The sequence below is a fragment of the Bufo bufo genome, chromosome 8, assembly GCF_905171765.1.
Source record: "Bufo bufo chromosome 8, aBufBuf1.1, whole genome shotgun sequence".
NCBI lineage: Eukaryota > Metazoa > Chordata > Amphibia > Anura > Bufonidae > Bufo > Bufo bufo.
Window position 1 is genome coordinate 185,581,168 of NC_053396.1, and position 134,183 is coordinate 185,715,350.

Here is a 134,183-nt window from a genome sequence, read left to right on the forward strand (position 1 = left end):
GAATGGCCACCCTACCTGCACCCTGAACTGTGACCTCCACAGCACTCTGCTCCCTTAACAGTGTCATCCACAGCACCCTGCCCCTTTAAAGCTGACCTGCAGAAGTGAAGAAAAATGGCAGGTTTGTTATGGAAACCTGGTGTAAAACTGTGTCTATGTGGAGACAAAGGACCTGCAAGCTTCGAAGGGCCTGTGAGCTTCTATTGGCTGATAAGGTACATGTGGCCATGTATATAGCAGTTAGAGACTTTCAGGCTTGTATTGGCTAATGCAGGTCATTTTTGGGGAATATCTCAGGAATGGTACGTACTAGAGAGCTAAGACCAGTCTAAAACCTTCCCGGACACCTGATGTACCTGTGTGCCAAATTTTGTTAAGATCGGTCCAGTCGTTTGGTTGCGCATAAAGAACAGACAGACATCCAGACAGACAGATGTCCAGACAGACAGACAGAAACTTATTTTTATATATATATATATATATATATATATATAAGAGATATATGAGATAATTTTCAGTAAAAAGAGATCAGTTTTAACATTTAAATCCATGTTTCGGCTGGGGAGAGGGCTGTCAGGTGCAGACCTTTCTTTTCTACATTTTAAGGGGGTTGTCTCACTTCAGCCAATGGCATTTATCATGTAGAGAGAAGGCAATACAAGTCACTTACTAAAGTATTACCCATGGAAAGCCCATAAATTGATTGACCACATTGGATGACCAGGGTACATATGAAGACCACAGTACATCAGTCCTAGCGAGGTATAAATGACAGCTTGTAGTTGATGGGAGCATTTAAGAATCCTGCCATTTTTGGAGCAATATCAGCCTCCGTGAAGTCAGTCGGAGAAGTCAGTTTAAAATTTTGCAGGATTTTGGTGAGAAAAATGAAGATTTCCATTCGGGCCAAATTCTCCCCTGGGCAGATTCTCTTTCCTGAAAGTAATTATAATAAAAAACAATTCAATAATGATTTATGACTCTATGTGCGGTCACAAGTGTTAAAGCTCTACTATCACTGTGAAAAGGCAGTGCAATCTTCAGGCAGAGTGGTACAGAGCTGGAGGGGCTGAGCAGATTGAGATATATTTTTATGGAAAGATTAAAACATTATTCAAAAATGAAAAAATTCTAATAATAACTTGTAATTTATTCATTTAGAGCTCTGCTCCTTCTGTGCTCAATAGCCAAATGGGGGGTCCTGCTCAGTGATTGACAGCTATTTCTGCATACACACTTCCACAGGGAAAGCTGTCAATAATTGATATGAACTCTTGCTCTATAACAGATTGTACTGCATTTTCATGAGGACAGGTTCCCTTTAAAATAAAATGTCCAAAAGCTTAAGGTGCTGCTTCAGTGAAAGAAAAACATCATGGGCAGTAGTCTTACCCCTAAACCCACAGCTGTTTGTGCTGAAGGTCTCTCTGTCTTCCTTTTACAAGCCTGCTAAGTTACAAGCAAGCAAGCAACAAGCTAACTAATTTTATATTTTCCACTCCTCCTACTTTCTTCTTCCCTAGGACTTTATAAAGAAGCAAGTCTCCTCTACAGATACACAAACACCTTGTAACATACTACTGTATATTAAAAGTTATTTTAGCACTCTTTCAATGTCTCTTGGCAGGGAGGAAGTAAAGGACTAGAGTAATTTAAGTCTCCACCTGCTCTGTCCCAAATTTAATTGAAAGGCGTATTCACCATGCCAGTGCATGGACTATATAAGCAACATGAGTTTAGATGCATGTAGTAAAAGATTTTTAGTATATCAAAGAGGATACACTTTAATCATTAGATAATTAATATACTCTAAAGCTCTGTGCTTGCTATCAATGATTATAACAATATAGGGTTTACATGCACAGGCTGAAAATATGTACAGACAGAACTAAGACAAATTTATCCACCCTAGTCAATCATCTATGAGCTAAATGGTCAGGCTGATACATGTTAGCTATACTGATACATTGTAACAAAATGGCAGTCTAGGAGAGAACTGTGTGCTTCCTGTCTCCATCGCAGTCATATGCTTTGCCTTTCTGGTCAATATTCCACTGCACATACTCCAGGTCCTACCTGCTGAAAAAGGCATCAATGCATCATTCTTCTTGAAATTTCCATTGTCATCTAAGAAGTGGTTCGGATCAAACTTCCATGGAGAGGAAAATTGTTTAGGGTCACGATGAACAGTGCAGAGTAGAGGGTAAATCTCTGTGCCCTTAAAATAATGAATGTTATAAAATGTTACCTTATATTAAGGTTTATAAATTGACCCCTTAGTGACCAACCTATTTTGCACAATTTTTATTGTTGTGTGCTAAGAGACATAATTATTTTAGATATAGCAATATGAAGACTATTTGGTAGGTATGTTGACTATGCAATTCCTTTGTATGGTCAAATTTTAATTTGACACTTGAGGTTTGTTGTGCATGACTAATAATGTCAACGGCAGATCATAATAGGATGGTTTGGGGTGGCTGCCCGCCACTGGAGAGCACAAAGCCGCCCAACCTGCATCACTCTAATAAAACCTTCACCAATATGAGTGCTAAACAACTTATGGTCTGCGAGCGAAGGTTTGCATAGCGTAGGTGGGACCTGCACCAGATATTGGTGGCATATCCTAATGATATGCCACCAATCTTCGAGCTGAGATAACCCTTTAACTATTAGTTAATGTCCAGTTTTACAGGATTACTTCTATGCCCTTCGCCATGTCTGCTGCTCGTAATACTCCTCTAATGGTGGTTTATCCCCATATGCAATATGAGCAAGCCTACCAATACTGCCTACATGCTTTGGTACGTTAACCTTTATTGCTTTATTATATTAATGGTAGTATAATGAGTGAATTTATGTACAGCATAAGTATACCCCTGTGTATGGATGTATAAGTATGTCCCTATGTACGGTATGTATGTGAAATGTATCTATGTAAAGTTATGCCTATGTATATGTTTGTAATACGCATGTATGTACAGTATGAATGTGCCTCTGTGTATATAATATATATATATATATATATATATATATACAGTACAGACCAAAAGTTTGGACACACCTTCTCATTCAAAGAGTTTTCTTTATTTTCATGACTATGAAGGCATCAAAACTATAAATTAACACATGTGGAATTATATACATAACAAACAAGTGTGAAACAACTGAAAATATGTCATATTCTAGGTTCTTCAAAGTAGCCACCTTTTGCTTTGATTACTGCTTTGCACACTCTTGGCATTCTTTTGATGAGCTTCAAGAGGTAGTCCCCTTAAATGGTCTTCCAACAGTCTTGAAGGAGTTCCCAGAGATGCTTAGCACTTGTTGGCCCTTTTGCCTTCACTCTGCGGTCCAGCTCACCCCAAAGCATCTCGATTGGGTTCAGGTCCGGTGACTGTGGAGGCCAGGTCATCTGGCGCAGCACCCCATCACTCTCCTTCATGGTCAAATAGCCCTTACTTTCAAAGTTTTCCCAATTTTTCGGCTGACTGACTGACCTTCATTTCTTAAAGTAATGATGGCCACTCGTTTTTCTTTACTTAGCTGCTTTTTTCTTGCCATAATACAAATTCTAACAGTCTATCCAGTAGGACTCTCAGCTGTGTATCCACCTAACTTCTCCTCAACGCAACTGATGGTCCCATCCCCATTTATAAGGCAAGAAATCCCACTTATTAAACCTGTGAAGTGAAAACCATTTCAGGGGACTACCTCTTGAAGCTCATCAAGAGAATGCCAAGAGTGTGCAAAGCAGTAATCAAAGCAAAAGGTGGCTACTTTGAAGAACCTAGAATATGACATATTTTCAGTTGTTTCACACTTGTTTGTTATGTATATAATTCCACATGTGTTAATTCATAGTTTTGATGCCTTCAGTGTGAATCTACAATTTTCATAGTCATGAAAATAAAGAAAACTCTTTGAATGAGAAGGTGTGTCCAAACTTTTGGTCTGTACTGTATATATATATATATATATATATATATGTGTGTGCTTATATGTGTATGTATACCGTATGTAAACTTCTGCTTATAGACACATAAGCTTATTTGGGTCCAGGGGTGGACTGGGAACTAAAAGTGGCCCTGGAAAAAATGGTAAAAGTGGCCCCATGTTGCAGGCGGGTCCAAATTGACAGAAGGCAAGGCAACATAATTAGGCAGGGACAACAGAAGTAGGCAGAACCAGCAATACCATAGTGCAGAGCAATATACCGCTCCAGCTGAACCAAAAACCACAGTGCAGCACAATATACTGCCACCAGCGCCACAGTATTCAACTGTATCACTGTCCTGTGGACATCGATACAGTTGAATTCAGGAGGGCACCTACAGCTGCTGGTCAGGTCCGTAAGAGATAATCGGATCATTATGTATCTAGCTGGCAGCCGTGAGGAGGGCTTAGGTGGTTCTCCTATGCATCTGCCCACCAGAACCCCAGTAGACTGGAATTGCTGTATTACAGAAAATTAACAGTTACTTAGCCCTGATTTAACACCCATTGCTTGCTTCTATTGTTTGTACTTATGATATGGTATCATTATAGCTCACTAAATATAGCCGTTGTTTCGTGATGATATGTAATGTTCATTGATATCTCAGGGCTGGTCAGTATGAATGCTGATAGCATGTACTGTATCAAAGGTTAACTGGTGTATGCTACATCTGTATAAAGAAATTATTAAATATCCATCTAATTATGTTTATGTGTACTATGGGGGAGATGTATTAAACTGTCTAAAAGAAAACCTGAATTTAATGCTCATAGAAACCAATCACAGAGCAGAATTCATTTTATATTGTGATCCTTATATTCTGATTCTGTCATTTCTTTTTTTAATGCATAGAGATAACAATTATGTGTTCTTGCAATATATTTTATTAGGGAATTTTGTTAAATAAAAAATAAAAATAAACTGCTTCTAAAGTGCTCACTTTAGTAGCTGTTTACCAGGAATAATTTGTCTATGGCATGTACTATACACTAAGGACAGATAACTATAAGATGCAGAGGCAGGCTTCTTAGCCTGCCTCTTCTCTCCCTGACAGTTTCCTCCCTGTATTTGGCTTTTAACAATGAAACACCCATCTGTCTGTTTCCCTCTGCCTCTAAAACATATTTTCAGCACTAACTGCTGACAGCACCACTCTCCTCTACTTTTCTAACTTGTCCCAGTGGCTAGTTAGTTCAATACCGAGAAGGTACAGGGGAGCAGGCATGTCAGCGATCAGTGCTGACTGATACATGCCTTTTTTTCTGTAAAAAGTCAAAAACTTCTGCCTAAGTCCCTGTATGTAACACATTATCAGCACTGATCGCCAACAGCCCTGATCTCCTCTATCTTCCAGGCATTCACTAACTAACTGACTGCCAGGATATTCTGGGAAGATAGAGAGCAGTGTTTTCAGTGAATAGCACTGATAGAAAGTTTAAGAGACAGAGGGACACAGGCAGAAGGGGTAGGCAGTAAAAAGACAAATATAGGGAGGCAGCTGGCCTCTGCATCTTACAGTTAGCCATTCAGTTAGGATACTTTGACATCAGCGTTGTGCTGTCCGGTTTTGATATCAGGCTCAAAACTGCAGCACAACACTTCACTTTTGTTCCCATTTATTGTCAATGGGGGCACAACTGAACAAACCGAAATGGAGTGAGTGCAACAGAACACGTTCCTTTCCAGTTTGTTGCGATCCCATGTCGTTGCAAGCAGCGTTTTTGTGTGGCATGGGAAACTAAATATCTGGCACCAAAACAATGTAAGTCAATAGTGCCGGATCCGGTTTTTTCAGACGCGAAAAAAAAATTATTATCCGCCGCTTATTGACTTACAATTGTTTTAGTGCCAGTTCCAGTTAATTCATTTTGGATATAATATAACTGGATCTGTTGTAAACAGATGCAGCCGGTTGTATTATTTAAACGGACGCGTTTTGCTGTGGTTTTGAGATCCCATGCCAGATCTCAAAACCGGATAGCAAAATTGCAGATGGGAAAATAGCCTTAAAGAGATGCAAAAAGGGGACTGTATTATTAGAAAAGTATACTAAATCTCCCAATAAAGAATATTGTAAAACACTTAGAATCTTAGAATCTCTACACATAAAAAAAAAAAAATTAAATAACAGTTACACTTGTTTTCACAAAGTAAGTATCCCCTTAAAGGGGTTCTCTGGGAATTAAGAAAATTAAAATACTTAAATTTCACTTTATTATAAATATATTCCCAAATACCTTTAATTAGTTATAATGGCCCAATCAATGCGCACAAAACCTGTCCTAATCACACAGGAGGACAAGTTACTTCACATCACTGAGGAAAAGGAGCTGCCTCATCCTCCTCTCTGCTCTACTTGTCAGGAATTATGATCCTAAATACAGTTTAATATGATCTTCAGCTGAATCTCTGTGGGAATGGAGTACATGAGGAGACATTAATACAGAGAGGATGGACAGGACAGACTGTGGTAATGTGGGGCTGTGGTAATGGAGACTGCATACAAGTGCTACTGCTCATCAGCCACATCTCCACCCTCCTCTCTGTACTTCATGTCTTCTCCTGAAAATTTTTGCCTGAATATTCACCATAAATTAGCAAATTCGAGAATTTGTGATCTCCAGTCATTGTTTACTTGATTCCAAAAATCGGCAATGTAATATATTCGCTATAAATTCACAATAAATTTGCGATTAGAATATTCAACAATATTTGCGAATACGAATATATAGCACTATATTCAAAATATTAGCAAATTCTCGAAAGTTGAAATTTTTGCAATTCAAATTTGTGATTCGAATATTCGCGTTCAACACTACTGAAGATCTTATCTGTATTCAGGATCATAATCCCTGACAAGTAGAGCAGAAAGAAGGATGAGGCAGCTCTTTATCTCAATGTTGTGAGGTAACTTGTCCTCCAGTGTGATTAGGACAGGTTTTGTTCACATTAATAGGACGGCGGCCATTTTATTTTTCCTAATGATTGTTCCCTAGACAAAACAAGCCTTTATAACTAAAGAAAGGTATTTGGAAATATATTTATAATAAAACAATATTTAAGTATTTTCACTTTCTTAATTCAAAGAGAACCCCTTTAAGTTATGATTCTGTTCTCTTCTCCACCCTAGTGGTCTCACTGTGGTATCACATATAATGCACGAGTAGCTGATTGATATATTACAGGAGGCTCATACCTTTGGGATCTGATATCCTCTAAACTGAATATCTCTCGTCACCATATGAGGTAGATTCAGAGGGAGAACATCACAGAATCGCTGGACCTCATGGATAACTGCCTGAGTATAATGCATTGCCATTCTGTCTTCAAAATTTGGGGCCCGGTCTTGTCCAATTACTTGATCAATTTCCTTGTGGATTTTAGCTGAAATGATAGATACATTCTATAGATGCAAATAGAAGTGGTCCAGTGAAGGGCTACTAAAATGGTGGAAGGTCTTAGGCACAAAACCTGTCAGGGAAGACTTAAAGAACTTAATTTGTCGAAGAAAGGCCTTGGGTACAAGGCCCTTGGTAGATCAGCTACCTCTGCTTGGTCCAGATGAGTGTTACCAGTTTGTGGTGTGTCTTTGCACATTCTAATACTAATCAATCAGTGCTGCCAGTGTCAGGCTGTGCAGGGAAACACTCACAACTGGTAATACCCATCTGGACCCTCATTCTAGACCTTATTCTAGAAAGAATAATAGCGGAATGACACAGCATAGTCATAAGTGTAGATGCTCCAAAATAGTAATTACATGGGGATGCACATAGTTGCTAAAACAGTCATGCTAAGAGAGGTTACAGGCCCTCCTTATACAGGCCACACCAAATCGATAAACGTTTTGCATGGCTAGACTGGAGGCCAGGGTTGTTACTTTAGTTTGTATCCACAGAGGTTGCTGTATGCACAAAACTATCTTTAGACTGGTACTACAGAATAATTGGCCTTTTGTTTGAGTGACCACCGTTTTCCTAAAAGTTGTTTCATGCAAAAAGTGGTATCTACTAATAAGGTGACACTCACCTTGTATTTCAGGATACTTTAGTAAGATAAGCATTCCGTATCGCACAGTGGTGGCCACTGTCTCAATACCCGCTAGAAACAGATTATGGGTTGTCATTAGGAGGTTTCTTAAATTAAACTCAGTTTGAGGATTATTTTTCTCCTGTAAAGAAATCAAAGCTTAATTCATCTGTTCAATAATGACTATTTGTTAGAAGGTATGTGCCCCTCTCAAACTGTTACTGGTGCCTTACAGCTCTACACATCTAGTCTCCTATGATTTTTATTTTTTATTTTTTGTATTATCTGGAGTGAAGGCGTGCACACACAATTTCATCCTGGCTTATAATGCCATTCCCTGTCCTTGTGTATGTCAATCAAACCAAAATGGGCAGATTTTTGGTGTGAACACTTTGCCCTATTTCAGATGTGTTTTGACCTCCTTAAAGGAGTTGTGCCACTTCAGTACCACAGAGGACATAACTGCAATTGTTTTATAATGTACTGTACTGTTATGTTGTACACTGCTATGTAATGTGACACCCCTAGTATACTTAAAAGGATTTACTAGGATTTTATAACTGATGACCTATACTGTGGATAGGTCCTCAGCATCTGATCGGTGGGGGTCCGACAATCGGAACCTCGCCGATCAGCTGTTTGAGAAGGCACAGCTTTGTACATTGTATAGCGGCTGTGCTTGATATTGCGCTCAGACTTATTCACATGAATGGGGCTGAGCTGCGACTAGTCCATGTGATCGATGACCGTGTCATCACTGGCCTAGGAGAAGCTGTGAGAAGGCTGTGGCGCAACTGCGAGTGCCAATGCCTACTCAAAACAGCTGATCGACAGGGGTCCTGGGTATCGTACCCCCACCTATCAGTTATAAAGTCTCAGGAAACCCCTTTAAGCATGAGACAGGCATGATCATAGTTAACAATCCTGGCCCAGTCTCTTGGTGCTTAAGGTGTGGGCTGGCCCCTCCCTCTAGTTCTAGGGAAAAATTCTAGTTGTGCTAGGAGTAGGAGTGTGTGGACATGCCTGGAAGAAGCAGGAGCAAACAGCATGTGCTTCTCCTCTAAGGCATTCAAATTTAGTGCAGAGAAAGAGTGAGAAGAATTTGCGAATTTTCATGGCCACAGCTTGACAGTCAGCAAGGTAATCAGCATATAGCCTTACAGACTTTGCTGCTGCATTGGTGTAACACGTTAAGATACCATATGCACCCCGGATAAGTAGATTCAAGAGCTACATTTCAGTCAGCAAGGTGATTAGCGTAAAACATTCTCAGGCCCTGCTGCAGTGGAGGAATAACAAGTTAAGACTCTCTGCAGACTTCAGGTAGGATTTGACCAGCCACATTATTGGAACCACATGCCACTGTGCAAATTGCAGACATTGTGACAGATGTTGGTTAATAGCCAGACATCCCAGTACTAGAGACTGTAGCAATAGAAAGAATAATCTGAGTGCCATTGTTTCCAACTACCGCTTTAGCTCATGCTTGGACATATGGGTGGAATTTGCACTGTGATAATTACTGGATGTACTATAACTCCTATTTGGTGCACAGTAAGGAAAGACTTTTTTGAAGATCAATCTGGCCAGGTTACTGACTCTACTAACACCACTGGCCATTGCATTATTTTATTCCCTGCCCATCACCCACATGGACATTTAGCATTAAGGGCATTCTCATTCAAAAATAGGTAGGGTATATACATGTGTATGTTTACATGGTGTGTTCAATAAAAACATGCTAACCTTTAATTCTTTGTGTGTTATTAGTTTAAGCAGACTGTGATTGTCTATTGTTGTGACTTAGATGAAGATCAGATCACATTTTATGACCAATTTGTGCAGAAATCCATATAATTCCAAAGGGTTCACATACTTTTTCTTGCAACTGTATATATATATTTAGAGCCTACCTCTTTTGAATTATATTGACTTTTTATTTATTTTCATAAGAGCCAGCACTTGCAGTCAGGACTCGGCTGTGTACCTACATCTGAACGTCAAAGGTCACTTGTCAGATGACAGTGAGGTTTGCCTTAGGACTGGTTGAAATGAGGTGTGAAGATAGCTATTTATGTTAACGTAAATTGGAGAAACAAAGCTTGAATAGAGGTGGAAGGGTGCAACATGTATTGTCTACCACTGGCAATACTGTTCAAAAACCTCTCCAGAGGCGGTTTAATCATATCTATATGCTTCAGTGATGCAAATGCAATCAAAATCTTATATCCATGACTGAAGCATGAGTAACCAGTATTTAGTGCTGGAAATTTCTCATACAATTCATTCTAATTAATAAAGCTGTTCAGGTGACTAGCAAAAAGTGTTCAAGAATATATACAACTCCAGCTGCTCTGACTTATAACTACTGATATACCATGACCTGGATGAATGAGGACCTTCACAGACTTACTCATAGTAATGCGCACTTCCACCTATTAGATACACATGCTCAATTCCATCCTTTAACTGCCACTAGCCCTATCTACTGTAAAAAGCTGTGACAGTTACAAGGACTTTGCTGCAGCAGAAAGGACATGCCCCCTGAGAAAGGACACACACCCTGAGCTGCCAACCTTATATAAATCTAGCAGATAAATTATAGCAAAAAATGGGGAGATCTCTGGATCCATGTGAGGTACAGGGCTGGTTCTCGCTTTGTTAGAAAGGGATTATTATGTACTATATGATGTCTGATTTACATTTTTTACATCAATCATGGCATAGCCCCTTTAACTCCTTGTACTGATTTGCATATGGCACGCGCAAGCATCAAAGTTAGTTTTTTATCGTATCGTATGTTCTTTGGGCGAATAGGAACATTGTTAGGGGGGGAACAAGTTTCCAATAGGTTTCCTTTAATTATAATCAAGCTTCTAGCATATTACATTAATCCTTAGGCCATCACTAAATGATAGTGGGGCCCCCTGGGTCCCCGACCAGTCAGCAGAATGAAATGCTACTGGGATAGCAAGAACATGCACTGAAACTGGCAGTGGGTGTGGACCCACTGTGCCAACTAACTTTTTTGACTTTGGGTTAAGCCTAAGGGCGTTGTCCTGGCTGTTCAATGGTTTTTACCCTTTAACCCCTGTACAGGGTCTGGATATCACTTGCAGGGAACCAGCCAGGCCGCTTTCTCCTGGAGTAGTCCTGGTGTAGTTGGCTGCTGACCCACGGTGGTCAGAGAAACCAGTGTAAAGCACCAAGGACTGAAGCAAAAGTGTAGTTTGAACACAGTCCAAAGTCAGGGCAGGCTGAGTACTCGCATATTCCAAATAACAATTCCAAGGTTGGAGCAGGCAGAGTACGTGCATAGTCCAGGTCACCGTTCCAAGGTCAAGGTGTGCGGCAAAGAGAAGAATCAGTAGACAGGCAAGGTTCGTTACACGGGTATTTCAGACAACAGATCACCTTTGCTGGTTTCTAAAGACTGGACAACCTCACAGCCCAGATGAGGAGGTGGATCCACAGCCCAGCTACATAAATAGGAAGGTTGATAATAAGCTCTTTAACCAGCAGCTGGGCTGATAGCGCAAGGAAAGCATTAACTCTAGCAGTGATGAAGGACATCTCACTGAGCACTAGTCCCACACAGGGAGAGTAGAATAATATCCGCGCCTGCCTGGTACAGCAAAACAGCAGTGGGCATAGACCAACAGCATGACATGCACCTTCAGTGTCTCTTGTAGCTTCCCCATACACTTACATGTTGGGCTTGGGCGAGCATATACGTGTTTTTAATGGGGTGACAGGAGAAAGCGTATCTCTGGGAAGAACAAAAGGATTGAGTACTAAAATTCAGTTGGAAGCTCCTAATACAGAGTAGGTTGTTGACTGTTCGCACCAAAACAAGAGTTCAAACAATAATACTCTAGTGTGCAATACCCAAGACTGCTGAGACCATTCAATTGGCTAAGGCTAGTTGAGCTGCAGCGCCAGGCAATTCTCTACTCCTATGGACATTGCTGTGCACTGAAGAGTGAGTGCCACAACACTTTTTTGTTCTACCATAAGTCTTTGGGGTGGAATATCTAGGAAAACTCATTTAATGGTGAAATCCATCTAAAATTTATTTTTGGGTAAGTCATAGACATATGTCAGAAGATAATGAGCTGGCACCACCACTATGTGAAGCTAAAAGGGCCAATGAAAATTACGAGAAACCTGTTCCCAACCACTGGAAATCTCTGGCACAGCATACGATGTCTAGGAGGGCGATTCAAACCAATCATGGTTTTTGATGGGCGGCTGGTGTACTTGGAAATTCAAGCAGGTGTCAGTTTACAGACTCCTTTATGTGGTGGATTGACCTGTCCTCATGGTACTGAATGTCAATATAAATATTTTGAAAGCATATACCCTTTAAAGAGAGTCTTCCAGTTCTGACAAAAGAGCAAGGAGAACAGTACAAATACACCTTTTTGTGGAGTTTTTTTCATCAAGAGTAGTGTGAATATGAGGTTTCATTCTGTCAGATTCTGCTCTCTCAAGTGAGAAGGTGCATGTGCATTAAGCTGCTTCACAGCTGCTCCCCTCTAGACTAAATGACATCTGTAGTGGTTTCCTGATTGGATGCTACAGCTGTCACTCAAAGCAAAGGGTAGGAGCTGTGAAGCAGCTAAACACAGAGAGCACTTCACAATGAAGCTCAGCCTCCTCGGCACTTGAGAGCAGATCCTGGTAGAATGCAGCTGTACATTTTGACTCACTACTGATGAAATTCCCCACAAACAATATCTTTGTGTGGCTCTCTCCAGTTTCTGTCTAATGTAGTTCACAGCTTAGCATAGTCAAAACTGCTGACAGTCTCCCTTTAAGGGCTCCTGCACACGGCAGGTCTGCAATGTACGGGCACTAAGGAGTGCTTCCGTGGCATTTCTGTCCATGCCTCCGAATCGCAAAAAAATAGAACATGCTCTATTTGTTTGCAGTGCGGACGGATCGTGGACCCAATCAAGTGAAATTGGTCTGCATTCATCAGCTCAGGTCACACGGAGGTGCAAATGCATTGGGGACCGCAATTTGCGCTCCCCAATGCATGGCACGGGCAGCACATGTTCATTTGCATGAGCCCTAAGAATACAACAGTTTCGCTATGACCTTTAGTAGACAGGCAAATTTACTAATGTAATTGCATTTAGACCTTGCTGTAAAATGTGCCAAATCTGGTGCATTTCTGGCACAAAACGTTGCATCAGTTTTTAGATCTACAGCTAATGTGACGAAAAGAATAATCCACTGTGTCTAGCTCACCTCTTAGTCTTTCACAGCTCAACAAAGAGGCACACAAGGGGGGATGTTTTTAGATGCAACAATGTCCAAAAAACTGTGCCAAAATTCTGGCACAACACAACCTAAATAAAAGTTGGTATAAAGTTAAAGGGGTTGTCTGGGTTCAGAGCTGAACCCCGGACATACCCATAATTTCACCCAAGCAGCCCCCCAGGATTGCGCGCGGCAAGGGTTCTTTTATTTACAATAACACACTGCTGGGTGGAGGCTTCCGCCCAGCAGTGTGTTTGGTGATGTCACCGGCTCTGATGGGCGGGCTTTAGCACTTCCCTAGCCATTTTACAGGCTAGGGCAGCACTAAAGCCCACCCATCAGTGACGTCACCGGGCTCACTGCTGGGTGGAAACCTCCGCCTGGCAGCTCTAAGAGGAGCCCAGTTCATCACTGGAACTCCAGAAAATGCCTTTGCCCTGCGTGATTTAGCGCAGGGCAAAGGAGAGCATCAGAACATGAACTGTTCCAATGCTCAAGTCAGGGGGGCTGCCTGGGTGAAAATGGGGATATGTCCTGGTTCAGCTCTAAACCTGGACAACCCCTTTAAACAAAAGTGTTTCATCATAAAAAATAAAAAAATACGAAACAGTTTGAGCCACTGTGATAAAGTAAGTGCATCTTTCAGCTGCCTGTCTAAGGGGGTATTAATACGCAATTTTTTGCTTTATTTTTGGGGAGTGTCTGCTTGGTTTGAAGTCATTTTTTTATGATGCATTTACAAAATTTAGAATGCCATTTGTCAGATGTGTTTCACGGAATGGGTCTTTCAGTCTAAAGTCTAATCGTATTTATTGCAAAGGTGTAGTCAGTTTGTACACTACCAGGGGACTGGAGAACTCTTTTGACTTTTTGAAAAAAGTTGCAATGATAAATCTGGCTAAAAATGTATACCTGCCTGTAAAACTTATGTTGCACCTTGGTAAATGCAAAATGCCAGGCATGATGCATCTAACCTTAAATATGGTGCAAAAACGTAATAAATGTGGTGCAAATGCTTACTCCGACAAAACTGTGTTTTTTTTTTTTAAAAAGGGGAAATAATTCAAAGAAAAAGAGGTCTGCTCTTTTTTTTATTTCTGGAAACAGTGCCACTCATGTACAGTTGCAATACAAAGTATGTGAACCCTTTGGAATGATATGGATTTTTGCACAAATTGGTCATAAAATGTGATCTGATCTTCATCTAAGTCACAACAATAGACAAGCACAGTCTGCTTAAACTAATAACACACAAAGAATTAAATGTTACCATGTTTTTATTGAACACACCATGTAAACATTCACAGTGCAGGTGGAAAAAGTATGTGAACCCTTGGATTTAATAACTGGTTGAACCTCCTTTGGCAGCAATAACTTCAACCAAACATTTCCTGTATTTGCAGATCAGACGTCCACAACGGTCAGGAGTAATTCTTGACCATTCCTCTTTACAGAACTGTTTCAGTTCAGCAATATTCTTGGGATGTCTGGTGTGGATCGCTTTCTTGAGGTCATGCCACAGCATCTCAATCGGGTTGGACTCTGACTGGGCCACTCCAGAAGGCGTATTTTCTTCTGTTTAAGCCATTCTGTTGTTGATTTACTTCTATGCTTTGGGCCGTTGTCTTGTTGCAACACCCATCTTCCGTTGAGCTTCAGCTGGCGGACAGATAGCCTTAAGTTCTCCTGCAAAATGTCTTGATAAACTTGGGAATTCATTTTTCCTTCAATGATAGCAATCCGTCCAGGCCCTGACGCAGCAAAGCAGCCACAAACCATGATGCCCCCCCACCACCACCATACTTCACAGTTGGGATGAGGTTTTGATGTTGGTGTGCTGTGCCTCTTTTTCTCCACACATAGTGTTATGTGTTTCTTCCAAACAACTCAACTTTGGTTTCATCTGTCCACAGAATATTTTGCCAGTACTGCTGTGGAACATCCAGATGCTCTTGTGCAAACTGTAAACGTGCAGCAATGTTTTTTTTGGACAGCAGTGGCTTCCTCTGTGGTATCCTCCCATGAAATACATTCTTGTTTAGTGTTTTACGTATCGTAGATTCGCTAACAGGGATGTTAGCATATGCCAGTGACTTTTGTAAGTCTTTAGCTGACACTAGGATTCTTCTTCACCTCATTGAGCAGTCTGCGCTGTTCTCTTGTCTTACCGTGGACTGATGAACAGCAAGGCTTTTGGAGATACTTTTATAACCCTTTTCAGCTTTATACAAAACAAGCAATGCAACAGCTCACTGCAAACCAAATAAAGTACAAAATTGCATCATAATTGCAAATGCTGAACTAATAAGTTAGAGATACTTAGCAAATCGTTTTGTACAAAATTATTTGAGCCCGTCTGCCGAACGTCAAGGCAATCTCTAGTTAGACGGGTTCCCAACACTAAATATACCTGTTATGTGCCATAGCGGCTATCATATAATTCAGAAAGTGCAGGTTCCACTTACATGCTGGATCCGCCTGAATTTCTGTCATTTTCGGTGCCAAAATGGCCTCCATTATATCCAGGGAAAGCAGTTACCAGCATGCACGCTGGGCCCACTCCACACCACCCCTGGCGCCACATGGTCACCAAGGACTGCAATGAGAGTCCACACACTATCTCTCTCCTGGTGCCAGATGGCTTCAGTGAGTGAGGGGGAGCGGGCCAAGCTATATACTAACATTAATTAAAATCAACCTGTGGGACAGAAGAGCTGGTCAGGAGTGCACGACTGGGGAGGCAGCCACACCTCCAGCACAAACTGCAGAGAAAAAAAAGGGGGTCAGTCAGCACATCCCAAAGCGCAGGGGCACGTTGCTATGGCTGAGAACAAGACTGTTAAACAAAACAAGCAATGCAACAGCTCACTGCAAACCAAATAAAGTACAACATTTTCAGCTTTATGCAAGTCAACAAATCTTAATCGTAGGTCTTCTGAGAGCAATTTTGTGAGAGGCATCATTCACATCAGGCAATGCTTCATGTGAAAAGCAAACCCAGAACTGGTGTGTGTTTTTATAGGGTAGGGCAGCTGTAACCAACACCTCCGATCTCATCTCATTGATTGGACTCCAGTTGGCTGACAACCCACTCCAATTAGCTCTTGGAGATGTCATTAGTCTAGGGGTTCACATACTTTTTCCACCTGCGCTGTGAATGTTTACATGGTGTGTTCAATAAAAACATGGTAACATTTAATTCTTTGTGTGTTATTAGTTTAAGCAGACTGCAATTGTCTATTGTTGTGACTTAGATGAAGATCAGATCACATTTTATGACCAATTTGTGCAGAAATCCATATCATTCCAAAGGGTTCACATACTGTATATAGGCTGTATCTGGTATTGCAAATTTGCCCTGTTTGCTTGAATGATAGTTGCAGTAGCATACATAGCCTATGAACAAGAGTAGTAATTTGTGGAAAAACATTGCAACTAACAATCCAAAACTATTGATACTGTAGTATTTATATCTAAAGTTCACTGGATTCTATAAAAGATTCCCTTTTACTCTGTGAGTGATTACCTCTTCCATTTTGATGAGGAAGCTGTCAATGAAATGTCTGGGTGAGCTGAGATCCAGAGTCTCCTGACTTGCCTTCACTCTCTCATTTATAAAATCAGCCAATTCTTGTGAGAGAGTGTTCATCCTTTGGTGAGGTCCTGGAACATAGTTCATGATTGTGGGCAGAATGCTCTGCAGCTGTCATGCCAAAAAGAATACAAAGATGGTGATTGATTAGAAATAGGGTTTTCAGTCATTGATTTAGAATCTGATCTACAGCCTCAGAATGCATTATTCTGAAAATCCTACAAAGTTAAGTTTACATTATAAATCTACCAGTGCTACCTTTTGTACATCAGTCTAAGTAGGCCCAGAAAGTACAACCACATAAACAAAGGTGTACAGTGCATACAGTTGTGTTCAAAATTATTCAACCCCCAATGCTGTAAAGGGTTTTAGGGAATTTAGTGTACATTTGTAATTGTGTTCAGAATGAAATCTTACAAGGACTTTTTAAAGAACCAAATGTAACTAAAATGACATCAGTTGTTTTTGTAATACAGTATTAAATGTTTTTTTTTGTGATTTCTTCATTGACACAATTATTCAACCCCTTAAAGACTACCACTCCTAAGAACAGAGGTTCATTCAAGTGTTTTCGATCAGGTATTGAAAACACCTGTGGATGTCAAGGAGCAGCAATCAAGCATAATAAGCACCAATTAGGCAGATTTAAAAGGACTGTGATACTCAGCTCCTTCTAGACATTTACTGGTGTGTTTACAAACATGGTGAAGTCAAGAGAATGGTCCAGGAAGACAAGAGAAGAGGTGATTTCTCTTCACAGGAAGGGCAATGGCTATAAGAAGATTGCAAAGATGTTAAACATACCAAGAGACACGATAGGAAGCATCATTCGCAAATTCAAGGCAAAGGGCACTGTTGAAACGCTACCTGGTCGTGGCAGAAAGAAGATGCTGACTTCGACTGCTGTGCGCTACCTGAAGCGCAAAGTGGAGAAAAGTCCCCGTGTGACTGCTGAGGAACTGAAAAAAGATTTGTCAAATGTGGGTACTGAGGTTTCAGCTCAGACAATAAGGCGCACACTGCGTAATGAAGGCCTCCATGCCAGAACTCCCAGGCGCACCCCCTTGCTGTCTCCAAAGAATAAGAAGAGTCGACTGCAGTATGCCAAAAGTCATGTGGACAAACCACAAAAGTTTTGGGATAGTGATCTGTGGACTGATGAAACAAAATTAGAACTGTTTGGGCCCATGGATCAACACTATGTTTGGAGGAGGAAGAACAAGGCCTATGAAGAAAAGAACACCTTGCCTACTGTGAAGCATGGCAGGGGGTCTATCATGCTTTGGGGCTGTTTTGCTTCTACAGGTACAGGGAAGCTTCAGCGTGTGCAAGGTACCATGAATTCTCTTCAGTACCAAGAGATATTGGATGAAAATGTGATGCAGTCCGTCACATTTTGGGAAACGTTGGACCTTTCAACAGGACAATGATCCCAAGCATACCTCCAAGTCCACTAGAGCATGGTTGCAGATTAAAGGCTGGAACATTTTGAAGTGGCCATCGCAGTCACCAGACTTAAATCCGATTGAGAACCTCTGGTGGGACTTAAAGAAAGCAGTTGCAGCGCGCAAGCCTAAGAATGTGACTGAACTGGAGGCTTTTGCCCATGAAGAATGGGCGAAGATACCCGTAGATCGCTGAAAGACACTTGTGTCAAGCTAAGCTTCACGTTTAAAAGCTGTTATAACTGGAAAAGGATGTTGTACTAAGTACTAAGATTGAATGTCACTTGGGGGTTGAATAAAACTGATAATGATGTGAGCACAGAAAATACATTTGTGGTTATTTCATTATAAAGGTTATGTTATATTTGTCTGACTTACAAGTGCCTCTTTGATTTAATTGTAAACAAGATAACTGAAATGATCAAAATCAATGTCAAACTGGCCAAAACACTCAATTTCAGTGGGGGTTGAATAATTTTGAACACAACTGTACCCAAGTAGCAGAGAGGTCGTTCTTATTCCTCTTTTTTTATTGGGTGGTTAAACCCTGTTTAGGACTTCCCTTTCCAGATGATCTACTGTACATTGTTTGAATCAACTTCATGCATGCTGTCCTAAGGACATGATACCAATATGTTACTCTGTGCACTAACGTTATCTAGAGCCTAACAGCATCAGATTGCAGTACTTCTACTCAAGTCATTTACCTGTCCCCAGGAAGAGCTTGCAAGATGGAAAGATTCTTCGGCAATGGCAAGTAACTGAATAAACCTCTCGTCCTTGTACTCGAAACGATCTCCAAATACGACAGCACAGAGAGCATTCGAAAAAGCATCCATAAGCTTCTTATCTGGGTCAAACGGTTGACCTGGAATGGAACTGGGCATTTTACCAAAACCATCCTTCATATCTATCATGACTTTTTGGCTCTCAAAAAAGGTAAGGATGATTGAATATTGGGATTCTCCCAAGAAAACATCTCTATGAATAAATTCCCAATGAGTTTTCTGTAAGAGTGCAAATAGTGGAACTTGTGCTCCTAAATAAACAAGTATGTACTGTAGGTTTTCAAAAAGTGTGTGGGCGATCTGATGCAGGTGTTATTATATGTACTGGAGATGTTTGTCTCTTAGTTTTGGATACACGTAGTATTCCAGGTACAAAATGGTTTGAAGATTAAAGGAGTTGTCCTACCTTGCTGTTTCTAAGGTGAGATGAGACTAAAAGACGATCCCAGATGGCTAGGAAACAGCTGAGAGATCCGGCGCTCTGCTGTTCTTGTAGCTCCCATTGCAGTAAATAGGAGCAAGTGTTGAGCGAAGCAAAGCATTCGAAGCGGAATTCACTCCGAAGTTTAGGAAAACTTTGATTCTAAACAAATCCTAATTTCCTCGCGCTTCGTGGTAATAAATCAGTTTTCCTAAAATAGCGGCTGTACATGTTAGAAAGTGAAAGTAATTGCATGGGAGACAAACCCGGGAATGTGAGATCACCCATAATGTCTGGCAGCCCAAAAATCTGCAGGTAGCCACCCCCCTGTAATGATACAGCTAAGCAGAGCCCTATAAAAACCTTATCTTGCGCTGTCTTCTATTTCCTTAGAGACGTCACAAAATCTTCATTCACTAGGGACAATGTTGCTGCAAACTGTAAACTAACAGAGAGTGTAGGACACTATTAGAGGGGGAGAATATGCTCATCTCTAATGGGAGCCATACAAACAGCGTAGCACAGCCACCTGTGTGGTTTCCGTAACTCAGGAGTTACTAAAGCAGTATATCTTGTATTACTATTTACTGTTTGCATAGCTTTCATTCACTGCAATATGAGCTACAGGAACAGCAGAACGTCAGTTCACTCAGCCACCTTGGATTGTCTCTTAGCCCCATCTTGCCGTTTCCAACCCCTTTAAGAATCCAGAGCTCCCTCTATCTGACTATTGGGAAGACTTCAGATTCAGACATCCTTCTCTAAACCTAATATTTATATAAGTTACTTAGTTATTTATTTATTTATTTGGTGACACTGGTTATCACTAGAATATAGATGACCAACTGGTCAATAACCTCTCATTTTCATATCATTTTCAGTAGCAGGTTCTTTAACCCAACATAGTTGTAGACCTGCTCATGTCCAGTTATGAGGTTGGCATACTACATATCTTACCATTAGATTTTCTAAATTCATCCACAATGCATTGTGCTTCTGTTTGAATTTTTTCCTCAATACTTTTCTTTCCAAACCCAAAGCTCTTCAGGGTCCTCACAGTAAAGGTTCGGATGAGTTTCCACCGTTCACCATTGCTCAGACTGATGCCTGCAAGGGAACATTTCAGAGTATGGTATATGCAGGATACAAATGGATAGATAGAGCAAATTTGGTATTTCTTCCTTATCCTCTACAATGATGTGTGCGTTGCTACATGGAACATGTCCGGCTCGCTGTGCTATGCTGTTTTCAGAATTCCCATTCACTTCTATGGGATATAATGAAACAGGATAATAGAGCTGTTTACAAAATCTCGGCCACCTCTTTACTCAGTCACAACTTGCATTCGGCAGCCAGAGGCTATCTTGATAGGCTCCGGGGAACCACCCTTTTAGAGATAAGTGTGCTATTGGATGGCTACCCTATAATTTAGTGTGACATAGTGATATAATTTCATAGTATCCATTTCAGCTAATTATCCTGCCAAAATGATCCAAAAGAAAGCAAAAAACCTTCATTAGGTAGGAGTCAATGCCATCACTTTAGAGAAATAAACTCCAAATCCAGAAAAACTCTCTGGATCAAAAAACCCTTTGCCATAATCTAATAACTGTAACCTGTAATATTATGACTAGTGTTGAGTGAATCGAGCTTCGGATCATCAATCTGAAGTTGATTTGTTCAATAACTTTGGTTTTAATGCTGTCTCCGCATATCATTAAACTGTATTGGCGCGAGACGTCTGTGAATTTATTCAGCATTCATTTCTTCATCTTTAAAAAAACATTTTAAATTAGGAATCCAAAGTCAGGTTTCGTACCAGCTGCTACATCTGTACTGAAGCCAACTTCGGATTCTTGTTTTAAAACGTAGAATCGAATTCTGAAGCTATTCACTAGAGATGAGCAAATCGAATCAGACAAAGTGGAATTTCAGGAAACGTGTGTGAGGACTGAGGAAATGGGGCAAGGAACTATGGGAAGGCGGGATCACCCAGATTGACATGCATGCGTGCAGCCAATCAGCAGTCAGCCCGCCCTGTGATGTCACAGCCCTATAAATACGGCAGCCATTTTAGATTCTGCCATTTTCCAGCGTATCTTTCCCTACACTTCTAATGACTAGTGTTGATTGAGCAACGCTCGAGTCTCCTCCCCGCACATTTGTTGGCTGCTATGCAGCCAATAAATGTGCAGGTAAGTACTGCCACTCACTGTAATGCTGTAGCCATGTTGGTTACTGGCATTACAGTGATTGGCTGGCCAGAACGCATCCTCGGGTGCTATAAAGAACCCGATGACACGTGGTTCGGCTAGTCTTAGTCAGAGAGAGCGGTGCTGTAGAAGGGACAGATAGTGTAGGGAATTGAATTAAATTTTTTGTTAGGCAGGGTTGGTGTTAGAGACCCAAAAGTCCTTTTAAGCAGTGATCCCCAACTTTTTTGCACCAAGAACCAGTTTCATGCAAGACAATTTTCCCAGGGACCCAGGCTTAGGGGGTGGGCGGGGCTTATGGGGTGCTCGTTGGCGCTGATTGATTCACACGCATATCAAAACACAAGGTGCATATTAAAATATTTAACACTATATAACGATGGGGTTAATGGCATCAGGTACATGCTGGAGTAACTTGCTTTTAATATGAGGCACATTGTTTTATCAATTTGGACCTGCATGTGTCTCACATTAATAGTAAGTAACCTCATCATGTGTACCTCACATTAATGGTTAACCCAATGTTGCCTATTATTTGAAGAGGAGCTTGGGGCCACTTACTTCTAATGTGAGGTACATGGGGGTACTAATGTAATTGTACCATGTACCTCAGATTAATATTAGGTGACCCCATCTTCTCAAATTATGGCTACTGGCAACATTGCGGTTAATGAGTCACATTAACCCCAAATCTTGCTTGCTGCCTGATACATGTTTTTTGCCTGCCTTTATTTTGCAGGCAGGCTAATAATCTTGCAGTGTGTGGGACGGGGTCTGGGCCAGGTACCTGCAGCGGCTGCTATTCAGAGTACTAATGGCTGGGGACTGGAGAACACAAGACTCAGGAGGAGGAGGAGGCTGCCGCTGCTGCCGTTTGCCCAGCACACTAGCTGAGACGGCGCAGCGGTAAACCGTCCCTCCTCCGCCTTTAATATTAGCCACACATTCATTGGTGGCAGTGGTGTGGGCAGCATCAAAGCCCGCTCATTTTATTGGGCTCTGCAGCGGCCGCGTCATGGGAGGGAGGGATTCCCTCCCTCCGTCCCTACTGACTCTGGCCACTCTGATGTGTGCGTACAGCACGCATGCGCCTGGCGTCTACACTCCTCTCTCCACTGCGGCCCGGCAAGCAATCTTCCAGGGCACGGTCTTGGGCCGTGGCCCGGCGGTTGGGGACTGCTGCTTTTAAGGACTATTTTTGTGTATGCCAGCAATATATATTTTTAGAGCAACCTACGCTAAATTGTGTGCAATTGTTAAAGATCAAAAAGTCCTTTTAAGGACTATAGTTGTATCTGGCAGCAATATATATTTTTAGTGCAACCTGCGCTAAATAGCTTGCAATTGTTTGGCCGCTGCAGACAGCGACATTATCTGCGCTACATCTCATGTATAACGTGTGCGCAGCCTAAAAATATCTGTGACATCCAGTGTACGTTTTCCGTAGACAGTGTTCGCTGCGGACAGTGACATTATCTGCGCTACATCTCCTGTATAACGTTTGCGCATCCTAAAAATATCTGTAATATCCAGTGTACTTTTTCCGTAGACGCTCTGGAAAGCGACATTATCTGCTCTACATCTCCTGTTTATTGTGTGAGCATACTAAAAATATCTGTGACATCCAATGTACTTTTTCCGTAGACGCTGCAGACAGTGACATTACCTGCGCTACATCTCCTGTATAACGTTTGCGCATCCTAAATATCAATGACATTAAGTCACATTTTTTCGCTGCTGGTGACAGCGACATTACCTGCGCTACATCTCCTGTATAACATTTGCAAGGAGAGATATAAAAGAAAGAGAGAGAGGACAGCGCCTCATGTCTGGTATTGCTGACAATATTATTGTATATGTGCATAAAATTCGCTGAGGTAGTCACAACAGCTGTACAGGCTCCTGCTGGTGTATATCTCGACCAGTAAATGGGGGCTTGGCTGCAGCCTGTGTTCCTGCCTGCGCCCAAAAAGTGTACGGGTGCTGGAGTTGAAGTCAGACGTGGATTAAATAAAAACGGATGAACCTTTTCTGCGGGCGCTGCCAAGGATACCATTCAGATAAAGCGTATAATTCAAATGGCTTTATTTGTCTACGCGTTTCAGGGGTGAATAACCCCCTTCATCAGGACAGTAAAACAGGTATAAAACAGAACACAGGAGAGAGAGTTTTGGGGAGGGTGTGTCCACAGGAGGGGCGCCCCAGGAGTAACAGCACAGGTAAAGATGTTTCTGATGTGGATCGCATCAGAACTGTGTTGACTGTTTATGTCTTTTTTTATTTACATTTGGTCACTAGGACCATAGGTGTCCCTAGGTTAACACGTGTTACTAATATAATTAAAAATTTAACGTTTATTTCATGTCCATAAAATACTAGAACTCTATAGTTAAAAATATCAGCTTTGCCTGCTTTATATGTATAAATAATTATAATAGGTCTATTTTTTTGTAATCCACTAGAGGGCACTCTTCACTAGTATACATTAGATTCTCTGTCTAATTCTTATGGCATAATCTGTGCTCACTGAATGCGCTCTGTTATTTCCACAGGGCGCTAGCTGCTAACAGTGATGTCCTTGTGGAATACATTACTTGTGCTAATGTATCCAATAGACCCCTATCATTACTAGGCACACACTGGCTAAAACCACACTAGTAACACTTGCTGCCCCCCGACATGCTGCCCCCAACTTCACTGCCCAAACCCCAAGTGCTTGGCGAAACATGTCGGGGGGCAGCAAGTGTTACTAGTGTGGTTTTAGCCAGCGTGTGCCTAGTAATGATAGGGGTCTATTGGATACATTAGCACAAGTAATGTATTCCACAAGGACATCACTGTTAGCAGCTAGCGCCCTGTGGAAATAACAGAGCGCATTCAGTGAGCACAGATTATGCCATAAGAATTAGACAGAGAATCTAATGTATACTAGTGAAGAGTGCCCTCTAGTGGATTACAAAAAATAGACCTATTATAATTATTTATACATATAAAGCAGGCAAAGCTGATATTTTTAACTATAGAGTTCTAGTATTTTATGGACATGAAATAAACGTTAAATTTTTAATTATATTAGTAACACGTGTTAACCTAGGGACACCTATGGTCCTAGTGACCAAATGTAAATAAAAATATATAAAGTCCCAACACGTGTTAGGGAGATTATGTAAAGTGAGACTGTTTATGTCAACTCACGCTCTGAAGCGCTCGGCATGTAGGAGGGGGCGTGGTGTAGGGAAGGTGTCTCCTGCATAGCGCTAGTGCTAGGGGCGTGGTTGAGGGTCCAGCCTCCCCTTTGGGCGAGCGCGATTGGTAGTGCTTCTCTCAGGGGTGACGTCGTAGGCACGCCCCCGGCTGGAGTCCGGAGCTCGTAGTATGTTCGCTGTGCTGCCTTTAGCTGGCATATCACCGCAGCACGAGCGAGCGCTATAACTAGTAGGAGTGTAGTACATAGTTCAAGTTCAGCTGAGGCATGCGAGTTGACATAAATAAGTGTTACTGTTTATATGTTATGCGGGACGATTGTCATATTTCCGCTCATGGACAAGTACAATAAATGGCAGGGATGTGGTAATCCCTAATATTAGGCTAAAATATAACAGCTATATTACTGTTGGTATTTGTAATGTATATTATATGGGCTGATTGGGTGATGGGCTGATTGAACCTGGAAGACACATTATGAGTGTTTTATATATGCACATGTGTTGTAAACTGGTGGATATGGGATTGTGTGGTGATTGGCATGATTGATTTACATGTATGATGTACTTTTATAAGTTTGGCTTTATTAGAGGTGCGGGATTAAAAGCTAGGAAAGAAGGACAAATCTTCTTCGACCGTGTCACTACAGACCTAAAAAGTGTCCCAAATGAGCCAAATACGCTCCAATATAAAGGAAACCTCACAATACATGAACAGAAAGCACTCAAAAACCTAAGGAATAGTGAATAACTAATTATACGCCCAGCAGATATAGGGGGGGGGGGCATTGTAATTCTAAATTACAGTGACTATGAAATGGAGGCTCAGAGGATTCTCAGTGATACATCTTATTACACCAAGGTCACACACAACCCATTTCCTGAGGTTAATAAGAAATGAACTGATCTAAATAAGTCCGCCTGTGAAAAACAATATATAAATAAAAAAGAAAAAAAAGTCCTATTACCACGTATTCCCTGTAACCCCTACTTTTACCACCTTCCCAAAATACATAAGAGTGTCATCAACCCCCCTGGCAGACCAATTGTATCTAACACTAGGTGCACCTACCAAAGATAATGGTGCAACATTCCCCATCAAACAACGCATGTCCTGTCAAGCAAACTTTGTAATTTACCTGATCGAATGTGGTTGTGACCTACAATACGTTGGCCGCACCACACAACCCCTACACTACCGGATAAATCAGCATCGGTACAACATTCAAAGACACTACGCAAAACACAGTCTGTCCAGACACTGCACGTCCACCCTAGAAAAAGAAAAACACCCAATCCAAGTTACACCCATTGAACAAATACCAGAAAACCCCTTCAATAGATTTGATAATCTTCTGAAAAGAGAGGTCTTCTGGATTTATCAACTTGATACGTTAGCCCCTTATGGGCTAAACGAAATGAATGAAACTATACTATGAAACCATTCCCGATAATTCATATATTTCTTTGCAATAACTAAAAAATAAAAAATAGACAAACAACCAAAATATAAGCACCTATAGGTACCTGACATATGCGTCCATCCCTTATCAGGGCCAGATAACTCCTATATAGACTCCTTTATTTTTATTTATTATTCTTATTTTAATTTCCATATATATACTTTTTATTATGGTCCATTTGCGTATTTTTATAATCGTTTTTTACTTAGGTTAATAATAAGATTTGTCCTTCTTTCCTAGCTTTTAATCCCGCACCTCTAATAAAGCCAAACTTATAAAAGTACACCATACATGTAAATCAATCATGCCAATCACCACACAATCCCATATCCACCAGTTTACAACACATGTGCATATATAAAACACTAATAATGTGTCTTCCAGGTTCAATCAGCCCATCACCCAATCAGCCCATATAATATACATTAAAAATACCAACAGTAATATAGTTGTTATATTTTAGCCTAATATTAGGGATTACCACATCCCTGCCATTTATTGTAATTGTCCATGAGCGGAAATATGACAATCGTCCCGCATAACATATAAACAGAAACACTTATTTATGCCTCAGCTGAACTTGAACTATGTACTACACTCCTACTAGTTATAGCGCTCGCTCGTGCTGCGGTGATATGCCAGCTAAAGGCAGCACAGCGAACATACTACGAGCTCCGGACTCCAGCCGGGGGCGTGCCTACGACGTCACCCCTGAGAGAAGCACTACCAATTGCGCGCACCCAAAGGGGAGGCTGGACCCTCAACCACGCCCCCTCCACCGGCCGAGCGCACTAGCGCTATGCAGGAGACACCTTCCCTACACCACGCCCCCTCCTACATGCCGAGCACTTCGGAGCGTGAGTTGACATAAACAGTCAACACAGTTCTGATGCGATCCACATCAGAAACATCTTTACCTGTGCTGTTACTCCTGAGGCGCCCCTCCTGTGGACACACCCTCCCCAAAACTCTCCCTCCTCTCTCCCCGCCCTCAACAGTTGTTGGCGCCAAAACATAACCACAATAGTATATATATATATGTGTTGTGTCTGTTTTATACCTGTCCTATCCTGGTAGAGCAACCGAGTATCCCGCGGTGTTCTACTCGAGCATCCGAGCACTTTGGTGCTCGATCAACACTACTAATGATCTTTCCCTGAACTTCTATTCAGCATAATTAAAAGTTTTCAAGTCTTTCCTAGCACTTTCCCTAGCGGCTGCTAACGTCTCTCCCTGCACTAAGTACACTGGAAAATAACTGAATCCAAGATGGCTGAGGCTATTTATAGGGCTGTCATATCACAGGGCTGGCTGGCTGCTTATTGGCTGCATGCATGACATTGTGTCTCGTTACCAGAGCTCTTAGCTCCATGTCCTAACATGTGCAGCAGTCATTTTAGGAAAAAATGTGATTCGTTACCACGAAGCGTCAGGAAATTCGGATTCGGTGCGAATAAAAATTTTCCTGAAATTCGGATCGAATTCCACTTCGTCAACTTCGATTTGCTCATCTCTAATGCATTTTTCCTTCCTATATGCACAACCTCACATTTGTCCGTGTTAAACCTCATCTGCCACTTCTTTCCAATCTATCCAGATCCATCAGTAGCAGTACACTGTCTTCTGTTTAATTTACTTTACACATTGTCTGCAAAAATGTATATTTTACATTGCAAACCCTCTACACGGCTATTTAGGAACAGGCTTTGGAATGTCACTTGGAACATATACCCAAACCACAATACTTTCCGTATTAAAAAGACGAACAATGGGTGTCTTTTTCTCATGGAAATAATTGTTTTGGTTTCTAGCCCAAGTCATATTTCAAAGGCTGTTTTAAGGGCAGATTCTGACCTAACACCTATCAAATCCAAATCCAAGAGCTTTATTGGCAGGACCAAATACATTTAGCGTTGCCAAAGCCAAACAAAGCATCAACAATGGGGGGGGGATTCGGTTGTGGGAATAAGTGAAGGGTATAGGGGGTTAGGGTATTACAGTCCATAAGGGTGTGGAGGATACAAGGGACAGTATGGGGGGCTTGGATATACAGTCCATAGGGGAGGGGGGTATAGGGGGCAGTATAAGGGGTATACAGTCCATGGGGTATTATGTTCCTCTCCGTTGGTGGCAGGTAGCGACGTATCGTGCGGCTATTTGGACGGTTGTTTCCTCTTTCCCCAGTAGGATGTAGAGTTTCCTCTCCTCATCTGTGGAGGTGAAATCCGGGATGCAGGCGGAGAGTCTCTGGAAGTGGGCAGTTCTCACGGGTGCGTATTTGCTGCAGTGTAGCAGGAAGTGGGCCTCATCCTCCAGGGCCCCCTGGTCACAATGTCTACACAGTCTCTACTTCCGGGGCTTCCATGTCTGTCTGTGCCGCCCTGTCTCTATCTCCAGGTTGTGGGCGCTCAGACGGTACAGGCTTAGGGTCTGTCTGTCTTTGTGGTGGTGTAGCCTCTCCAGATAAGGGGCCATTGTGTACCACCTCTGCAGTGCTTGGTAGACGGTGAGTTTCTGGGAGTTCTGTATGTCATTCCTCCATTCCTCTAGGTATTGTTCCTTGCAGCTTTCTATAGTCTCTTTTATTTGGGCTTTTGTCAGGCTGTGTTGGTGGTCTTGGCTGGGCTGGCTGCTGGCGCTTTGCTTCAGAGCGCATGGTATGACCTCGGCTCCCTGGCTCAGTGAGGCTTTATGGTGGTAAGTGCTGGGGTTGCTGTTCTGTATGTGCGCCCAGTATGAGAGCGCCCTCCTATTTATCCAACAGATTGCGCTAGAGTACTACAAGGTTATGAATGAAGGTACAGCTGGGTGTTATCAGTTGTTTTTTACGACCCTGTGCAGCCTGACACTGTCCAGTCCAGTGATGTCAATGTCACCCCAACTGGTAACACCCAGCTGTACCTATGTTTATAACCTTCTAGAAGGAGTAATAGAGGAATGGCATAACATAGCGCAGTGGCGACTCTAAGATCAATATATAGGGGGGCACAGAAGATACACAGTCAAAAATGGGGGGGGCACTAATAATTTTCACCAGCTAATCATAATACTTCATTACTTCTTCTTCAGTGTCTGATAGGCCTCCTGAGTTATATTACTCCTATATAATAATGTACCCTGATATCCCTTAGTTATATGACCCCGCAGGGCAGTGGCGTAGCTAGAAATGACTGGGCCCCACACCAATTTTTTGAATGGGGCCATCCTCCCCCACTAACTTTTTCGCAACCCCTTCCTTTCATGCCGCCCCCATTCCTGTGGCTAGTAAAGATCTCTCTCTCAGACCAGGCCCGGCAGCTGTTCCATCCGTTTCCTACTCTGTCTGTACTATCTGTATATTTTTTCATAGTGTAATACTGTTGAAAAGGCCCTGACAAAATCTTTTAGTCCACTTCCTCCTGGATGGGCCCCTTCTAGGTCAGGGCCCCAAAGCAGCCGCTTCCACTGCAGCTACGCCCCTGGCGCCGGGGTAATATAATTAAGGGGTATCAGGGTACATTGGGTGTAATATAACTGAGGAGGGCTATCAGACATTATAAAGGGGTAATATAACTTATATTACCACCGTATAATGCCTGATAGGCCCCCTGAGTTATATTACCCCTGTATAATAATGTACCCTGATACCCCTTAGTTATATGACCCCGCCGGGATCATATAACTAAGGGGTATTGGGGTACATAATTATACAAGGGTAATATAAGTTACTCAGGAGGCCTATCAGGCATTATACAGTGGTAATATAAGTTATATTACCCCCTGTATAATGTTCCCTGATTACCCTCAGTTATATAACTGAGGGGTATCAGGGGACATTATGGGTAATATTATAACTAAGGGGTATCAGGGTACATTATACAGGGGTAATATAACTAAGGACCCCTGTATAATGTCCCCTGATAGCACTGCCCCCCCCCCCTTGCCCCCCTGTAGCGACGCCACTGACATAGCGTCATAAGAATAGATGCTCCAGAGTTGTCATTACTAGAGATGAGCGAATTGAAAAATTTGATCCGCACAGAATGCAAATCCTTTGTAGTAATGAATCACATTTTTCCTAAAATGGCTGCTGCACGTGTGAGGACACGGAGAAAGGAAGTCTGGGAAAGCAGGATCACCCAGACTGACATGCATGCAGCCAATCAGCAGCCAGGCAGCCCTGTGATGTCACAGTTCTATAAATAAGGCAGCCATCATAGATTCTGCCATTCACCAGCGTACTTAGTGCAGGGAGAGACATGTCTGCAGGCGCTAGGGACAGTGGTAGAAAAATCGTCATTCTACAAAAAAAATAAAAAGATTTACAAAGGCAGGAAAAGATGGTGTAGGGAAAGGATAGAGAGGAATAATTCCGCAGCATTTATGTTGAACAGGGTTCAGTCGGGGAGGTTACAGCCTGGGTAATAGGAACATTTCACTGACCGGGAAACCTAATTGCCATTATAAAGCTCTGTATTTCCAGCAAACCGTTCTTATTAGGGTTATTACAAGGAAATATTTCTACGTCTTATTTGCCCCTGTGCGGTGCACTTATCTGTAGTAAAGCCTTTTGTGACGTGTATTAGCGCAAAAAGAAAAAATACATTTGCCACTCTACGGTGCAGTAATCTGTAGTAAAGGCTTTTGTGGGGTGTTTTAGCAAAAAATAAAAAATATATTTGCCGCTCAGCGGTGTAGATATTTATTGTAAAGCCTTTTGTGACGTGTATTAGCGATGCACTTATCTGTAGTAAAGGCTTTGGTGGGGTGTATTAGCGCAAAAAGAAAAAAATATTTTTACCGCTCTGCGATGCACTTATCTGTAGTAAAGGCTTTGGTGGGGTGTATTAGCACAAAAATAAAAAACACATTTGCCGCTCAGCGGTGCAGTTATTTGTAGTAAAAGCTTTTTTGGGGTGTTCTAATTATATATTTTTTTATCTTTTTATTTTTTTGATCTAACGGTATGTCAGGCAGAGAAGTTCCAGGCCTGACAGAGATCGCAGCAGAGTAAGGGCAGCAGGGGTCACTTCGAGAGGCCTGAGCTCCCAGTCTCAGCTAGCGGTCGTGTCATGACCAGCAACCCAGCAGTTTTTGAGTGGTTTACTCGATATTCGACTTTGTCGCAAGTGACATCAGACACCCCCAGCCAAGAGTTAGTGGGTTTGGCAGACACAACCCTTAGTTGGCATGGCCCTGGAGCAGGCCCTGCGCCCTCACCTGTCCTCAACCTACCTATGTCCTTTTCTGTTCCCAGAGCCACAGAAGTATTGTATCCTGTGGGCTCAGCTCCACTATATAGCAAGGACGAGGTACTAGAGGACAGTCAGCAGCTACTGCCCAGCCAAGATCTGAAGGAGACATCCGCCGCTAGGCAGGCAAGTAGTGATGAGGAGAGTGGCGCAGGAGCTGGTGTTACGAGCGGTCAGGCTCCTGACCCAGAGACCGTTGAGGAGGACATCAGTGACGTGCAGACAGTACTTGATGAAGATAATGTAGCTGATCGCACTTGGAAGCCGGACGATGAAGGGGCTTCATCATCATCGGGAGAAGAGGGTGGCAGCTTGCCCGTGAGCCAGCGGCACAGCCAGCAAGTCGCTAGCGTGGCCGGGAGTCAGCAGGGTGGCAGCAGTGGGAGGTTGGGAGCCAAATGTGCCAGGGGTAGACCACCCGGGAGTCTACCTACCCGGGAAGTAGCGGTGCAGGAGTTCAAGGAGGCAGCGGCGGTAGCATTCAGTCAGTTCGTAGTGTTTGTGGTAGAATCACCTACTCAGGTGGCAGTTTTTATTTCTTTAGCCACCGGAGGAGGTGAACGTGGCCATGTGTTGAATCTGTGGGCAGAAGGTGAAGCGTGGCCAGGGTGCCAATGTTGTCACTACTAGTGATGAGCGGGAGGTGCCATATTTGATTTCGACGATTTCGACCAGGTCTAATATTCGCTTGAATATTCGTCGAAATCGATTATTCGTCATTATTCTAGTTATCACGATTAATATGCGATTTAAATAATCGCGTATTGCGATTTTAACTTAAGGTAACTTTCCTATTGGTTTGATATCTAGAATTAGCGAAGATGACGAATATGACGAATGTATTCGTCATATTCCTCAAAACGAAGATAACAAAGTATTCTCCATCTTCGTTTTAGCTCCATATTCGTCAACTTCGCTAATAATAGCAATCAAATAGGAAAGTTGACTAGAGACAGCTAAGTTTTTAATTCGCTATGCGATAATATTACTTTGCTTTTTAAAAAAAAAAAATTATAATACTTGATAATTATTATAATTATTCTATTTATAAAAAAAAAAGCAAAGTAATATAATCGCATAGCGAATTAACCACAGCTGTCTCTATAGTCAACTTTCCTATTTGATTGATTGCTAGAATTAGCGAAGTTGATGAATATGGAGCTAAAACGAAGATGGAGAATACTTCGTTATCTTCGTTTTGAGGAATATGACAAATACATTCGTCATATTCATCATCTTCGCTAATTCTACCAAGCCAACCATAGTAAACCAGGTCTAAGTTGAAATCGCAATTCAATTAATTCAAGTTATAATAATCGAATTGCGATTTCAACTTAGAGCTGTGTTTCTAATGGGTCAGCTTGCTAGAATTAACAAAGTTAACGAATATGGAATATAGCAGTGCTAAGTTGAAATCGCAATTCGAATAATATAACTTGAAGTAATCGCATTGCGATTTCAACTTAATTCTCACATCCGACAGTACATTCTAGTATGGAGGCGTTCCCATGGTGATGGGGACGCTCCATGAGCACGGAAGTCGGTAGAAGCGGCAACGGGCACTGACTGGAGCAGCCAGGAAGCCAGGAATCCTCAGGACAGGTAAGAACTACTTTTGGGAAGTCAGAAAGAAAAAAATATAACAATAAAAAAACCAAAAAAAACGAATATTCGAAATAGCGAATTTATAGTGCTATATTCGAAATATTCGCAAATTAGCGAAGTGCCGATATTCACAAAAAAAATTTGCTTTTTGAATATTCGCGCTCAACACTAGTCACTACGGCCCTGTGTCAACATATGCAGCGTCGCCATGCAGTGGCCGATGTGGTGGTCCAGCCTGCTGCAGCAACCGCTGCATCACGCTGTTTCATGCATTCAAGGCACCACCACCTCAGCTGAAGGGAGCTGTCTGTCATTCCCGTCATCTGCTGGTCCAGATGCTCCTGCTCCTCCTCCTCGTCACTTATTCCGTCAGCATTAGCAATCGATCACCAAAGCGATTGCCAAGAGACAACAGTATGCGTGCACTCATCTAACGGCGCAGAAGCTGAACGTGCTCCTGGCCAAGTTGCTGGTGCTGCAATCCCTCCCTTTCCAAGTGGTGGACTCTGCACCTTTCAGAGAACTGATGGCTTGTGCCGAGCCGAGGTGGAGAGTCCCAAGCCGTCATTTCTTTGCCAAAAAGGCAGTACCAGCCCTGCACAAATATGTAGAACAGAAGATGGGCCAGTCCTTGAGCCTGTCGGTGTCTGCCAAAGTGCACGGCAGCGCCGATGTGTGGAGTTCTAACTACGGTCAGGGCAGGGCCGATCCTAGGGTCACAGGCGCCTGGGTGCAGAAATATTTCTGGCGCCCCCACATGGGCGTGGTTATCTTACTAACTCCTCCCCTTTACAATGTTTCTATGGCAACAACTTCAGCCCCCAACTTCAGCCCCACCAATTTGCTTTGACAATAACTTAGTCAACGGCTTTGACAAGTCAAAATAAATGTCATGTGCCAGTAGCCAGAGCCCCCCCATATCATGTGCCAGTAGCCAGAGCCCCCCCCTTATCATGTGCCAGTAGCCAGAGCCCCCCCCCCATATCATGTGCCAGCAGCCAGATCCCCCCCATTATCATGTGCCAGTAGCCAGAGTGCCCCCATATCATGTGCCAGTAGCCAGAGTGCCCCCCCTTATCATGTGCCAGTAGCCAGAGCCCCCCCCCCATATCATGTGCCAGTAGCCAGATCCCCCCCATTATCATGTGCCAGTAGCCAGAGTGCCCCCATATCATGTGCCAGTAGCCAGAGTGCCCCCCCTTATCATGTGCCAGTAGCCAGAGCCCCCCCCCTTATCATGTGCCAGTAGCCAGAGCCCCCCCCCCCCATATCATGTGCCAGTAGCCAGATCCCCCCCCATTATCATGTGCCAGTAGCCAGAGTGCCCCCATATCATGTGCCAGTAGCCAGAGTGCCCCCATATCATGTGCCAGTAGCCCCCCATATCATGTGCCAGTAGCCCCCCTTATCATGTGCCAGCCCAGTAGTCCCCCCTTATCATGTGCCAGCCCAGTAGTCCCCCCTTATCATGTGCCAGCCCAGTAGTCCCCCCTTATCATGTGCCAGCCCAGTAGCCCCCCTTATCATGTGCCAGCCCAGTAGTCCCCCCTTATGTGCCAGCCCAGTAGCCCCCCTTATGTGCCAGCCCAGTAGCCCCCCTTATCATGTGCCAGCCCAGTATTGTACCTATATAAAAAAAATAAAAAAAATAATACACTTATACTTACCTCCAGCAATGCGATGCGATGCAGGCCGCCTCTTCCGTCTGTGTCCCTCGCTATACGGCTCAGGCGACGCGATGACGTCATCGCGCCGCCTGCACCGGCCTCTGATAGGCTGCCAGCACTAAGCCGGCAGCCTATCAGAGGAACAGGAGGGGACACACCTCTCCCTCCTCTGCCGCAGCACAGGCATCTGTATTGCCGTCCTGAGGACGGCAATACAGATGACTATGGAGATGAGCGCTTCCGCAATGGAGGCGCTCATCTCCTGCTCTGCCCTGCCGCCGGCCGCGGCCGCCCCCACTTGTCACCAGGGCCGCGGCCTTGCGGCACTCAGGCTTGCCGGCCCACCGGGAAATTTCCCGCTATCCCGGCAGGCCAGTCCGGCCCTGCGCTCGGCGCCTTTCGGGTGACAGCGCTGGGGTGCGGGGCACCCACTGCACCCCGTGTAGGATCGGCCCTGGGTCAGGGACAATACATGTTCTTTATGGCCCACTGGGGGAATGTGGTTCCTGCACAGCCACACCAGCAACTTGGCCAGGTGATGCCACTTCCTCCTCCACGTTGCCACTCTGTTGGTCCTGCGACCATGTCCGCCTCTGCCTCCTCATCCTCCACCGTGTCCTCAGCCTCCACTGCAGGGACAATTCACAGTGCCCCTCCAGCATACCACATGTGCAGGGCACGGTGGTGACACGCTGTTCTTGACCTCGTTTGCCTTGGCAAACTGAGTCACACAGGGGAGGAACTGCTCTGTGTCCTGCAGTAAGAAATCAAATCCTGGCTTTCTCCCCAACAACTCAAAATCAGAACCACGGTGACTGACAACAGGAAGAACATTGTGTCGGCGCTGCGTCAAGGAGGGCTGAGCCATGCGCCCTGCATGACACAAGTGTTCAATCTGGTTGTCAAGCGTTTCCTGAAGTCTTTCAGCCATCTGCAAGACATCATAAAATGGCCAGGAAACTTTGCAGGCATTTCAGCCACTCGTACACCGCAAAGCACACCCTCCTTGAGTTTGCACCGTCCAACATAGGCTGATATGAGTCTAGAGTCGCTGATGAGCAGCTTCTTTCACCCGCATAGTGAAGAAACTGCTCACCAGCAGCTAGGCATAGAGCAGAACCTGAACCAGCAGGTAGTGGCATACTTGGACAGCACCCTGCCACGCCACAGTGAATATCCGCTGGACTACTGGGCAGTAGTGATGGACGAACATCTGCCGGGACGGTGCGCGAACACGATCAAATGTTCGTGAACCGCAAGTTCGCTGCAGGTCCCATTCATTTTAATAGCAGGCGAATCAAAAAAAACTTCAGCTCATATTTGCAGCCAAGAAATAATTACTAGAAGTGCACAAATAGTCCCACAACATGGACAGTGACACACCAGATGTATTATTCGAATTTGCGATCTCCATTCATTATTTTTTTCAATGCAAAATAACGGCAATATAATTTTCGCGTACACACATGCCCAAAATAGGCACGGCCTACTACAGCAACCCTACTACAGCAACACCCCGCTTCTATCAGTTTTTTTGGGGGGTGACTGGTATATCACACCAGTTATAATTATTTTTTCCAATACCGTTTGTCACTGTGTGTAGCAGTGGGAACGCAGCAAAACCGCAAACAAATTCTGCAGTACCCAAATGCACTATAAAGAAAGTATATTAGTATATAACACCCCGCTTCAATCTGTTTTTTTGGGGAGGCGACTGGTATATAACACCAGTTATAATTATTTTTTCCAATACCGTTTGACACTGTGTGTAGTAGAGGGAACGCAGCAAAACAGCAAACAAATGCTGCAGTACCCAAATGCACACGCTTCTATCAGTTTTTTGGGGGGCGACTGGTATATCACATCAGTTATAATTATTTTTTTTAATTGCATTTGGCACTCTGTGTAGCTGCAGTATCGCTGCAGAACCGCTCACCACTCCTGCACAATACAAATCTACTATAATATGCTTTCTATGTTAGAAAGTATATTATAAGTGTATTACACCCCTCTGTACGGCACACCTATCAATAGTACACCTATACCCAGGGCCGCCATCAGGGGGGTACAGCCGATACCCCAGTAAGGGGCCCGGTCGGTCCCGACTTTTTTTTTTGAGTCATTTGTCAGTGACTTCACAGACTTGATAGTCCGCGTCGCTACAGGGGGGCAATTGGTTATTCCTTGCTCCCCCCCCCCCGCTGATTCCCGTACCGCTGGTGGCGCTGAATTTCCCTTTAAAACCTTACATAAGGCTCTGACTCTCTGAGCCGGCGCTCCGATCCGAATCAGTGACTGTCAGCCAGTCAGTCACTAGTACTCGCTGCGCAGAGGAGCACAGCTGCGCACGTGACGTCAGACGCTAGCCGCTGCCTCACGCCGCCTTCAGATTAGGAACTTCTAGAAGTGGAACTTTTGTAGATGCCTGCCCTAGTGCCCTTAGCACAGATTCCAACATACCAGTGTGTCATCCACAGATGCCTATAACAGTGTCATCCACAGATCCCCCCATAAAAGTGTCATCCACAGATCCCCCCATAAAAGTGTCGTCCACAGATCCCCCATAAAAGTGTCATCCACAGATCCCCCATAACAGTGTCATCCACAGATGTCCACATACCAGTGTGTCATCCACAGATGCCCATAACAGTGTGTCATCCACAGATCCCCCCATAACAGTACGTCATCCACAGATCCCCCCATAACAGTACGGCATCCACAGATCCCCCCATAACGCTGTGTTATCCACCTATTCCCCCATAGCAGTGCGCCTGTGCACTGAGGAAGAGAGAGAAAGGAGGGGAAAGAATCAGCGAAAGCAAGCAGAGGACGTCACAGCAGACGACTGAATAGCTTCTTTTGTAAGTAAATTGCTTTATTATAAATGCAGTTTAATGTCTGTTTTTGTCTTTTATTATATTCTGGCTTCTGCTTAAAGGGACAGTAAAAAAGTTACAGAACTAAAAAAAATACTTTTTTACTGTCCCTTTAAGCAAATTGTAGGAGTTTTGTTTTTTTCTTAGATGATTTGTTAGGTGAGATATAACAAAGGTTAAACAGTAAACCTTGTGCTTTTAAGGTGTTTTTTCTTAAATGTGCCAGGGGAAGATTGCTAGGGCAGATTAGAAAAGGTAGTGTAGTTAGTGTTAGTGTAGGGTCCTGCTTAAATGAGTCTACCTTGTCGTGGTAGCAGGCTTTATATTCTTTGGTCAAAAAAAAAAATTCCTTACTGAAATCACTGATTATCACTTTTTACTGTCTTTGTAGTTGTAAAAAAATAATGAGGGGTGGGTCCTTGGGGGTGAAGGGGGGGCCGGGAGGTGGAGTCAGGATGGATTCTAAAGGGGCGGGGTAGGAGGGGGGTTGCCCAGACCTTGAGCTGTGTAAGGGGCCCCAAAATTTCTGATGGCAGCCCTGGGTAATGGTATTGCCACCCACCTCCACACTATGTCACAGTGCTACTCTGTGGCCTCCTCATGCTGCTGCCACCACCACACTTTGTCATTGGGCCACTCTGTGGCCTCTCCATGCTGCTCTCACCTCCACACTCTGTCATTAGGCCACTCTGTAGTCTCCTCATGCTGCCGCCACCTCCAGACTCTGTCATTGTGCCACTCTGTGGCCTCCTGATGCTGCCACCACCTCCAGACTCTGTCATTGTGCCACTCTGTGACCTCTTCATGCTGCCACCACCTCCACACTCTGTCATTAGACCACTGTGTGGTCTCCTCATGCTGCCGTCACCTCCAGACTCTGTCATTGTGCAACTCGATGGCCTCTTGATGCAGCCGCCACCTTCAGACTCCATCATTGTGCCACTCTGTGGCCTCCTGATGCTGCCGTCACCTCCAGACTCTGTCATTGTGCAACTCGATGGCCTCCTGATGCTGCCGCCACCTTCAGACTCTGTCATTGGGCCACTCTATGGTCTCCTCATGCTGCCACCACCTCGAGACTCTGTCATTGTGCCACTCTGTGGCCTCCTGATGCTGCCACCACCTTCAGAGTCTGTCATTGGGCCACTCTGTGGTCTCCTCATGCTGCAGCCACCTCCAGACTCTGTCATTGTGCAACTCTGTGGTCTCCTGATGCAGCCACCACCATCAGACTCCATCATTGTGCCACTCTGTGGCCTCCTGATGCTGCCGTCACCTCCAGACTCTGTCATTGTGCAACTCGATGGCCTCCTGATGCTGCCAACACCTTCAGAGTCTGTCATTGGGCCACTCTGTGGTCTCCTCATGCTGCAGCCACCTCCAGACTCTGTCATTGTGCCACTCTGTGGCCTCCTGATGCTGCCACCACCTTTAGAGTCTGTCATTGGGCCACTCTGTGGTCTCCTCATGCTGCAGCCACCTCCAGACTCTGTCATTGTGCAACTCTGTGGTCTCCTGATGCTGCCACCACCTTCAGAGTCTGTCATTGTTCCACTCTGTGGTCTACTCATGCTGCCGTCACCTCTACACTCTGTCATTGGGCCACTCTGTGGCCTCCTGATGCTGCCGCCACCTTCATACTCTGTCAATGGGCCACTCTGTGGTCTCCTCATGCTGCCACCACCTCCAGACTCTGTCATTGGGCCACTCTGTGGCCTCCTGATGCTGCCGCCACTTCAAGACTCTGTCATTTTGCAACTCTGTGGCTTCTTGATGCTGCCGCCACCTCCAGACTCTGTCATTGTGCCAATCTGTGGTCTCCTTGTGCTGCCGCCACCTCCAGACTCTGTCATTGGGCCACTCTGTGGCCTCCTGATGCTGCCACCACCTTCAGAGTTTGTCATTGGGCCACTCTGTGGTCTCCTCATGCTGAAGCCACCTCCAGACTCTGTCATTGTGCAACTCTGTGGTCTCCTGATGCAGCCGCCACCTTCAGACTCCATCATTGTGCCACTCTGTGGCCTCCTGATGCTGCCGTCACCTCCAGACTCTGTCATTGTGCAACTCGATGGCCTCCTGATGCTGCCAACACCTTCAGAGTCTGTCATTGGGCCACTCTGTGGTCTCCTCATGCTGCAGCCACCTCCAGACTCTGTCATTGTGCCACTCTGTGGCCTCCTGATGCTGCCACCACCTTTAGAGTCTGTCATTGGGCCACTCTGTGGTCTCCTCATGCTGCAGCCACCTCCAGACTCTGTCATTGTGCAACTCTGTGGTCTCCTGATGCTGCCACCACCTTCAGAGTATGTCATTGTTCCACTCTGTGGTCTACTCATGCTGCCGTCACCTCTACACTCTGTCATTGGGCCACTCTGTGGCCTCCTGATGCTGCCGCCACCTTCATACTCTGTCAATGGGCCACTCTGTGGTCTCCTCATGCTGCCACCACCTTCAGAGTGTGTCATTGTTCCACTCTGTGGTCTACTCATGCTGCCATCACCTCTACACTCTGTCATTGGGACACTCTGTGGCCTCCTGATGCTGCCGCCACTTTAAGACTCTGTCATTTTGCAACTCTGTGGCCTCTTGATGCTGCCGCCACCTCCAGGCTCTGTCATTGTGCCAATCTGTGGTCTCCTTGTGCTGCCGCCACCTCCAGACTCTGTCATTGGGCCACTCTGTGGCCTCCTGATGCTGCCGCCACCTCAAGACTCTGTTATTGTGCAACTCTGTGGCCTCCTGATGCTTACGCCAACTTCAGACTCAGTTATTGTGCCACTCTGTGGCTTCCTGATGCTGCCGCCACCTTCATACTCTGTCATTGGGTCACTGTCAAAGTAGGTAAGATAAGGGAAGGAAACAGGAAACCGAAAATCAAACAAAACAACTGACTAGGCCCCAAAAGCTAGAAAACAAAGGGGTCACCTGCTAGCAATCCCTAAAAGACTTTTCCTACGCTGCTATGACCATGTGCATATCTCGATGGTAGATATGCACATGCCCACGTACCTAAGATGAAACACACTGGACCAAACCCTCAGCAGTAGGGAAAAGAGAAAGAGACTACCAGCTCCTTCAACCACCGAAGGAGCTAGCGTCACTCTAGGGGCCTAATAAAAACAGACACAGAAGGGAAAAGGGAACAGGACATATCTTTAGATGAGTTGGAGCAGACAATCCACCAAAACTTCCAGCACACAAACAAGGAAGAAGTATAACCCGCAAAGGCTATAGGGAGAGGGAGGGAAAAATAGCCTCCGCAATGACCAAACTAACCACACCTGATAGGAGGTGGTATTCTGTTCAAACCCCAAAAAAAAAAAAACTGTCAGATCGAATCACGTGCAGCAACTGTGACAGATCGCCTCAGAACACCCACAGGGCAGGGCGTGACAGTACCCCCCCTCTACGGGTGACCTCCGGACACCCAAGCCCAACTTTATCCGGGTGTGCCCTGTGAAAGGCATTAGCAAGGCGTCTAGCATTAACATTGGTAGCCGGCACCCACATTCTTTCCTCAGGACCGTATCCCCTCCAATGCACCAGGTACTGAACGGAAACCCGAAAAACACATGAATTGAGAATTCTGGAGATCTGAAACTCCAGATTACTATTAACCAAAACAGGAGGAGGAGGCAAAGGAGATGGTTCCGCAGGTTCCACATATTTCTTCAACAAGGACCTGTGAAACACATTATGGATCTTCCAGGCCTGCGGAAGTTCCAGACGAAACGCCACCAGATTGACAATGGCCGAGATATTGTAAGTGCCAATAAATCTTGGACACAATTTCCAAGAGGGTACCTTCAGCTTAATGTTTTTAGTGGACAACCACACCAAATCACCCACACACAGGTTCGGACTAGTCATACGTCTATTGTCAGCCATCCGTTTATATCTTTCACCCATTTTTTTCAAATGAACTTGAATCTTCCGCCAGATAGATGACAAAGAGGAAAATAATCTCTCCTCTTCTGGTATCCCAGAAGATTTGGTCCCAGAAAAAGTACCAAACTGAGGGTGAAAACCATATGCGCCAAAAAATGGTGACTTATCAGTTGACTCCTGCCTATGGTTGTTCAAGGCAAACTCAGCTAAAGACGAGAACGAGGACCACTCATCCTGATTCTCAGCGACAAAACACCTCAAATAGGTCTCCATGTTTTGGTTAGTGCGCTCAGTTTGACCATTCGACTGAGGATGAAAAGACGAAGAGAAAGACAACTGAACACCCAGACGAGAACAAGACGCCCTCTAAAACCTGGAAAAAAAATTGAGTCCCCCTATCAGACACCTCTTTAGAGGGAATGCCATGTAATTTCACAATGTTATCATTGGGCAAACCTGATAATGGTACAAAGTGAGTCATCTTGCAAAAGCGGTCCACTACCACCAAAATTACAGTTTTCCCAGAGGAACTCGGCAAATCAGTAATGAAGTCCATGGACAAATGCGTCCAAGGACGAGATGGGATGGACAAAGGAAGAAAGGATCCTGATGGCCGAGTGTGCGCCACCTTCACGCGTGCACAGGTCTCACAAGCTGCTACATAACTCTCAACACTTTTGCGCAACCCAGGCCACCAGAATCTCTGGGCAATAAGATCTACAGTGGATCTACTTCCAGGATGTCCCGCAAGGACAGTATCATGATGCTCCTTGAACACTTTGTATCGCAGTTCAGAAGGAACAAACAACTTCCCTGGAGGAAAAGAATCAGGAGCCTCCTCTTGAGCCCCCAACACTTCCGTCTTCTCCAGCTCGGGGTAAAGAGCGGAAACCACCACCCCATCAGCCAAAATCGGAACGGGACCCTCCGAATCGCCCCCCCCCCCCGGAAAGCTACGTGACAACGCATCCGCTTTGACGTTTTTAATCCCAGGGCGATAGGTAACGACAAACTTGAACCTGGTAAAAAACAATGACCATCTAGCCTGCTTAGGATTTAAATGCTTTGCAGATTGCAGGTAGGCCAGATTCTTATGGTCAGTAAATACCGTAATCGGATAGGTAGCCCCTTCTAGCCAATGGCGCCACTCTTCAAAGGCCAATTTGATGGCCAACAACTCTCTATTCCCAACATCATAATTTCTCTCTGCGGCCGAGAGTTTCTTGGAGAAAAAAGCACACGGGCACCATTTGCTAGGAGAGAGACCCTGCGATAAGACTGCTCCGACTCCCACTTCTGACGCGTCAACCTCCACAATAAAGGGTTGAGACACATCAGGTTGCATCAGAATGGGCGCAGAAGCAAAACATTTCTTAATAGCAGAAAAAGCCTGTAATGCCTCATCCGACCAGACAGAGAAGTTAGCGCCCTTCCTAGTCACATCTGTCAAAGGTTTGACAATGGTGGAATAATTCAGGATGAACTCTCTATAGTAATTAGTAAATCCTAAAAACCATATCAGGACTTTCTAAATCTCCGGCCGATCCAATTCCAGTACCGCACGGACCTTTTCGGGATCCATATGAAAACCGGAGGCAGAAAGCAAGTACCCCAAAAACGGCAGCTCCTGAACAGAAAACACACATTTTTCCAACTTAGCATACAATTTATTCTCCCGAAGGATCAATAACACTTGTCTCAAATGATCCTGATGAGTCTTCATATCGGGAGAGTAAATTAGTATGTCATTGAGGTAAATAACTACGAACCTCCCCACCAAATGATGAAAAATGTCATTGACAAAGCGCTAAAAGACTGCTGGAGCATTCGTTAAACCAAAAGGGCATGACTAGGTTCTCGAAGTGACCCTCGGGGGTATTGAAGGCTGTTTTCCACTCATCTCCTTCCCTGATTCTGATCAGATTAGAGGCTTCTCTTAAATCCAACTTAGAAAACACCTTAGCACCAACAATCTGATCAAAAAGATCCAGAATCAAGGGAAAGGGATAAGGATCACGGACTGTAGTGAGATTCAGTTCCCGGAAATCTAGGCACGGTCTAAGGCTGGGTTCAGACCTGAGCGTATTTGATATGCGCGTTTAACGCGCGTTTTTGTTGCGCGCTTTTATGCACGTTTTTTGCAATAGTAAACGCGTTTGACGCGCGTTTGTGTGATTGACTGCAGTGTCGTATGGCCACAAACGCGCGTCAAAACGCCCCAAAGAAGCTCAAGAACTTGTTTGAGCGTAGGGCGTTTTTCAGCGCGTTCAAACGCCCTGTAAAACGCTCAAGTGAGAACCAGGGCCATAGGGAAGCATTGGTTTTCATGTGTTGAGCGTTTTACAGCGCGTTTGAACGCGCTGTAAAACGCTCAAGTGTGAACCCAGCCTAAGGGATCCATACTTCTTCTTTACAAAAAAGAAGCCAGCCACCATAGGAGACTTTGATGGTCTAATATGTCCCTTTGCCAAACTCTTTCGGGTTGAGAAAGATTATATAACCGAGATTTTGGCAATTTTGCTCCGGGGATAAAATTGACTGGACAATCATACTCCCGGTGAGGGGGCAACTCTTGAGCTCCGCCCTCTGAGAATACGTCTGAAAAATCGGAAAGAAACTGAGGCAACACCTTAGTGACCACCCCCGAAATAGAGGCACCAAGACAGTTGTCCATACAAAATTCACTCCTATTCCTGATTTGTCTTGTTTGCCAGTCAATGATAGGGTTATGTTTTATCAACGATGGTAAACCCAGAACCATCGGAGCAGGCAAACCTTTCATAACAAAACAAGAAATGAACTCAACATGAGAATCACCCACCTTCAAATGAATATCCTGAACAATATTAGCTAGACATCTTTGCGAGAGGGGGCGGAATCTATAGCAAACAGAGGTATCTCTTTGCTTAATGCGGTAGTTTTAAAACCATGACTCTGAACAAACTGAAAATCAATAAGATTAACTCCTGCGCCACTGTCAACAAATACCTTTAACTCAAAATTTCTAGAGTTTAGTGCCACCATGGTTGGCAGGAGGAATCGGGTACTGCAGGTAGGATACAAATATGCCTGCTCTGACTCCCCATTCACACTACCGAGAGTAAGGGAGTATTTTTTTTCTTTGAAGGGATCACCTATTTGTTTTTCATTGCCACTTCAAAGTTTAATAAAAGGGCACACATTAACTAAATGACCTTCTTTACCACAGAAGAAACACAGTCTATTCAGCTTCCTAAAATTCCTATTACCAGAGCAAGAAGTAACCTGACCCAATTGCATAGGCTCCTCTCCAGCTCCTAATTCAGGTGTCAGAGTACCCCGAGGTACAGGAGGGACTGATTCCCCACCAGGCAGTACCCCCTGCCTGAAGGGAATCTTGCATCTCTCCCTAAGACGCCTATCAATCCGTACGGCCAAAGACATGGCCGCCTCCAAGGAATCTGGTTTTTCATGAAATGCAAGGGCATCTTTTAATCTCTCAGATAGCCCCTGACAGAACTGACTACGGAGTGCAGGATCATTCCACTCCGAGTCAGTCGCCCATCTTCTAAATTCAGCACAATACGACTCAGCAGTACGTTCTCCCTGGCACAAGCTGCGCAACTTAGATTCAGCCATGGAGACCCGGTTAGGGTCATCATAAATCAGACCCAGGGCTCCGAAAAATTCATCCACCGACCAGAGGGACTGAGAACCGGTCAGCAGAGAAAAAGCCCAGGACTGAGCTTCACCTTTTAACAGAGAAATAATAATCCCAACTCTCTGGTTTTCGTCTCCAGATGAAATCAGACGCAGACGAAAGTATAATTTACAAGACTCCCTGAACCGGACAAAGTTATCACTTCCCCTGGAAAACCTATCAGGGAGAGTGACCTTAGGTTCCAGGCAGACCTGGTTTCCTCCGGCAGCACCAGACGCCAAAGTACTCTGACACTGTGCAACCAAATTGCGGAGGTCAGCTACCTCCAAAGACAATCCCTGCATGTGATCAACCAAAGCATTAATAGTCTCAATTTTGCAAAAAATTGTAGGGCGGGTTATAATGTCACGGTAGGTAAGATAAGGGAAGGAAACAGGAAACAGCAAAGCAAACAAAACAACTGACTATGCCGCAAAAGCTAGGGAACAAAGGGGTCACCTCCTAGCAATCCCTAAAAGTCCATCCCTACGCTGCTATTCCCATGTGCATATCTCGATGGTAGAGATGCACATGCCCACGTACCTAAGCTGAAACACACTGGACCAAACCCTCAGCAGTAAGGAAAAGGGAAAGAGACTACCAGCTCCTTCAACCACTGAAGGAGCTAGCGTTACTCTAGGGGCCTAATAAAAACAGACTCAGAAGGGAAAAGGACTTATCTTTAGATGAGTTGGACCAGACAATCCACCAAAACTTCCAGCACACAAACAAGGAAGAAGTATAACCCGCAAAGGCTATAGGGAGAAGGAGGAATACATAGCCTCCCCAATGATCAAACGAACCACACCTGATAGGAGGTGGGATTCTGTTCAAACCAAAAACAAAACAAACTGTCAGATCGAGTCACGTGCAGCAACTCTGACAGATCTTCTCAGAACACCCACAGGGCAGGGTGTGACAGCCACTCTGCGGCCTCCTCCTGATGCTGCTGCAGCCATCTCCACACTCTGTCATTGTGCCACTCTGCGGCCTCCTGATGCTGCCACCACCTCCAGACTCTGTCATTGTGCCACTCTGTGGCCTCCTGATGCTGCCACCACCTCCAGACTCTGTCATTGTGCCACTCTGTGGCCTCCTGATGCTGCCGCCACCTCCACACTCTATCATTTGGCCACTCTGTGGTCTCCTAATGCTGCCGCTGTCTCCAGACTCTGTCATTGGGCCACTCGGTGGCCTCCTGATTCTGCCGCCACCTTCATACTCTGTCATTGGGCCACTCTGTGGTCTCCTCATGCTGCCACCACCTCTAGACTTTGTCATTGTTCCACTCTATGGTCTCCCCATGCTGCCGCCACCTCGAGACTCTGTCAATGGGCCACTCTGTGGCCTCCTGATGCTGCCACCACCCTCAGAGTCTGTCATTGGGCCACTCTGTGGTCACCTCATGCTGCCACCATGTCCAGACTCTGTCATTGTGCCACTCTGTTGATTCCTGATGCTGCCGCCACCTTTAGAGTCTGCCATTGGGCCACTCTGTGGTCTCTTCATGCTGCCGCCAACTCCAGACTCTGTCATTGGTCCACTCTGTGGCTACCTAATGCTGCCGCCACCTTCAGACTTTGTCATTGGGCCACTCTGTGGCCTCCTCCTGATGCTGCTGCTTCCGCCACCTCCAGACTCTGTCATTGTGCCACTCTGTGGCCTCCTGATGCTGCTGACATCTTCAGACTCTGTCATTGGGCCACTCTGTGATCTCCTCATGCTGCCGCTACCTCACCACTATTTCATAGGGACACTCTGTGGACTTCTCATGCGGTTTTCACCCACCCCATTTATGACTGGGCCACTATTTAACCTTTTTGGCTTGGCTGACATCATCATTTATTTGACCCTTCTTCTGATCTGTCAGAAGGAAGATAAAATAAGACACCGGATCCTGTCTGTTTAGCAGCTGTAATGCCTGTATGGTCCCATCAGAATTGGCTTATGATTTGGTAGCCAAAAGCAGGAGTGGGTACAAAACACAGAAGACATGCAACTATTGCATTCACGTGTCATCTCTGTTTTGAATCCATTTCTGTTTTTGTTCTTTTGCATTAGCAATTCAGATGGATTATTGACCAAATGCTGACCGAGTGAAGGTGGATGCTCCACAGACAGGATCCGTTGTTTTGGGGTTATTGTTCTGACGGATCAGAGGAAGGGCCAAATAATCAGTGATGTCAAAACATACCTACTTCTGACACCCTCTCCATTCGGGGGGGCTTTACTTGTATAAGCATTTAATAGAACAGGTTCTGTTGACATCTATGTGGAATCAGCTGACGACAAAAAAAGGAGTCAAAGGAGTGCGCTTCTTCTTGGCGCTAACATCGACCTGTACGGCTGAGGTCATGCTTGATTTATTTGGTCAGTTTTGGCCCCGTGACTGTCCAAATAAGTGAAGTGTGCAGTGATTCTAAGAGCGACGCCTGTCATCTGCATGTCATACGGACTCAGAGTATTTTTTTTACTACCAATACAGACTCTCTATGCATGTTACTGCTAGGCTAAGTGTTCTACACCACTATAAAGGCTCTCTACAGCCAGGAAATAGCCATTTTTTTACGTAATTCGCCGCAAATTTATTTGGATCGAACCAAATTTTTTCCCAAAAATTTGTCAAACCGGCGAATCAAATTTTTTTAAAATTCGCTTATCTCTAGTTATTACACAGATGAATGCAAGTAGTTACTAAAAGAGAAATGTCAGGCTCAGGAAAGTTTGCAGGTCCTCTATAAATGACAGGAGTACATACCCCAGGATAAATAGACCCAACGCACAAAGTAGAAGTGCATTCACAATCAAAATCAGTAAAAATGTACACAACGTAGAATAACTAAATGACAGAGTGACAATTCCATCTTCCATTCTGTTACCCATCTATACCCCTTTACCATTTTGTTTGATGTAATCTGTCCTCTGTGCATCAATGTTTTTTAGAATTGTGTCATCATAAATAGAAAACCAGCCTCTTTCTATGAGTTTACATTCAGTTCTTTGCTTTTCTTGCATATGTTGATGGTCTTGTGCCATGATTCTCCAGCATACCAGCACAAGACACACACACAGCTGCGGAGAGGTAAGAGTCATGCGAGGTGAAGCAGCCCGCAGCCTGCCCTATGACAACACATGAACATCTGACAGCAACATTGTTGAAATTTTTTTCTACAATCTAAAAAACAACTTTAAGTCCTTAGGGATCAATTTAATTTCCCGTTTTAGTTGCATGCCAAGAGCATAGTTATGTAGTTACGGGTACGGCCAAACTAACAGGTTTCTGCATACAGGACAGATTCTCTTTTTTTAATTCAAATCTGAATGTGTGACTGTACCCTTTGTACGGTTGAAAAAGACATACGGTAAGTCCATCAAGTTCAAGCATGGGATGGGCGGGGATGTAAATTTTAGATAAGGGAAGAGAGACCTAGACTTCTACACATTTCTATAAGCATTAATGGTATTTCATCTAAATTCATCTAAGTCTTTTTTATAACCGTAACCTATTCCTGCTGTGACAGCGTCCTGAGGTAGACTATTCTGCAGATTCTCAGGGGCTCATTTATTAAGACCGTCGCTTTAAATGCTGGTCTTAGGCTACTTTCACACTTGCGTTTTTGACTGATCCGGCAGGGATCAGCAAAAAATCTTCCGTTACCGGATGCAGATGGTTGTATTATCTTTAACACAGCAATGCCAGATCCGTCATGAACACCATTGAACGTCAACGGGGGACGGATACGTTTTCTATTGTGTCTGAGAAAACGGATTGATCCCCATTGACTTGCATTGTGGGTCATGCTGGATCTGTTTTGCTCTGCATCCCATAATGGAAAGAAAACCGCAGCTTGCTTCGGTTTGCTCTCCGGTATGAGAACACAACCAAACGGAATGGGATGCATTTTGGAGCATTCCTTTCTGTTCAGTTCCGTTTTGTCCCCATTGACAATGAATGGGGACATAACGGAAGTGTTTTTCTCCTCTGCTGGATCTCAATACCGGAAAATGTAAACGCAAGTGTGAAAGTAGCATTAATTGTCTCTGAACTGCTGGATGGAAGAGTCAATGGTATGTGAAGGCGCAGGCCTCTCCATAACTTTGGCCCTTCCTCCAGCAGGATGTGCGACAATCTTAAATCTACACCAGCTCCCTTGATGGTGAATATTTAAGGGTGCCTTCACATGCTGCAGATTTTGTGGCAGAAAATTCCGCTACTGAAAATCAGTTCATCAAGCACATAGATTTCTGCCAGCCCCATTACGGTGAATAGAACTGATTTCAGTCTCTGAATTTTCTGCCACAAAATCAGTTGCGTGTGAAGGCTCCCTAAGTCATTTTGTATACCCACTTCCCTGCCCATGCCAGGCCCACTTGGAAAAGTCACAGATTTTGTCGCAAAATGGCTTGCAACAAATTTTGATACTGATATACGCAGGGGTGCACCACCAATGAGGCCAGGTGAGGCGATCACCTCAGGCAGAACCAGTTAGGTGCAAGAGGGGGGGCAGTGGATGGGCCATGGGAAATGAGCGCTTTCATTGTGGCAAAGGGGTTAGGTTAAGAAATTGGCATGGGGGGGCGCCGTTTCAGTTTTTTTGCCTCAGGCAGCAGAAAGGCTAGGTGTACCCCTGAATATATGCCATAAAAGTGATGTATATCAGTTGATAAATGATCCGACCAGTTCTTATTGTGAAGAAGCTTTGACGCCTCTCGAGACGGAACTTTTTTTCATTTCCAGTTGAAGGCAGCGCTCCCTTGTCTTTTGATTTAATACAAACGCATTGGAACATAATGGATGCAGCTGGTTGTATTATATCAAACTGATCTGTTTTCCTCCGGAAAGAAAATCGCATATGTGAAAGTAGCCTCATTGATTAAGGTTTTTTAAACATTTTTTTAGTTTTTACATTTTGCTCTGTTTACTGTGTGGATTCTGTGCTATAGTATGATTTTTGTGTTAAAATATTTACAGTATATCTGCTTTTTTACATTTTACAACTTTTTCATAAAAAAATGGACATACAGGCACAGTTGCATCCATTTGTGGCAAGGGGTTAACGTGACTAGCTCTATGTTCAAGTGATGGTTTTGGCTCTATTTGTTCTCCTCCTCTGGCTGTGATCCCAGATCCTGATGCCACAAAATCACACATCCATTGGCTGCCATGGGTGACTGTGGCTTGGCAACATGCAGCCAGTAATACCTTTGGGCTGTACCCTTAGGCCCCTTTCACACGGGTGAGTATTCCGCGCGGATGCGATGCGTGAGTTGAACGCATTGCACCTGCACTGAATACCGACCCATTCATTTCTATGGGGCTGTTCACATGAGCAGTGATTTTCACTCATCACTTGTGCGTTGCGTGAAAATCGCAGCATGCTCTATATTCAGCGTTTTCACGCAACGCAGGCCCCATAGAAGTGAATGGGGTTGCGTGAAAATCACAAGCATCCGCAAGCAAGTGCGGATGCGGTGCGATTTACACGCACGGTTGCTAGGAGACGATCGGGATGGAGACCCGATCGTTATTATTTTCCCTTATAACATGGTTATAGGGGAAAATAATAGCATTCTGAATACAGAATGCATAGTAAAATGGTGCTGGAGGGGTTAAAAAAAAATAATAATGATTTAACTCACCTTAGTCCACTTGCTCGCGCAGCCGGCATCTCGTCTGTCTCCTTTGCTGAACAGGACCTGTGGTGACGTCACTCCGGTCATCACATGATCCATCACATGATCTTTTACCATGGTGATGGATCATGTGATGGATCATGTGATGACCAAAGGAGACAGAAGGAGATGCCGGGCTCTGCGAGCAAGTAGACTAAGGTGAGTTAAATTATTATTATTATTTTTTTAACCCCTCCAGCACCATTTTACTATGCATTCTGTATTCAGCCAGCAATAAAGTGACACAGTTGTCTGTGTTTTTGTTATGGGTCAAGATTGGGAAAAGGGGTCAAGGGTGAGTTAAAGGTGGGTACCCCCTCCCCCTGTTTCCCTGGATACCAGCAGTCTATTTTATAGTGATTTCCCACTGGTGGATACCAGGGGCGGACTGACCATAGACTCAACAGGGAAATTTGCTGGTGGGGCTAATGCCTGGGGGGCCTACCAAGCCCTCTTAGAATTTGGCTGGAGGCCAAAGGTTCCCTCCTGAACTTTATTGCCATCCTCAGGATGGTGATACAGTTGAATACTGCAGCAGGGGTGGCATTATTTTGTACTGCACTGTGGTATTTGGTTCTGCTGAGGGAGTATTTTGTGCTGCACTGTGGTATTTGGTTCTGCTGGGTTGGTATTTTGTGCTGCACTGTGGTATTTGGTTCTGCTGAGGGAGTATTTTGTGCTGCACTGTGGTATTTGGTTCTGCTGGGTTGGTATTTTGTGCTGCACTGTGGTATTGCTTGCCCTGCCTATTTGTGTTGCACCGCCTTTCGTAGATTTAGACCCGCCTACAACATAGGGGAGACTTTTAGCTTTTTTCCAGGACCACTTTAATTTCCCAGTCTGCCCCTGGTAGAAACTATTGTTGCAAGCTAAAAATATTGTACCAGCAGCCTTTTATAACGGTACATGCAGTAGAATCACACGCGGAACTGGATGCCGATTGACAGGACAAAAACACATTTTTATAATCCAACCATTCAATTTCCTGTATGGACAAAACCACTGGTAATGGATCTTAATTATATGGTCGTGCAGGACAGTCCAGTAGTTTTACAAAATTTGGCACCGTCTGACAGTTCAGGACAGTTAGAAGCAGTCCAGTCGTTGATTTGTACTGTAGTCTTACTTATTAATACCCCGCACGCAGCAGAACGAGATTATCATTTACTTCTTGCTGCACATACAGCTACATATGGCAATGCAATCTCCGGCAGACCGTGTGCTGCACTTGGCATGCTTGTGTTGTTACAGCGCATGCCCAGTAGAGATGTCCCGAACTATTCGCCGGCGAATAGTTCCCGGCGAACATCGCATGTTCGCGTTCGCCGCGGCGGGCGAACATATGCGATGTTCGGTCCGCCCCCTATACATCATCATTGAGCAAACTTTGACCCTGTACCTCACAGTCAGCAGACACATTCCAGCCAATCAGCAGCATACCCTCCCTCCCAGACCCTCCCACCTCCTATCAAAAAGCAAGGACAGCATCCATCTTAGATTCATTCTGAAGCTGCAGTGTCACAAATTTGACTAAGTTGTAATAGCAATGCGATTAATACAGGTTATATTAATCGCATTGCGAATTCAACTTAGAGCTGGATTCCTAATGGTTGTATTGCTAGAATATAACGAAGATTGAGAATATAGTGCTATATTCGTTATATTCGTCAATTCTAGCAATACAACCATTAGGAACTCAGATCTAAGTTGTAATCGCATTGCGAATTCAACTTACCACACTCTGCGTCAACTACGTAATTTTCCATGGGAGTTTTGCCATGGATCCCCCTCCGGCATGCCACAGTCCAGGTGTTAGTCCCCTTGAAACAACTTTTCCATCACTATTGTGGGCAGAAAGAGTCCCTGTGGGTTTTAAAATTTGCCTGTCTATTGAAGTCTATGGCGGTTCGCCCGGTTCGCACGTTCGCGAACATTTGCGGAAATGCGCGTTCGCCGTTCGCGAACGGAAAATTTTATGTTCGTGACATCTCTAATGCCCAGCTTTCCCGCCATCACTGAATGTGTCTCGGCCCCTTTGCTGTCCTATGAATGGATCACTAGGGGATGCCATATAACAATCCATCTACTCCTCTTTAGGTTGGCTGGTTCTTGTGGTTCTACATGTAGCCACTTGAGATGGCTTGCTATTTGTAGTTTGCTGAAAATGGATGAGGCTGGCACTTCCAGCTTTGCTGAATAAATGGATTTGCACTCTATATAGACCAGATATCTTTGCTATTGCTAGACGCCTTTCTCCCTCCTCAGCAGCACGTGCAGTCTTTTATATAGTTGTTCACACATACCTATAGACAGAAATCTACAAGAATAGGTTATTGCACTGAAAGATCAATTATATTGTCTTAATATTGCAATGAATTGTTTTTAACTTCTTTTTTTATCTTTTACTCACTATAATTAGTATTTTTATTTTATTATTAAACTTTTTATACTATTTAATTCATTCAGCCTGTGCCTAGAGTATTTTGAGTATTTTGCTGTTTAATTTCGATCCTCCTGCCAGGCTTTGCTTTCATGACTGCAGAGGTGACCTGCTCGTATACCACACTTGAGTGTGGCAGATACAGACAACTGTACAGTAAATTATGTCTTCCCCTACAGTATTTAAACAAAAAATATTTTAAGCAAACGGATGCTCATAAAATCTCTTGAAGTCTTGACTAGTAAAAAGATTATATTTTATTGTTTGCATTGCTTTAATAGCTTCCCTGTCTTTTTTAGAATAATAATAATAACTCAAACAACCCTTTTAATGGCACTTCTCATCTGTATGGGTTGGTCTACATAAGTTGTGTATACACTTGTGTAGAGATGGCCTTACGGTTCGCCCGGCAGTCATTTCACGGCGAACTTTGCTCGTTCGCGATTCGCCGAACATGCGAACATATGGCGATGTTTGCATGCGCCATATTCTTTTGCATTGCGCCGAACTTTGACCCATGACACATCCATCAGGTGGGACAGGACAGCCAATTTAGACGTTTCAGCACATGGACACACCCCCACCCTATAACAGAACCCGAACTGGCAGCCATTTTACATTCTGTGTTCTGCCAGTGTAGGGAGAGGTTGCTTAGTGCATATAGGTGTGATATACTGAGGGATGTGATATACTTATAATATACTTTCTAACATAGAAAGTGTATTATAGTGCATTTGTATTGTGCAGCAGTTGTGTGCTGCGATACCGCAGGTATATAGAAGGACAAACGCTATTGGAATAACTAATGGCAACTGGTGTGATATACCTTTTCCCCCAAAAAAAACTGATTGAGGGGTGTGATATACCTATAATATATCTTCTAACATAGAAAGTATATTATAGTGCATTTGTATTGTGCAGCAGTTGTGTGCGGTTCTGCTGCGATACCGCAGATATATAGAGGGACAAACGCTATTGGAGCAACTATTTGCAACGGGTGTGATATCCCTGTTGTTCCAAAAAAAACTGAGGGGTGCAATATACCTGCTTCCACAAAATACTGATTAAGGGGTTCTATATACCTGCTTCCCAAAAATACTGATTGAGGGGTGCGATATACCTGCTTCAACCAAATATTGATTGAGGCCTGTGATACACCGGCTTCCACAAAATCCTGATTGAGGCGTGCGATATACCTGCTTCCACCAAATATTGATTCAGGGGTTCTATATACCTATCTTCACGAAATACTGATTGAGGGGTGCGATATACCTACTTCTACAAAATACTGATTATGGGGTTCTATATAACTGCTTCCACAAAATACAGATTAAGGGGTTTGATATACCTGCTTCCACAAAATACAGATTGAGGGGTGTGATATACCTTCTTGCACCAATTATTGATTCAGGTGTTCTATATACCATACCTGTTTCCACAAAATACTGATTTAGGTGTGCGATAAACCTGCTTCTACAAAATATTGATTAAGGGGTTCTATATACCTGCTTCCACAAAATACTAATTAAGGGGCTTTTATATACCTGATTCCACAAAAGACTGATTGAGGGGTGCGATATACCTGCTTCCACAAAATACTGATTAGGGGTTTGATATACCTGTTTCCACAAAATACAGATTGAGGGTGCGATATACCTGCTTCCAAAAATAATGATTAAGGGGTTCTACATACCTGCTTCCACAAAATACTGATTGAGGGGTGCTATATGCCGGCTTCCACCAAATACTGATTGAGGCCTGCGATATGCCTGCTTCCACAAATACTGCCCCTCTCTAGGGACTTTGGCACATGACAGGCTGAGGAAGAGGCAGAACGTTCCGCAGGTGTGGTAGGGGTCGGGCAGGGGCACCAGGCCGGTGCCTAAGTGGGAAGCTGTAGAAGGTGCGTGCGATTAGTTCAAAGGACGCAACAGAGTCCTTTCCCAATTAAGTAATTATTTCCCATCCATTCCCAGACCTTACCGATGCGCAGCCACTCTTGGCATCGGATGAGGAAGAGGAGGCAGCAACGGCCGCCACCCAGCGGTCTGACAACAGTACCCAGATCAGCCCAAGGAGGGTGGTCCCCACTGTTGCTGCCTACTCCGAGATGTCAGTGGTGGTGAAGGTGATGATGATGACGTGTCGATGGACGATGATGACGTGTCGATGGGGCCCGCAAAAGAGGATAAGAAGGGGAGGTCAGAGGGAGAGATGGAGCAGCAGATAAGAAGGAGAAGGAGAAGAAGCAGGTAGAACTCGCAGTGCACAGGAGGCAAAAAGCAGATTGCAAATGTATCTGGAGCGAGCCATCCACCATGCACAGTCACATCTTGTCGGTGCCAAGATACATCTGAACACAGACACGTGGTCTAGCAAAGACAGGCAGGGAAGGTACATAACTTTTACTGCCCACTGGGTGAACCTTCTGACGACCGTCAAGCATGTAACCCATTACACCCGTGTGGATTTGGTGTTACCGCCATGGATTGCATGCAGGCCTGCCTCTTCTTCTCCTCCTACTCCATCCTTCATCTGCTCCTCGGCTGACTCCTCTTTTTCCACTGCCACCGCCTCTTCCACTGCACCACCAAAGCTCCCCAGAACCTATTCGACGTGCCAGGTGAGACGTTGCCATGCTGTGCTGAGGCTGTTGTGCCTGGTAGCCAAGAGCCACGCCGGTCCTGCACTGATTTCAGCTCTTCGGTCACAGGCCAATCAGTGGCTAACCCCGCTCAAATTGACAGTTGGTAAAGTAGTGTTCGACAACAGGGCCAATCTGTCATGGTCTTACCTGCTTGCTGCTCTCCTTCGTTTGACATGTGCTGGCGGCCATCTTGGGTCCTGGGTTTCTTGTAGCCTTCCACCCTGCGGCTCCTCCTTCCCCTGGGAGGAGCTGGATGCCTAGCTCATATATATAGGAGGTCTGTGGCTTCAGTTCCTTGCTTGGTCCTCTTGTGTTCACATGCTTCTAAGACTGCTGCTGCTTCTGGTTCCTGATCCTGGCTTCGTCTGACTACCCTGCTGGTCCCTGATCCTGGCTTCGTCTGACTACCCTGCTGGTTCCTGATCCTGGCTTCGTCTGACTACCCTTCTGGTTCCTGACCTCTGGCTTCGCAAAGACTCTGCTCGGTTTCACCATCCGTTTGGACTTTTGCTTTACAGCTTTATTTTCAATAAAGCCTTCTTATTTTCACTTATCTCTTGTTGTACGTCTGGTTCATGGTTCCGTGACATTACTGTCTTCCGCGGAGTGCAACTATTTGATTGGTGACAGGGAGTTATTGGCCATCGTGCAGGCCCTTAAAGAATGGAGGCACTTGCTCGAGGGTTCGGTGGTTCCGGTTCTCATCCTGACGGACCACAAGAATCTGACCTACCTTTCTGAGGCCAAGAGATTGACACCACGTCAGGCCAGATGGGCTCTGTTCTTGTCACGTTTTAATTACGTGGTCTCCTACCTACCCGGTTCCAAGAACATCAGGGCGGATGCCTTATCACGGCAGTACTCCGAGCTGTCCAGGGAGGAGTCGATTCCGACTTCGGTCATACCTCCGAATCAGATCCTGGCCGCCATTCGCACCAGCCTGACCTCTCCCCTGGGTGAGCAGATTTTGGCGGCTCAATCTGGTGCTCCCTCTGGGAGACCCAACGGCAGATGTTTTGTGCCTGAGGAGTTGCGCACTCGGTTGTTGCGAACCTACCATAACTCCAAGACCGCGGGGCATCCTGGAAAGAATCAGCTGTCCTGGGCTGTTTCACGTCTGTTCTGGTGGCCTTCCCTACGTTCCGACATCGCCGCATATGTAGCGGCATGCTCCGTTTGTGCCCAGAGTAAGTCCCCTCGGCACCTTCCGTTGGGCCTTCTGCAACCCATAGCCACCGGGGAGCGCCCATGGTCACACCTGGGGATGGATTTCATTGTGGACCTCCCTGCATCCCGAGGCCATACGGTCATTCTCATGATTGTGGATCGGTTTTCCAAAATGTGCCACTGTGTTCCTCTCAAGAAGTTACCCTCTGCACAAGAGTTGGCCACGATTTTTGCCAGGGAGGTCTTCCGGGTGCACGGTTTGCCTAAGGAGATTGTGTCGGATCGGGGGAGTCAGTTTGTGTCCAGGTTCTGGCGCGCCTTTTGCTCCCAGTTGGGGATTCATCTCTCCTTCTCCTCGGCCTACCACCCTCAGTCCAATGGGGCCGCAGAACGATCCAATCAGGCCTTGGAGCAATTCCTTCGTTGCTATGTCTCCGATCACCAAGACAATTGGGTTGACCTCCTGCCTTGGGCTGAGTTTGCCAGGAACACGGCGGTGAACTCTTCCTCTGGGACGTCTCCCTTCATGGCCAATTATGGGTTCCAACCTGCCGTGTTACCGGAGGTATTCTCTCCCCAGGATATTCCGGCTGTGGAGGATCACCTTTCCGTCCTACGTGCTTCTTGGGTACAGATCCAGAAGTCCCTTGAGGTCTCTGCGCAGCGCCAGAGATTCCAGGCTGATCGCAGACGAGCGCCTGCTCCTTCCTACCAGGTCTGAGACCGTGTATGGTTGTCCACCCGCAACCTCAACCTTCGAGTGCCCACTCCCAAGCTGGCGCCTCGCTTTGTTGGTCCCTTCCGAGTGCTTCGCAGGGTAAACCCGGTAGCCTATGCCCTTGCGCTTCCTCCTGGCATGCGGATCTCCAACGTGTTTCATGTCTCCCTGTTGAAGCCACTGGTGTGTAATCGTTTCACTTCCTCGGTTCCTCGGCCTCGTCCGGTCCAAGTGGGCAATCGTGAGGAATATGAGGTGAGCAATATCCTGGACTCACGCCTGGTCCGCGGTCGGTTGCAGTTTTTGGTCCATTGGCGTGGTTATGGTCCAGAGGAGCGTTCCTGGGTTCCCTCCGCAGATGTCCATGCTCCTGCCTTGCTCCGAGCCTTCCACGCACGCTTCCCTCAGAAACCGTTTTGTGCTCCGCGGAGGAGGGGCCTTTGAGGGGGAGGTACTGTCATGGTCTTACCTGCTTGCTGCTCTCCTTCGTTTGACATGTGCTGGCGGCCATCTTGGGTCCTGGGTTTCTTGTAGCCTTCCACCCTGCGGCTCCTCCTTCCCCTGGGAGGAGCTGGATGCCTAGCTCATATATATAGGAGGTCTGTGGCTTCAGTTCCTTGCTTGGTCCTCTTGTGTTCACATGCTTCTAAGACTGCTGCTGCTTCTGGTTCCTGATCCTGGCTTCGTCTGACTACCCTGCTGGTCCCTGATCCTGGCTTCGTCTGACTACCCTGCTGGTTCCTGATCCTGGCTTCGTCTGACTACCCTTCTGGTTCCTGACCTCTGGCTTCGCAAAGACTCTGCTCGGTTTCACCATCCGTTTGGACTTTTGCTTTACAGCTTTATTTTCAATAAAGCCTTCTTATTTTCACTTATCTCTTGTTGTACGTCTGGTTCATGGTTCCGTGACACAATCTGCTGAGCGTGCTGAAACAGGGCAAAGTGACACGTCCTGAACTTAGTCGTGCAGCGATTCGTTGCCAAATACCCCGGGGTACAGGACGTCTTGCGGCAGGCCAGGAAAATCTCTGGCCATTTTAGAAGATCTTACATGGCCATGGCTCGCTTTGCTGACGTTCAGCGGCGACACCACCTGCCCGTCAGATGTCTGATTTGTGCCAGCCCGACGTGCTCGAACTCCACCATGTATATTCTTGATAGGTTGCTCCAGCAGCAACGTGCCATTAACCACCTCAGCCCCCCTAGCTTACACCCCCTTAATGACCAGACCACTTTTTACAATTCTGCACTACACTACTTTCACGGTTTATTGCTCATACAACTTACCACCCAAATGAATTTTACCACCTTTTCTTAACACTAATAGAGCTTTCATTTGGTGGTATTTTATTGCTGCTGACAATTTTAAATTTTTTGTTATTAATCAAAATTGACCGAAATTTTTGCAAAAAAATGACATTTTTCACTTTCTGTTGTAAAATTTTTCAAACAAATCTACATTTCTATATAAATTTTTCTCTAAATTTATTGTTCTACATGTCTTTGATAAAAAAAAATGCAATAAGTGTATATTTATTGGTTTGCGCAAAAGTTATAGCGTTTACAAACTATGGTATAAAAATGTGAATTTCCGCATTTTGAAGCAGCTCTGACTTTCTGAGCACCTGTCATGTTTCCTAAAGTTCTACAATGCCCAGACAGTAGAAACACCCCACAAATGACCCCATTTCGGAAAGTAGACACCCTAAGGTATTCGCTGATGGGCATAGTGAGTTCATGGAAGTTTTTATTATTTGTCACAAGTTAGCGGAAAATGTTTTTTTTTTTTTACAAAGTCTCATATTCCACTAACTTGTGACAAAAAATAAAATTTTGCATGAACTCACCATACCCCTCACGGAATACCTTGGGGTGTCTTCTTTCTAAAATGGGGTCACTTGTGGGGTATTTATACTTCCCTGGCATTTTAGGGGCCCTAAAGCGTGAGAAGAAGTCTGGAATCCAAATGCGTAAAAAATGCCCTGTGAAATCGTAAAGATACTCTTTGGAATTTGGGCCCCTTTGCGCACCTAGGCTGCAAGAAAGTGTCACACATGTGGTATTGCCGTACTCAGGAGAAGTAGGGCAATGTGTTTTGGGGTGTCTTTTTACATATACCCATGCTGGGTGAGATAAATATCTCTGTAAAAGACAACTTTTCCCATTTTTTCATACAAAGTTGTCATTTTACAGAGATATTTCTCTCACCCAGCATGGGTATATGTAAAAAGACACCCCAAAACACATTGCCCTACTTCTCCTGAGTACGGCTATACCACATGTGTGACATGTTTTTGCAGCCTAGGTGCGCAAAGAGGCCCAAATTCCAATGAGAACCTTTTAGGAGGGCATTTTTAGGCATTTGGATTCCAGACTTCTTCTCACGCTTTAGGGCCCCTTAAATGCGGGGCAGTATAACTACCCCACAAGTGACCCCATTTTGGAAAGAAGACACCGCAAGGTATTCCGTGAGGTGCATGGCGAGTTCATAGAAGTTTTTTTTTTTTGGGAACAAGTTAGCGGAAATTGATTTATTTAATTTTTTTCTCACAAAGTCTCCCTTTCCGCTAACTTGTGACAAAAAGTTCAATCTTTTTACATATACCCATGCTGGGTGAGAAAAATATCTCTGTAAACTGACAACTTTGTATAAATTTTTTTTTAAAGTTGTCATTTAGGCCTCTTTCACACGACCGTTGTGTGCACCCGTGGCCGTTGTGCCGTTTTCCGTTTTTTTTCGCGGACCCCATGACTTTCAATGGGTCCGTGGAAAAAACGGAAAATGCACCGTTTTGCAGCCGCATCCGAGATCCGTGTTTCCTGGCCGTGAAAAAAATATGACCTGTCCTATTTTTTTCACGGCCAACGGTTCACGGACCCATTCAAGTCAATGGGTCCATGAAAGAACACGGATGCACACAAGATTGGCATCCGTGTCCGTGATCCGTGGCCGTAGGTTAGTTTTTATACAGACGGATCCGAAGATCCGTCTGCATAAAAGCTTTTTCATAGCTGAGTTTTCACTTCGTGAAAACTCAGAACCGACAGTATATTCTAACACAGAAGCGTTCCCATGGTGATGGGGACGCTTCTAGTTAGAATACACTACAAACTGTGTACAAGACTGCCCCCTGCTGCCTGGCAGCACCCTATCTCTTACAGGGGGCCGTGATCAGCACAATTAACCCCTTCAGGTGCGGCACCTGAATGGGTTAATTGTACTCTCATATCCCCTGTAAGAGATCAGGGCTGCCAGGCAGCAGGGGGCAGACCCTCCCCCCCTCCCCAGTTTGAATATCTTTGGTGGCCAGTGCGGCCCCCCCCTCTATTGTAATTATTTGTTGGTGGCACAGTGTGCGCCCCCCCCTCCCTCTATTGTAATAATTCGTTGGTGGCACAGTGTGCGCCCCCCCCCCCTCTCTCCCTCTATTGTAATAATTCGTTGGTGGCACAGTGTGAGCCCCCCATCGGCCCCCCCTCCCTCTATAGCATTAACAACATTGGTGGCCAGTGTGCGGCCTCCCATCTCCCCCCCCCCCCATCATTGGTGGCAGCGGAGTTCCGATCGGAGTCCCAGTTTAATCGCTGGGGCTCCGATCGGTAACCATGGCAACCAGGACTGTTGCCATGGTTACTTAGCAATAGTACAATAGTAGAAGATTCATACTTACCTGCTGCTGGCTGCTGCTGCGATGTTCGTGTCCGGCCGGGAGCTCCACCTACTGGTAAGTGACAGGGTCTGTGCGGCGCATTGCTAAATGAACTGTCACTTACCAGTAGGAGGAGCTCCCGGCCGGACACGCACATCGCAGCTCCCAGGTAAGTATTAATCTTTTACTATTGTACTATTGCTAGAACTCCGCTGCCACCAATGATGGGGGGGGGGAGATGGGAGGCCGCACACTGGCCACCAATGTTGTTAATGCTATAGATGGAGGGGGGGCCGATGGGGGGCGCACACTGTGCCACTAACGATTTATTACAATAGAGGGAGGAAGGGGGGGGCGGGGTGGCGCACACTGTGCCACCAACGAATTATTACAATAGAGGGAGGAAGGGAGGGGGCCGCACTGGCCACCAATGATATTCAAACTGGGGAGGGGGGGTCTGCCCCCTGCTGCCTGGCAGCCCTGATCTCTTACAGGGGTATATGATAGTACAATTAACCCCTTCAGGTGCGGCACCTGAGGGGTTAATTGTGCTGATCACGGCCCCCTGTAAGAGATCGGATACTGCTAGGCAGCAGGGGGCAGTCATGTAAACAGTTTGTAGTATATTCTAACTAGAAGCGTCCCCATCACCATGGGAACGCCTCTGTGTTAGAATATACTGTCGGAAATGAGGTTTCACGATCTAACTCATATCCGACAGTATATTCTAACATAGAGGCGTTCCCATGGTGATGGGGACGCTTCAAGTTAAAATATACCATCGGATTGGAGAAAACTCCGATCCGATGGTATAAAAGGGACTCCAGACTTTACATTGAAAGTCAATGGGGACGGATCCGTTTGAAATGGCACCATATTGTGTCAACGTCAAACGGATCCGTCCCCATTGACTTGCATTGTAATTCAGGACGGATCCGTTTGGCTCCGCACGGCCAGGCGGACACCAAAACGACTTTTTTTTCATGTCCGTGGATCCTCCAAAAATCAAGGAAGACCCACGGACGAAAAAACGGTCACGGATCACGGAAAAACGGGACCCCGTTTTGCGGACCGTGAAAATATACTGTCGTGTGCAATAAGCCTTACAGAGATATTTCTCACACACAGTATGGGTATATGTAAAAATACACCCCAAAACACATTTCCCTACTTCTCCTGAGTACGTCGATACCACATGTGTGACACTTTTTTGCAGCCTAGGTGCACAAAGGGGCCCAAATTCCAATGAGAATCTTTACGATTTCACCGGGCATTTTTTGCGCATTTGGATTCCAAACTACTTCTCATGCTTTAGGTCCCCTAAAATGCCAGGGCAGTATAAATACCCCACAAGTGACCCCATTTTGGAAAGAAGACACCCAAGGTATTCCTTGAGGGGCATGGCGAGTTCCTAGAATATATTTTTTTTGGCACAAGTTAGCGGAAAAGGATTTATTTATTTTTTTCTCTTACAAAGTCTCATATTCCAGTAACTTGTGACAAAAAATTAAATTTTACATGAACTCGCCATGCCCCATACGAAATACCTTGGGGTGTCTTCTTTCCAAAATGGGGTCACATGTGGGGTATTTATACTGCCCTGGCATTTTAGGGGACCTAAAGCGTGAGAAGTAGTTTGGAATATAAATGTCAAAAAAAATTTACGCATTTGGATTCCGTGAGGAGGGGTATGGTGAGTTCATGTGAGATTTTTTTTTTGTCACAAGTTTGTGGAATATGAGACTTTGTAAGAAAAAACAAACAAACAAAAAAAAAATCAATTTCCGCTAACTTGTGGCAAAAAAAAATATCTTCTATGAACTCGCCATGCCCCTCAAAAGTGATCTTTATAGCGCCGCAGCGATTTTACGGTGTTTTTGCAGTGATTAGAGCCTATAGAACATGTCCTATTCTTGTCCGCAATTGCGGACAAGAAAAGGCATTTTCTATATAGTTCTGGCAATGTGCGGATCCGCAAAATGCGGAAAGCACATTGCCGGTGTCCGTGTTTTGCGAATCCGCGGTGTCCGTGTTTTGCGGATCTGCGGATCCGCAAAACACATATGGACGTCTGAATGGAGCCTTACAGGGGGGTTATCAATGACAGGGGGGTGATCAGGGAGTCTATATGGGGTGATCAGGGGTTAATAAGAGGTTAATAAGTGACAGGGGGGGTGTAGTGTAGTGGTGTTTGATGCTACTTACAGAGCTGCCTGTGTCCTCTGGTGGTCAATCCAAGCAAAAGGGACCACCAGAGGACCAGGTAGCAGGTATATTAGACGCTGTTAACAAAACAGCGTCTAATATACCTTTTTGGGGTTAAAAAAATCGCATCTACAGCCTGCCAGCGAATGATCGGCAGGCTGTAGATGCACTCGTTTACCTCCCGATCCTGTGAACGTGCGCTCCTGTGTGCGCGCCTTCACAGGAAATCTCGCGAGAGGACGCATCGGCGCGTCCAGGAGGAATAACAGGGCCGCCGCCAGAACGCAATCCTGCGTTTGGCGGTCCTGTAGTGGTTAATGCAGCAGGACAGGTTCTGAGAACTTGGTTTCTTTTCACAGCGCCAATGGCTGCTCATGTGTGACACATGCAGACTTCTGCTGCTATTTGATGAGATCACCAAACTGTTCAGTTGCAGCCAAGGCACCATGAATGACATCGTACCTTACGCCTTCTTTCTGGAGCGTGCATTGCGTTGTGTCATTGATCAAGCCGTCGAGGAGCAGGAGCTGGAAGATGAGGAAGTCGCAATGCTGAATGAATTCCCAGGGAGGGCTACTCCATCTGAGACAAGTCAGCAGGAGTCTGAAGAGGAGTCAGAGGAGGATGGTGGCTCGGGGTAGGTGGAGGAGGAGGAGCAAGAAAAGCAGGTTTTGAGGGGGACTTTAAACTTTTCGGGTATCCCTGGTGTTGTCCGTGGCTGGGGGAAGGAGACCGAGGAAGACATTCTCCTGGGCGATAAGCAGGAGCCAGGGCGATCCACCGCTTCCAATTTAGTGCAAATGGGGGCCTTCATGCTCCAGTGTTTGAAGAGGGAGCCCCGTATAAAAAGCATAAAGGGCAAGGACCAGTACTGGGTGGCAACGTACTTAGACCCCCGGTAAAAACACAAAATGGCAAACATGTAACCAGCATCACAGAGGGCTGGCAGAATGCAGCATTTCCAGGCCTTGCTGAGAGAGATGCTGCATTCTGCTGTTGTGGGCGCTGGCAGATGAATTTCCACCCACAGCGAAACAGGTGCCGGTACCAATCCTACCGCGCCTGCAAAAAGAGGGCGGTTTGAAGATGTGTTGGTCACTTCGGATATGAGATAATTCTTGCAGCCAACCCATCGCGAGCCGTCCTCCAGTTCCAGCCTCAGGGAATGCCTAGACCGACAGGTATCCGACTACATCGGGTTAACGGCCGATGTGGTCGCTCTGAGAAGCGAGGAACCCCTGGACTACTGGGAGTGCAGGCTTGACCTGTGGCCAGAGCTGGCACATTTGCCATGAACCTCTTGGCTTGCCCCTCGTCATGTGTCCTGTCCGAAAGGACGTTCACCACAGCAGAGGGTATCTTGACCGATAAGCGCACTCGCCTAGCTCATGACAGTGTGGACTACCTCACATTTCTAAAAATGAATGAGGCATGGATCTCGGAGGAATTCAACACCTATTATTACAACGTGTAATTGAATTTCTTCATGCCAGCCAACACATATCCGCCACCAGCCAGAACAAAGAATGGTCCTTGTCTTATGTATATACAGCGGCATAGAAGGCCTTTTCTGTCAGGTGAATGCTTATTTTTGGGGGCTCTACTTTAGTGGCCTACAGTAAAATTTTTATCCAGTGACCGCCTAATGTACCTCCACACATAATCACTATTTCTTTTATGTCAGGTAAATCCCTAATTTTTGGGGCTTGTACAGGCCTACAGTAAAATTTTTAGTCGGTGACCTCCTATTGTACCTCCAGCCACAGCATCACAAGTTCATTTCTGTCAGGTGAATGCCTAATTTTTGGGGCCTGTACTGGCCTACAGTCAAATTGTTATCCACTGACCATCTAATATACCTCCAGCTACATAATCACTTGTTCTTTTCTGTCAGGGGAATGCATAATTTTTGGGGTCTGTACTCCACTGGCCTATAGTAAAATTGTTATTCAGCAAACGCCTAATGTACCTCCAGCCACATAATCACTTGTTCTTTTCTGTCTAATGTCTGGTGAATGTCAAATTTTTGGGGCCTGTACTCCCGTGGCCTAAAAAAAAAACTTTATAGGCTCCAGCAGGGCACATTTTTGAGAGTTTCCCTTTAAGGCGCATAAAAATGGCTCCTGATTAAAATATATATTTTTGTGGGAATGTTTGCCATTGATCCCCCTCTGGTATGTCACTGTCCATGTTGTGGGTCTATTTGTGCACTTCTAGTGAGTATTTGGTGGTTGCAAATATGATCTGAAGGTTTTTCAGGTTCGCCTTCAGTTAAAGTAAATGGGGCCCGCTGCGAATGCACGTTCGCGAAACGTCCTGGCCGATGTTCGTCCATCACTACACTTGTGTTCTGTAAATCCCTTAATTATGGCATATGGTTTACAATAACTAAACATTTTCCATACCGTAACCCTGTACAAACTTTTCCAGTACAGGCAGGGAACCCCGAGCACCGAATTCATCTCCCCGATCTATAAGTGCCGCCTTCATTGTTTCATAGCCACAGAGAACAACTACTGGCCTCGAACCAAAGTAAAGAGTGTACACTGAGCCATACTGATCCCAAAGCTGAAAAACAGGTTACAGAGCTCTATGAATAAAGAAATATAAAATGTTTTTTTTTTCTTAAACTATTGATCAATGGAAGTAACCTACCTTCATAAGAGAATTTACCAGCTTCCCCCTTCCTATGTGCAGCAGTGTCCCTACGAGAGGCAGTGGGGTTGGACCAGGAGGAAGGTTACGTCTTCTGTAAAAGGTGTCCCAAGTTGAGTAGATGAAGATGCAAAGAAGAAACATGACCCCCGTCAATGTAATGTCCATGGTAAATTTAGATCCAGCAACAAAACATGCAAATAAATAGCTCTCTTCCAAAATTTTCTAGCTATAAAGAACAGGAACATGTGACTGGGAGGGGAAAACTTGGCCACATTACACTATATCTGATGTTAACTGGATTATCTTTTTAAGCCTGTAAGGGCAGGGACTCTGCACGCACTTGTGTCCTTATAAGGCCAATACCTAATGCACTTGAGCTGTACGGATGCCAGTGGAGAAAACTGAGTACTTTTTCTATGTTGCAAAGTTATGTTGTGTGCTGTTAACATGACTTATTTGTCAGGTGCTGAGCCTTTAAAATGTTGCTGTTATGTTTTGCAATGTAATGGTGGACACATGGGAAGGCAATGTGCAGAAGACACAGATACTTTACTCTACACAGGCTCCATAACGATTGCTCCTTTCCAAGCTGTGGAGGAAATTGCTGTATGTAATAGCAGCAGTCTCCTCCACTGACTAACAGGCGATTGCCGGAAAGGAACACTTCCTTACCGACAATCGGCTACAGAGTCAGGCTATGTAATACAGCCTTAAGTTGGGTCTGACAGGTAGATAACATTCTGTGTATCCTGATAGTGGTTGTGAACCACTTCCAGGATAGTCCTGTGTGGAGACAGATGGTAACTGTGCCATCACAGGTTGAGAGTGTGACCCGAGACCTGAGAAGGCCTTGTGTGGACTTTAGAGGCTGTAACCAACAAAGATTCCACTGAAACCACCAATCTAGTTTTCCCTGTTGGAGTAAAGTTCTGATACTTTGAAGTCTTCTGAATCTGCCTCAATTATTGCACTGTCATCAAGTGTGGTACTGAGCTGGCATTTAGGGCCACACACAAAAGTTACAAGCCTAATCAACATGCTTGGTTTCTATCAGGAGTACAAATGTAGATATATCTAGCATTTGATACAGTGCCACAGAACAGTCTTGTACTGAAGTTACAGATGTAAGGACTGGGGGAGAATTTATAGCGGCATATTTATTGGCAATGCTGCCCTAGACACTAAGTCTGAATTCTCCCTCATTAAAGGCACATTTAAATTTTCCAATTATACTCCTCAGAATTGAAATTGCAGCATCAAGAAGGACAAGCCGTAAGGTTATGCATATCGAGGATGTAGAGGATGTCGCTAAGATCTGCAAATTATCAAATTTTCAGGCACCTAGCTCCAATCTGTGGCATTTAGGAGAGTCACAAAACCAGATTAAAAGCAAAGTTTTTTTTAGCCACATCAAACCTCAAAGATCTGATCAAGTTGTGTGGGATGATTGCGCAATGCCTCCTATTCATCAATGTGCCACTTATCGCCACTTGCCACAATCTGAGAAAGACAGAAGGGGACATTTATGAAAACAGATATGTCACTTTTGTGGTGTAAAAAGTTGCAACTGCAATTATTTTGCAACATTTTGTGATCCTCAAAAGTAACTTAAAAGAGGGGTCGGCACTCCAATTTCAGAATCACTCCAAGAATCTAATTTATTTATGCTGAATACATCAATTGATAAAATATAGCAAACCAATACAATTAATAAATAAATATTAAAATCACCAATATGTCATATATGTAATCAAAAGGTAAAACAATACTATAGGCAGAACAATGCTATTTCATCCAGTATGACTCATAACTATATCATGCACTCCTGCTGCACTTCAGAAGCGGGGGGGACAGGGGGGAGGGATCCCCCCCAGGAAATAATGCGGGGGGGACAGGTTTGGTTAAATCCCCCCCAGGCTCCAGCCAGGCCAGCGGCAGTGTCTGTGTGCAGCCGGGCAGGCAGTGTGCGGCGGCGGCGGGGCAGGCACTGAGATGAGCGCTTCCATTGTGGAAGCGAAGCGCTCAACTCCATGGTGATCTGTTTCTGTTTATATCGCCGTCCTCAGGACAGCGATACAAACAGAAGGCTGCGGAGGAGCAGGGCAGGGAGGTGTGTCCCTTTCCTGTTCCTCTGATAGGCTGCCGGCACTACTAGGCCGGCAGCCTATCAGAGGCCGGCATAGGCGGCACGATGACATCATCACGCCGCCTGAGCCGTACAGCGCTGGAGTCAGGAGTCAGGACACAGGCTGGAAGAGGCCTGCATCGCATCGCTCCAAAGAGGTAAGTATAAGTGTTCATTTTTTTTTTTTTTTTAACTATATTATATACAATAATTAGTTTTTTTTTTAACTGGCACATAAAAGGGGGGCACTGGTATTATACTGGCACATGATTGGGGAATTTGGGGGGGCCCTGGTATTATACTGGGCTGGCACATGATTGGGGAATTTGGGGGGGCCCTGGAATTACTGGAACAGATTGGGGGGGGGGGGGTGTCTGGTATTACTGCCACATGATTGGGGGGTCTGTCTGGTATTACTGCCACATGATTGGGGGGGGGGTCTGGTATAGTGGCACATGATTGGGGGGTCTGGTCTGGTATTACAATACTGCCACATGATTGGGTGGGTCTGGTATTACTGGCACATGATTGGGGGGGGGGGTCTGGACCGTCTGGTATTACTGGCACATTATTGGGGGGGTCTGTTATTACTGGCACATGATTGGGGGGTCTGTTATTACTGGCACATGATTGGGGGGGTCTGTTATTACTGGCACATGATTGGGGGGGTCTGTTATTACTGGCACATGATTGGGGGGCTGTTATTACTGGCACATGATTGGGGGGCTGTTATTACTGGCACATGATTGGGGGGGCTGTTATTACTGGCACATGATTGGGGGGGCTGTTATTACTGGCACATGATTGGGGGGGCTGTTATTACTGGCACATGATTGGGGGGCTGTTATTACTGGCACATGATTGGGGGGCTGTTATTACTGGCACATGATTGGGGGGGCTGTTATTACTGGCTGATGAGAGGCACTGGGGACTGCTGGAGAGGCACTAGGGGGCTGATGAGAGGCACTGGGGGCTGCTGGAGAGGCACTGGGGGGCTGATGAGAGGCACTGGGGCTCTTATCTGAGGTCTGATTGGGGGTCATTCATATTGGGGTCTGAGCTGAGGTGTGATCTGAGGTCTTATTAACATTGGGGATCTTATTGGGGCTGTTAGCTGAGGTCTGATTAACATTGGGGGTCTGATTGGTGGTCTGACCTGAGGTGTAATGAAAAATATTTTTTTCTTATTGTGCCCACTTCCAGCCCGGAGCCCAGCTGCCCAGAGCACTGATCCGGAGCAGCTTGGAGAAAAAGGCCTCACAGTCTCCCACACTCCTTCTGCCCGGCCAAGCCAGCCAGCACCTCAGGCAAGCCAGCCAGCACCTCAGGCAAGCCAGCCAGCACCCCTGAGTCTTCAGAACTGTAAGTGTGTGTGTGTGTGTGGGGGGGGGGGGGTTCACACACACACACTTAAAATTTAACGATATAAACAACTCACAGTTTACTGAATAAGAATATACCCGGCGAGCAAAAATGCTGTCCCCCCAGATTTTTTGGGGTTCCTACACCCATGGCCCTGTGGTCACCTATTATACAAAATGTCCAGCATGGATATTAGTTAATAAAAAATGGTATAGTTGCTGAGGAGAATGGTGTTGGTAATATATTGCCTATATATATATATATATTTTTTTTTTTTTTGTCTTGTTGCAACAATATCCGTGGAGTTTAAAAGTCACTTATAGCGTTTTACAAGCATCCTTCCATGTATGATCCCATTTGTATTATTCTAAATTTCCGCCAGAAAAAAGTAAAAATTGCATTTGTTTGAAGTGCTTATACTCAGCTGTTTTGTTTGGTTGTTAGTACCTCCACACATTCATATCTGAGTTGATTTTGGTCAGCTTACTCACGGTTCTGTAGTACGAGAGTCAGGGTTTCGGTGCCTAGTGTGGCGTCCCACGTGGTTATCGGCACTCCTGTCTTTACCTCCGATGCTTCCTCCCTCTTGCGACTCTCTCCGCCCCAGCGCCGCTCTTGCGTATGGCTTGTTGATTTAATCGAGTGGACCTGTAGGTGTATCACGTGAGAAAGTCAGCTGACCGTTTCTGTCACTTTAGTTGGATATAATCCTGGAGCGCTCCTTTAAAAAATTTAAAACTGGTCGTCCATTATAGAGTACATGCATAGGGGGTAGTAGTATACCAGACACGTTTCGGAACATAAACACTGTTCCCTTCTCAGTGGTTAAACACTGAGCTTAACCACAGAGGAAGGAACAGTGTATATGTTCTAAAACGCATATTGTCGCGGAGAAAGCCAGGATTTGATTTCTTGATAAAGGACGCGGAGCAGTTCCTCCCCTGTGTGACTCTGTTTGCCCAGGCAAATGGTGCAGAACAGCGTGACACCGCCGTGACCTGCACATGTGGTATGCCGGTGGGCACTGTGAATTGTCCCTGCAGTGGAGGCTGACAACACGGTGGAGGATGAGGAGGCAAAGGCGGACATTGTTGCAGGTGTGAGAACATGGAGGCGGAAGTGGCGTCAACTGGCCAAGTTGCTGGTTTGGCTTGGAGGGATTCACCCAATGGTCCCGAAAGAATATATATTGTCCTTGACCGTAGTTACAGCTCCACACGTCGGCACTGCCATGCACTTTGGCAGACACCGACAGATTCAAGGACTGACCCACCTTCTGTTCTACATATTTGTGCAGGGCTGGTACTGCCTTTGTCGCAAAGAAATGACGGCTTGGCACTCTCCACCTCGGCTCGGCACAAGCCCTCAGTTCTCTGAAAGGTGCAGAGTCCACCCCTTGGAAAGGGATGGACTGCAGCACCAGCAACTTGGCCAGGAGCACGGTCAGCTTATGCGCTGTTGAATGAGTACACGCATACTGTTGTCTCTTAGCAATCGCTTCGGTGATCGAAATGACCGGAATGACGGACGAGGAGTAGGAGGGCAAGGAGCAAAGCATCAGGACCGGTAGATGATGGGAAGGACAGACAGCTCCATTCAGCTGAGGTGGTGAAGCCTTGACTGCCTGAAATCGGGTACGTGCCACTGGGTGATGCAGCGGATGCTGCGGCAGGCAGGACTACCACATTGGAGCCACAGTTCTCCCAGGCCACTTTATGGTGATGCTGCATATGTTGACACAGGGCCGTGGGGCCAACATTGGCACCCTGGCCACGCTTCACTTTCTGCCCACAGATTTGGAAAATGAACATGTTCACCTCCTCCGGCGGCTTAACAAAAAACTTCCACACCATCGAGTAGGTGATTTTACCCCCAACACTCCGCACTGACTGACTGCTACCACCGCTGCCTCCGCGAACCCCTGTCGACTACCCCGGGCAGGTAGGCTCCTGCAAAGCAGGTGGTCTACCCTGGGCACGTTTGGCTCCTGGCCTCCCACTGCTGCCACCCTGCTGACTCCCGGCCATGCTATCGACTTGCTGGCTTCGCCTCTTCCTCACGCGCACGCTGCCAACTCTTCTCCCGATGATGATGAAGCACCTTTGTCACTGGGCTTCCAAGTGCGATCGGCTACATCATCATCGAGTACTGTCTGCATGTCCCTAATGTCCTCCTCAACGGTCGCTGAGCCAGGAGACTGATCGCTTGAAAAACCAGCTCCCATGCCAATCTCCTCTTTACTACTTGCCTGCCTACCGGATGAAGCCACGAATGTCTCCTCCAGATATTGGCTGGGCAGTAGCTGCTGACTGTCCTCTAGTAGCTCGTCCTCTCTGTATAGTGCTGATCCCACAGCATATAATACTTCTCTGGCTGAGGGAACAGAAAAGGACAGAGGCAGGTTGAGGACAGGTGGGGGCACAGGGCCTGCTCCCCGGCCATGCCAACTAAGGGTTGTGTCTGACAAACCCATCGACTTTTGGCTGGGGGTGTCTGATGTCACTTGGAATGAAGTGGATGACCGAGTCAACTATTCAAGAACCGCTAGGTTGCTGGTCAAGACACGACCGCTAGCTGACACTGGGAGCTCAGGCCTCTCGAAGTGACCCCTGCTGCCACGCCCCCTTACTCTGCTGTGACCTGTGCCTGCGACAGAAACATTTAGGCCTCTGCCTCTACCCTGTGCAGGGCCTGGCACTTCTTTGTCTGACATACTGCTAGATCAAATAAATAAATAAAAATCGAATTCTCTGCCCAAGCCTCCAATCTATCCAGATCCATCTGTAGCAGTACACGGTCCTCTTCCGTTTTATTTACTTTACACATTGTCTGCAACAAATTATATTTTACGTTGCAAAACCTCTACACAGCGCTTTATGAACAGGCTTTGACATGTGACTTGGAACATATACCCAAACCACAATACTTTCCATATCAAAAAGATGAACAATGGGTTTTCTTATAGAAATAATTCTGTTTTTGGGTTCTAGCCCAAGTCATATTTCAAAGGCTATCTTAAGGGTCAGATTCTGACCTGACACCTATCTATCCAAAAGATGGCGCTAGAGTACTACAAGTTTATGAATGAAGGTACAGCTGGGTGTTATCAGTTTTACGACCCTGTGCAGCCTGACACTGTCCAGTCCAGTGATGCTAATGTCACCCCAACTAGTAACACCCAGCTGTACCTATATTCATAAACCTCTAGAAGGAGTCATTACACAGGTGAATGCAAGTAGTTACATTTCAGGAAAGGCGGCAGGTCCTCTATAAATGACAGGAGTACATATCCCAGGTTAAATAGACCCAACGCACAAAGTAGAAGTGCATTCACAATCAAAATCTGTAAAAATATACACAACGTAGAACAAATAAATGACGCAGTGACAATTCCATCTTCCATTCTGTTACCCATCTATACCCCTTTACCATTTTGTTTGATGTAATCTGTCCTCTGTGCATCAATGTTTTTTTAGAATTGTGTCATCATAAATAGAAAACCAGCCTCTTTCTATGAGTTTACATTCAGTTCTTTGCTTTTCTTGCATATGTTGATGGTCTTGTGCCATGATTCTCCAGCATACCAGCACAAGACACACACACAGCTGCGGAGAGGTAAGAGTCATGCGAGGTGAAGCAGCCGCAGCCTGCCCTATGACAACACATGAACATCTACACCAGACAGCAACATAGTTTAAATTTTTTTCTACAATCTAAAAAACAACTTTATGTCCTTAGGGATCATGTGTTTTTTTTCTCTTTTCCCGTTTTAGTTGCATGCCAAGAGCATAGTTACGGGTACGGCCAAACTAACAGGTTTCTGCATACAGGACAGATTCTCTTTTTTTAATTCAAACCTGACTGTGTGACCGTACCCTTTGTACGGTTGAAAAAGACATACGGTAAGTCCATCAAGTTCAAGCATGGGATGGGCGGGGATGTAAATTTTAGATAAGGGAAGAGAGACCTAGACTTCTACACATTTCTATAAGCATTAATGTTATTTCATCTAAATTCATCTAAGTCTTTTTTATAACCGTAACCTATTCCTGCTGTGACAGTGTCCTGAGGTAGACTATTCCGCAGATTCTCAGGGGCTCATTTATTAAGACCGTTGCTTTAAATGCTGGTCTTAGGCTACTTCCACACTTGCGTTTTTGCCTGATCCGGCAGGGATCAGCAAAAACGCTTCCGTTACCGGATGCAGGCGGTTGTATTATCTTTAACATAGCAATGACAGATCCGTCATGAAAACCAGTGAAAGTCAATGGGGGACGGATCAGTTTTCTATTGTGTCTGAGAAAACGGATTCGTCCCCACTGACTTGCATTGTGGGTCATGCCAGATCTGTTTCGCTCCGCATCTTATAACGGAAAGAAAACCGCAGCTTGCTTCGGTTTGCTCTCTGGTCTGGGAACACAACCAAACGGAATGGGATGCATTTTGGAGCATTCCTTTCTGTTCAGTTCCGTTTTGTCCCCATTGACAATGAATGGGGACATAACGGAAGTGTTTTTCTCCTCTGCTGGATCTCAATACCGGAAAATGTAAACGCAAGTGTGAAAGTAGCAATAATTGTCTCTGAACTGCTGGATGGAAGAGTCAATGGTATGTGAAGGCGCAGGCCTCTCCATAACTTTGGCCCTTCCTCCAGCAGGATGTGCGACAATCTTAAATCTACACCAGCTCCCTTGATGGTGTAAATTTAAGGGTGCCTTCACATGCTGCAGATTTTGTGGCAGAAAATTCCGCTACTGAAAATCAGTTCATCAAGCACATAGATTTCTGCCAGCCCCATTACGGTGAATGGAACTGATATTCAGTCTCAGAATTTTCTGCCCCAAAATCTGCTGCGTGTGAAGGCTCCCTAAGTCATTTTGTATGCCCTCTTCCCTGCCCATGCCAGGCCCACTTTTCTAGACCTGTCGGCAAAGTGGGATGAGCTGGGAAAAGTCACAGAATTTGTCGCAAAATGGCTTGCAACAAATTTTGCTACTGATATACACAGGGGTGCACCACCAATGAGGCCAGGTGAGGCGATCACCTCAGGCAGCACCAGTTAGGTGAAAGAGGAGGGCAGCAGGAGGGCCATGGGAAATGAGCGCTTTCATTGTGGCAAAGGGGTTAGGTTAAGAAATTGGCATGGGGGGGGCGCCGTTTCAGTTTTTTCGCCTCAGGCAGCAGAAAGGCTAGGTGTACCCCTGGATATACGTCATAAAAGTGGCGTATATCAGTTGATAAATGAGCCCCACAGTTCTTATTGTGAAGAAGCTTTGACGCCTCTGGAGACCGAACTTTTTCATTTCCAGTTGGATGCAGCGCTCCCTTGTCTTTTGATTTAATACAAATGCATTGGAACGTAATGGATGCAGCTGGTTGTATTATATCAAACTGATCTGTTTTCCTCCGGAAAGAAAGTTGCATATGTGAAAGTAGCCTCATTGATTAAGGTTTTTTTAATCAGTTTTTTAGTTTTTACATTTTGCTCTGTTTAATCTGTGGATTCTGTGCTATAGCATGTTTTTTGTGCTAAAATATTTACAGTATATCTACATTTTTACATTTTACAACTTTTTTACAATAAAAACTTAAAAAAATATATATAATTTGTTTTTTACATATTCTGGGAGCTATACATTTATTTTATTTTTCCATCAACGGGGCTGTGTGAGGGATTGTCTTCTGCATGCCTCGCTGTAGTTTTTATTTGTACTATTTTGGGGTAAATATTTTATATATAACTTTTTATTCTTTTTTTGGAAGACAGGACAAGCAAAAATAGCAAATCTGACCCTTTTTATTGTTTTTTTTTATTATTTATTTAACTGTGCAGGATAAATAATGGCATAATAGATTGGTTGTTACAGATGAGGCAATGCAAAGTATGTGTCCTTGATAAAAAAAAAATAATATACTAAGATTTTGTAATAGAGTTTGTATGTTTTTTATTTTTTTATTATGTTAAACATTTTGGGGGAGATTTATCCATAGGCACCCTACGATTGAAAATCCATTAGATGCCCTGATTGCCTGTATTTAAGGAGAGCTGAGCATGGAGTTAAAGCAAGCTCCTGCCGCAGATAGCATAGCTCCTGTGCCGTTGCATGGATGGGTCAGATTGAAAAAAATCGACATACAGTACAGGTGCGTCCATTTGTGGCAAGGGGTTAACGTGACTAGCTCTATGTTCAAGTGATAGTTTTAGCTCTATTTGTTCTCCTGCTCTGGGTGTGATCCCAGATCCTGTCTTACGGTATGGCCCAAAGGTGCAGCTGGCTAAATGCCACAAAATTACACATCCATTGGCTGCCATTGGTGACCGTGGCTTGGCAACATTCAGCCAGCAATACTGTTGGGCTGTACCCTTAGGGTGGTTTCACACATGGCTTTTTGGGGGGAAAAGACAAATTTTTATACAGTTTTCTGCTAAAAAGCTAGGAGAATATAAGTCTTTCTTTTATGTTTTGCCTACCATTAGAATCCATTACTGGTTTTGTAAAAAAAAAAAAAAAAAAAAAAAAAACTGCATGAAAAACTGCATCAAAAATGTTTTGTAGCGAAACTACTGACCATAGACTCAACAGGGAAATTTGCTGGTGGGGCTAATGCCCAGGGGGCCTACCAAGCCCTCTTAGAATTTGGCTGGAGGCCAAAGGTTCCCTCCTGAACTTTATTGCCATCCTCAGGATGGTGATACAGTTGAATACTGCAGCGGGGGTGGCAGTATTTTGTACTGCACTGTGGTATTTGGTTCTGCTGAGGGAGTATTTTGTGCTGCACTGTGGTATTTGGTTCTGCTGGGTTGGTATTTTGTGCTGCACTGTGGTATTGCTTGCCCTGCCTATTTGTCTTGCACCGCCTTCCGTAGATCTAGACCCGCCTACAACATAGGGGACACTTTTAGCTTTTTTCCAGGACCACTTTAGTTTCCCAGTTTGCCCCTGGTATAAACTATTGTTGCAAGCTAAAAATATTGTACCAGCAGCCTTTTATAACGGTACATGCAGTAGAATCACACGCGGAACTGGATGTCGATTGACAGGACAAAAACACATTTTTATAATCCAACCGTTCAATTTCCTGTATGGACAAAACCACTGGTAATGGATCTTAATTATATGGTCGTGCAGGACAGTCCAGTAGTTTTACAAAATTTGGCACCGTCTGACAGTTCAGGACAGTTAGAAGCAGTCCAGCCATTGATTTGTACTGTAGTCTTACTTATTAATACCCCGCACGCAGCAGAACGAGATTATCATTTACTTCTTGCTGCACATACAGCTACATATGGCAATGCAATCTCCGGCAGACCGTGTGCTGCACTTGGCATGCTTGTGTTGTTATAGCGCATGCCCAGCTTTCCTGCCATCACTGAACGTGTCTCGGCCCCTTTGCTGTCCTATGAATGGATCACTAGGGGATGCCATATAACAATCCATCTACTCCTCTTTAGGCTGGCTGGTTCTTGTGGTTCTACATGTAGCCACATGAGATGGCTTGCTATTTATAGTTTGCTGAAAATGGATGAGGCTGGCACTTCCAGCTTTGCTGAATAAATGGATTTGCACTCTATATAGACCAGATATATTTGCTATTGCTAGACGCCTTTCTCCCTCCTCAGCAGCACGTGCAGTCTTTTATATAGTTGTTCACACATACCTATAGACAGAAATCTACAAGAATAGGTAATTGCACTGTAAGATTAATTCTATTGTCTTAATATTACAATTAATTGTTTTTAACTTCTTTTTTTTATCTTTTACTCACTATAATTAGTAAACTTTTTATACTATTTTAATTCATTCAGCCTGTGCCTAGAGTATTTTGAGTATTTTGCTGTTTAATTTCGATCCTCCCTGCCAGGCTTCCCATATGGAAGAGAAATATATTTCAAATATATTTAGCAAAATAATTTATATATGTAACAATATATACAATATATTGTCTGACTCAAATATATTTTAAGATATATTTAAAAAAACTGAAAATATATTTTCCAAAGTTATATATTTGAAAATATATTTGGTAGATATTTTTTAACATGGAATAAAATACATTTCAAGATATCTTGTGAAATGTATTTGGAAATGCATTCCAAAAATGTAATTAAAATGTATTTTCCAAAGATACATATTTTATAATATATTTTAAGTGCATATTTTTCAGATATTTTAAACACAAAAAAAATTTGATATTAACATTTATTTTAAAATATACTGGTAAATGTATTCCAAAAACGTAACCTAAATGCATTTTCCAAAGACATATATATAACATTCATGTTTTAACATCTAAAAAGGCATTTAGACATATGATTTGTAAAACATGTTTGTAAAATTGACTTGGAATGTGTATAAAAAATGAAAAAAAATCGCTATAAAATAGCTAAAGATTCTGAATGTCAAAGGGACTGTCATTTTAATCTAGTTTTACTGTTTTAAAATAAATCAATAACAAAATATGTTAATAAAGTATTTTATTTTTCATAACACGTTAAACACAATAATTAAGATTAAATAATTAAACTGTATTCTTTATTTATGCCAAGTGGTTATATGCATGGAATTCAACACTGGGCAGACTGTGAACAGTACATGACTGGTAAATTTTTAGTGACTGCGTGAACTGTTGGCCCATTGACAATTTACAAATTCTGATTTGGTAATGTGAATTGACAAGAACAGTAACGTACACGAAACAATCATACATCAAAGACTATGTTATATTATAATTTACACCAGATACGGGTTACAATAAAATCTTTGCTATGTGATTGGTTAAGCAAATTTCCTCCGGCAGGGCGAAAATGTATGATCCTTTTTCTGACTCAAGGTTAGAGTTACAGTGAAATTTGTATTAAAGGGGTTCTCCGGCCCTGACTTGAAAAATTGCCCATCTTCTTTACATGTGGAGGGAAGGTTATTACATCAATACTTACCCTCCACAGCGCAGCCCTTCCTATGATTTTATTCACGGTCACGTGACCGCTCCTGAAGCCTTTTGGAGGCTTTTAGTCCAACGCCATCTTCTTCTTCTCCAGCCTGAGGCAGGAGAAGAAACGTCATCACTGATATCACAGCCTCCTGCCGGCCTCCCTTGGTCCCGTCTCTTGCACACTACTGTGCATGCGCCGGGACCGCTGGCCGTCTTCAGAGTGTATAGGCTTCTATGTGAAGCCTGTACTGATTCCTGCACAGTGCTTACATCGCTATAGAGGCTGATTGCTATGCTGTGCATGTCACAGGGGGCACAGGATGGCACAAGAGGGGCGCTGGATGGTATAAGGGGGCACTGGATGGCACAAGGGGCACATGATGGCACAAGAGGGGAGCTGGATGGCACAAGAGGGGAGCTGGATGGCACAAGAGGGGAGCTGGATGGCACAAGAGGGGCACAAGGGGGCACAGGATGGCACAAGAAGGGTGCTGGATGGCACAAGGGGGCACAGGATGGCATAATGGGCGCTGGATGGCACAAGGGACATTGGATGGCACAAGGGGGCACAGGATAACACAAGGGGCGCTGGGTGGCACAAGTGGCGCTGGATGGCACAAGGGGTAATGGGTGGCAAACAAGGGAGCAAAGGGTGGCACAAGGGGGCACAAAATGGCACAAGAGTGGTGCTGTGGATGTCACTGTTATTGGGCGATGTGGATATCACTGTTATTGGGCGATGTGGATGTCACTGTTATTGGGGCACTGTGGAAGTCACTGTTATGGGGGCGCTGTGGACATCACTGTTATGGCGGTGCTGTGGATGACACTGTTATGGGGGCACTGTGGAGTTCACTGTTTTGGGGCACTGTGGAGTTCACTGTTATAGGGGCATCTGTGGATTACACTGTTATGGGGGATCTGTGGATATCATTGCTATGGGGGATCTATGGATGACACTGTTATGGGGGATCTGTGGATGACACTGTTATGGGGGCACTGTGGATGTCACTGTTATGGGGGATCTGTGGATGTCAATGTTATGGGGGCACCGTGAACGTCACTGTTCTGAGGGCACTGTGGAAGTCACTTTTATGGACGCTCAGTATAAGTGATAGGGTTTGTGCACAGAACCGTATCTATTTTGCGGTCTGCAAGTCGCGGATCCACTAAATGAGGTTACTGTCCATGTGCGATTCACATTTTTTTGCAGCCCCATTGAGTTCTATGGGTTTTCAATCTGCATTATGAGGACCAGAATAGGACATGTTTTATCTTTTGCAGAACTGACATATGGATGTGGAAAGCACAGGGACGTCATCAGTGTGTTTTCTACATCCGTATGTCAGTTCCAGTAAAAACAGAACATGTCCTATTCTGGTCCTCAAAATGAGGACCTCAAATCCATAGAACGCAATGGGACTGCAAAAAATGTGGATCGCAAAATGGATACATGATTGTAAATGTGACGTGCGGACATACACACATACATACACTCGGCTTTATATATATATTACAGTTCAGACAAAAAGTTTGGACACACCTTCTCATTCAAAGAGTTTTCTTTATTTTCATGACTATGAAAATTGTAGATTCACACTGAAGCCATCAAAACTATGAATTAACACATGTGGAATTATATACATAACAAACAAGTGTGAAACAACTGAAAATATGTCATATTCTAGGTTCTTCAAAGTAGCCACCTTTTGCTTTGATTACTGCTTTGCACACTCTTGGCATTCTCTTGATGAGATTCAAGAGGTAGTCCCCTGATATAGTTTTCACTTCACAGGTGTGCCCTGTCAGGTTTAATAAGTGGGATTTCTTGCCTTATAAATGGGGTTGGGACCATCAGTTGCGTTGAGGAGAAGTCAGGTGGATACACAGCTGATAGTCCTACTGAATAGACTGTTAGAATTTGTATTATGGCAAGAAAAAAGCAGCTAAGTAAAGAAAAATGAGTGGCCATCATTACTTTAAGAAATGAAGGTCAGTCAGCCAAAAAATTGGGAAAACTTTGAAAGTAAGGGCTATTTGACCATGAAGGAGAGTGATGGGGTGCTGCACCAGATGACCTGGCCTCCACAGTCACCGGACCTGAACCCAATTGAGATGGTTTGGGGTGAGCTGGACCGCAGAGTGAAGGCAAAAGGGCCAACAAGTGCTAAGCATCTCTGGGAACTCCTTCAAGACTGTTGGAAGACCATTTCAGGGGACTACCTCTTGAAGCTCATGAAGAGAATGCCAAGAGTGTGCAAAGCAGTAATCAAAGCAAAAGGTGGCTACTTTGAAGAACCTAGAATATGACATATTTTCAGTTGTTTCACACTTGTTTGTTATGTATATAATTCCACATGTGTTAATTCATAGTTTTGATGCCTTCATAGTCATGAAAATAAAGAAAACTCTTTGAATGAGAAGGTGTGTCCAAACTTTTGGTCTGTACTGTATATATATATATATAGAGAGAGAGAGGAGACACAGATAGATAGATAGATAGATAGAAGATATATATATATATATATATACTGTATATATATATATATATATATATATATACACACATAGATAAATTATAGATAGATGCAGTATATAAATATAAGAGAGAGAGAAAAAGAGAGATCAAAAATGCATCTCCCATATCACTTACATACAGTAGATATAAAATCATTTCTTTTTATACTAGTTTTACTGTGTGTGGTGGGGGGAGAACAGATTTCTGTGCCTTCAGACAATCTCTTATAATATAAAATCCCCCCTGGCTGCACAGTCCCCACAGTGCATACAAACAGCATAGACTGCAGAGTACAGCAGCTCTGAGGGAGGAGCTCAGCAGCTCTGTGGGAGGAGCTCAGCAGCTCTGTGGGAGGAGCTCAGCAGCTCTGTGGGAGAAGCTCAGCAGCTCTGTGGGAGGAGCTCAGCAGCTCTGTGGGAGGAGCTCAGCTTCCAGGCAAGAGAGGGAAAACTGTCACGTCTCACTTCCTGTTTCATCTGCACTGCATGGCTGAGAGCTCTCACTCTGTTATCAAAATCCTCCATTCTCCTGGATCAAAGGTAACACTTTGTCTTATATTAGAATGGTAGAAGGGAGGTGAATGATTTAAGTTTTATGGAAATGTGTTCATTCCCTGCTCAGTAGTTAATTCACCTCCCTATCACAGCCAGTCACCATACAGCATGAGCTGTGCACACAGTACTGCAAGATGGCTTCCCTCTAGTCACCATAGATAGAGCATGAGCTGTGCACACAGTACTGCAAGATGGCTTCCCTCCAGTCACCATACAGCATGAGCTGTGCACACAGTCCTGTAAGATAGCTTCCCTCCAGTCACCATACAGCATGAGCTGTGCACACAGTCCTGTAAGATGGCTTCCCTCCAGTCACCATACAGCATGAGCTGTGCACACAGCACTGCAAGATGGCTTCCCTCCAGTCACCATATAGCATGAGCTGTGCACACAGTACTGCAAGATGGCTTCCCTCCAATCACCATAGAGCATGAGCTGTGCACACAGTCCTGCAAGATGACTTCCCTCCAGTCACCATACAGCATGAGCTGTGCACACAGTCCTGTAAGATGGCTTCACTCCAGTCACCATACAGCATGAGCTGTGCACACATCACTGCAAGATGGCTTCCCTCCAGTCACCATACAGCATGAGCTGTGCACACAGTCCTGTAAGATGGCTTCACTCCAGTCACCATACAGCATGAGCTGTGCACACAGTACTGCAAGATGGCTTCCCTCCAATCACCATAGAGCATGAGCTGTGCACACAGTCCTGCAAGATGACTTCCCTCCAGTCACCATACAGCATGAGCTGTGCACACAGTCCTGTAAGATGGCTTCACTCCAGTCACCATACAGCATGAGCTGTGCACACAGCACTGCAAGATGGCTTCCCTCCAGTCACCATACAGCATGAGCTGTGCACACAGTCCTGTAAGATGGCTTCACTCCAGTCACCATACAGCATGAGCTGTGCACACAGCACTGCAAGATGGCTTCCCTCCAGTCACCATACAGCATGAGCTGTGCACTCAGTCCGGTAAGATGGCTTCCCTCCAGTCACCATGCAGCATGAGCTGTGCACACAGTCCTGTAAGATGGCTTCCCTCCAGTCACCATGCAGCATGAGCTGTGCACTCAGTCTCCCTAATGTATATATTATTTTCTGCCCTGCTCCCAGTTCAGTCTAGTGATTCCATCTTCCTAAGTGCTAGTATATAGTATGTTCCAGTGGTGTAATATTTATCCCTCACACTTCTAACAGTTTAGTCAATAGCCTCATATGTACTGTATATTAAGAACGGAGCCCTGGAAGTGAAGGAGGGCACACTGCGCATACACAGCCGCCCTCCATTCATTTCTATGGGGCCGCCGAAAATAGCCGAGCACTGGCTTGGCTATTTCCATTGGCCTCATAGAAATTAATGGGAGAATGGGCTGCGCATGCGCGGTACGTTCCTATTCACTTCTATTGGGGAGGTGGGGAGAAGCGCTGGGTGGTGGACGGACCCCGGGAAATCTGGGGTCCTCCAGCCACAGCATTCCCTGCTCCTTTCTCGATATAGGTGTGGATCCCAGAGGTGGGAACCGCACCTATCATATAATGGGGGCATATCCTAGCGATATGCCCCCATTGTCTGAGATTAGAATACCCATTTATTTTTTTTAATATTAACCTAATTGTTTTTAAACTTTTTTTTTTTTTAACAAGCCCCCTAGGGTTGGCACACTCTACATTGTAATACAAGTGATTGGCTGGCTGTAGAGCTGGCCAAACATTTCTATGTAACCAGGGTCGTAGCTAATGGCTCATGGGCCCTGGTGCAAGAGTTCAGCTTGGCCCCCCCCCCTTCCCTCTGTGTTTTGTGGCAAGGGTGTATGGCCTAGCCTTTCTGCTGCCTAAGGTAAAAATTAAAACACCCCCCATGCCAAATTCGCAACCTAACCCATTTGCTCTAGTCCTACTGTTAAAGGAGTTGTCCTGCTTTTAATACTGATGACCTATCCTCAGGATAGGTCATCAATATCAGATCGACGGGGGTCTGAAGAGAGGATAGCGCTCATATGAGAGCTGTTTTCTCTGTTCTGTTTACCTACTCAGGTAAACACAGCAGAGAAGGCAGCGCTCGTACAGAAAAAAAAAACTGACAACTCCTTTAACCACCTCCGGACCGCTGTACGCACAGACGCGTCCTGGAGGTGGTTGATTCATTCCGCCTGGACGCATATACGCGTCATCTCGCGAGACGCGAGATTTCCTGTGAACGCGCGCACACAGGCGCGCGCGCTCACAGGAACGGAAGGTAAGAGAGTTGATCTCCAGCCTGCCAGCGGCGATCGTTCGCTGGCAGGCTGGAGATGTTTCTTTTTTAACCCCTAACAGGTATATTAGACGCTGTTTTGATAACAGCGTCTAATATACCTGCTACCTGGTCCTCTGGTGGTCCCCTTTGTTTGGATCGACCACCAGAGGACACAGGTAGCTCAGTAAAGTAGCACCAAGCACCACTACACTACACTACACCCCTCCCGTCACTTATTAACCCCTTATTAGCCCCTGATCACCCCATATAGACTCCCTGATCACCCCCCTGTCATTGATTTCCCCCCTGTCATTGATTTCCCCCCTGTCATTGATTTCCCCCCTGTCATTGATTTCCCCCCTGTCATTGATTTCCCCCCTGTCATTGATTTCCCCCCTGTCATTGATTTCCCCCCTGTCATTGATTTCCCCCCTGTCATTGATCACCCCCCTGTCATTGATCACCCCCCTGTAAAGCTCCATTCAGACGTCCGCATGATTTTTACGGATCCACTGATAGATGGATCGGATCCGCAAAACGCATCCGGACGTCTGAATGAAGCCTTACAGGGGCGTGATCAATGACTGTGGTGATCACCCCATATAGACTCCCTGATCACCCCCCTGTCATTGATTACCCCCCTGTCATTGATTACCCCCCTGTAAAGCTCCATTCAGACGTCCGCATGATTTTTACGGATCCACTGATAGATGGATCGGATCCGCAAAACGCATCCGGACGTCTGAATGAAGCCTTACAGGGGCATGATCAATGACTGTGGTGATCACCCCATATAGACTCCCTGATCACCCCCCTGTAAAGCTCCATTCAGATGTCCGCATGATTTTTACGGATGCACTGATAGATGGATCGGATCCGCAAAACGCATCCGGACGTCTGAATGAAGATTTACAGGGGCGTGATCAATGACTGTGGTGATCACCCCATATAGACTCCCTGATCACCCCCCTGTCATTGATTACCCCCCTGTAAAGCTCCATTCAGATGTCCGCATGATTTTTACGGATGCACTGATAGATGGATCGGATCCGCAAAACGCATCCGGACGTCTGAATGAAGCCTTACAGGGGCGTGATCAATGACTGTGGTGATCACCCCATATAGACTCCCTGATCACCCCCCTGTCATTGATTACCCCCCTGTCATTGATTACCCCCCTGTAAAGCTCCATTCAGATGTCCGCATGATTTTTACGAATGCACTGATAGATGGATCGGATCCGCAAAACGCATCCGGATGTCTGAATGAAGCCTTACAGGGGCGTGATCAATGACTGTGGTGATCACCCCATATAGACTCCCTGATCACCCCCCTGTCATTGATTACCCCCCTGTCATTGATTACCCCCCTGTAAAGCTCCATTCAGACGTCCGCATGATTTTTACGGATCCACTGATAGATGGATCGGATCCGCAAAACGCATCCAGACGTCTGAATGAAGCCTTACAGGGGCATGATCAATGACTGTGGTGATCACCCCATATAGACTCCCTGATCACCCCCCTGTCATTGATCACCCCCCTGTCATTGATCACCCCCCTGTCATTGATCACCCCCCCTGTCATTGATCACCCCCCCTGTCATTGATCACCCCTCTGTAAGGCTCCATTCAGACATTTTTTTGGCCCAAGTTAGCGGAATTATTATTTTTTTTTCTTACAAAGTCTCATATTCCACTAACTTGTGTCAAAAAATAAAATCTCACATGAACTCCCCATACCCCTCACGGAATCCAAATGCGTAAAATTTTTTAGACATTTATATTCCAGACTTCTTCTCACGCTTTAGGGCCCCTAGAATGCCAGGGCAGTATAAATACCCCACATGTGACCCCATTTCGGAAAGAAGACACCCCCAGGTATTCCGTGAGGGGCATATTGAGTCCATGAAAGATTGAAATTTTTGTCCCAAGTTAGCGGAACGGGAGACTTTGTGAGAAAAAAATTAAAAATATCAATTTCCGCTAACTTGTGCCAAAAAAAAATAAATTCTATGAACTCGCCATGCCCCTCATTAAATACCTTGGGGTGTTTTCTTTCCAAAATGGGGTCACATGTGGGGTATTTATACTGCCCTGGCATTCTAGGGGCCCCAAAGCGTGAGAAGAAGTCTGGTATCCAAATGTCTAAAAATGCCCTCCTAAAAGGAATTTGGGCACCTTTGCGCATCTAGGCTGCAAAAAAGTGTCACACATCTGGTATCGCCGTACTCAGGAGAAGTTGGGGAATGTGTTTTGGGGTGTCATTTTACATATACCCATGCTGGGTGAGAGAAATATCTTGGTCAAATGCCAACTTTGTATAAAAAAATGGGAAAAGTTGTCTTTTGTCAAGATATTTCTCTCACCCAGCAAGGGTATATGTAAAATGACACCCCAAAACACATTCCCCACCTTCTCCTGAATACGGCGATACCACATGTGTGACACTTTTTTGCAGCCTAGGTGGGCAAAGGGGCCCATATTCCAAAGAGCACCTTTAGGATTTCACAGGTCATTTACCTACTTACCACACATTAGGGCCCCTGGAAAATGCCAGGGCAGTATAACTACCCCACAAGTGACCCCATTTTGGAAAGAAGACACCCCAAGGTATTCCGTGAGGGGCATGGCGAGTTCCTAGAATTTTTTATTTTTTGTCACAAGTTAGTGGAAAATGCTGATTTTTTATCTATTTTCTTTTCATACAAAGTCTCATATTCCACTAACTTGTGACAAAAAATAAAAACTTCCATGAACTCACTATGCCCATCAGCGAATACCTTGGGGTCTCTTCTTTCCAAAATGGGGTCACTTGTGGGGTAGTTATACTGCCCTGGCATTCTAGGGGCCCAAATGTGTGGTAAGGAGTTTGAAATCAAATTCTGTAAAAAATGACCTGTGAAATCCGAAAGGTGCCCTTTGCCCACCTAGGCTGCAAAAAAGTGTCACACATCTGGTATCTCCGTACTCAGGAGAAGTTAGGGAATGTGTTTTGGGGTGTCATTTTACATATACCCATGCTGGGTGAGAGAAATATCTTGGCAAAAGACAACTTTTCCCATTTTTTTATACAAAGTTGGCATTTGACCAAGATATTTATCTCACCCAGCATGGGTATATGTAAAAAGACACCCCAAAACACATTCCTCAACTTCTCCTGAATACAGAGATACCAGATGTGTGACACTTTTTTGCAGCCTAGGTGGGCAAAGGGGCCCATATTCCAAAGAGCACCTTTCGGATTTCACAGGTCATTTTTTACAGAATTTGATTTCAAACTCCTTACCACACATTTGGGCCCCTAGAATGCCAGGGCAGTATAACTACCCCACAAGTGACCCCATTTTGGAAAGAAGAGACCCCAAGGTATTCGCTGATGGGCATAGTGAGTTCATGGAAGTTTTTATTTTTTGTCACAAGTTAGTGGAATATGAGACTTTGTATGAAAAAAATAAAATAAAAAAAATCATAATTTTCCACTAACTTGTGACAAAAAATAAAAAATTCTAGGAACTTGCCATGCCCCTCACGGAATACCTTGGGGTGTCTTCTTTCCAAAATGGGGTCACTTGTGGGGTAGTTATACTGCCCTGGCATTCTAGGGGCCCAAATGTGTGGTAAGGAGTTTGAAATCAAATTCTGTAAAAAATGACCTGTGAAATCCGAAAGGTGCTCTTTGGAATATGGGCCCCTTTGCCCACCTAGGCTGCAAAAAAGTGTCACACATCTGGTATCTCCGTACTCAGGAGAAGTTGGGGAATGTGTTTTGGTGTGTCATTTTACATATACCCATGCTGGGTGAGAGAAATATCTTGGCAAAAGACAACTTTTCCCATTTTTTTATACAAAGTTGGCATTTGACCAAGATATTTATCTCACCCAGCATGGGTATATATAAAATGACACCCCAAAACACATTCCCCACCTTCTCCTGAGTACGGAGATACCAGATGTGTGACACTTTTTTGCAGCCTAGGTGGGCAAAGGGGCCCATATTCCAAAGAGCACCTTTCGGATTTCACAGGTCATTTTTTACAGAATTTGATTTCAAACTCCTTACCACACATTTGGGCCCCTAGAATGCCAGGGCAGTATAACTACCCCACAAGTGACCCCATTTTGGAAAGAAGAGACCCCAAGGTATTTCGTGATGGGCATAGTGAGTTCATAGAAGTTTTTATTTTTTGTCACAAGTTAGTGGAATATGAGACTTTGTAAGAAAAAAAAAAAAAAACATCATTTTCCGCTAACTTGTGACAAAAAATAAAAAGTTCTATGAACTCACAATGCCCATCAGCGACTACCTTAGGGTGTGTACTTTCCTAAATGGGGTCATTTGTGGGGTGTTTGTACTGTCTGGGCATTGTAGAACCTCAGGAAACATGACAGGTGCTCAGAAAGTCAGAGCTGCTTCAAAAAGCGGAAATTCACATTTTTGTACCATAGTTTGTAAACGCTATAACTTTTACCCAAACCATTTTTTTTTTACCCAAACATTTTTTTTTATCAAAGACATGTAGAACAATAAATTTAGAGCAAAATTTATATATGGATGTCGTTTTTTTTGCAAAATTTTACAACTGAAAGTGAAAAATGTCATTTTTTTGCAAAAAAATCGTTAAATTTCGATTAATAACAAAAAAAGTTAAAATGTCAGCAGCAATGAAATACCACCAAATGAAAGCTCTATTAGTGAGAAGAAAAGGAGGTAAAATTCATTTGGGTGGTAAGTTGCATGACCGAGCAATAAACGGTGAAAGTAGTGTAGGTCAGAAGTGTAAAAAGTGGCCTGGTCTTTCAGGGTGTTTAAGCACTGGGGGCTGAGGTGGTTCAAAGAGCTCAGCGGTGAACTAGCAAAACCATTAACAGATTTATTTAACCAATCACTGGCAACAGGAGTCGTCCCAGAAGATTGGAAATTAGAAAATGTTGTGCCCATTCACAAGAAAGGTAGTAGGGAGTAATCGGGCAACTATAGGCCAGTAAGCCTGACATCAATAGTGGGGAAATTAATGGAAACCATACTTAAGGAGAGGATTGTGGAACATCTAAAATCCCATGGATTGAAAGATGAAAAACAGCATGGGGTTACTTCAGGGAGATCATGTCAAACTAATCTTATTGATTTTTTTTGATTGGGTGACTAAAATAATAGATGGCGAAGGTGCAGTAGACATCGCTTATCTAGACTTTAGTAAGGCTTTTGATACTGTTAGAGATGTGGGAATTTTATTCTATATTTTTTGTATCTCTAAAAATTCTTAAGTTGTTACAAACTTCTTCTTATCTCAAGAGCCTCCCCCATCCCCTTTCTGCTGTTAGTCGAGTTCTGTCTATGCAAGGCTATGAGGAGAAGAAGGTGGGGGCAGAGAACTGTGGGCAGCGTTTGTGTTCTATCTCCCACAGATGCTTTGAAGAAGATGTGTGCACTGTGAAAGGATGCTAAGCCAATCCCTTGGGTGGATGAATATGATATACACATATTACTCACTGCCTATAGAAGAACGCCTCTTTGAAGTGTCATATATGACGTGTGCAGTATTATTGTTAGGATAGATGCCATTACAACATGGCGACTATAACCAGATGTTTACATTAGTTCACATTCCAAAGTAGTGCACAGTGCGCAGATGCTAGAGTGTTATCTCCTCTCTCTTATCTCTTTTTCCTTTTCGACCAATGAAACAATGTTTAAGCCTCAGAGAGGACTGCCCTCTTCTGAAGATGTATATACCACTTACTTTTCTGTCATAAAGTAGAGATTGCATTGACCATCTATGTGTCAGCGTCTAGTCTCTCAGCCACGCGTGGATATTAACCCCTGGGGGGTACTTTGATTCGGAGCACCAGAGTGTATCTTAAAGGCTTTAATTAAAAGCAGCTTTGACAATACTGTCCCACATAGAAGGCTTATTAATAAATTGCAGTCTTTGGGCTTGGACTCCCATATTGTTGAATGGATTAGGCAGTGGCTGAGGGACAGACAACAGAGGGTTGCAGTCAATGGAGTATATTCAGACCATGGTCTTGTTACCAGTGGGGTACCTCAGGGATCTGTTCTGGGACCCATATTGTTTAATATCTTTATTAGCGAAATTGCAGAAGGCCTCGATGGTAAGGTGTGTCTTTTTGCTGATGACACAAAGATTTGTAACAGGGTTGATGTTCCTGGAGGGATACACCAAATGGAAAAGGATTTAGGAAAACTAGAGGAATGGTCAAAAATCTGGCAACTAAAATTTAATGTTGATAAGTGCAAGATAATGCACCTGGGGCGTAAAAACCCAAGAGCAGAATATAAAATCATTGATACAGTCCTAACCTCAGTATCTGAGGAAAGGGATTTAGGGTCATTATTTCAGAAGACTGAAAGGTAGGCAGACAATGTCATATAGCAGCAGGAAATGCTAGCAGAATGCTTGGGTGTATAGGGAGAGGCATTACCAGTAGAAAGAGAGAGGTGCTCATGCCGCTCTACAGAGCACTAGTGAGACCTCATTTGGAGTATTGTGCCCAGTACTGGAGACCATATCTCCAGAAGGATATTGATACTTTGGAGAGAGTTCAGAGAAGAGCTACTAAACTGGTACATGGATTGCAGGATAAAACTTACCAGGAAAGATTAAAGGACCTTAACATGTATAGCTTGGAAGAAAGACGAGACAGAGGGGATATGATAGAAACGTTTAAATACACAAAGGGAATCAACAAGGTAAAAGAGGAGAGAATATTTAAAAGAAGAAAAACTGCTACAAGACGACATAGTTTTAAATTAGAGAGGCAAAGGTTTAAAAGTAATATCAGGAAGTATTACTTTACTGAGAGAGTAGTGGATGCATGGAATAGCCTTCCTGCAGAAGTGGTAGCTGCAATTACAGTGAAGGAGTTTAAGCATGCATGGGATAGGCATAAGGCCATCCTTCATATAAGATAGGGCCAGGGGATATTCATAGTATTTAGTATATTGGACAGACTAGATGGGTCAAATGGTTCTTATCTGCCAACACATTCTATGTTTCTATAAAGGAGATGTAGCGCAGGTAATGTCGCTGTCACCAGCGGCTAATAAAAAATTTGAGGGAATATCATTGATATTTATGATACGCAAACGTTATACAGGAGATGTAGCGCAGGTAATTTCACTGTCCGCATTGTCAACGGAAAAAGTACACTGGATGTCACAGATATTTTTAGTATGCGCACACGTTAAACAGGAGATGTAGTGCAGATAATGTCGGCCAAACAATTGCAAGCTATTTTGCGCAGGTCGCGCTAAAAATATATATTGCTGCCAGATACAAGAATACTGTAGTCCTTAAAAGGACTTTTGGGTCTCTAACACCAACCCTGCCTAACAAAAAAATTAAATTCTATTCCCTACACTACCTGTCCCTTTTACAGCACAGCTCTCCCTTACTAAGACTGAGCCAAACCACGAGAGCACCTGATGACGCGTTCCGGCCAGCCAATCACTGTAATGCCAGTAACCAACATGGCTACAGCATTACAGTGAGTGGCAGCACTTACCTGCATATTTATTGGCTGCGTAGCAGCCAACAAACATGCGGGGAGGGGACTCAAGCATCGTGCTCTAGCACACGCGGTATTCGGCCGAACACCGCAATGTGCCGAGTATCTCGAAGCTCGAGCCAAACCGGTGTTCGGCCGAGCATGCTCGCTTAACACTAATAAGCAGCAGATTCCAGAGCTGCTAGAGACTACTCAATTTGTAGCAGGGGATACGCGTCCTTGTGCATAATGCTGTTTATCTTGAGGTAATCCACACAGAAACGGATGGTTCCATCCTTCTTTTTTACCAGGACCAAAGGGAAGCTCAGGGGCTGTGACTATCCTGGATGACATTAGCTGTCTTCATGTTGTGAACCATCTTCTTCACCTGCTGGTATAGGGCTGGAGGTACTGGCCTATATCTCTCTTTGATTGGAGGATGAGTGCCGGTTGGAATAGTGTGCTTTATTAGGGTAGTTAACCATAGTCCAGGGGGTCTTTGCTGAAGACTTGGTGGTGTTCCTTGGCTAAGTCCAGCACTCCTTTGATCTGTTCTGCAGAGGTGGTGCCATCTCCAATATGTAGTTTGGCCCACCAGGGCTGCTCATGCAGGTCTTTGGCTGCATCCGCTCTTTGTAGAGATTGTTGTGCAGCAGCAGTAGGGGGATCCAGGACATCTTGCAGATGGATGTGATACAGACTCGCCACTGGATAGTACTTTAAATTATGAGGGGGCAGTAAACTAGAGTAAACGGGCCTAGTACTTTTTTAATGCTACGACTTCATCATTTAGATTGACCAAGTATATGTGCACATTTTCACGCGACACAGTGGCCAAGCTCCTAGCGACTAGGACAAGGGGATGATCTTGGAGCTGCAGCAGTTCCACAAGGGCCGAGTAATTCTAAACTCAGACACCGATGCAAGCCCTGTACCATATCAGGGTCTCTGCTCCAGGCTGGAATCTAATAGGCTGAACATCCTAGATGCGGACACTGAAGATTTCACCCTTTCGATTGCTGAATTTTTGTTGGGCAGCTAGCACCTGGATAGTCTGGTTTATGATGCGTTGAGTCACACAGGGTGCGGTCAGTAGGCTTCCAGCACTTCAGTGTAACAGTTGCCGTGTACATTCATCCCCAGGACCACAGGGTAATGGTCATCTTCAAGAACCTGAATCACGACTATCCCTTAGTGTAGGAGTTCGGTATCTTAGATCTGTAGGATAGGTTCCCAATAGCCCAATATAGGCACTGGTTTGCCATTGGTAGCTATTATGTGGAGCCAGGATTTGGTGGATTGCGCCAGCTGGGCTCCTTTCCGGCATTTTTCAAATGCGGATTGACGGATGGTAGTCACTTGAGATCCTGTATCTATCAAAGCAGAAAACATTACTCCATTGATGGTAACTTCAACCACGGGGCGGGTGCCCACGTATCTAGGCATGAAAGCCAGATCTTCGGGATCTAGTATTCTTCCTCCTGATGGGTGGTCCTTGGCCTCAGGGGATACCCGTTTAACTGCTAGCAGTCCCTTTCGGTGTGTCCAGGCCTCTGACAATGTTGGCATACATGCTTTCTGGTGTCTCGATACCCAGGGTCTGACAACCTACCAGTTGGCCGACGTCGATCTTCTCAAGGACCAAGTGTAGGACGATCTCTTGGTGTAGTAGTCTCTTTCTCAGCCTTGGGCTGCTGTTCCAGTCGCTCTAGCTACTTCCTCATCCTCTCCATATTCTTAGCTAGGAGAGAGACTTGAGCAGTCAGGGCTGCAACAGCATCTGGGACAGGTGACTGAGCCCCACGCTCTGCTATCTGGCTGTGTGCAGCAGGTCGTAGGAGTGGCCATGCCTTCCTGTCTTCAGGAGGTTCAGAATTGGGACTTTCCCCCAAGATGCCGATAGCAAGCTCCTTAAAGTTCAAGCAAAACAAGAAGAAAAAGGCGCTCATAGGGTGAGTATGTCAAGCACTAGTAGCCGCGGAGTACAAGAAGTGTGGTTATGCTCACCTGTTTAGATTGCACCTAAATTTGGGTGCAACAACAATGAAGGCAAATTGGAGTGGTAGATTGTAACTGGTTGGGGCTGCCGAATTCGTCCGCACTCTCCTATGGTGGGGGCCAGGCCGCCGTCTGGGTCAACAATATAGTAAGCTTCCACTGGACTGGAGAAGTTGAGTGGAGGGGTGGACCATAGGTGCAAATTGCAACCAGAGATTTTCAATACAGTAGGCTTTATTGAGACAATTCATTTCGGGGTTCTGTGGACCCCTTTTTCAAGTCTGTGGTGATGCTGCTGCAATGGGATGCGCTGCTCCAGGCGTCTAGCACCTGGGGCGTCCTGGTAGTGGTGCCTCTAGCAGGCCTCCTAAAATCCAAGAAAGGGGTATCTGGGTGCTGATCTGACAGCATATTCAGCTGACGTTTGAGTGATTCATCGAGGACACCTTCAATAAACTGCTCTCTGAGGGTCTGCTCTTGTCCCTCAGCTTCACGGGGATCCATGTGGATAACTGCCGGCAGGGATTCTTGCAGGGACAGGGCAAAGTCTCTTAAAGTCTCCTTCGACTGCTGTCGTTTGCCAAAGAAGCGAATCTTAAGTTCAGAGGCGGTCCTAGTTTCAAAGGTGGTACTGAGACGGTCTAGGATCTGCTCAGCTGTTTTTCACTCTGGCCGGGGCCAAGACTCAACCTCCCGAAGCGCAGCTCCCTGTAACTGGCCTATCAGGATTTTCACTTTCTGGTCCAGAGATACTGGATATAGCTTAAACGTAGCCAACATTTTATCACAGAATTCCCTGAGTGAATGAGGTTCTCCTGCATAACGCGAGAGCCAAGGTGCACCAAAGTAGTATGGCATAGTAAGAAGCATGACGCAGGCGGCTGCAGCTGCCGCTAGGAGATCACTGCAATCCAAGTGGGTGCTATCTTCGGTGTCATACATGGCTTTTGATATCCTGCACCAGACTAGAGGGGTCAGTGTAGGCTAGATTGCAATTTAAACGCACGTTCCTATGGGCAACGGCGGCAGAATTGGTACGTGCCTCCTTTAAGAGTCGCTGCAACTGCGCAATTTTAGAGGATATAAGGCTCTGGCAGGCAGATAATAGTCCCAAACAGTCTTTAGCAAGGTTATTTTCCCCAGACGTACTCACTCAGACTTCTGGACATTGTTTCTCAGGATCCAGGGCAAAAAGGAATGCATTTTCCCTTTTCCAAAATGGCCACCGATTCACTTTGTCCTCCTGAGAACTTGTACTAAGCACTTCAGTTCCTTCTGCTGTAAAATGGTTCCTCTGTGGAGGCAGGCTCTTTGGTTCCCCTCTGCTGGGTGGATAGCTTCCTCTCAACACAGGAGGTCCAAATCTAATATGGCCCCGATTAGCGCCTGTTTTGCCACAGTGCTGCAATCGCTGCATACTCACACTCTCTAACAGTGAGTAAATGCAATAAAGTCTCTTGTAGGGGTTCTACAGGCAATAAAGTAGATCCTCTATAGTCCTTGCAGTATGGGTGTGCACACGTGATCCTGTTCGTAGATGCCACTTGCAACGCCCGTACGTGCGACTAGGGTCCTTTTAAGATGTGGTAATTGTCATTTTTTGTGATGCCAGTTGCATTTCAGCAACGAGGGACTAAGTCCCCCTATGTAAAAGGTGATGGTGGAACCCAGGTGAAGGAATGCCAGAGTGGTGTAAGGGTGGTCTATAATGTCCCTTTAGGTATTGTGGTTGTGCACTTGTCACAGTGCTCCTACCTTGATATCCAGGAACCCTAGGCATTGCCGGATGAAGCAGAGCAAATAGGGTGAATAGGTATTGGAGAGGATGATGAAAGAGATTGAGTCCAGACTTTGCATATAGTTCAACTGTAGCTTTACTTACTTAATCTTGGTTTCCAGCAAGCTTTAGCATGAAAATGGTAGGCAAACACTATTGGCCCTGCTACATATGCCACTCTTTGGCTCTGCTGTACTGACAGGATTAAATAGGAACTTTTCCTTTCTGCTGCAACTTCTCTCTTTGTCTGAATCTATGGCAAGGCACAGGGCAACTTCTTCCTGACTAATGAGACTTTTAGAAGTGGTCTCTCTGCTACAGCAGAACTGGAGGTGTTCTGCTGGTGTGGGCAGCACACGTCCAGGAGGGACGCAGCACTGCAGACCTGCTCCCTTAGCAGGGGTCAGCTAGCCCTCAACTAACCAACTGGAACTAACCGGTCCCCACCTTTCCTGCAGGACCTGGGACTCGCCCACTTCTCCACTGTGTGGGTTAGAATGGACTGGAAGGTTCCATTTTATTCTTTCTACTGCCCTGCCATATTTGTTGCCACCTGCTGGTAAACCAGGCACATTGCATTTGAACATAAACAAATGCATAACAGGAAATGCACAATATATAGGACCTGCAATAAATGTATAAAATGACATTGAGATTGCATACCCAGATAGAAACAGGGCGTAGGTGTGGTGATGCCACTCGGGGCGTTACACTTGTATTACGGTATATATGTTTTTTTCATCTTTTTAAGGCCTCATGCACACGACCGTTTTTTTTTTTAAGGTCTGCAAAAACGGGTCCCGTAGGTCCGTGATCCGTGACCGTTTTTTGTCCGTGGGTCTTCCTTGATTTTTGGAGGATCCACGGACATGAAAAAAGAAGTTGTTTTGGTGTCCGCCTGGCCGTGCGGAGCCAAACGGATCCGTCCTGACTTACAATGCAAGTCAATGTGGACGGATCCGTTTGACGTTGACACAATACGGTGCAATTGCAAACGGATCCGTCCCCCATTGACTTTCAATGTAAAGTCAGGAGTTAATATACCATAGGATCGGAGATTTCTCCAATCCGATGGTATATTTTAACTTGAAGCGTCCCCATCACCATGGGAATGCCTCTATGTTAGAATATACCATCGGATTTGAGTTAGATCGTGAAACTCATATCCGACAGTATATTCTAACACAGAGGCGTTCCCATAGTGATGGGGACGCTTCAAGTTAGAATATCCTACGAACTGTGTACATGACTGCCCCCTGCTGCCTGGCAGCACCCGATATCTTACAGGGGGCTGTGATCCGCACAATTAACCCCTCAGGTGCCGCACCTGAGGGGTTAATTGTGCATATCATAGCCCCCTGTAAGAGATCAGGTGCTGCCAGGCAGACCCCCCTCCCTCCCCTGTATTACATTCATTGGTGGCCAGTGCGGCCTCCCCTCTCCCCCCCAAATTAAAATCACGTTCCCCAATCATTGGTGGCCAGTGCGGCCTCACATCTCCCCCCCCTAGTTAAAATCACGTTCCGAATCCCCCATCATTGGTGGCCAGTGTGGCCTCACCTCTCCCCCCGCCCCCAGTTAAAATCACGTTCCGAATCTCCCATCATTAGTGGCCAGTGCGGCCTCACCTCTCCCCCCCCCCCCCAGTTAAAATAGTAGGAGGAGCGCCCGGCCGGTCACAGACATCGCAGCGCGCAGGTAAGTATAATGCTTCTAAAAATTGCTAAGTAACCATGGCAACCAGGACTGCAGTAGCGTCCTGGTTGCCATGGTTACCGATCGGAGCCCCAGCGATTAAACTGGGACTCCGATCGGAACTCTCCACTGCCACCAATGATGGGGGAACGTAATTTTAACTAAGGAGGGGGGGGGGGATGTGAGGCCGCACTGGCCACCAAGGATGGGGGATTCGGAACGTGATTTTAACAAGGGGGGGGGGAGATGTGAGGCCGCACTGGCCACCAATGATGGGGGATTCGGAATGTGATTTTAACAAGGGGGGGAGAGGGGGGCCGCACTGGTCACCAATGAATATAATTCTGCACCTGATCTCTTACAGGGGGCTATGATACGCACAATTAACCCTTTAGGTGCGGCACCTGAGGGGTTAATTGTGCGGATCACAGCCCCCTGTAAAAGATCGGGTGCTGCCAGGCAGCAGGGGGCAGTCATGTACACAGTTCTCAGTATATTCTCTATGGGAACGCCTCTGTGTTAGAATATACTGTCGGATATGAGTTTTCACGAAGTGAAAACTCATATCTGAAAAAGCACTTATGCAGACAGATCTGCGATCCGTCTGTGTGAAAGTTGCCAACGGCCACGGATCACGGACGCAGATGCCAATCTTGTGTGCATCCGTGTTTTTTCACAGACCCATTGACTTGAATGGGTCCGTGAACGGTTGTCCGTCAAAAAAATAGGACACGGATGCACACAACGGTCGTGTGCATGAGGCCTAATATGTATTCCTGTGCCTAGTACTCTGTAATATTTACTTTTCACTTTGTTACTTTTTACAGGCTTCACCATAGGTTGGGCTTTGCTGCCCTCTAGTGTTTTTTATAGTGAACAATTCTCCTTCTTGTGAGTATTTTTATTAGTGATAATTATAACTCATGAATGCACTAATCTTTTTATATTTATTTTTTGTAACAATAATGTTACTAGAATTTTTTTTTGTATGGGCATTGATTTAATGTCTAACATAATGTTTCTTCTAATTAGATGGGGGGCGACCTGTCAATCCCTTCTACCTTTACCACCAAAAGACCTATTTAACTGTGAGACTGTGTATACATGACATTGATGTACTTACCTGAAGAAGGTGTCGTTCTGACTCCAAAATGCATTATCAGTAAAACTAATTTGGCTTGATTGAAGACCCTCTGCACTCCTCCTTGCATGCTGCCAAACTCTGCTTTTCTTCTTTTTGCTCATCTAAGACGGTAAACCGGAACTTCTATCCCGATTGGAGAGCGCACAGCAGCAAGCACCGACTTCATCCTGGTATTACTACATGCATGTGGTGAGAAACTCTCCTGCCACCTGCACCCTAATACATCACCCTGTTTCTGCACATGTGGCTCTCCCTTTTCTTTTAATAGATCTGGTATGGCAGATCAAGATTTACACTAATGTAATCTGCAACGATGATCACAATTTAAATTACAATTTTGGAAATAATTAAACTATCATTCTTTTAAAATTGAGTCTGATGAGTCCTTATAGCCAATAAATCATGAAAAGTCTGGATAATAGAAGGAAACATTCAATCACCTCTTCCCCGATTACCAAGGGACCTGACTAGCTGGCCTCCAGGACGCATCGGAAGATGAATTTACAAGGTTTTGGATTAGCTTTTGAAAAAATTTGGAGTGTTAAACTTGAATAGATTCTTGGGAGATATTTTGTTAGACTGTTGTTTGGTACAACCAATATCGGCAGTTAATCAAATTTGTATGGATAGCTTCAGACAAGAACTACAATCATAAACCTGTTCTGATTGATGCTGATTACTGATTTGTTGCTATGGGGTACATGAACAGTGTTTTACATTGCTAAATAATTGAGCTTTTTATTACTAGATACTATTACTAGTGAGGGTTGTGATACTTGTGATAATAGTCAAAGTGAATGCCCCTTATTAGTGTTGAGCAAATTGATCCGGACAAAGTGGAATTCGATTAGAATTTCAGGGAAAATTCGATTCGCCCTAAAGCCGAATTTCCTCATGCCCGGGTTTTGCACATTGGCGTTATATGGCTTGAGGACTTGATCAAAGAGATCAACTCCTCCCACATACCGATTGTAGTCGACGATACAATCGGGCTTGAGGACCGTTACCGAAATACCTCGCACAGGGACAGGGGTGATGCCGTTACCCTGAATTGTGGACAGTACAAGGACATCCCTCTTGTCCTTATATCTGACCAGCAACAGGTTTCCATTGGTAAGGGCACGGGTCTCACCCCTGGGGACAGGTACCTGGAGGGGGTTGGTAAGGAGGCCGCGTTGATTTTTCTGCACGGTCCCACAAGCGGACGTGGATCTGGCGGCGAGGGACTGGAACAAGAAGATACTAGTATAAAAGTTATCCACGTACAGGTGGTAACCCTTATCTAGCAGTGGGTGCATAAGGTCCCACACAAGTTTCCCGCTAACACCCAGAGTGGGGGGACATTCTGGGGGTTTAATACAGGAATCTCGCCCCTCGTACACACGAAACTTGTAAGTGTACCCTGAGGTACTCTCACAAAGTTTGTACAGCTTTACGCCATACCTCGCCCGCTTAGGGGGAACATACTGGCGGAAAATGAGTCTCCCCTTGAAAGCAATGAGAGACTCACAACAGCGACCTCCCTTCCAGATACATAGGCCTCCAAAGATTTGGCTCCGAAGTGATCGATGACCGGCCTGATTTTGTACAGTCGGTCAGAGGCAGGATCACCTTGGGGGGAACATGCTGCACTATCTGTATAATGCATGTATTTCCGGATGGCCTCAAAACGGGAACATGTCATGGCCATACAGTAGAGTGGGGTCTGGTAGAGGACGTCCCCACTCCAGTACTGCCTGACACTGGGTTTTTTGACTAGGCCCATGTGCAGCACGAGGCCCCAAAACATCCTCATCTCGGCTGCACTGACCAGAGTCCAGCCACCGGACCTAGCCAAAAAGGAGCCCGGGTGTTGAGCAATGAACGGTTGGGCGAACAAGTTTGTTTGCTCCACCATCGGATTCACAAAGTGGTCACTGAAAAAAAAGCAAAAATAGTCATATTCACTGAAGCCCACTGTGGGAATCTGGATTTCTGATTGGCCAACAAAATCAGGAAACACGGGCTCAAAATCCTCTGGGGTACACCATGTAAATTCATCGGTAGGGGGCTCAGGTGGACTTTTCTGGTGGGCCGGAAAACTACTACGAGCCCCAGAGCTGCTCGTACTAGTGTGGGCCACAGGGTCACTGGCATGGGGTCCCCTTGCTCCACCTGGCGGTGTCTCCGCCACCTTGGGGGCTCATCATCATCACTAGATGATGAGGAGGACGTGGATGACAAGAGGAAAGTGGGGTTATCCTCGTCCTCACTGGGGCTCTCCGAGTCGGAGGCAAGTAGGGCGTATGTCTCCTCGGCCGAGAACGTCTGACAGGCCATAGGGGAGTGTGTGTGTGTGTGTGTGGAAAACTTTATTTAGCGTGCGTGTTTGTGGGGGCACGGGTGTTCGCGTACTTACCCTAAACCTAACAGAAAAAACAAAAATAATAATTTTTAAAAAAAAGCCCCAAAAAATGATTCAAACTCCCTGATCAGCGGTGGGGTGGGCGATGTGCTAACAGTGGCTGGACCCTAAGAGTTCCGGCCACAGTCAGCATATGCAGAAAAAATATTAAAAAATATGCTTGCGCCCCAAAAAGTGTGTGGGGGGGGCAAGCTGCAGCACCCCTGGGGGGGGGTCACACAAACTTCTTTTTGTCCCTAAACTCTCCCTGCCTAATCTAAGTTGTCTCTAAGTACCTTTTTAGTGCCAGGTGGCACTGTGGTGGCTCAGATGGGGGGTGCTGGGCACAGATGAGGGGTTCTGGGGTGCTGGGCACAGATCCACGAGGCACCTCTCTCCACAGCTCCAGGACGCAGTGTGGAGGAGGAGAAGAGCAGAGCTGGGGGAAGTGTAACCCCGCCCGCCCGTGCAGCCAATAGGAAGCGATCCTGAGAGGTGGTGTCACCAATCCTTTTGATGTTTTGTAAACGAAAATAAATTATATATTTATTTGCAACATATCACTGGAGTGCAGCGATTTTTCTTTACTAGATCTAACATGTGGCTGTACCCTCAGAAAGCTGCATCCAAGGCTGCTAAGATCACTGGTTGCATCAAAAGGGGCATAGATGTGAACGATTTACAGATAAATGGCCAACAATAACACTGAGGCAACGGTGGCAATAAATGTAATTGTTTATTTACTGGAGGATATGCAGCACACAGCAAACAACAGTACAACAGTATTGTGCAACGTTGCTTCACATTATTCTTGACATAGCGCCTCTGCATTGTGACGTCCGTGGGAGCGTCCTGTGCTGCTTTGTGTGTAGCTTCGACCATTGTAGTCAGGTGAATTTAGTTCCCATTTAGCATGTCCCTCCTATTTATACCTTGGAGTTTTTGTTTTTTATTTCATTACATCACCTCCTGACAAAGCCTGCAACAGGTGAAACATGTTTGAGGTGTCTGTGCCTAGGGGCCATCTTTATGGTTATCAGTATCTTGATGTTTTGAGATACCAATAGTATTTTCTGTTAGTGGTGAGCTAGTGCAATGGGCACCTCACCCCAGGGCCTCTATATCGCACCCCAGGTGTAGTAGGAATGCCGAGTGGTGTAGTGTGGCCTAATTGTCTCTTTTTGTGTCACGATAGTCCTACCTGGATACTGCTGGACCCCAGACTTTGGCTCAGAAGCAAATAATAGGGGGAGTAATTGAGGGATTTGAAAGAAAGATTGAGTCCAGACTTTGTATGTAGTTGAACAGCAGCTTTACTTAAATAAACGTTCATCAGAAACAGTCTTCAAGCTATGTCTTGGTCCCAGCAGGCTTTAGCATTAAGCTGGCAGGCAAAGTCAACTCTGCTGTAATGACAAGCTGACTGGATTACTTGGCTTCTTCGTGATGCTGCACTTTACACTTTAGTCAGACTTATCTCCCGCCAAGGAATAGGTTAGAATCATGGCAGCTCCAACATGGAGTCTCAACCAGCACAAACCAGAACTGCCCCCACCTCCTTCTGGTAGCAAGCAGGACTGGCCCACTTCTGGAAAGAATGGAATGGTTAGTTCTATTCTATCTAACTATAGCTCTGACATGTTTTCTGCCACCTGCTGGTAAACCAGGTAAATTACATTTATAACTGTTAGGCCTCATGCACACGACCGTATTTTTTTGCGGTCCGCAAAACGGGGTTCCGTTTTCCTGTGATCCGTGACCGTTTTTTCGTCCGTGGGTCTTCCTTGATTTTTGGAGGATCCACGGACATGAAAAAAAAGTCGTTTTGGTGTCCGCCTGGCCGTGCGGAGCCAAACGGATCCGTCCTGAATTACAATGCAAGTCAATGGGGACGGATCCGTTTGACGTTGACACAATATGGTGCCATTTCAAACGGATCCGTCCCCATTGACTTTCAATGTAAAGTCTGGGGTCCCTTTTATACCATCAGATCGGAGTTTTCTCCAATCCGATGGTATATTTTAACTTGAAGCGTCCCCATCACCATGGGAACGCCTCTATGTTAGAATATACTGTCGGATATGAGTGAGATCGTGAAACCTCATTTCCGACAGTATATTCTAACACAGAGGCGTTCCCATGGTGATGGGGACGCTTCTAGTTAGAATATACTACAAACTGTGTACATGACTGCCCCCTGCTGCCTAGCAGCATCCGATCTCTTACAGGGGGCCGTGATCAGCACAATTAACCCCTTAGGTGCCGCACCTGAAGGGGTTAATTGTACTATCATATCCCCCTGTAAGAGATCAGGGCTGCCAGGCAGCAGGGGGCAGACCCCCCCCCCCTCCCCAGTTTGAATATCATTGGTGGCCAGTGCGGCCCCCCCCCCCCTCCCTCTATTGTAATAATTCGTTGGTGGCACAGTGTGCCCCCCCCCCTTCCTCCCTCTATTGTAATAAATCGTTGGTGGCACAGTGTGCGCCCCCCATTGGCCCCCCCTCCCTCTATAGCATTAACAACATTGGTGGCTAGTGTGCGGCCTCCCATCTTCCCCCCCCCCCTCCCCATCATTGGTGGCAGCGGGTTACTAGCAATAGTACAATAGTAAAAGATTCATACTTTACCTGGGAGCTTGGGAGCTGCGAGGTTCGTGTCCGGCCGGGAGCTCCTCCTACTAGTAAGTGACAGTTCATTTAGCAATGCGCCGCACAGACCTGTCACTTACCAGTAGGTGGAGCTCCCGGCCGGACACGAACATCGCAGCAGCAGCCTGGAGCAGGTAAGTATGAATCTTCTACTATTGTACTATTGCTAAGTAACCATGGCAACCAGGACTGTAGTAGCGTCCCGGTTGCCATGGTTACCGATCGGAGCCCCAGCGATTAAACTGGGACTCCGATCGGAACTCCGCTGCCACCAATGATGGGGGGGGGGGGAGAGATGGGAGGCCGCACACTGGCCACCAATGTTGTTAATGCTATAGAGGGAGGGGGGGCCGATGGGGGGAAAGTCAATGGGTCCGCGAAAAAAAACGGAAAACGGCACAACGGCCACGGATGCACACAACGGTCGTGTGCATGAGGCCTAACATAACAATATTATAGATGCACATTGTAGTGAACCTGGAACAGAATACATAGATGACATTGTGTTAGCCCAATAAAGACAATAGCAGGGTGCAGGAGTGGTAAATTGCATTTGTATTGCTCCTATTTTGGACTGGATACCTCCATTGGTGATATATGTTACATATAACAGAGTGGGATGTCAGGCAACATTTAGGATTTGGGCTAGGGTATGTTATTACTGATATTACCCTGTCCCATTTATTTTGGCAGTTCTATTGACAGGTTAGTCTACAGTATATGTGATTTACATCTCTATTCTCTGTCACTTTTGGTATTTAACCCCCTGTATGACCTTGGTTTATTTTCTGTATTATGACCCATAAACATTAGGTATGCTTTCTTTTCTCCTTGATTTGTGCCTTTTAACTATCATGCAATTGCTTTATTCAATAAAATTTAGATTTTTTTTTATTCTTGTGGGTCTACTCTATTCATGTTTTAGGTCATTTTGTTGATTAAGGGCTCATCTATTATTTCTTTTGAAGGGCAATGGTAGGTTTTTCATATTGAAAGGATATGACATACATATCTGATAGACTTCCAAGCTTCTAGATATTGGGGGGCCTCTTTGTACTGCAGATAGGAGGAAGCCATGCGTGTATGGGGCGCTCTCCATTGTGGATTGTGTGTTTTATTACTCTCATAACCTACAATGAAGATAGCCTCAACACCTCATCTACTTTCTGAGGTCAGAAATCTGGAGACTCCAATCTGCCATCACAGTGATGACCACACAGTCCACCATTAATAGTTTTCTGTCTGCTCCCATGATATATACTACTTCTCTATTCTCTGAAATAAAAAAAAAACACATGTGAGCAGTCATTAGACATTGACAAGTATGTCTAGTGGCCCATATCTGGCACCCACTTCTATCTCCAGAACAGGCCCCCCAAAGTGAAGGAGAGAGCATTAATATGGGCATTGGTGTAACTAGAAATGACTGGGCCTCACAGCAAATTTTTGAATGTCCCCACCACTCAGAAACTTCTTTGCAACCTCCTCCTCCCGAGGAATCCCCACTCCTGTGGCCAGTCAAGATCACTCTCTTAAACAAGGCCCAATAGCTGCTTCGTCCATTTTCTACAGTTTCACTATATATATCGCAATTGTATATTTATTTTGAGGGGGCCCTGACAATAAAATCTTTTAGTCCTCATCCTGGGTGGGCCCCTTCTGAGTAATTTTCCATGTACACCAGCAGGTGGCAGCAATATGTAGCAGACCGAAGTCAGTTAGTATTCCTAGCCTGGAATAGTCCATTCCAGGTTAGCCTCTCATGTGTGAGCAGAAGTGGGATGTTCCCATGTCCTGTCTCATGAGGAGGAGAAGGAAGTTAGTTAGTGTGTACCAACCCCCTCCTTGGGGAAGGCTGTGTTAGCTGGAGCTCCCAGACACAGGGATTCCAACCTAGGATCCAGCCTCACTCTTCCCAGCCTGAGTCATCTACCTCAGCTGGTTGACAAGCAAGCAGCCCTCCAGAACTATAGATCTCCAGGAAGAAGCCATCATACCCTGCGAGCAGTCCTGTGAGTACTTATCCAAAGACCAGGAGAAGCCAAATACCTCCTGTAATGGATCTTCTGGCACCCCGACTGGGTACCTCCGTTGATAGATGCTCCTAGTGCTTTCCGAGGACTCCAAGCACTCCACTTGACACCGTACGCACTGCAGACCCCACGAACCGCCGAAGCTTGGTTGAGGTCTCACCGTCTCCTACCCACCCTGGACCTACGACAAGGCTCCAGGCTCCAGTGGGTGAACCTCTCCTAAAACCAGAGAGCAGGAACAGCTCTTACAAGAGCCAGTAGTAAAGCCAGGGGAGTATAGCAAATCTTCAGCGTATAGCAATCCCCCAGTGTTAATCAGTTACCCAAACACCAGCCTCAACATGATGAATGATAAAACAGGCACACTTTATTGAGGGCTACCCGCCCGTATTTATGCAGGTCCCCATCTGGTGGACACGCCCCTAGGGGACCAGGAGGAAGACTGTGACACAGGACAGATATGCAGCAATTCAGGATACACAGACACAATACATCCCCACAATGCATCATGGTTTCCTCCTCTCTGCCCTGGAGACACCCGAGGAGTAATTCAATTATCTCTCAAGACAAAGGGAAATCACCAATACACATGTGGGGACAACAGGACAGAAATCACCATTTAAACATGCAATGTCACAACCCTTACAGTAAACACAGACATTTAATATATCCCCAGATAGCTCAAGTCTGAGTGCATATTATTAGGTGAATGGCACTCAGACTACACGAATACAATAAAATTTGCTATCTGGGTACCCTCACATAACATAAAATACAATTCCAAAGACAGATTTAAGCTGTGCGGCCGGTCTGTCTTCTCCTTTAAAGTTAGTATGGGCCGTAATCCTGAGGCAAGTGGCTGGTAGCCAGGCCCCTCCGAAACCCAGTGGCGAGGTTGGTTTCGCCACACCTCCTTAGCTAATCAGGCCCAAACCAAGCAGACTACAGACAGAGCAGAAGACAGATACCTGACAGTTCTACTAGGCATATGATAAGAAGCAGAATACATATAGATTCCGGCCACATATTGCCAATACCTGCTGGGACCCAAGACTATTGCTGTATCTTGTATGGATTCAAAGCTGCATTAAGTAAAGACAAGTTGGATTATATTTCCTGTCTGGATTGCATTCATTCCTCAATTACTCCTACTGACCAGGATCCAGGAGTCCAGCCGTACCCAGGTAGGAGACACCGTTGACACAATACCTACTACACAGAGACATTATCCCCCTCTGGCATTCCTCACCTGGTACGTGAGCTATAACATCTTAAAGGGCCCTGCTACCGTACTTGCGCAAGCTGCAATTGGCGTCACAAACTAAAAACCATTAATTTTGCGCCAGTGTGCATTAGTCACAATCCGGCTTACTGCATATGCTCTCCAATCACTGCTATGGGAGAGTGCAGTCATTCAGCTACTTTCGGACCTCCCAGATCAGTGAATGGAGAGTACTCTGAATATGATTAGTGTGTTCTCCTCCACTTTTGGGACCCCGTTCTGGGGGTAGGAGCGAGTCCGAGAGGTGGGCCCCACAACTATCTGACATTGATGGCATTTCCTAGGGATATATGTCCGAGATGGGCCAACCCCTTTAACCACCTCCCGTCCGCACGTTGACTTTATGTGTCAAATCTATTTTTATTGAAATAAAAGATGTTACACAAAGCAAGATAATACAGTATCAGACCTGTACAGGGGGTCTTTCAGATATAAGACATGTAACTGATGTTCACACATTGACAATGTTATACATAAATTAGGCTTCTAGGGCTCTAGCCCGACATCACAGGCAGGTGTGAGTGCAGTTTTCCTAAAAAGAAGGTCTGTCTGTCTTCAACTAAGGTATGACAATAAACAACAAACTAAAATCATAAATGCCATTTGTCTCTCTTTGATGTGTCACTTACTTAGCGAACATGGGGTAAGCTATGACTGAATAGTCACACACGAGGAACAAGCGAAACTGGTCATATGGGCTAAAACCAGAATATAGAAACCTCTCCCTCGTGTGCGTACTTAACTCATTCTCTCAAGTGGATCTGCGTTTTTGATATACGTTAACCACAGCTCCCACACCTGGAGATAACTTCCCCTAGCATTATATGTCCATCCCAGTAACTCTTCCATACGACATACTGTATATCTTCCATTTTATCATACCACATTATCAAGGATGGTGGTTCTTTGTCCCTCCATTTAATAGGTATTAAAAGTTTAGCTGCTGTGATCATATGCGTGGGTAGGTTCATTCTGCCCTGCCTAAAGTAAGCTGAGGGTAACCACAGTAGTACCAACTCCGGTGACAGTTTCAGATTTGTAGAGCAAATCTGGTTAATTACCTTCCCAATGTCCTCCCAGAACATCTTCAGTTTCAGGCAGAACCACCAGATGTGTGATAAAGAACCTTTATCCCTGCCACACCTCCAACAAAGATCATCGGATGTCAGGCTTATTTTATGTAGTAGTTCAGGAGTTCTGTACCACCTGGATAAAATTTTCAGGGAATTTTCCTGGATCTTAATGCATTTGGAGAATCCATGGGAGTGGGTCAGTATGTAATTTCTAGCTCTATCATCTAGGGAGCAGTTAAGCTCCCTCTCCCAAGCTCCTATATAAGAGGGGATGTTATTGTATCTAGCTTTCAACAGTTGTGTGTAGATAAGTGATATGCACTTCGGGGGGATCTTTGGGAGCAAAGTGTATGTTTTTTTAAATTTACTACATGTGGCCTCAAAATCTTTTTCTTGCAAGAAATCTCATTTTTTAACGTGTTCTCCATAAAAGTGGCATAATAATCCTCCCGAGTAGGTGTACTCGCCAAGTCCCCTATCACAACTACAGGTAGGGATAACCAGATAGCAGATAGTTCAATAGTATAATACGCGCTGTGTTAAGTACATGTGGTAATACTCTAAGAGGTGTTAGGGGTGACAGTTTCCCCAGGCCCATATTAACCACTTCAGCCCCCAGTGCTTAAACACCCTGAAAGACCAGGCCACTTTTTACACTTCTGACCTACACTACTTTCACCGTTTATTGCTCGGTCATGCAACTTACCACCCAAATGAATTTTACCTCCTTTTCTTTTCACTAATAGAGCTTTCATTTGGTGGTATTTCATTGCTGCTGACATTTTTACTTTTTTTGTTATTAATCGAAATTTAACGATTTTTTTTGCAAAAAAATGACATTTTTCACTTTCAGTTGTAAAATTTTGCAAAAAAAAACGAGATCCATATGGAAATTTTGCTCTAAATTTATAGTTCTACATGTCTTTGATAAAAAAAAAATGTTTGGGTAAAAAAAAAATGGTTTGGGTAAAAGTTATAGCGTTTACAAACTATGGTACAAAAATGTGAATTTCCGCTTTTTGAAGCAGCTCTGACTTTCTGAGCACCTGTCATGTTTCCTGAGGTTCTACAATGGCCAGACAGTACAAACACCCCACAAATGACCCCATTTCGGAAAGTACACACCCTAAGGTATTCGCTGATGGGCATAGTGAGTTCATAGAACTTTTTATTTTCTGTCACAAGTTAGCGGAAAATGATGATTTTTTTTTTTTTTTTTTTCTTACAAAGTCTCATATTCCACTAACTTGTGACAAAAAATAAAAACTTCTATGAACTCACTATGCCCATCACGAAATACCTTGGGGTCTCTTCTTTCCAAAATGGGGTCACTTGTGGGGTAGTTATACTGCCCTGGCATTCTAGGGGCCCAAATGTGTGGTAAGGAGTTTGAAATCAAATTCTGTAAAAAATGACCTGTGAAATCCGAAAGGTGCTCTTTGGAATATGGGCCCCTTTGCCCACCTAGGCTGCAAAAAAGTGTCACACATCTGGTATCTCCGTACTCAGGAGAAGGTGGGGAATGTGTTTTGGGGTGTCTTTTTACATATACCCATGCTGGGTGAGATAAATATCTTGGTCAAATGCCAACTTTGTATAAAAAAATGGGAAAAGTTGTCTTTTGCCAAGATATTTCTCTCACCCAGCATGGGTATATGTAAAATGACACCCCAAAACACATTCCCCACCTTCTCCTGAGTACGGAGATACCAGATGTGTGACACTTTTTTGCAGCCTAGGTGGGCAAAGGGGCCCATATTCCAAAGAGCACCTTTCGGATTTCACAGGTCATTTTTTACAGAATTTGATTTCAAACTCCTTACCACACATTTGGGCCCCTAGAATGCCAGGGCAGTATAACTACCGCACAAGTGACCCCATTTTGGAAAGAAGACACCCCAAGGTATTCCGTGAGGGGCATGGCAAGTTCCTAGAATTTTTTATTTTTTGTCACAAGTTAGTGGAAAATGATGATTTTTTTTTTTATTTTTTTTTCATACAAAGTCTCATATTCCACTAACTTGTGACAAAAAATAAAAACTTCCATGAACTCACTATGCCCATCAGCGAATACCTTGGGGTCTCTTCTTTCCAAAATGGGGTCACTTGTGGGGTAGTTATACTGCCCTGGCATTCTAGGGGCCCAAATGTGTGGTAAGGAGTTTGAAATCAAATTCTGTAAAAAATGACCTGTGAAATCCGAAAGGTGCTCTTTGGAATATGGGCCCCTTTGCCCACCTAGGCTGCAAAAAAGTGTCACACATCTGGTATTGCCGTACTCAGGAGAAGGTGGGGAATGTGTTTTGGGGTGTCATTTTACATATACCCATGCTGGGTGAGATAAATATCTTGGTCAAATGCCAACTTTGTATAAAAAAATGGGAAAAGTTGTCTTTTGCCAAGATATTTCTCTCACCCAGCATGGGTATATGTAAAATGACACCCCAAAACACATTCCCCAACTTCTCCTGAGTACGGCAATACCAGATGTGTGACACTTTTTTGCAGCCTAGGTGGGCAAAGGGGCCCATATTCCAAAGAGCACCTTTCGGATTTCACAGGTCATTTTTTACAGAATTTGATTTCAAACTCCTTACCACACATTTGGGCCCCTAGAATGCCAGGGCAGTATAACTACCCCACAAGTGACCCCATTTTGGAAAGAAGAGACCCCAAGGTATTCGCTGATGGGCATAGTGAGTTCATGGAAGTTTTTATTTTTTGTCACAAGTTAGTGGAATATGAGACTTTGTATGAAAAAAAAAAAAAAAAAGATCATTTTCCACTAACTTGTGACAAAAAATAAAAAATTCTAGGAACTCGCCATGCCCCTCACGGAATACCTTGGGGTGTCTTCTTTCCAAAATGGGGTCACTTGTGGGGTAGTTATACTGCCCTGGCATTTTCCAGGGGCCCTAATGTGTGGTAAGTAGGTAAATGACCTGTGAAATCCTAAAGGTGCTCTTTGGAATATGGGCCCCTTTGCCCACCTAGGCTGCAAAAAAGTGTCACACATGTGGTATCGCCGTACTCGGGAGAAGTTGGGGAATGTGTTTTGGGGTGTCATTTTACATATACCCATGCTGGGTGAGAGAAATATCTTGGCAAAAGACAACTTTTCCCATTTTTTTATACAAAGTTGGCATTTGACCAAGATATTTCTCTCACCCAGCATGGGTATATGTAAAATGACACCCCAAAACACATTCCCCAACTTCTCCTGAGTACGGCGATACCAGATGTGTGACACTTTTTTGCAGCCTAGATGCGCAAAGGTGCCCAAATTCCTTTGAGGAGGGCATTTTTAGACATTTGGATACCAGACTTCTTCTCACGCTTTGGGGCCCCTAGAATGCCAGGGCAGTATAAATACCCCACATGTGACCCCATTTTGGAAATAAGACACCCCAAGGTATTCAATGAGGGGCATGGCGAGTTCATAGAAATTTTTTTTTTTTGGCACAAGTTAGCGGAAATTGATATTTTTAATTTTTTTCTCACAAAGTCTCCCGTTCCGCTAACTTGGGACAAAAATTTCAATCTTTCATGGACTCAATATGCCCCTCACGGAATACCTGGGGGTGTCTTCTTTCCGAAATGGGGTCACATGTGGGGTATTTATACTGCCCTGGCATTCTAGGGGCCCTAAAGCGTGAGAAGAAGTCTGGAATATAAATGTCTAAAAAATTTTACGCATTTGGATTCCGTGAGGGGTATGGTGAGTCCATGTGAGATTTAATTTTTTGACACAAGTGAGTGGAATATGAGACTTTGTAAGAAAAAATAAAAAAAATTCCGCTAACTTGGGCCAAAAAAATGTCTGAATGGAGCCTTACAGAGGGGTGATCAATGACAGGGGGGTGATCAATGACAGGGGGGGTGATCAATGACAGGGGGGGTGATCAATGACAGGGGGGTGATCAGGGAGTCTATATGGGGTGATCACCACAGTCATTGATCATGCCCCTGTAAGGCTTCATTCAGACGTCCGGATGCGTTTTGCGGATCGGATCCATCTATCAGTGCATCCGTAAAAATCATGCGGACATCTGAATGGAGCTTTACAGGGGGGTGATCAGGGAGTCTATATGGGGTGATCACCACAGTCATTGATCATGCCCCTGTAAGGCTTCATTCAGACGTCCGGATGCGTTTTGCGGATCGGATCCATCTATCAGTGCATCCGTAAAAATCATGCGGACATCTGAATGGAGCTTTACAGGGGGGTGATCAGGGAGTCTATATGGGGTGATCACCACAGTCATTGATCATGCCCCTGTAAGGCTTCATTCAGACGTCCGGATGCGTTTTGCGGATCCGATCCATCTATCAGTGCATCCGTAAAAATCATGCAGACATCTGAATGGAGCTTTACAGGGGGGTAATCAATGACAGGGGGGTGATCACCACAGTCATTGATCACGCCCCTGTAAGGCTTCATTCAGACGTCCGGATGCGTTTTGCGGATCGGATCCATCTATCAGTGCATCCGTAAAAATCATGCGGACATCTGAATGGAGCTTTACAGGGGGGTGATCAGGGAGTCTATATGGGGTGATCACCACAGTCATTGATCATGCCCCTGTAAGGCTTCATTCAGACATCCGGATGCGTTTTGCGGATCGGATCCATCTATCAGTGCATCCAAAAAATCATGCGGACATCTGAATGGAGCTTTACAGGGGGGTGATCAGGGAGTTTATATGGGGTGATCACCACAGTCATTGATCACGCCCCTGTAAGGCTTCATTCAGACGTCCGGATGCGTTTTGCGGATCGGATCCATCTATCAGTGCATCCATAAAAATCATGCGGACATCTGAATGGAGCTTTACAGGGGGGTAATCAATGACAGGGGGGTGATCAGGGAGTCTATATGGGGTGATCACCACAGTCATTGATCACGCCCCTGTAAGGCTTCATTCAGACGTCCGGATGCGTTTTGCGGATCCGATCCATCTATCAGTGCATCCGTAAAAATCATGCGGACATCTGAATGGAGCTTTACAGGGGGGTAATCAATGACAGGGGGGTAATCAATGACAGGGGGGTGATCAGGGAGTCTATATGGGGTGATAACCACAGTCATTGATCACGCCCCTGTAAGGCTTCATTCAGACGTCCGTATGCGTTTTGCGGATCCGATCCATCTATCAGTGGATCCGTAAAAATCATGCGGACATCTGAATGGAGCTTTACAGGGGGTTGATCAATGACAGGGGGGTAATCAATGACAGGGGGGTGATCAGGGAGTCTATATGGGGTGATCAGGGGTGATCAGGGGCTAATAAGGGGTTAATAAGTGACGGGGGGGGTGTAGTGTAGTGTAGTGGTGCTTGGTGCTACTTTACTGAGCTACCTGTGTCCTCTGGTGGTCGATCCAAACAAAGGGGACCACCAGCGGACCAGGTAGCAGGTATATTAGACGCTGTTATCAAAACAGCGTCTAATATACCTGTTAGGGGTTAAAAAAAAACACATCTCCAGCCTGCCAGCGAACGATCGCTGCTGGCAGGCTGGAGATCAACTCTCTTACCTTCCGTTCCTGTGAGCGCGCGCGCCTGTGTGCGCGCGTTCACAGGAAATCTCGGCCATCGCCAGATGACGCGTATATGCGTGACTCTGCGCAGGGCTGCCACCTCCGGAACGCGATCCTGCGTTAGGCGGTCCGGAGGTGGTTAAGTGCCGATGTTTTATTACAAGCTGTGATGGTGCCTCTTGTAAGATTACTGATCAGGGAGTCTTTATCAAGTTTTTTAAAAGAGAACCATAGCATGTAGTCAGCTGAGTTGTCCAACAGAGCTAGCTCCATCTCCACATGCATAGGTGGGGGAGCAGACTTCATCAAGGCAACCCATCTCTCCAGATGTATGGCTTGCATATATTGTTCTAGATCCGGAAGATAGATGCCCCCCTGTTTCTTTCTCCTGGTGAGCAAGGCAAAGGGAAGTCTGACTTTTTGTAATGACCGACGACACGCACAGGGAGGAAAACAGGGAAAGCCCTGCCCAAGGGAGAGGGAAAGGTGGTGACCCCTAACTCACCTTGCGGCTGGCACCTGACTGCCCTGACGTCCCTAGACGGGTTCCTCACCCGTGCGGCGATCACGTGCCTAAACCCTGGCTTTCCCTAATATGAGCCCTAGATAGTGAACAGGCCAGTGGGAACGCTAGTCCGCACCACTATCACTAAGAGGGAAACACCAGGGAGAGGACAGACAAAACAGACAAACACATACACCCAGGTGGGCGACCACAATAGACCAAAAAGGTCCAACAGGGATCCGGAGGATAGCGTTCTGGACCAACTACCAGCGAACGCAGCAACACAGCTCCAGAAGGTCAGACTAGATGTCCAGGCAGGAAGCTCTATCTCTGGCAACCACAGAAGTGTGAGAGAGGAATATAAGGAGGTCTGGGAGTGCTGGACAAGGAACAGCTGAGGAGAAGGAGCTACGGATCCCTGGGTAAGCCAAAAGGGTTTGCAAAGCAAACCCAGAAAGCTACCATAAGGAAAACAGCCCTATCTTAAATAGAGCGTGCAGCCAACCGCTGCGACTTCCTGACCCCGGGTATAACGGAGTCAGGCGTGGTTCTCGATACCCTCGTGACAGTACCCCCCTCTCTACGAGGGGCCTCCGGACACTCAGGACCAGGTCTCTCAGGATGAAAGGCATGAAAAACCCGAACTAACCTGTCGGCGTTTACCTCAGACGCAGGAACCCACATTCTTTCCTCGGGACCGTAACCTCTCCAATGCACCAGATATTGAAGAGAGCGGCGGACGCGACGAGAATTAACAATTTTGGATATCTGAAATTCTAGATTACCATCCACGACAACAGGAGGGGGTGGCAGCGGTGATGGTTCTAGAGGTGGAACATATTTTTTGAGTAACGACTTATGAAAAACATTATGAATTTTAAAAGTCTGAGGTAACTCCAGGCGAAAAGCCACGGGGTTGATGATGGCTACAATTTTGTAAGGGCCAATAAACCTAGGACCCAGTTTCCAAGAGGGAACCTTCAATTTAATATTCCTAGTAGACAACCACACATAGTCATTCACTCCTAAGTCCGGACCTGGCGACCGTCTCTTATCAGCCATGCATTTGTATTTACCTCCCATATTTTTCAAGTTAGCTTGCACCTTCTGCCATACCGATGAAAGAGATGACGAAAACCGTTCCTCTTCGGGAACCCCAGAAGACCCCCCCTCTTTGAAAGTACAGAATTGGGGATGAAAACCATATGCACCAAGAAATGGTGACTTGCCAGTGGATTCCTGACGACGATTATGTATGGCAAACTCAGCTAACGGTAAATATGATGACCACAACTCTTGGTTTTCAGACACAAAACATCTTAGATATGTCTCAAGGTTTTGGTTGGTACGCTCAGTCTGTCCATTCGACTGAGGATGGAAAGCTGAGGAAAAGGACAAGTGTACCCCCAAACGGGAACAAAAAGCTTTCCAAAATTTAGAAATAAACTGGGTACCCCGATCCGAAACAACATCGGAGGGGACCCCGTGAAGCTTCACGATTTCACTGACGAATACCTGAGCAAGAGTCTTAGCATTAGGTAGTGCGGGTAACGCAATGAAGTGTACCATTTTGCTAAACCTGTCCACTACTACCAAAATAACTGTTTTACCCGCAGACAAGTTAGGTAAGTCAGTGATAAAATCCATTGACAGATGTGTCCACGGTCTATTGGGAATGACGAGTGGCAATAGAGACCCTGCAGGACGTGTATGTGAAACTTTTGCGCGCGCACAGGTAGAACAAGAAGACACAAAATCCAATACATCCTGACGCAACCTTGGCCACCAAAAACGACGAGACAATAGCTCCAAGGTTGCTTTACTACCCGGGTGCCCAGCAAGTGCCGAATTATGATGTTCCTTTAATAATTCGAAACGCAGGTTCAACGGTACAAACAATTTCTCTGAGGGGCAAGAGACCGGGGCGTCCCCCTGGGCCTCTAACACCTTCCCCTCCAGAACAGAGTGCACCGCAGAAACAACCACTCCTCTTTGAAGAATGGGCACCGGATCACTCACATTACCCCCTCCAGGGAAACAACGAGAGAGTGTATCAGCCTTGGTGTTCTTTGCCCCAGGACGATAGGTAATCACAAAGTTAAACCTGGTAAAAAATAGCGACCACCTAGCCTGTCTAGGGGTGAGACGCTTAGCTGATTCGAGATACAGAAGATTTTTGTGGTCCGTAATCACAGTGACTGCCCCCTCTAAGAAGTGACGCCACTCCTCAAACGCAAGTTTAATAGCTAATAGTTCCCTATTGCCAATATCGTAGTTCTTTTCTGCTGCAGATAGTTTTTTTTTTTTTTTTTTTTTTTTTTTGAACAATAGTTTTTATTGAAAAGTTTTATAACAATAGGTTACATATCAAATGAAAGCATTCACATATACATCTTGGTATAGGTAATAATATGGCAGATATGTAGCTAATACAAAAATACAATATTTTTCACAGCATACGGTTGTAAATGTTGAGCTTGAGTAGGTAGAAAAGTTGTATGGGTACATATACAGGAAGGTTAGGAGAAAAGACAATATAAAAGTAGGTAATTGGAAAGGCTGTCATGAAAATCATCATAATTCCATAGAAATCTTACATTCTAATGGAGGCACTAGGCGGCAAATTACATCTTTTGTGGTTCAACCAGACTTCCCATCTTTTCAGAAATGTAATTTTCGAATTGTTAGAGGATGCCCATAAACCTTCATATAAGCAGCTATTATCTAGAGATCTGCAAATCCTATTAATGTTGGGGAGGTCCCCAGATTTCCAGCAGGCAGCTATTTTTAGTCGGGTTATGAATATTAAATGACTAGCTATGAATCTGAAATGGTAGGGAAGGTCTATCAGTCCTACAGACAACAAGGCCATCTTAGATGAAGGTTCAATAGGAAAACAAGCTAATGATGATATAAAACTAAATATTGAGCACCATAGGACTTTAACAGTCGGGCAATCCCACCACATATGTAAAAAACTACCTATCGCTTGACCGCATCTCCAACAGTCTGGGGATGAATCAGGAAAGATTTTGTTAATATATATGGGTGTTCTATACCATCTATAGAGAATTTTTCTCGCCCCTTCTAGATGATCAGAGCATTTAGACAGCTTGGGTACAGAGGTGAAGGCTTCGGACCACTCTGTGTCCGATAGGTCAGAACCTAATTCAAGATTCCATAGGTCTAGGATATGTTGTAAGGGATTAGCGCATGACTCTTTCAGTAAGGTATAGCCTTTAGTAATGCCTTTATCTAATTTTTGGGTCATGTGTATCCATTGTGAGAAAGTTTGATTGTTTGTAGCATGTGAGAAAATTTTTGAGGATTTCAGTAAGTGTCTTAACCTTAGGTATTTGTAGAAATCTGAATTGGGGATATTGAATTTTTTATGAAGATGGGCAAATTCCACAAACACCTCATCCTTCCATAGTTGTTTGACTTCAGTAATGCCCATCCTTACCCAATTGTCCAGTCTAATGTCTGGGATAGCTAGTTCACAAACCTTCAGGGGCATTGCGAAAATTGAGGTATTAATTAATTTATCTATCCTAGCAATAGAATACCAGGTGTTTAGAATTGTTGTCAGGGTTAATAATGGGGAGTTATGTTTGATACCAAAAGCCGCTACAGCAGAAAGGCGCAAGTTTATATTGCAGGGACCCATAATAGTTTTTTCTAGTGCTACCCATTTTTTTGTGGAATCATCCTTAAGTAAATATCTCAGTTGGTCAAGTATAGAAGAGGCATGATAATGCTTAATAGAAGGTACATTAAGACCTCCTGTTTTGAGAGGTTTATTAAGTATAAGGGCTTTCACTCTGGGTCTGAGTTTACCCCAAATGTGGCGATTGATTAGAGATTGGAGCTTGTTTATATAACTAGAGGGAATAGATATAGGAATATTACGAAACATATAGATAATTTTGGGTAGAATAACCATTTTCAAAGCAGCTATTCTCCCTAACCAAGAAATATGTTCTAACCTTAAATTGTTCAAGGAATTATTAATTTTATCATATAAGGGCCAAAAATTGACCTTGAATAGTTTGTTAGTAGGAAAGGCAAGTTGAATACCCAGGTATGTCAAGGACTCGTTTGCCCAGGAAAATTTATATAATCTGGAAATTAGACGTTTAGTAGATGGGGGTAAACCCAAATCCAGAATTTGAGATTTATTTACATTTACCTTATAGAAAGAAGCTTTACCAAACTTAGAGATGATGTCGTTAATGGCAGGCAAAGCTATATTTGGGTTTGATGTAATAATTAAGACATCGTCTGCAAAGAGACCTATGCGATGGTCTACTTCCCCTACTTTTATCCCTTTAATAAGTGCCGAAGATCTGATGTGTTCTGCGAAAGGTTCCATTGCAAGCGCAAATATCAAGGGTGACATAGGGCATCCCTGCCTGGTACCATTGTTAATATTAAACGGGGAGGACAGAAAACTAGACGAATATATAGAGGCACTTGGATTGGAGTATAAAGACATTACTGCCGATAAGTAGAAGTTCCCAAACCCAAACTTTTTCAATGTTGCGTAAATATAATCCCAGTGAATTCTGTCAAATGCCTTCTCTGCATCCAGGGATAGGAGCAGAGAAGGAGTTCGGGTATAATGTGCCACATCTAGTAAGTCTATAAATCTTCTGGTGCCATCTGATGATTGCCTGTTAGAAACAAATCCTATCTGGTCATTGGAGATTAATGAGGGTAATATATTGGACAACCTTTTTGCGAGAATTTTCGCAAAAATCTTTATATCAGAATTTAAAAGTGATATGGGTCTGAAATTAGCTGGAGTGTCTGCTGGTTTACCAGGTTTTGGTAAAGTTATGATCAGTGCACTTAACATGTCCTTTGGAATTGACTTTTGTGTTGCTATTGAATTAAAGGTTCTATTTAGGAAAGGGTTTAAAATATGCGAAAGAGTCTTATAATACTCATTTGTGAGGCCGTCTGGTCCAGGGGATTTGTTATTTTTGAGGGAGTGGATTGTTTCTGAGATTTCTGAATGTGTAATTTCAGCATTTAGGGATTGATTTTGAGTTGGCGTTAATGATGGGAGAGACACACCCTCGAGGAACTCATTAATGTATTCAGAAGTGGGTTGAAGAGTGTCTGTTGAGCTACTTAAGTTGTATAAATTTGCATAGTATTTTGCAAATTCATCTGCTATTTGTTTGGGGTTGAATAATTTTTTTCCTTGAGAATCATACAAAAAGGGGATTCTAGTTTTGACTTCTCTTTTTTTTATTCTATTTGCTAGGATTTTTGAAGCTTTGTTGCCTTGTGAGTAATGATCTGCTTTGATTTTACGTAGGTGAAATTCATGCCTTTCATGTAAGTGAAGGTAAAGATGGTGTCTGGCCGTTTTTAACTTGCTAAGAATTTTCGGGTCTAGAGAGGATTTAAGTGAATCCTCTAGGGACTTAATATCAGTTAATAGTTTATCCAAGGTTTTCTTTCTATTTCTTTTTTGGATGGCCGCGTGTTTTAACAAAATCCCTCTTATGAACGCCTTGTGTGCACTCCAAAGTGTAGTATCTGAAGTCAGGTTGTTGTCATTAGTCCTAAAGTATTCTTTAAGCGAATTTTCCACATCTATACGAATACTCGAATTCTGGAGTAGTGAGTTATTGAGTCTCCAAGGGGAATAAACTCTATTGTTGTACATATCATCTAATATAAGGGTTATAAATGCATGATCTGACCATGTTATATTAGAAATGGATACATCCAATACTTTTTGGAGAAGCCACTTATCTGAGACAAACAGGTCAATTCTAGAGTATGTGTTGTGTGGATGTGAAAAAAAAGAAAAATCTTTTTCATTTGCATGGTGAACTCTCCAGATATCATGTAGACCTTCTTGAAATAAAAAATCTTGTAGATAAGAGGAATTATTGGAAGGAGGATGAGCTGGGAGCCTGTCAATTGATGAGTCAGGGCACATATTAAAGTCCCCACAAACTAACAAAGACCCTTGTTTGGCTTCTTGAGCCATTCTAATAGTGCGCTTGATAAAATTTATCTGATCAGAGTTTGGAGCATATAGATTTACTATCGTGTATCTGGAGTTGTTTATGTCACAGGTGATTATAATATATCTACCCTCATTATCTAATAAGATATTGTGACACTGGAATGCTATAGTGTTTTTAAAACCTATAATCACACCTCTCTTTTTTTTTGTGGCTGGAGATATAAAGATGTGTGGGAAAGAGGGGTGACAGAATCTATGGGAATCCTCCTCATTAAGGTGAGATTCCTGAATGCAAATAATGTCAGCTCTCTGTCTTTTTACTTCGTTCCAATATGTGGAGCGTTTAAATGGGCTGTTCAAACCTTTAACATTTGTTGATAGGATCTTTATGCCATTGTTAGCCATCTTGAGTCTTCAGATGAAGTAACCCTGTAGACTTCAGTATCCTGAGAAAATTGTGAAAAAGAGACAAAGTGAACAGGTAAAAAAAAAAGCAAAGTACCCCAATATTACCATTTGGTGAGTGAGGGGACCGTGGAAATAAATCCTTGTTTTCATATTTGTTATGAGCTGAGAATAGACCCCCTGTACGTAACCTTAAAAAATAATAAGTTAAAATGTAAAACATAACATAAATAATAAATAACAATAACATATTAAGGGTCCAACAGTGACCGTAAAATTAGTGATGTCTATCACTTAGTATAAGAGGCGTAAAGTGAACAATGGATTAGGGAAAGTGAACACCTAGATGGAAAAAGTGTTCTGCAAAATAGAGCAGCAGGGTGTGGATCCCCGCAAGGCTTGAAAAAAAAAAAAAAAAACATAGCAATTTAATCAGAAGCAAAGGTAGTTATATTTACTGTCCCGGATTGAAGTCATGGTGGGATTCTTCCAACTCTTGTCCATTCTGGAGTTAAGTTGAGATGACTCTTATCAGCAGGAGGTTTATTAGGAGAGGCGGTCATAGCTTTGTCTTTGGTGCCCTCTTGTGGTAGAATGATGTTCCATTTGGAAAAAGCTTCTGATGCTTCCTGAGGAGAAGCTAGGACATGTGATGAGTTTTGATGTCTCACAATAAGTTTGACAGGAAAACCCCATTTGTAGGGGATATTGTTATCCCTTAGCGCTCTGGTGTAAATTTGAAATTCCCGTCTCCTGCTTAGTGTCGCTGGGGATAAATCTGTGAATAGGAGTACATTACTGAATCTCTCAGGAATATCTTTTTTCTTTTTTTGAGCTTCCCTCATCAGGGAATCTTTCAAGTGGTAAAAATGGATCCTAGCAAGGACGTCCCTGGGAACAGAGGCAGGGAGAGCTTTTGGTTTAGGAACCCGGTGTACCCGGTCAATGATTAGCTCTGACTCAGGGGTATCTGGAAGGTATGATATAATAAGATCAGAAATAAATTCTTGCAGCTGAGAGTCTGAGACGTTTTCAGGAATATTTCTAAATCTTATGTTGTTTCTTCTGGAGCGGTCTTCCAGATCAGCAATTTTGAGCTTAATGGCTGCTATATCATCCTCAACCACGTTGTGATTATCAACTAGCGAATTGTGTGCTGTGACAAATTCCTCCATTTTTTCTTCTAGATGCGCTGTTCTTTCTCCTATGGCTACTATATCAGCATGGATGACCGAGATTGTCTCTTTGAAATCTCCATGAATGGATCTTTTTAAATCTGCCAGCATGTCCTGCATTGCATTGACAGTGAGACCAGGATCTATGCCTGGTGAAGGAGGGTAAGTATCAAGGGGAGGAATAGATGTATGATGTTCACTCACCCTTTTTTGTTTTTTAGGCTCCTGTGAAGCTGAAGGACTGGAGCTTGCTGAAGATGGGGTCCCTGAGGAGCGCTGGTCGGGTGTCGCTGCCGGAGAGACACGGAGCTCTCCCTCTGTGTGGCGGGAGCCGGCGCCATCTTGGATCGAGCCTGGAGCAGGGTGGAAGAACGCAGTCATTTTCTGTGGCTGCGTTCCCTTCTTCTTCCCCCTCGTCATCATCAGCCGAGCTATGGGAACAAGTACCGTCGCGAGACAGGTAAGTTTTGAACTAATTGCTTGCTTTTTTTTGTCGCTTTAGGCCGCTGTGTGGGGATCCACGGACGGAGCTCAAGCTCTAAGCGTCCTCTCCTCCCGGCATCCGGCCACGCCCCCGATAGTTTTTTAGAAAAGAAAGCACAAGGACGCCATTTGCCAGGAGACGGACCCTGAGACAGCACCGCCCCCACTCCCACCTCTGACGCATCGACTTCAACAATAAAAGGCTGAGAGACATCAGGTTGGACTAGTACAGGTGCTGAGGTAAACCTCTCTTTTAGAGAGGAAAAAGCAACTTTAGCGGCGTCAGACCATTTAGAAAAATCAGTCCCCTTCCTAGTCATGTCAGTAAGCGGTTTTACAATAAGTGAATAATTTTTAATGAATTTCCTATAGAAATTCACGAAGCCCAAGAACCGTTGTAGTGCTTTGAGGTTCTCAGGAAGATCCCAATCTAAAATTGCCTGGACCTTCCTAGGATCCATACGGAAACCTGAAGCAGATAAAAAATAACCCAGGAATTGTATCTCCTGAACGGCGAAGACACATTTTTCAATTTTAGCATATAATTCATTCGTCCGTAGGACCTGCAGTACTTGTCTGACAAGCACCTCATGTGTTTTCAGATCAGACGAATAAATTAAAATATCATCTAGGTATATTACCACAAACCTGCCGATTAGATGACTAAAAATGTCATTAACGAAATGTTGAAAGACGGCAGGAGCATTGGTCAGACCGAAAGGCATAACTAGATTTTCATAATGCCCCTCAGGGGTGTTAAACGCTGTCTTCCACTCATCCCCCTCCTTAATACGAATCAGATTGTAGGGACCCCTAAGATCAAATTTGGAGAACCACCTAGCACCCGCAATCTGATTAAACAGGTCAGGAATGAGAGGAAGAGGGTATGGGTCTCAGATGGTTATCTGATTTAATTCGCGAAAATCTAAGCAAGGACGCAGGCCCCCATGTTTCTTTTTAACGAAGAAAAACCCTGCAGCCACGGGTGAAGAAGAGGGTCTGATGTGTCCCTTAGCCAAGCTCTCGGAGATATAATCTTTCATGGCTTGTCTCTCTGGACCCGAAAGCAGTGGCGTAGCTATAGGGGTCGCAGCGGTCGCACTTGCGACCGGGCCCCTAAGTCAGAGAGACGGAGTAAAGCCCTGACTCATGGAGTGCTCTGACGGGGCCCGGCATGAAGTACAGTGACAATGCCGGCCGGGCCCCGTCTGAGTGCTCTTCAAACATGTACTGACTGTATAATATGAGCGGGGGAGGTTTGCGCAGAGGCAAATGGGCGCGCGCAGCTGCGCACACTCACACAGACACCCGGCAGTTCTTGTCACTGCCGGCCGGGCTGTATCCAGAGTGAAGCAGGGCTCCAGCGCTCCCCCTGCTGGCCGCACATCGCGCTGCTGGCTGTGGGAGGAGCGCTGAAAGACCGGGAATGAGTGTGGGAGCACGTCATCAAGGACTCAGGTAAGCATGTGTTTTTTGTTTTTTTTTCCCCCCTAAAGCTGCAGACTGGGGAAGGGAGGAAGGAAGGCACTGATGATGATGCCCCCTGTGCAGTGTGTGGTTCCCTCCCTAGTACTGATGATGATGCCCCCTGTGCAGTGTGTGACTCCCTTCCTGGCACTGATGATGATGGTGGGCATCTCTAATCTGGCATAACTACTGTGAGGGGGCACATATCTGGGCATCGCTACTATGAAAGGACACATATCTGGTATAACTACTGTGAGGGGCACATATCTGGCTACAACTACTGTGAGGGGCACATATCTGGGAATATCTTTAGTGAGGGGGCACATATCTGGCTACAACTACTGTGAGGGGGCACATATCTGGTATAACTACTGTGAGGGGCACATATCTGGGCATAACTACTGTGAGGGGGCACATATCTGGGCATCGCTACTATGAAGGGACACATATCTGGTATAACTACTGTGAGGGGGTACATATCTGGCCATCGCTACTATGAAGGGACACATATCTGGTATAACTACTGTGAGGGGCACATATCTGGGCATCGCTACTATGAAGGGACACATATCTGGTATAACTACTGTGAGGGGGCACATATCTGGGCATCACTACTATGAAGGGACACATATCTGGTATAACTACTGTGAGGGGGCACATATCTGGGCATCGCTACTATGAAGGGACACATATCTGGTATAACTACTGTGAGGCGGCACATATCTGGATATAACTACTGTGAGGGGGGCACATATCTGGGCATAACTACTGTGAGGGGACACAAAAGTGGGCTTAACTTTTGTGAAGGGGCCACAATGTGGGCATTAGTACTATATAGCAGCATTTAGGGGAAATGTCCTAGATTACCCTGCTATACATTGGCATGGCTCAGTCTTACAGGATCAGCACAGCGCCCCCTGCTGGTGATTTCACAGGGGCAGTCACCATGCCTTCCTTATGTGATTATTCTTTTTTTCTCTATCACCGCAGGGACCTTGTTTTGGATCCAGTGGACATCACGCCGACGCCAGCGACACCCTGGATGAGGTAGGACCAGATTTTATTAGGACTGGGTGAATGAAGCCTTGCATTGGGCGAAGTGTATAAAAAAAATTGCAGCCTCTTTGTAAAAATTGGGGGGGGGGGGGGCCGATTCAATGTTTGCACTGGGGCCCATAACAGTCTAGTTACGCCCCTGCCCGAAAGATTATATAACCTGGTCTTGGGTAATTTTGCGCCGGGAATAAGGTTAACCGGGCAATCATAAGGACGATGAGGTGGTAACTTCTGACAACCCTTTTCAGAAAAAACATCCTCAAAATCCGAAATAAATGTAGGTAGGCTAGTTATGGAGGCGACTAAGCAATTGCTATTTAAGCAATTTTCTCTGCACTGCTCACTCCACTCCAATATCTCCCTGGCCTGCCAATCCACCACTGGATTGTGCGCTACCAACCAGGGAAAACCCAGCACTACCGGAGTGGGAAGCCCCTCCAGAAGATAACCTGAAAGCATCTCGTTATGGTGGTCCCCTACCTGAAGGTGTAAATTATGAACAATGTGGGTGAGGTTTCTCTGAGACAGGGGAGCAGAATCAATAGCGAATATGGGAATGGGTCTCTGTAAAGTAGAGAGACAAACCCAAAGTGCGGGCAAAATGGGCATCTATCAAATTTACCCCTGCTCCACTGTCTAGAAAGAAAGAAATAGTCTCCGTCTTATCACCAAAAATAATAACCGCTGGCAACACAAATTGCGATGTACGTATGGAGGAAACGTATACCCCCCGGCTGACATCCTCCACACAGCCTGGGGTTAGTAGTTTTTCCGACGGTCTTTTGTTTCTGAGGAAAGAAGGACAGACATTAATGAAATGACCCCTCTCCCCACAAAAAAAACAAACCCCACGCCTACGGCGAGCCTCAGGAGGACGGACCTGACGAGTAGTTCCTCCTAGCTGCATAGGCTCGTCTAAGTCCGTACAGACTAACTGCTGCTTGGGAGGGGTTACCAATTGCTCCGGTTTTTTCAACCTGTCCCTAAGGCGTCTATCTATTCGGATAGAAAGGGACATAACCACATCAAGGGAAAAGGGGGTCTCATATAATGCAAGCGCATCCTTAACCCTTTCGGATAACCCAGAGCAGAACTGACTCCTGAGAGCCGGGTCGTTCCATTGGGTATCCGTAGCCCACCTACGGAATTCAGAGCAATACTCCTCTACCGGCCGCTCTCCTTGTAAGAGTCTCCGTAATCTTGATTCAGCCAGTGCGACTCGGTCAGGGTCATCATATATGAGACCCAAGGCCCCGAAAAACTCATCCACTGACCGAAGAGCCTGGGAATCAGTAGGTAAAGAGAACGCCCAGGACTGCGGATCCCCCTGCAGCAGGGAAATAACAACCCCCACCCGCTGATCTTCATTACCAGAGGAGTAAGGGCGCAGTCTAAAGTATAATTTACAGGCCTCACGGAATGTCAAAAACTTGTCCCTTCCCCCAGAAAATCTGTCAGGGAGAGGGACCTTGGGTTCCGCAACAACCTGGTTACGAGTAGCAACCGCTGGGCTTGCAGTCAGTTGTAATTGCTGCTGTTGCTGGAGGACCGACGCCTTCAATTCTACCACCTCCAAAGACAGGCCATGAAATTGTTTGGACAGAGCAGCAATTTGATCCATACTGGATTCTAAGTAGGTAAAAAAAAAAATTTTTTTTTTTTTACCTACACAAAATAAGGGCCAGAGATAATGTAATGACCGACGACACGCACAGGGAGGAAAACAGGGAAAGCCCTGCCCAAGGGAGAGGGAAAGGTGGTGACCCCTAACTCACCTTGCGGCTGGCACCTGACTGCCCTGACGTCCCTAGATGGGTTCCTTACCCGTGCGGCGATCACGTGCCTAAACCCTGGCTTTCCCTAATATGAGCCCTAGATAGTGAACAGGCCGGTGGGAACGCTAGTCTGCACCACTATCACTAAGAGGGAAACACCAGGGAGAGGACAGACAAAACAGACAAACACATACACCCAGGTGGGCGACCACAATAGACCAAAAAGGTCCAACAGGGATCCGGAGGATAGCGTTCTGGACCAACTACCAGCGAACACAGCAACACAGCTCCAGAAGGTCAGAATAGATGTCCAGGCAGGAAGCTCTATCTCTGGCAACCACAGAAGTGTGAGAGAGGAATATAAGGAGGTCTGGGAGTGCTGGACAAGGAACAGCTGAGGAGAAGGAGCTACGGATCCCTGAGTGAGCCAAAAGGGTTTGCAAAGCAAACCCAGAAAGCTACCATAAGGAAAACAGCCCTATCTTAAATAGAGCGTGCAGCCAACCGCTGCGACTTCCTGACCCAGGGTATAACGGAGTCAGGCGTGGTTCTCGATACCCTCGTGACACTTTTTTATTTGCCCATATATACCTCCCCACTATCGATTTTATTTGATATATATAGTTGGCTGGTAGACACAATGGTAGGGACCTCAGAGTATACAACAGCTGTGGTACAATATAAGCCATAATCACACTTTTCCTCCCTAACCAGGACAGGAACGGTATAGAGCTTTTGGTTAAAACGTTTTCAATCCTGTTCAGCAGAGGAGGAAAATTCAGTCTGAATAGTAGCTTGGGGTCATTAGGTATGTTAATGCCTAGGGTATTTAATGGTTGTTGAAGGCCACTTAAAGGGGGTCATATTTTTAAGCTTATTTTGTTGTGTGGAGGAGAGGTGGAGGAGAGTAATATTCCCAACGCTTCTGATTTGTCCAAATTAATCTTAAAGTTTGATAATCTACCAAACTGCTGAAAAATGTTCAAAACCTCAGGCATAGTTTCAACTGGGTCAGTAAGCATAAGGAGCAGATCGTCGGCAAATGCCGCCATCTTATGGGTGTATGCGCCAATTCTTAATAGTTGGGGATTGTCTGAATTTTAGGAGCAAAGTCTCCAAGATAAGTATAAAGGGCGTGGGGGACAAGGGGCATCCCTGCCGCGTGCCATTTCGGATCAAAAAAGTGTCCGACAGAGTCCCATTTATCATAATACATGCCGATGGAGAGGAGTATAATGAAAATATAGCTCTAATGAACTGTTCCGGGAAGCCAAATGCTTCTAAGGCACTACGCATATATAACCAGCTGACTCTGTCGAACGACTTTTCAGCATCTGTCCCCAGTAGAACCAGTGGGACCCGGTCTCTCCTAGCATGGCACACGGCATGAACCACCCTGCTAACATTGTGTCTCCCTTCACGACCCAATACAAACCCTACTTGCTCCTCCCCCACAAGCCCGGGCAGCAATTTTGAGATCCTAGTGCTCAACAGCTTGGCCCACTATTTTAGATCGGTATTAAGCAGGGAAATGGGTCTATAACTCCCACAGGCCTCTTGATCTTTCCCTTCTTTATGTATCACCGTAATATGTGCTGCCTGAGCCTGAGGGGAAGAGTTTCACCCTGGAGTAAGGAATTGCACATTTGCACAAAGTAAGGGATAAGTATGTCTCTAAACTCTTTATAATAAGCTATGGGGAATCAATCCGGTCCTGGGCTTTTCCCAGATGGAATGTTTTTCAGGACTTGTGTCACCTCCTCCACTGTAAATGGCCGAAGTAGCTCTAGACTATTCTCCTCCGAGAGGGTGGGAATTTTAATTGAGCCTAAAAAGGCTTTAATTTGCAGAGCCATATCAGAGTGTGGGGCTGTGTCCTTCAGGTTATAAAGGGATTCATAGAATTTACAAAACTCCCTTGCAATGGCCGGTGTGTTGGTGAGTCTACTACCTTCTGGTTTATTTTATCACCTGGAGGAAAGACTTATCTCTCTGAAACTTTAACAGGTTAGTCATTAGCTTGAAACTTTTATTACCGTGTAGGTACTGTTTGAAACGTAGTGCCTGCATTATTTTTGCTGTTTTAATATTAAGAAGGTCTTTCACTTGTCTGTGTAGGGAGATAAGAGACTTATGAACCTTTTCAGATAGTGACCTCTTATGTAAGCTCTCAAGTGTGGATATTTGCAGCAGTAAGGAGTTCAGCTCTTTTAGTCTCTGTCTCTTCACCCTGGTGCCCAGACTAATAAGTTCTCCTCTAATCACTTCCTTGTGCGCTTCCCACAAAAGTGGAGTTAGAGACCTGGCCTGTGTCGTTATCTTTGAAATAATCCCTTAATTTTTGTGAGATTAACTGTGCATGTTTGGCATCATCTATTAGGGTGGTGTTTAGTCGCCAAGTCCAGGATCTGCATGGCAAGTCCGCAAGCTTCACTTTTACACTAATGGGTGCATGGTCGGATATGACCATATTGTCGATTCTCGCCTCCGTGACTAATGGGAGCGATTAATTAGACAAGAAAATATAATCCAATCTCTGATACTTATCATGTACCCTAGAGTGGAAAGTATAATCTTTATCCTCTGGGTGGAGTAGTCTCCAGACATCAGACACTCCCAGATCTGACAAAGCAAGGTAAAGTCTACGGAGCTGCTTGGCAGGCATGTTTCTGGCACTAGATGTAGTATCTTTCACGGAATCAAAAATCAAGTTCAAATCTCCTCCTATGACTAATAGACCTTCAGCAAAGGATTTAAGAGTCTCTAGCGTACGTAGGAGCCATCTAATCTGGTGACAATTAGGGGCATATAAATTTGCCATAGTAACGGTCAGATTAAGAATCTTCCCCTTAACCAGAAGGAATCTACCCTCTGGATCTGCAAGTTTTGCTGACAGTTGGAACAGGACATTTTTTCCAACCCCAATAGAAACCCCTCTCAAGGCCGATGAGTAGGACGCATGGTACCATAAGGGAAATTGCTTGCTGACTACATTGGATATGCGCATATGCCTGAAGTGAGTCTCTTGTATAAAGGCAATGTCAACGTGTTCCTTTCTTAGCATGTGGTATTGTTAACTTTGCTTTTGAGGTAAAATTTATGCCATTGACATTGAGGGAGTAGATCTTCACTTCAGCCATAACCACATGTACTTTCTTCATATATTGCTAGCGAGACCACAAGTGACAAGTGAGACATGGGAAGAACAATAACAGTGAAAACTCCTATAAACAGATCAGATGGGCTATGTGGCCCGGTGGCATTCCATGACGCTAGGAAGCACACGATGGCCAAATAAGCAAGGTCGGTGGGGGGGAACATGGATGGAGAGGTCACAAGGTCTCATCGCCATTCACCCGGCTTAACAAGCTAGTTTAGTAAAACCCATACCAACATCTAATAACACTATATGAACACTTCAGATACCTTTACCCGTTGCGGGGAAGGTAGCTATGCTACTCCACTGTTAGCTGCTGATACTCCAGTAAACAAAATGTCTCACAATAAAGACGAACAGTAAACGCTCCATAGAGCAGTAAACCTCGCTAGTGGAAAGTCCTGCTCCTCAGGTGGTCTTCTTCCTCAACGAGCGGGTCTTGGTAACCATCTGCCAATGCAGGTTCTGCGGGAGTTGTGGCAGATCTGGCGGGAAGACTGTCGGCAACCAGGAGGGGATCTCTAATGGCTCCATCCGTAGCGCATCCCACAGCTTGGGCAAATCTTCTGGTGACCTCACTATCTACAGTGGTAGTTAATCCAAAGGGAAAGATCCATTTCACAGGGAGCTTCCTCTCCCTTAAGGCATTTGTCAGCGGGCGAAAGGCTCTTACCTTAGCCAATGTGTTTGCCGCTAAGTCCTGGAACAATAAAATTCTGTGGTCCTCTAACATGAGGTCACCTGAATCTCTCGCTGCTTTAAGTAATGCCGCAGTGTCCAGGTAGTTCAAGAGAGCACATACCACATCTCTGGGTGGATCAGTAGCTGGCGGTTTCAGCCGAAGGGCTCTATGTGCCCTTTCAATTATAATGGCGTCAGCGCGTTCTTTGCCTAAAAGCATTTCAAACACATGGCGCACTGTGGAGGTCAAATCTTCTGCGTTGACCGACTCGGGGATCCCTCTCAGGCGGATGTTCTTTCTCCGTCCCCTGTTTTCCTGGTGTTCCAAGTACAAGAAGGCGTTATTAACCTGTTTACAGACCGAGGCGAGTTGTGACTGCATCCCCACGCTGTGTTGCGTCATGAGGGTATGTGAGTCTTCTAAGGCCTCCACTCTGTGCCCCATATGAAGGACCTCTGTCTTAATGTCCGATAGTTCTTTTAATACCGGAGTCAAGGCTTTGTCCAGCGATTGGGCAAGGGATTGTTGCAAGAAGGCCCTGGTTATCGGTAGGGAGTCACGTTCACCCTTTGGCTCGGAGCAGGCATCTGAGCTGTCTCCTTCAGAGTCGTCTTCCCGCGCCGCCTCTGTCAGCGCAGATCGCGCCATCTTCCCTCGCTCTGACTGAGAGGAGGTCTTCTTATTAAGGAATTTGTTCATGTCACACTGCGTATTCCTCACTTTTGGGGTACTCTCCGCATCTCCTCTTTTCACTCTGCCAATTTTCCCCATAATTGTGATGGGTAGCTCTAAAATAGGCTGTAAGACCGGGCTTATGGTGAGGAGCTCAGGCGCACACGTCCTCCACCATGCTCAGTCAGCTCCGTCCCCCGCACGTTGACTTTAAACGTCAGGAGGTGGTTATCCATATCTGAATGGACGTTCTGGAACGTCCATTCAGAGATGGCAGCTGCACCCTAATCGTGCAGCTGCAGATCGGGTTGCCCGCTGTCAGTGACAGCAGGGCAACCCTTAGAGAAGGCAGGGACAGTTCCCAGGTGTCCCAGCCTTCTAGATCGCTGTATACACAGCGCTCACTGAGCGCCGTTCCGGCCCGGCGGTCATGTGACTGCCGGGGCCGGGAAAGTGCAGGAGCTGTGAGGCCTTTCACAGTCCTCGATCAGCTCTGCACTGAGGCTGTACAGCACAGTATAGCGCTGTACAGCCTCTCTGGGGTGTATGTCAGCCCCAGTTACAGGAGAAATCAATAGTGAAAAAAAAAAAAAAAGTGAAGTTAAATGTCCCCCAGAGGTCTTGTATAACCTTATGGGGGACGAAAAGTGTAAAATAAAAAATAAAAAAAAGGTTTCACATGTAAAAAAATATATATAAATCCCCAAGTAAGAAATAAAAAAAAAATGTTAAAGGGATTCTGTCACCTCGTTTTCGGTTATAGAGATGCGGACATGCACAGCTAGATCGCCGCTAGCATGACCGCAATATACCTGTCCTATAGGGCTGTGTCCTTTTATTGTGTTTAAAAAATGATTTTAGAGATATTTAAATGAGCCTTTTAAGGGGCCCAAGGGGCTGTACTAACCTTCTTGGTGCCCAGCCATGGCCCTCTGTGAAAGAGCCCAGCACCGCCTGCGTCCTCCGAATCTCCTCCTTTCTTCACAGTTAGATTGCCGTAATCTCGCGATGCCAAGGGTTGCCAAAAAATCATATGTACCCAAAAATAGTACCAATAAAACTGCCACTTTATCCCCTAGTTTCTAAAATGGGGTAACTTTTCTGAAAATGTGTGTGACCATGGCCTTCTATTTGGAAAAGGGAGGCTGAGCATACTATTCAACTTTATTGATTTAGTCAGTGTGGACATTGGAGCTCATACATATTTTGGGCAGATTGCCCATCCTCTGTCAATGCAAACTACAGTTTATCTTCTATTGTTGTGGTTAGTGCTAGGATATGACACTGTTTGGTTTTATGATTATTTTTTGGAAGCAAAAATTAGGAGTGGATCATAAAATTAAAGAACATATAAAAAAAAATACTTCTCTCCTGTTTTTAATTCTCTTTTGGTTTTGGCTTCCAAAATTTCATTAGGATACCTGACCATGTGGCTGTATCCTTATATGGGATGGAATAGCTGGACACAGGCAGAAAGCAACTGTGTTGCTAATTGGCGCTTTCACTTCCTGCTTGTGGGCAGAGACACACAACTTTGTTCAGTGTCTGGACACAAAATTATTGGCACAACTGCTGTAGACACCCTAGAAAATATTGACATGTTTTGTGTGGGACCGAATAGCTCCAAGAAGATAGTGTATATGTATATATTCTTGATGATGAGAGAAGCACATGTGAGTTGATCATATTTTATTGTATTATATGACATTTTTATATTGCTATATACAGGGAGTGCAGAATTATTAGGCAAGTTGTATTTTTGAGGATTAATTTTATTATTGAACAACAACCATGTTCTCAATGAACCCAAAAAACTCATTAATATCAAAGCTGAATATTTTTGGAAGTAGTTTTTAGTTTGTTTTTAGTTTTAGCTATTTTAGGGGGATATCTGTGTGTGCAGGTGACTATTACTGTGCATAATTATTAGGCAACTTAACAAAAAACAAATATATACCCATTTTAATTATTTATTTTTACCAGTGAAACCAATATAACATCTCAACATTCACAAATATACATTTCTGACATTCAAAAACAAAACAAAAACAAATCAGTGACCAATATAGCCACCTTTCTTTGCAAGAACACTCAAAAGCCTGCCATCCATGGATTCTGTCAGTATTTTGATCTGTTCACCATCAACATTGCGTGCAGCAGCAACCACAGCCTCCCAGACACTGTTCAGAGAGGTTTACTGTTTTCCCTCCTTGTAAATCTCACATTTGATGATGGACCACAGGTTCTCAATGGGGTTCAGATCAGGTAAACAAGGAGGCCATGTCATTAGATTTTCTTCTTTTATACCCTTTCTTGCCAGCCACGCTGTGGAGTACTTGGACGCGTGTGATGGAGCATTGTCCTGCATGAAAATCATGTTTTTCTTGAAGGATGCAGACTTCTTCCTGTACCACTGCTTTAAGAAGGTGTCTTCCAGAAACTGGCAGTAGGACTGGGAGTTGAGCTTGACTCCATCCTCAACCCGAAAAGGCCCCACAAGCTCATCTTTGATGATACCAGCCCAAACCAGTACTCCACCTCCACCTTGCTGGCGTCTGAGTCGGACTGGAGCTCTCTGCCCTTTACCAATCCAGCCACGGGCCCATCCATCTGGCCCATCAAGACTCACTCTCATTTCATCAGTCCATAAAACCTTAGAAAAATCAGTCTTGAGATATTTCTTGGCCCAGTCTTGATGTTTCAGCTTGTGTGTCTTGTTCAGTGGTGGTCGTCTTTCAGCCTTTCTTACCTTGGCCATGTCTCTGAGTATTGCACACCTTGTGCTTTTGGGCACTCCAGTGATGTTGCAGCTCTTAAATATGGCCAAACTGGTGGCAAGTGGCATCTTGTCAGCTGCACGCTTGACTTTTCTCAGTTCACGGGCAGTTATTTTGCGCCTTGGTTTTTCCACACGCTTCTTGCGACCCTGTTGACTATTTTGAATGAAACGCTTTATGGTTCGAAGATCACGCTTCAGAAGCTTTGCAATTTTAAGAGTGCTGCATCCCTCTGCAAGATATCTCACTATTTTTGACTTTTCTGAGCCTGTCAAGTCCTTCTTTTGACCCATTTTGCCAAAGGAAAGGAAGTTGCCTAATAATTATGCACACCTAATATAGGGTGTTGATGTCATTAGACCACACCCCTTCTCATTACAGAGATGCACATCACCTAATATGCTTAATTGGTAGTAGGCTTTCGAGCCTATACAGCTTGGAGTAAGACAACATGCATAAAGAGGATGATGTGGTCAAAATACTCATTTGCCTAATAATTCTGCACGCAGTGTAATTGGTTACAAAGATTTGATGCATTGCAAATCATCCAAAAGTTCTTGATGTTTCTACCATATGCTGCAGTATACTTTCCACATATAGAATAACATTAAAGGCTATGAGCACCTTCGGAGGCAATTTTAGTTTATCATTGCATTTTACAAATTTTTAGCTAAAAATCATATTTTCAGTTGGCCTT

The 134,183-nt window shown here is 44.8% G+C and overlaps 1 protein-coding gene across 1 annotated transcript; it reads right to left on the reverse strand.

Annotated features, from left to right (window-relative positions):
* Nucleotides 1-468: 468 nt before the first annotated feature.
* On the reverse strand, nt 469-66,751 carry LOC120978244 (cytochrome P450 2G1-like). The gene is made up of 9 exons (XM_040406482.1): nt 66,521-66,751; nt 66,271-66,433; nt 20,498-20,647; nt 19,039-19,199; nt 16,821-16,997; nt 8,027-8,168; nt 7,194-7,381; nt 2,077-2,218; nt 469-936 (listed from the first exon to the last, which is right to left on the reverse strand). Exons 1-9 carry the CDS (start codon nt 66,686-66,688, stop codon nt 755-757), a joined length of 1,473 nt encoding a protein of 490 aa, XP_040262416.1. The 5' UTR covers nt 66,689-66,751; the 3' UTR covers nt 469-754.
* Between the last annotated feature and the right edge of the window lie 67,432 nt (nt 66,752-134,183).

Coding starts and splice junctions, on each gene's coding strand:
- LOC120978244 (XM_040406482.1), bottom strand. CDS start 66,688: ATGGACATTACATTGACGGGGGTCATGTTTCTTCTTTGCATCTTCATC. Junction 66,434..66,520: donor TGGTAAATTCTCTTATGAAG/GTAGGTTACTTC, acceptor CCTGTTTTTCAG/CTTTGGGATCAGTATGGCTC. Junction 8,169..16,820: donor TCCTCATCAAAATGGAAGAG/GTAATCACTCAC, acceptor ATTTCTTTACAG/GAGAAAAATAATCCTCAAAC.